Source organism: Lytechinus variegatus, chromosome 18, assembly GCF_018143015.1.
Source record: "Lytechinus variegatus isolate NC3 chromosome 18, Lvar_3.0, whole genome shotgun sequence".
Taxonomy (NCBI): Eukaryota; Metazoa; Echinodermata; class Echinoidea; order Temnopleuroida; family Toxopneustidae; genus Lytechinus; species Lytechinus variegatus.
In genome coordinates, this window is record NC_054757.1 from 22,971,225 (window position 1) to 23,115,403 (window position 144,179).

The following is a 144,179-nucleotide window of genomic DNA, read 5'->3' on the forward strand; positions in this document are numbered from 1 at the left end:
TAAGATGGAGCCCAGAAGGTCATTAGTCGAGACAATCCAAACAAAATCACCAAAATGATAAGAGCACGAATGTAGTCAAATTGCACATTTATTTCCATGTATATTCAATAAATGGCTCCTAACTACTCAATCAGAGATCAATGGGTGCTTACTATACCTTGCTGCTGTACTCAGAAAACAAAGAAAGGAAATCAATTCGTACATCGATAAGAATAAAAACACAAAGTAGACTTGTGAGAAGTCTCCAACAGTAGTGAGTTTATTCATTCACCTTGAGACCGAGCATTCTACTTCATGACAGCTTTTAAATCTAATTTTTCATCCCTGCTTGTATTCTTTCAATATTTCTGACATTTTATCCTTTTCATTCTCACCGAGTTTCAAAATCAATATAATATGCCCCTTCATTCTAATGCTATGAATACATGGTCTGTACAATTGCTACTTTTAGTTTTAATGAGTCAATATTAATAAACTAATTTCATGTCATTTGTTCTAGTTTTTCTCTTTAATTTGTATTTACTCACTCTCCAGCAGCATATTGTTTTCATGAAATATTTCCAAAAATGAATGAAAAATGTTTTTTTTAATGGAATTCTTCTGGTTTTTAAATGTTCAAAATAATATCCGTAAACTTAAAAAGGGTTGAATATATTTCAGTTGTGCTCTTATACACGTCTCTTAGACACACAGCAAGTAAAAATAGTATATATGTATCACTTCTAGATTTAGTATAATACTCCGCCATCTATTACCATTAAATGGAACATGAGAATTACCCAACTATAGAGGGCGCTTTAACTCCAGAATGTCTGAATTTTGATATAAGGGCATCTTCCTTATTTGGTATTTCTGAAACCGAGGCTCTTAGATCTGCCATGGGCCTTTATCTGGGCTTTATCAATTTGGGGATTAGCATCAATTACACAACTGACGGTGATCATATATTTTCATTAAATTGGCAACAGTCACACATTTTCTCTAGTGCCAGTTCATGAAATAGTATGTGTCATCGTTTAAAATAAATTCAAAATGATAGGAATGAAATCAAAAGATTTCGGGGGGGGGGAGTGCAAAATTGACTATTAGAAAATTGCCAATTTATAATTATCACAGCTCATTTCCCTTTCATAAAGTCTTAATATTGAATGCAATAGGGTTTAAAAAGGACACAAAACCTGCAGATTACTTTGCTCTTTCTATTTTAAAAGTAAAAATCTAGAACAAAATACTCATGCCCGTATTCTGAGGTCAGGTTTAACTTAGACCACGGTCTAACTGTGCTAAAATTATGGGGAGCTAAATATTCGAAAAATTCTGTTAATATAGTATTTTAAAAATCCTGTTAATATAGTATTTAAAAAAATGTTTACTGTTTTGTTTCCGTTTGATTTCATGAGGAAAAAATACTTCAAAACATTTCAGTTATCATTCCTAGACAATTATGAACAATTTGAGTGTCAAATGAGTGTATAAATTGGATGTGTTTTGTTAGGGATTTGTGCCCCTACTGGCTCAAACCACAATTTTAAACCAGGGTTTACTTTAAACCCGAGTTCAGAATACAAGCTTATGGGTCTGAATGTATTTTCCCAACTAAATACAACACATGATTTTCATTGCTTGAGGATTCTTACAGCATTTCAAAACAAAAAAAGGGTTTATAGTCAAGAAAATCATGTTTGTAATGACTTTGAGTCTGATATTGATAAAAAGAAGTTCACCCCATCAAAAATTTGACTTGTATTGTATATAGAGAGATTTTTTAATAATTCAATCCTATTTTTCCTAATTCTGCAAGGAAAAATATCAGGGAAATGACCGTAGGAAAGGACAGAATTCTTCTGAGCCTCGGAGACTAATCCAGGGATTATTTGGTTCCAAAGGGATTAAATGAGATTATCCAAATATGATTTTAGCAAGTCATGAATTACTAGTAGAAAGGAAGATGCCCCGTAACAGCTACCCCAGCAGACGATATGGCTGATCTGACCTTTTGCACCCGACAATACTACTACATATAACCATATTATCTCTACTACATAAGTGAGAACCTCACCTCAGGTAAGTCTTTCTTGCACTCAAAAACATCTACATTTATGTGCAATTTGAAAAATATGTACATTCCCGAAGAGAAGAAAAACAGAAAGAAGTTTACATTGCAATGAGTAATATATAGATTGTACAAGTCTTTCGTTTCGTTGTAATGCATCAACCTGTTTATAGTGTGTATTTTGAAACACTTGATTCTTTAACCCTCATACTGCTACCTCTACCACCAGTGCAGAGTTTATATAGAGGTTGCTATGGGTACAAGAGTCAACATGTTAAGGTGCACAAATAAAGAGGTAATCTCATCAATGGATTCCGCTCCTGCAGATCCGTTCATTTCAATATTTTTTTTGTTTGCTCCTTTTTTTTTACTTTTTGCAGCAATCTTTAATAAAAGTGACTTGAAAAAATGGAACAAGAAATATTCACTCTCCGGTGAATATGAAAAATACACTACTTCTACAAATAACATGATTTGCTAGATATACTCATTAGAAAAATCAATATTAACACTAGTTACATTGCTTTTCAACAAAAAAGAAGAGAGATTTTATATATTCCATGACAAATATGCACATATATTTAGGAGCTAGCAATATATATTAAACATTGGTACACCAAACAATAATAATGATAATATCAATAATATAAATTTATCTAATTGCAAAGAAAAAGTTCATCTGAAAAAAGAAGGAAAAAGACATCTATAAATCATACATTTTTCATGAATAGAAAAGAAAATGCATTGCCTGAAAGGGGAATCAATATCAAACATAATAACCATATCATCAGTTCATGCTTAGGATAGATACATTATATATATCATAATACTAATCTACTTATCAGTGATTAAAATTGCTTATAACCAGTTATTAGTGCAGCCAAGGTACACCTTGAATTACCTAAGATATATCACAAAATCTTGAATAAATATGTATATTCACCTTTTTTGTTGCTTATTTTGCAGTTTTACATGTATGTCTGGCGACGATCAATTTTGTTTGACATGATTGAATTCCTACGAGATCTGTTGAAGAGATCACTCCTTGAGCAATCGGTCTCATCCCGCTTCCCTCTCGCTTATCAACTTTCAATAGAATCTTTACAGTGTTAACATATATTTACTCATATACATATACCATACATCAACATGAATAAAAATGAAGGAAAAAAAATCTTCGTTCCCTTATAGACACCATCGTCAGATAGACGGAGAGGACGTATAAATGTCCCGTTTTACATTGCATATTTAAGATCTACCTTTACTTCAAATCTTTCCCGCCATGCGATCCTATGACCAACTATGTGTACAGACAGTAATACAACTACTAAAATCTATTAAAGTCCTGTTTTATTTCAAACTTTCCGACATGTTTAAAAAAAGGCACAAATCCAGCTTAGAAAAAGCTGTAATTGTTGACAAAAGTATTGTTTCTTTTCTTTTACAAGAGAAATAGCTTGGGATTTGGGTGGACAATCACAGAGAAATGAGTCCATGGTGAGTTTCGATAAAAGAACAGTATCTCAGGAGGATTTCAACTCATCCTAAAAGGGGATACAAGTGGTTGGGAACAGATAACAAAAAAATCATATGTTCTTTTTCTTTCTCCGGTGGGTTGTATTTCTTCATCAAACTCCTAATTGCATCTTCTCATATAACAGTCTTTTTGCACAACAATCAACTTTGACAGCTATTGCACTTACACGTATGAATGAAAGAAATCAACAAGTGCTTTGTACGTCCTTTCTTTTGCTCTGCAAAGTGGCGTATTCATCATTCCAATTTACATGAGCTAAACTGATAGGGCAATTTGACAAAGAGGTTCATGTACAACAGAAAACAGTTTCACAAACATGACTGGGTATGATTTATTTGGTTTAATGGAAGGAAAGTAAAATCAGTTGGTTAGAATTTACATTATGTAGCCTTTTATCTCCAACAGTCAGGAATCAAAGGAATTCTACATCGATCTTTCAAATATCTGACAGATGATACAGGATTGACAACATGTCAACCAAGTTTGCAACAAAAGCAGTAATGGTAGTGAATCTTGACATGACTTGGAAAGAGTTGCTACTACCGCCAGGGGGGGGGGATTTGACCACAACAGGGGTTTCAAAAGTCAAATACTCTTAAAGTCTTTGGCAACATGTAGGCATGTCTTTCATGCATATGAGAGTACTTAGATAGTCCTCATTCGGTGACTGAATACAGCAAGAGTATGATTTTGAGAATTCAGAATTGAAAATACTTTTTGAGAACAACAAGATTCAAGTACAACAGGCAGGTGATTTAGCTCCAAAAAATTCCCAAACTATGCATCTTAAATTCCAGCATACTAATGGCAGATTTTAAATGGACTGATTAGATCAGTGTGGCAAGGACGAAAGGATATTGACATTACATTTTTTCAACAAACACAATGGATGAAGGATATGGTGATTTTGATGATAACATCAAAAAGGCAATTCATGTTTCACAATTAATATTTGAGGTTTCAAATGAGGGTTTGGTATCTCAAAGAAGATGATCTCACGTAAGGATTTTGATATAGAATACACAAACTGACCTGCATATGCCTGAGAGTTGGCTTGTCAATGAGTATGATGAAAATCTATCTCGGGGATAACCAAATCTAACAGTGAATATAGAATAAAGATAAAAGGATTCATCTCACTGTCAGCATTCCATGGCACGTTGAAATGTCGACAAGATAATATGTCCAATACTGTTTTCTGCTAGATTGCTATAAAGGACATATTATTTCATATTCTTTGGGATCATGAAACTCAATACCGTAACAAACCTTCATTTTACTGTTACAAGTCAGATTGTCCAAAATATCATTACAAATTTTATATTAGACATGAAGAAACAAAAACTTCCAATCAAATTTCCTTCCTTTTCAAACCAGATCTGTAATTCAATTCAATTTCATTTGATTCAACCAACCGTTCTTCAACATCAAAATTGTCAAGAATACCCTTTATACACATCATTTACTTCTTCACTGAATTGCAACCGTTAAGAAAATGTGAAATCTATATGGAGTGAGATAGAAAGAAAGTGAGGTTTCAAACACTGAATCACACACTGGAAATACATCTCAAAAGCTTAGGGTTCTTGGGATACAAAAAAAGGGCGTCTCCCATCTACAAATCTTCTCAATCACAAAGATGCATCTTGAAACCACAAAGAGTTTCTTGCAAATGTAGCAGAGATTGGTCGTTAACCGGAGATTTTTCAACGGAGGATGGAAAATGAGGTGCCACAATAATAACAAAACCAATCTGGAACGAAACAATCTAGGACACCATTACCAACGTAATAGGGATATCCAGAAGATATTACCAGAATTCTTCTGAATAAGTCGCATACATAAATTCTTGAAAAGGTAACCTAGAATAAACAGATTATACGGTATATCGTCTTCATCTACACACAGAGTACACATTTAATTCAATGTGGATATCTAAAAGCGATTTCCAACAAATGTTTTTTGTTCATGTTACTGACCACGAGATGGTAGGAGAAAAGAGTTGCAATTTTCATGCCTTAAGAGGTCATTAAAATAAAAACAAAATTCTGGAGGTTTGCCCCTTTACAAGAGGACTACACTCATGAATATACCCTTTACATACATGTAATAGACAGGAATTATAACTAATACTATACAGAAAAAAAGCATCAATATTATTCACAAACATACACACATCTCTTTTGACAAACACATGGATACTAAATTCAACCAAATAACACCTTTTTCCCCAGAATATATTCAATTTTTCCCTCGCGAGCCTTCCATTAGGTAATAAACCATGTCAATCGTATTATTACCCATAATTCCACAGTGGGTCGATTATTCATCAAAATCATGTCATCAAAACAAACAGCTCTTACTACAAACCTGAGATTTGGTTCTTGTTTTTCTTTCTCAGCATCAAAACACATGGTGGAATATCATCAACCTTTAAACCAATCAAAATTCCACCAAGTAACCATACTACACCATCTATTTAGACAGGCATCAACCTTCTATATTTTAGCAAATATCTCTCTCCACCGACCACTGTGGTAAATAAATCAAAAGTTAGGAGGCATTTTGGAATCCCGTCCAACAAACATGGTCCTATGTCAACTGCCAGACTAAAAAGCACATGCTGAAAGTCTGCATCAATGTTAAGGTGTATCTTTAACACCATGTTTTCTTCAAACACCAGTTGACACTTTTTAGTGCATTAACAATGCCATGGTGTTTATTCTGAACAATGGCTCATTGATAACACTAAGCCTTGGTGTAATAATCAACACCTCATCTCATCATCAATCAGCTCTTTGCATCATTCAAGGCAAATCACTTTAAATCTTAAAAACTCAAACTGAGGATTAACTGTTTCTTTCTCTTTCTGTCAAAATTCATTCAAGCAATTAAGAGCATTATGCTCGGATCCCCTAAAATCATTTCTCATCAGATGAAAGTTCAGCTACCCTCTAGCTTGTTCAAGTTAAATGAATGATGCTGGCTCTTCAAATCAAACCATCAATACCTTGCTGGATCCCTATCACCCCGCTCTCCAATAGAGGGCGCCCTACCAGACACACACATAGAAGGAAAGAGAGAAGTATATTACCACATTCTATCAGATCTCAACAAAATAAAGCTTTGCTTCTATGCACTCTCTCAAAGAGGCGGATTTCAATCCTTGTTATTTTTTTTCTCAAAAATTATTTGTTTTATTTGGTAAGTCATGAGACAACAGTCCTCCGCCTCCATTTCTCTAGCCAGTCTTAAGAGGGTCCTAGGTTGCCTTTCAGGGGTTACTTGCTACCCATGCTCATGCTAGGTTGGCCTGTCCTGTGAAAGTGAATTACGACCCACTTGCCGTCACGGCGGTGCCATAATCGTGTCTCTTCTGATTGATGAGTCACTGGATTTCCGGCCCTGTGGGTGGGATGGGAAGAAATACAATAGTGAGACGATGGCGACGAAGATAAAGATTATGATAAAGCTGCTTCAGAGTGGATATTTCTTTATAACCCGACCAAAATTTGATCAGAGCATGGCCAAAATAAGACAGAGATCCATAAAATGGCAAATATCATTTTTTTAAATATTGCCATAAACTGATAACATCAACTATCGTCCTGCATTTGTGTGACTTTGGATTCCCCAAAGCGATCACGTATGAAGCATGTATGGGACTCCATACAATTCTATCCTAGCCATTCTAGTATGACCATTCTATCCTAGTATAACCCTTCCCAAAGACCTATTTATCATATTCTTTCTTAATAATATGAAAAGAAATTGAAGAAAAAAACCCACAAAACAAAGATCCATCTTACTTGTCAATAAACTGTGTAAGCCTGACGTAAGCAATTGCTGCTGAATCATCACCTAAGAGATGAACTCTAGGATGTAAGATGGTCACATTCCGGTTTCGACTGTTCTTATTCCACACTGTCAAACATAAAAGAATGATAAAGAGAAAACATGATCAGGGAATGTTTCACAAAGGGTTAAGTGATACCTAGACAAATGTTTAAACACCAACGCGCAGTTGTAATTCAACGCGTAATCGGATTTATAGATACGAGGAAGTGTGCGCCCAGTGAGCATGATCCAAACAATGCAGTGAGATATATATATATATATATATATATATACCACATACAGAGGAAACTTAAGTGCAACTCCTACTCACACTTAAATCAATGTGAAACACCCCATAGGATGATGTAAACATCATTTGGAATGATAATGTATTCATGTGGCATCCATTTGGAATCCTTACAGACAATATGATACAAAGGCCCTGTTGTACAAAGAGTTACGATTGATCGGATCAATCGTAACTCTATGGAAATCCATTACTGTCATAATTTTTCTACAAAAAATTTGCACAATGTCCTTTTTATGCAAAGAGAAGCGCAGTGAATTTTCAAGAAAACAATGAAAGCATGAATATACATCACAGCTAGAAAATATTTTGAACAAACATCCATAATAGATGTTGACGTTGCTGGCCGTCCATAGCTGCGATTGATCGGATCAATCGTAAATCTTTGTACAACAAGGCCAAGATGTATCTCTCCACAGCCTGTCTCACATTGTCAGGGCTTCCAAGCTTGTGCAACAAAAAGGGAATGGGTCACCAAGAATCTCAATCCAAAGCTACCAACCACTAGGAATGAGAAACTATATTCCATGATCCCCAATATTATATCTTTCACCAAAAGTTTTATTTTCAAAGACTGACCCCTAATGAGCTTTGGCCTTGGCCTATTTTTCCATAGGGAATCATAATTAATGCAGGAAAGGTTAAAACTATTAATTGAATGAAAAAACAATAACATTCATGGCAAAAATGTAATGGTTTACAGCTCAACAAAGTACATTGAAAAGGAACATTAAGAACAATAATACCTTCCTTCTCTGAAAGATAAAGAAACAGAAAAACAGAGAAAGAGAGAGAATGAGAAGAGGACTTTTCTAGATCTAAGGCTCTGAAAATGTGGGTGCGACTGATTTATAAGACCCCCCATCCCCCCCTCCCCGATAAAATTAAGAAATAGCCGGGGTTATAAAGGGTTAGCAGATAACCGTCTTAAACTTACATGTGTCAAAATAAAACTTGTGGAAATCAGTTCCTTCTATGAGAAATCCATTGGCCTCTGGTTCAAAACAAGTCATATGTGGATCACATAGTTTGCTGAAAGAATAAAAGAATGATGAAACATCGCAATCAATAGCTCATGGATTATGGTATCAATAAAATGCTACAACATGATAAGTGGAGGTGCATCATCAGTCTAAAAAGAAAACACAATAGGAATTCATGGGATCAGTGCACACCTACCAGCATTGAGAATTGTAAGCAACCATTCTTAGGGTAAAAATCACAGTTTAGGATATCTAAAGACTTCTAACAATGACTTCATATTGGCAAATTATTTGAATTTCTCTTACCACACTTGTTCAAAATGAGAAGGATGCTTTAGGGATTACATATAAAAAGTCTCTTATCCTTTTTTCCCTTCATCATCATCTGCTATAATCTTTAAAGGGCTATGCAGCCTATCTTGAATTTCTAAAAAAACAATTATTTTTTTTTACCAAACATGCCATGAGATATTATGTCTGCATCAAAAACTAATTAATCTGACTAAACAATTACCTGCACTGTATACTTGCAAACGAGAAAACCCAATGTGTGTCAAGATTTATTTAAATCTGTCTCATGGACTACTTAAATCTGTCTTAAGGACTACTTAATTCTGCCTAAGGACTACTTACATCTGTCTCAAGGACTACTTACATCATCCTCAAGGACTACTTAGATCTGCCAAAGGACTACTTACATCTTCCTCAAGGACTACTTACATCTTCCTCAAGGACTACTTACATCTGTCTCAAGGATTACTTAAATCTGTCTCAAGGACTACTTAAATCTGTCTCAAGGAATACTTAAATCTGTCTCAAGGACTACTTATGTCTGTCTCAAGGACTACTTACATCTTCCTCAAGAACTACTTACATCTGTCTCAAGGATTACTTACATCTGTCTTAAGGACTACTTAAATCTGTCTCAAGGAATACCTAAATCTGTCTCAAGGACTATTTATATCTGTCTCAAGGACTACTTACATCTTCCTCAAGAACTACTTACATCTGTCTCAAGGATTCCTTACATCTTCCTCAAGGACTACTTACATCTGTCTCAAGGACTAGTTACATCTATATCAAGGACTTCTTTAATCTGTCTCAATGATTAATCTAATCTGCCTGATAGACTACTTACATTTGTCTAATTCTGCCTCAAGAATTATATATGCCTCAAGTAACATATCTGCCCAAAAGAATATTTATATTGGCTTAAAGCTGCTTACATCTGATCAACAAATACATGTATTTGTCTTAAAGACTAATTAAACCCACCTCTAGGATTACTTACATCGGCCTAAATGACTACTTTTAATTGCCTCAAGGATTTCTTATATTTGACCAAAGGAATACTATGTTTGTAGTTACATCTGCTTCAAGGATTACTTACATCAGCCTCAATGACCATCTACTTCACAAACTACTTTCATTTGCCCAGAAGACCACTTTCATCTGCCTCAATGGCTGGATACATCTGCCTAAAGAAAACTTACATCTGTCTCTTGGACTACTTTAACACACATTCTACCTTTGAGGTTTTGTACTCGTATCTTGATTTAAAGAATGTTAAATATATCTTAAATACTACTTACGTGTATGATTCAAAGTCGCCTACATTAATTGCCTCTAGAAGAGATTCTGTCATCTTGATGATATCTTGCTTCCGCACTGGATGAAAATAATCAGAAATAAATGAAATAAAGGAAGAGATGGAAATTGAAAGGTGGCTGAGAAAAAAGGTTAAGTGTGCTTACATAATTCTTCACATTTGTATTTTTATCAGGAAAATTATGGCATATCATCACCTGATCATACCTAAAAATGCTCAAACATCAACTTAAGAAAATATTATTCCTAGTATTGTAACAATAAACCTCACAAACATTGAGAACTAATGACACTTGTTTTAGTTGTTTTAATGCTTTGAATTCAAAAATCTGTTCTATGGTGTCTTCAAATTATTTTTTTTTCAAAATTACCCTACTATGTAAAGTTTCAATGATACTAAAGTCAATTTAAAATTAAGAATAGTATCTGTAGAGTAGCACTTTTAACCCGCTCATGTCAGATGTTTTCGCTCAAAGCAAGTGATTAGTCCAAACGAGAAAGTATGTTTTTTAAGGGCATTTTCCAATTTGCTAGTTGAAATGAATGAGAAATTTGCCTTGGATGGAAATAGGTTCATTTGTGAACATAGCATAAGTTTAGCAGGTGAGTGTGCCATCTTGGCCAGTGCACAATGTTGCACAAGACTGCATAAAGTTGTGAAATACAGCGAGCGTGCATAAAACAAGTCTCACAAATACAACATTGCAATGTGAACAACTTTAGTGCATTTTTTCTTCTTCAAAATAATCCAAAATGTGATTGTTATTTGTGAATACAATGCATGCCTCGCATGGTATAATGAAGAGCAAATGTTCCAAGTCTCAATGAATCAGAAAATGTAATGTATTCTTTTCATTTCAAACAATTTACAGATCATTCATAATTTTTACAGATTTCTCCATGTCTCTATTGGTCTTCAAAGATCTTCTGTTAATGTCAACTACACAATCACATATTACCAAAAGTAATATATCCTACGCCCTGTAAGAAGACCAGTCACCAATAGTGGCCACACCCACTTTTAGATATAAATCATATCAATCAAAATCTGGATTCTAGCTATTTTTCTTTTTACCAATTTTAGGGTTCTGATATATTTGGATCCTTACAGCTCCTTGCTTACCAGCCAATCCCCATCTTGCATTCTAACCATGAAATGAGATAACTAATCCTAACCACGCCCATTTTATGGCCCGAGTTTACTAATCCTAACCACGCCCATTTTATGGCCCGAGTTTACTAATCCTAACCACGCCCATTTTATGGCCCAAGTTTACTAATCCTAACCACGCCCATTTTATGGCCCAAGTTTACTAATCCTAACCACGCCCATTTTATGGCCCAAGATTACTAATCCTAACCACACTCACTTCATGGCCCAAGATTACTAATCCTAACCACGCCCAATTTATGGCTCAAGATTACTAATCCTAACCACACCCATTTTATGGCCTTAGATTACTAATCCTGACCACACCCATTTTATGGCCTTAGATTACTAATCCTACCACACCTATTTTATGGCCTTAGATTACTAATCTTGACCACACCCATTTCATGGCCCTAGATTACTAATCCTAACCACACCCATTCTATGGCCCAAGATTACTAATCCTAACCACGCCCATTTTATGGCCCAAGATTACTAATCCTAACCACACCCATTTTATGGCCTTAGATTACTAATCCTGACCACACCCATTTTATGGCCTTAGATTACTAATCCTACCACACCCATTTTATGGCCTTAGATTACTAATCTTGACCACACCCATTTTATGGCCCTAGATTACTAATCTTGACCACACCCATTTTATGGCCTTAGATTACTAATCCTACCACACCCATTTTATGGCCTTAGATTACTAATCTTGACCACACCCATTTCATGGCCCTAGATTACTAATCCTAACAACACCCATTCTATGGCCCAAGATTACTAATCCTAACCAAACCCATTTTACGGCACAAGATTACTAATCCTTACCACACCTATTTTATGGCCTTAGATAACTAATCCTAACCACACCCATTTTATGGCCTTAGATTACTAATCCTAACCACACCCATTTTATGGCCCTAGATTACTAATCCTAAACACACCCATTCAGGGATACCATGCCCCCTTCTGTCTTGTATCCTAACCATGTCTACTTTGATGAACTAAGTTTATTTATCCTAGCCAAAACCACTTTACAGACTGAGATATCTAATTCTAACCAAGCCAGTTTATCTGGTCTGAGATTACTAATCCTAACCATGACCACTTCTAAAAGTAAACTGATAATGCTAATCCTAACCACACCCATTTTTATGGACTGAGAACACTAATCATAACCATGCCCATTTTTTTATAAACTGACACTTCTACTCTTAACCTTGCCCATTTTATAAACTACGATTACTAATCCTAACCACACCCAATTTGGGGTATACCAACCTCTAAGATCATCCTCATCCATTGTGCTGCCCTCTGGAGACTCCTTGATGCCATTATCTTTCTTCTGCAGTTGTAGAGTCCGGGTGGCTGTTCCAATAAAGAGAAGTCTTCATCAAAAACCAGTTCCAAAGAAAATAAAATTGTTTTTCTACAACTATAAAAATAAAATTGTTTTGAATTCTTTTTTTTTTTGCTGACTTCTTCCACTTCATACGCATGGATAGCAATTAATGGACTTTAACAACTGAAAGTGCATTCATGATTACTATTATAGATGATATATAAAAAAAATAATGCATTCTGGGATAGGTATGAATACACTCTATGCTTTGATAACATATTTTGGCAATATAATTTTTTCTACGAGTCATTAATCTATTCATGCCATCTTTGGGATAATCCGATGTTACCGTTTTGGGAAGGTAAGTAACAAATGTCAAATGAGGCATTGGATGGGTGATAGAATAACTATTTAAAATAGATATAAGCGAAATATTTTATAACAATTCGATATGAAACATTCCATTGTATGTTGCAAATTCATGATAAAATTCATGTTAGTCATGTATTCTGTGTGGTTTGAAAGAACTTCCCTTGTGCATGTTATCTTTAATTATTCAACAATTAATCACAAAAATACCATTAATTAAATGACAACAATTAAGATACGAAATAACTTAATTCTTTTTTAGAAATATATTACAATTTATGTATTTCACAGAGGTACAAGTTAGAAAGGCGATGTAATTTCATATAAAGCTGAAACTTTTTGTTTTCTGTAACCAATTGTCCAAAGGTTGTAGAATATAGTTCTGAAATTGTCTAAAATGGTTAACATTTTGAACTCCTTTCATTATCAATATGACTCTTCTTGGCTGTTTGGGATAACTCCTATTTTTTTCTTTGAAAAGTTCATTTTTGGGTCAAGAAGATTGATTGAAAGTGCACTTAAACATGCAAGCTGTTTGTGAAATCTTCAGCAGCCATGCATGGATATTCCAAGATTTATATGACATATATAAATCACTTATTCGGGTATGATCAAATAAGGTAGATTGCTGTCCATAAAATCTTTAAGTGGAATAAAAATGAAATTTTAATAGCGCACTTTATCAGAGAATTTATTCAATATGAGACACATAAATATTAAAAGTGATAGGAAAAGATTTAACTATAACGACAGAATAATATAGTGATGGATTGCAGAGAATTAATGATCAAATTGAATTTCACACATCCTAAACTAAAACAGATAAAAATATGCATTAGACATTGTTTCAAACAGTAAGCAAAATGAATTCTTTAGATAAGAAATGAAATCAATTCATTACAGAAGATGTAAAATATTGCAAGATGGAGGTTAATGATCAGTTAAAGAAACTTAAAAGTGGTTTGTCAGAGAATACAGAATGTCAAAAATATCTTAAGCATGTTTTGGCAATGAAATTCTAAAGAAATTATTATCAAATGGAACATTGAGAGCTTTATTAAGAGGATAAAGAGTGCAATGTTAAATTTGTTTCATACTGATTTCATAATCTGTCTACTGGTATACAATTAATCAATAGAGTTTTTTAAGTCTCATTATCTTTTCTTTATCACTTCCCTGAGTTATATTATTATGAAATTATTTTGAGTACTAATTTTCAACATTACCCCTTAAGAATAAGAGCCAACCCAGCATTAAAATAAAATAGAATAAAATTGATAATCAAACTTAAAAGAAGGTCCAATAAGATATAAATTGACATAAATCAAAATGAGCATTAAATTTGAAGTAAAAAAAAGAAAGAAGCATATGAATGTAATCATTTGCATGCATATGACCACTTCATGCAATCAATATTAGAATGAATGAACATTATAAACATGAGTGATTATATGATTCATGCACAATCCTCCAAGGAACCTGTTAAATGTCCTCACATGCAACAATCTGAAAATGAATATTGAATTAATGACAGATCTTTCAAAAATACCTTAACCATAAATCAGCATGCTTAAACTAATGATTTTTATTTTAAAAATGAATTCATGCACTCGGTATGAAACGAATTCCTACATGTTTCATACAGTATTGCAGTGATGTGTCACACTTGTATTTCCTTTCTCATTTTACCACTTCTTGTGGGTTTTATAATAATTAATATTATGAGAGGGTATTCATTTTGTTTTGATAATCTATGAATGCTACAAATATATTCATCATTAAATAAACATCATAATTTAAAATTTCTTTCATCAAAGTCCTTTTCTTTTGATCTCACAATAAGTGCACGTAATACTGAGGTATTTTTCTAATGGTGTAAAACAACATTTCGGGCAACTTTTTTCTTTATGTTCTTTATGTAATTCATTTCAGCGCAGCTATAGCGGGATGTCTAGTAGCATTTCTATTTCTTTTTTCATTAGAATAAAAACTGTCTTAACTGCACTTTGAAGTAAAGAAGCAATATTGTATGTAAAAAAGCAACAACTATATTATGAAAGTGATGACAAAACACATAACAAATATATAGAGTAATTCGTGACATTCGATTTTCTGACCTTGTAAAAAAAACAGTGGAAAGTACTACTTAAATAGGCTCTCCATAATTGTATTAGTCATATAATCATAACATATAACTATACAGGAACATGTAAATGTTAAGCAAGATAAATATACAAGAATGCCATTATTTGTGTTAGTCAATCATAAGTGAATAATCATCATTATTAATCAAAATATCACTCAATGCATAAAAAATCATATACATTTCCTTGTGAGTAGAATACAAGTGACATTGATAATACAAACTTGTATATTCCTGATTAAATGTCTATTAAAATACTTCCTTTTGAATTGGATGTATATGAATCGAGATATGAACCAAAGTGGGGCTGATCAACCATAAACATAGTACTATGAAATAACATTATTCATTATCCCTCAAAGATCTTACTAGATATCCCAAAACCTTACGAGTATAAGAAAAGGGAAAATATCTTTAGAATGTGGCAATTTGTACTCAAGTGTTTTCTATTTAAATATACAAGTATATAAGTATACATTACTATTTTGTCTCAAAAGATAACATTCAAGTACATTTGTATGATGTGTTAGTTTGCTTAGTAACCAAAAGTATACTGGTAACTGGTGTATATTACAATTAAATCCCCAAACCAGGATAGAGTGAATATATCAAATAACCTTTGAAAAAGACCTATATTTCCAAATGAATCTAAAAAAATGATCAAATGGCACGGCATTGCTCTAGTCTTAACTGCACTATGGGGAAAAAAGTACATGGATATACATGAAGATGCTTTGCTGCTTTCAAAGCAAACACGTCTTCTTAAATTAACAAATGCCTATCGGCGTAACATATGAATGGAATGATAAGCACTGATACATAATGAGATTATAAGTGTAGCCTAAAATTCATTTCCCCCTTTTTTATATTTTCCCTCATAACACCATCATCTTATTTTAGTTCTCACATGTCAGTTATTGCAGGTTTTTACCATGTTCCCTATGAAAAAATCCCACATATATCATTTACAGACCATAAGATTTTAAGCATACCAAACTATAACGACCTAATGTACAAAAACAAAAAAATAATGAAAAATTATCATTTTCACAAACCAGACACTGTCTTTCTCTTTAGTTATTATTTTCCATAGCCATATCCAACTTCCTGTTCTTCAATATCAATGCAAAACCTCAATATTCTTTAAATCGATAATTTGAATAACCATTGTCAAAATCGATGTCCAAAAAATGTAAAAAGATTAGAAACAGATACGCTGTTTACAATCAAATAAACCATATAACTTTTATCTGATGAATAAAATAAAAAGTGATGATTGATTAAGAAATTAAATATTACAATCAGGTAAGAAATTATAGTAAATGGCTAATCTAGTACAAGACTGGATAAATCCCACACATGCAAAGATGAGACTGTCAGAAATTAATTAAATGTTATAATAACGACTTGTACAAATTCAGTTTTGAAATGTATTATATTAAAAAAAACAGATACACATGCAGTTGGATTTGAACTTATCCACAGAATCTATATCATGCAATTCTGATTTGATAACACACTCTTTAAATCTACTAGAATGAGTATAACTGACACGTTAAAGCAAGGGTTCTCAATTAGCAACACATGTCACTTGTAATGCATCGGGGCTCGCAAAGTCAATATGAAAAATAAAAAATAGATAAATATATTTCCATTTTCTTTAAATTGAATCGATTAATAATGTAAATTAGATTATCAATAGCAGTTTGGGAGGATTAGAGTCCCCATGTTTTGGCTTCAGGGAGACGGGCTCTGACCACTCTCTGACCCACCGCTATGGCAGGCAAAGCAGGCCCCTAGACCCCATGCTATGAAAATTTGTTCATTATGCATGTTGTACAGAGGCGCAGTACATATTTCCAAAACAATAAAAAAATAATAATTGAGAACCCTGTGTTCATGTATTCATAATGTTCAAAGTCAGTAAAAATTGTCATGCATTTTCATCAACGTTTATGCTCGTAAGAAATTGGAATCAATTTTGTTAAACAGACTTGTTCAAATATAACAAGGATCCAAGATGCAGTCACGAGATTTCTAATAAGCATTCAAGATTCTGCAATACTAGTAATCCAATCACAGCGCAAGAAAGCCATTAATGCACAATGAAGAGAAAGATTCAAGCACAAGCCAACCGGAGTTATACCATTCTGCCGCTAACAAAAACATGCTGTACTTCTCTGTCGGAAGCAATCTTGATTATCAAAGATGATATTAGTTTGAGGATTAAATGAAATGGAAAATATGGACACAAGTACTCGAAAATGGACACTAAGGATGAGTTATCGCAATGAGATATAGACAGAGCAACGTGCATTTATGAGATGTTTGAAATGACTCTGAAGAATACTAAAAGTTACAAAACTCCACTTAGAAAATAGCCAGATGTAGAGAAAATTGTTTTGATAAAGGGAAAAGATAAACGTAGATGATTTGAACAAACGGACAGTCGATCTTACCCTTTTCTTGACTGCCCCCTATTGTAAACACGCAGGCAAATTGGATACAAATAAAAGAATAAAATAACAGAATGGAACAAACTAATGTTGATGTGTCATTAGAAATAACATGCTCAATAAAACAAATGTCTTGCTACAAATGAATGAGTTTTACTTCGAACAAACTTGTTGAAAGGATGTTCCAACGGCCAACAGGTCACTGTTCACATGACGTGTAAAGACCCTTTGATGGCTAGCATACGGTATATCATCGCACATGCTGATTATCAAAGGGTAGTACACCAAATGGAAGAGAACCATGTTGTACACAAATCATGGCAATGGAAACATACCTATGATCTAATCATTCAATGTATGCATTAAAGTTGGGATGAATTAAACTCTTAAATGTTACATTGACACATTTTTCTACTTACATCCTTATTCTTACCATAATGCATGTACATGCAATTTGATGGGTTAGAGGTCATTATTAAGGTATACTGTCCGCTGGTTTAGCAGTGGTATAATCAATGGCCAGCATGATGATGAATTTGTCGAACAAAAGTATCCAAGCAATGATAAAAACTTATTTTTCGTAAATAAAAAAAACATTGGAAATCTTACAAAATACATGTCATGTGTCTGTGTTCTTGGTACCCCTGTTACCTGTATGATTGACAACTCAAGGTAGCAAATAAGGGGGTCGTTGCCACAAAGCTCTTTATAACTTATGCAAGACTCTATGCGCAACTTCAGGCATTCAACCCCTTCCTGCGCTAAATAGGATATGCCAATGTTGCTGACCTAGCACATAAGAACACATTCCAGTCATGCATTAAGTAAGTTATGTGTAAGTTAAAAACAGCATTATGTATTAATTAATACAAAATGTCGGGTCTAAATCCCATAAGTGTTTCATGAAATATAACCATCATATCATGAAGTATAAGTCCAAAGAGATAAATGTTTACAATCTAAGTTAATCACGCTCATTGATTCAATTAGGTTTGCGAAAATAAATTCAATAAGTTGAATAAAGATAGTTTTACTCATAACATTAGCTTTGAAAGAGGCTGAGGACCTGTGTTAAAGAAGATGGAATCAAATTCTTTTACTATCAGAATTAGTTTTTATACTTGTACGGATTCTTCATACAGTTTATTAACTCTCAGGTTTGAATTCAGGGTTTACCAAAAACACAAGAACACACTGACATGATATTGTCATTATTCATTGCTGTTGCTACCTTACTTTCATCCAATAAACCATTTTCTTTTTTCTAAAAAGCACTTTAACTTGAAGAAGCTCATTCCAGTCCTTAAATGTGTACCAGCAAACCAATTCCATAAGATGAATTAAGAAATTACCAAGATAAAACCCAAAACAGACTGATAGAAAGAGAGTTAGAAACAAGAATGAAATAAAGGGACAGTAGAAAAGAGTGAAAAGAGGGTATGTATAATAAGGAAAATATGAAGTAGAATGGAAGTACATAAAGAGAGAAGGGCAAAGAATGAAACAGACTAAATTGAGTGGGTTATTTGTGTTGGTAGATGTCTACACACTACAATCCTTACATGTCATAAGCATATCAAGGTCTGTTCCTACTGTTAAAATATATAGAGTATATCATTGAGATGAGGCAACATGTGTGCAGCCACAATTTCTACATTATTGCCTCGTATGCAAAAGAGGAACACTAAGGTTTTTACAGTAGGAACAGGCCCTGAGCCGAGATCACCACTATTGTTTATACATGCACATGGTATCATGTCTGAATGCCACAAAAAAACTGTCTGACCACCAGTCTGCCATTCCCTAACCCTCTCCTGACATAAAACAAGATAGAACTTGGTTTTGAGGCTGAGACTTGCTTACATTTTAATGTGACTCACGCTCAAAAATATATATATTGGTAGATAACATTCAATGTGAATAATAATTTGGATGAGCAGAATTCGGGCATTGCAATGTCTTATTAACATTAAGAATGCATAAACAAATCAAGAAATATGGTTACATTTGTACAGAAGTTGATTTTAAAAAAATGAACAAACATAGCTTCAGGTGTAGGAGTCTGGTGCACAATTTTGTGTACAATAATTTGATATGATTTTGTTCTTGATACGTTGTGCAAATATCACCATGATGCAAATGGATCTTTCTTAAAGTCCATGTCAGGGTAGGGATAGTATCGGCAAATTTGAACTTAACAGAATGGCAGACATTAATGGGAGGAAGGGAGGGGTGGGGCAAGCAGAAAGCCAAGAAAGGGGAGCTAGAGGGTAAATAAATTAGAATGAGAGGGTAGGGGGTCAAACTTCAATAATACATGGTCAGATCGATGATTCACTAACAAACATCAGAACACTCAATGATTTCATGGAGACAAGGGAAAAAAGAACACTCCATAACTTGAGACAATAATGCAATATGACAATAAATTGATGATCATGTTTGGTTATACAGGAAAGCATGCATGATGATTGGATGATACCCCAAAACAACCTTGTAGATAGATACACATTAACAAACATGACAACAAAACAACTCCACTCTACCAACAGACTTCTTAACTAAGAGAGGGTCTTAAGAGAAGACCAAAAGATTATCTGTAGCACTTGTTACATGGTGTTAGAAACAATCATAAAAGTCAATATCTGCAAGGATTCAAAAGGAGGACATTGAAGAGATAACTGAGAGATTGTCTTGAACCTCATGCCAAGGTTAAAACTACAGAACTCAGCACAGTATCAGAAACTATCAATATGACAGGCAGAGAATGACAATAAGCAAAGTACACACAGCTAGGTTCCGATATGAAAAGACTTCAGAAAAATACTAAGGAAGGGTTGGTGTATTCTTGAGAGAGTGAAACCCATTATCATATCAGTATGGTGTCTGTGACAATCGCATATCTAAGAAGCCATTATGTGGCATTTGAACTTATGAAGTGTACAGAACATCCAACATCAGTCTTCATTAGCTCATACTATCCCTATCCATCATATGTATGAGCCCCAACCTTAACAAACGCTTGCTCTCAACTTATCGTTGCCCCTTACTCCTCCAAATCATTTTGCTCTGTGGCCATCCACACATAAATTCTCTATATCCCACAACCACTCCTACAGCACATCGAATTGCTCAACCCCACACAGAGGCTTTTCCCTACACCATTCTTCCTACAAATGACCCTATCACACTTTCATTTGCTTGAACTACACCAATCCCTATAACATATCTTTATTGTTTAACCCACACATCCATTTGCCCCATCTAACCCCATTCATTCACTCTACCCCACACCAACCCTACTACACATACAATTTTCCCCACCCACACCCACCCATATCACACATTAATTCACTCTAACCCCACATCCCTACTACACACATATTTTCCCCATTCCCACAACCGCCCATACCACCCATTCATTCACTCTACCCCAAGCTGTCCCTACTACCCGTTTTCTCCACCCCACACCCACCGTTACCACAAATTCATTCACTCTACCCCAAACCCACCTAGTGTACACCCTTTTCACACCCCCCACACACCATACCAAACATTCATTCACTCTACCCACATCCATTCCTACTACACATTCACTTTACCCACCCCACACCCACCCATTCATTCACTCTACCCCACACCCGCCCTATTACACACAAGTTTTCCCCACCCCACACTCACCCATACCACACATTCATTCATTCTACCCCAGACCTAACCTTCTACACACCAATTTTTCCCACCCTACACCAACCAACACCACACATCCATTCACTCTACCCCACACCCACCCTACTACATATCTGCTTTCCCCACCCCACCCCACACACACCCATACCACACATTCACTCTACCCCACACCCACCATTATCACACATCCAATTACTCTACCCCACATCCACCTTACTACATACCTGCTTTCCCCACCCCACACACACCCATACCCCACATTTATTCACTCTACCCCACACCCACTCTATTACACATCCATTTTCCCCACCCCACACCCACACATTCATTTGCTCTAACCTACACCATTTCCAAACCATTCAATCAATTCACCCCATCAGATATCCATTCTCCATACCACACATCCATCCATATCACATATTCATTCCATTCTTCTAAACATCAATTCTAATCACACATTAATCTGCCCCATCCCACATCAATTTGCCCCATCCCACAGCCACACCCTCACCATATGTTGATTCTCTTTCCCCAATACCCAACCTTACCAAACATCCCTTTGCTATACCTATACTAAACCCCACATCAATAAACCCTCTCCAGCACTGACTTCCACACATTGCATTTTTTTCCCACTCCCTTTTATCATCATCTCAGTTTACTTTAATACCCTTTTAAAAAGTTTTTATTACTTCAATACTCTTATGTTTTGATGTAATAGACATATTTGTATGTTGCAGGGCATTCCACCTCTTACCTTTTTCCACTACCACTTGAATTATGATATCACAAATATCTATCAATTCCTTTCGAAGTGATATAAAGTACCTCCACACCAATGACATCAATACAAATGAAATAAAACAACTATCATGGAAGCTTAAGCAATAATACCAAAGTAAAGCATAAAGACGATGAGATGAGATGAGTATGAAATAGCTGATAACAAAAAATTGTCAGAATTATTTATCCACCCTAAGAAGATTTAACAAACCAACAACGGAAGGAGGACTAGGTGGGGATATATGGCTAAAAATATGAATATAACGGGTCTATTTAAATTATCTTGATTTTGGCTTTGGCAGACCTTGTTATCCCTTCCAATCATGGAGTAAAAAAATAAAATAACTATTCAAAATAATACATGACAAATCCTATGAAAGCATTGAACTTTTATATTGACAATGGCACAATTACAGCTCCCTTGATGAAATAAAGGGAACCCAATGATGTCCAGCAAAACAATGTAACATTATGAGATGCCTAATTTCACTGAAGAATGAACACAAAGAAGTTAGAAAATAAAAGATCAAATCCAAAATTGGACAAGATGCATTTTTCAGCACAATACAAACTGAGAAATAACACACATTTGCCGCCGTCCTATGTTACATGATATGGAAGCAAGCATGAAACAGGTGTTTAATTTAAAATAATGATGTAATGATGCAATATAGAATATATCAATTCCTGATGAGAACATGTTTTTGCAACAGAATTTCTACCTTCTTGTACAAAAAAAAACTATTATTGCTACTTTCATATTGTATGCAATGCTCAACCACGGCAGCAGGCATGAGAGACGTTCACATCAATATGATGAAGATGATAATGATTATGATAATAATGGCAATGATGATGATAATAATTATGATTATTATAATGATGATGATTATGATAATGATTATGATTACAATGATGATTATGATAATGATGGTGATTACAATTACAATGATGATTATGATAATAATGATGATGATTATAATTATGAGGATAATGATGATGCTGATTATGATCATGAGGATGACGATTATCATCATGATGACGATGAAGATGATAATTATGATTACGATGATTATGATAATGATGGTGGTTGTGATTATGATTATGATAATAATAATGATTATAATTATGAGGATGATGGTGATGATGATAACAATGATAATAATGATGATGATGATTATAATCATGAGGATGTTGGTGTTGATGATGATGATGATGATAATGATGATGACGGTAAGACAACGAAAGAAATATTTATGACCTCTGATAAAACACATGCAAACAGATGATGGCAGGAACAGCTCATCACGAGCAGACATATCAGTCAAATTTCATTGCCAGTTTAAAGAAAACAAGAGAAAATCTGAACTTGTACCTAAAATATAACACTTTTCAAAACTAATCTCCATAAATCCTGTCTCAAATTTGTTCAAGTAAATAATGATTTAAATTCAAGAAATCAAACCTTGAGAGCACATGCATTTCTGACTGAAAAACCCCACAAACACATTCTTGCCAAAAAAGGGAAAATTTTCTGTTCAGCATCTTTATAAAAGGACAAGTCCACCCAACAAAAACTTGATTTGAATAAAGAGAAAAATTCAACAAGCATAACACTGAAAATTTCATCAAAATCGGATGTAAAATAAGGAAGTTATGACATTTTTAAAGTTCCGCTTCATTTCACAAAACAGTTATATGAACGAGCCAGTTACATCCAAATGAGAGAGTTGATGATGTCATTCACTCACTATTTCTTTTGTTTTTTATTGTTGAAATATGAAATATTTTGATTTTCTTGTCATTGTCATGTGAAATGAAGTTTCATTCCTCCTGAACACGTGGAATTCCATTATTTTAACATTTTGTGCTTCAGGCAAGGAGGTCCTAATCATCAAATTCATAAAAATTGAAATATTGCATAATTCGAACAATAAAAACAAAAGAAATAGTTATGCAATATTTCAATTTTTATGAATTTGATGATTTCACATGACAATGACAAGAAAATCAAAATATTTCATATTTCAAACAATAAAAAACAAAAGAAATAGTGAGTGAGTGACATCATCGACTCTCTCATTTGGATGTAACTGGCTCGTTCATACAACTATTTTCTTAAAAATAAGCAAAACTTTTAAATGTTATAACTTTCTTATTTTACATCCGATTTTGATGAAATCTTCAGCATTGTGCTTGTCTGATTTTTCTTTATTGATTCAAATCAACATTTTTCTTAGGTGGACTAGACCTTTAAGAATTTCCACTCTTATGATAAATATATTCATCTACATGTATATTTACTAAAATAATCTGAATTCTGTGGTATTATAGATCTTTTTAATAAATTTAAGCATCTGCAATTCAAGTGCCACCAGAACTTCAGTAAAAATTTAACTTTTTGCTTACAAATCATTTGGACTTAAACTGAGGGCAAAAATAGTAGGCCTAAAATAGATAAATCATTACTTTAGATTTAATACATTACTTACATATGACAAAATTCTAAATCAAATTCATTCAATATTGAGGAATTAAGGCACTGGTAATAAAAGTAAAGGAAGTTCAGATTTTCTCCTCTTTTTTGACAAATGTATGGCAAGCCAACCACCAGAATCTAACCTGATTTATTTTGTGCTGAGCCTGTGGGGTGGGGAAGGATAGAGGGTGGGGGTAAAGGGTCAAAGGTCAAATATTGAGGGATCATAGGACAGGTATCCATAGGTTAACGCGAAGGAAGGTCAGGAGAAAAGAACAAAACACAAAGAAGATTAGTTCAGTACAAGAAAAAGTCACTTGAAACACTTTCAATTTACAAGGGTTTAAACGATTGTGAAATGTGGGGGGGGACAGGTGAGAAAGTTGTAGGAGGAGAGGCCTAGATTATTTAAGAGAGATACAAGTAAATGAAATAGATATACACCATAGAGGCAATGGAATCTTTGAAGATTTCTAAAGAATAAAAAGAAGGCTGAAAAGAGAGGCATTATCTTGTGTGCAAAGACGTTATGAAATGAATGGAAAGTAAACTGTAGTGTCAAGTGGATATCAGCAATATACCCAAGGGATTAACAATACTTCATCATGACAAGTGAATTATTTAAGACCTCTCATTCCTCAATCATATGCACCAATAAATCCTCAATTTAAGGAGGTAATGAAAGACAAACAAAAAAGGAAAGTCATGAATTTCAAGGTAGTGCCATAATTTTAAAGGATCAATGATTATTATCTGAAATGGTTTTTTGTCCATGAATGCAGGGACTTCAGCATCTAATATCATAGAGCATGCTGTTGTTTGTTTCTTCTTTGGGGATTGCGTACCAAGTAAGTTCAAAATACTTTACCCAAAGAAAACACAGATTTTAAAGAAAACACAGATTTTAAAAATGTATCTGAATTTATCAACATTATTTCACACAAAACAAGATTATCATCAATCTTGCATTTAAGTGGATCTCTTGTATTTCAAAATACTGCCTCTGATTAAAAACATATGTTATTTGAAAATCCAGGTGTCAGTCATTGTATTAGTCCTATCAGATTCGTCTAAAGAACATTCTAGCGATTTTCTTATGATAGAAATATAAACATGAATCACAACACAAATCAAATGTAAACTTAGAACATGATCACTGCAAGATAGCAACCAAGGATTTTTGTTAATTTTTTTTACATCAAACTGAAGACAGGCCAGTTTAATGATTCATGTTCATAGAATCATTATTGAGACTTTTGTTGCATTGAAGTAACTTTTAGAACTGTAATTCTGCAGAATCACTTTCAAAACTTTCCTCTTTAAGCATCTAATGTTTGCATTTTTAAAGATGTTCATTTTACAACTAACCTAAAATCACTTGAATTCGCACCGGTGGTAAGTTGCGCATGGTATTTACAAACCCATATTTTTATACTGACAAAACTTGGAAAAGGTTGACAACTTAATAAAGTTTCATTGAGATCAAATATACACAACACAAGTCATTTCCATAGAATATAATAAGACACATATCACTTGTATTAAAGTTAGAGGTAAACATTTCTGTTTTTAGAGTCAACATTTTAGATTCTACAAAAAAGGCAAAATTCATGTTAGTCTTCGTGCATGAAAGAATGTTTATTCATGCAACATTAAAAATCAACAAATATTCTGTTAATTTTATCTTATTTTACTTCACTTCAATACAAACTATCAAATGAGTTAGAACCACTCCAGTTAACTTCTTGAGGCATATACATATACTTACAGATTACAAAGATAAAGATATATTATTTATCTTAACACAGTAAGAAATACATAAGTAACTATGAGTGGGAAATAATATGAAATAACATCCATTACATAGATCATTCACTGGTTGGATTCATATAAAATTAACATCTTTAAAGGTTTCCCTCTGACATGCTCTCTCTCTCTATCGCTCTCCTGCATATCTCTATTATCGATGGATTTATTTTTCCATTCTTCTTTCATTTTTGTCCCTTGCAATGTTGTACCTAAATTTTAACTTTCAATGAATGTAAGGTATTGCCAAACCCTAGATACAAATTCAAGAAATCCAATATGTAGTGTCATATTTTTTGTCTTCAAAATTTACTCTCATAAATGTATAACAAGCTATCAAGTTCATGAAGAGCCCCCATCCAAAGTATCCCATGCACTCTTCATATTTGGGGAGCATTCAATGAAAGGACTAACCAGATGATATGTCAAACCAGGTGGGGGTGTTTCATAAAGTTGTTCATAAAGTTACACACAAGTTTACGAACGACTTGAACATGTTCTTAGGTGGTTGAGTCAATTACATATCAATGTATTGCTTAGCACAAGAAAGGGTGACCAGGGGGTGTTTCAAAAAGACTTAAGTATGACTTATAGTCGCACTTAAATACCGAGTTGTGTACGGTATGAAAGGCTTGACAGAATTGGCCAGATTATATCATGGGGCTGTGCACCACTGCATATCTATAAATAAGATCGCATGTTGCATATCAAGCACATGTCTGCATTTAAGTGTGACTCACGTCATACTTAAATCTTTGTGAAACATCCCCCAGTTGTGTGTAAACTCGTTGGTAACTTACAAACAGCTTTATGAAACACACACCAAGTCTGCTCTATCTGACAGGTACAATAGTACCAGTGTTTCTAAAAGCTTGAAAGTTTTTGGCAGATCTGACAAGTTGTCAAACAGCAAACGTTGATGAACTGCAAAAACCAGCTATCTTTCAAGCCTGATGGATTTGAAATCGTATACAGGAATCCTACACATTTTGCACTTCATATTTTATTGCTGGTCATGTCACATCAAAAAAGATATTTGGCATGTCCCATGGTCCAGTAAACAGTGACCAACCCCAAAATTTGTAAAGCTTGGGTAAACTATCAATAATGAAAAATTATATTGAACTATTATTATGTCAATATCCATCTTACAAATGTGAAGTGAATGTTTTAACACTTTTCCCTGATAATCCTTTATGAAAATTATACATTTTTTAGTTTATCCTGTTGGCATGCTCTCTTGATATTTATATTTTTCTAACTAGAGACCCATCAAACAAACTTGTATATTTCATGTCAAAAATGTATATCCAAAGATTGTATCATGAAATTATCCACCAATCCCATGATTAAAAATACCCCTAAAAGACATTTTGTTTTATTGTTGTTAGAGACCCAACTTTCATTTTCATTTTAGAAATTGTAATTGTGAATTTTAGCCATGAATATCATATCACAGTTTAGAAATGAGTTTTATTATATACTCATTTTTTTATTTGAAAATCACATTTAAAGGGTTTCATCAGGCTTTGAAAATGAATGAAAACAAAGCCCGAGTTTAAAGAAACTCTTCTTTAACTTCCATAAAATTTTTGACAAGGTTTGTTAAGAATTCATAATATAGTCATTTTTTCGTGTATCAATATGAAATTAATGAAGATATTTATGATCCATGCTGCATTATGGTATGAAAGTATGAAAAATAAATCATTGGCATCAAGACAAACCTTAAATCAAGTCTATCTATCAATCCTTTTTATAATTTCCAAGCACATTCTGCATGCCATACGAATCAATCCTTTAAAATAATATGCAGTTAGTCAAAACAAAATGGAACTAAACAAAAACAAAACAATTTTTAAAAACGTAATATGGTGGGAGCTTTTACCACTAAAATAAAAATATGTTTTAATTATATACTATTACTATAGATAAAAATTTAGTTAGGTAGTTTGGGTTGCAAAAAAAATACTGACATAAAGAAATAAAAAAACATATCATCATATGAATTTTCATTGGTTATAAAAACCACAGTTCACCATTCATTATACATTATAACCAATCTTAATTATATCAGCCATTTGTTATGCAAATGGATACAAAATATATTATTCTTTTTAAAAAATATTTTTGATGTTTTTAATCCATGAGAACACAATTTTCCATTCTTTAAAAAGATTTTTGGGGTAAGGGATCTTGGGGTAATGGACTTAATAACTTGGCTGAAAATGAAGGATTGAGTTAGAAAAAAAATCAACTTTCAAAGGGAAAACCAGAGCTATACTTCATACAGGGATGATGTTAGAATAACAGAAAGAACTGAAGAAAAATCAAGTCAATGTTATTAGAAAAGTGGACAACACCATATCACCATGGTAACAAAACAGTTGAAGGTCACAGTTCAGAAAGTGGATTTTTTTTTTAATTCAACAGGTTTAAAGAATATTGTTGTCAAGTTTGTGTAAATATTCATGATAGCCAATTACGAAAGAGACAGATAATGCAACTAGATTTATGACTAAATGACTTTTTGAGAGACTGGTAACTGCCCTCACATCGTCTTTGAAATATTTTGACAACTTTGTCAATAAACCTGTCCATGACTTTGCCTGTGACTTTGGTGCTTTGTTACCATGGTAATATGTGAATAAATCTAGCAGAGCTCCAACCTGAACTGGCCTGCTGTGCCTGCTGAGAAGCCGCTGATATTCCTAGGGAAGGCGAAGAAAAGCAGAGGCAACATTGAGAAGCAACTTTGTGGTGTCAACATTAGGCTGCAACATCATGGTGCAACAATTTATGCTGAAACATGGTGTGGTGCAACATTACACGCTGCAACATTTTGTGGTGTGACAAGGTTCGGAAACAAACGAGTGGAAAGAAAGACTTTCGGTGCACCAGAAAGCAGGTGGTGTGGCTGTGCAAGATGGTTTGCTGGAAAACTGGAAGCAACTTCATCCATCACATTATTAGGAAACTTTATGTTTTTGACTAAATTCATACAAGTATTATCTAAACCGCGGTTTATGATATCATATGTCAATGATGTTTAATTAACACTACCAAAAGGTCCTAAAAGGAATTTAGCTATTGCAAATGGAAACTGAATACATGTGTGTTGCACATTGTGATCATTGTAGCAATATGGGCAGACAGTTTTTAATAAACAAGTCCATTGTTGTTGTTTTTTGGCAATAGATATCAATAAACAAATTTAAGTCAGTATTGGTATATTTCTCTACGTTAGCACCAAAGCATGAGTAGTGAATGAAATATGTATAAAGCATATTTTTTTTTCAAAACCACCACTGAATTTGAGGCTTGTTTACATTTTGAACTGGAATAGCAATCGAAGGAGAATGGCACCATATTGTGAGACTTCGCCACTGATAAATACGTGTGCACGCTACAATCACTGCCTCATTTCATGTTTGATGTTAAAGTGTTGAACAAGTATATGACTGGGAAAGAAAATGTGAGTTTGTGTTATTATAAGGGAGCTGCTGGTCATTGCTTTCATATTAGTGGGGAAGAAGAATGTCAAATTTCATGATGTAAGAATATGATGGGATGGACAGACCCACACTCGTAGATTTGTTACTGGAAAAAGTATTGAAAAAAAGTTGGTAAGAGTTTATACAAAAAATACAACAGAAAAACCCTAAAAATCATGAAGTGAATCCATAAATGTCCACTTTCCATTTTCACTTGACCCAAACCCATATGTGAAAAGTCTGACTGAAATCCTATTCAAATGAATACCTCTTAGACATTTGGGGGTTTTCTAAGAAATAACAGATCTTAATAAAATGATGAGTTCATATCTCTCTACGACACATAAATGAAAACACTTATGATTTGTTAATCAACCATTTGATTAAGATGGAACTGAAATGCATGAATTACCACCAATAAAATTTGTTATCTTATCATGAGAAAAAACATGTTGTTCTTGTACTTTTAAATGCAAATTCAATTGAACAAATGTAAACATCAATGTACTAGTGACATGAACAAAGATAAGCCATAATATCCAAAGTTCCGTTTCTTCTGGATGTTGTTTTATGGAGGGTTCTTTAAAATACAATGAAATGAATTTATCCCATATCTACACCTCTCTCTCCAACCAGTACCCATTGTACAGAATGATTTCTGTTATGAAGCAACACAGCAAGATATTAGATAGGGGCTGTTTGCACTGCCACTCAGTGAGGTTGTACACCACAAGACTCATGTCACACTGTGCATTAAATTACAAAGATAACTGTACATTACTTGACTCAATATGATTAGGATGCAAATTAAAAGCCATAAAAAGAGCCCTTTAAGGTATTGTTTTTCAGATGCACTACGTAGAAAAGGTTTGAATTAGGTGAAAATCCCTCTTAGAAACATGACTTGTCTCCCTCGAAAATAGCTCAGGTTACACATTTATATGCCTATTATAATCAACGCTCAAATCATACCCATCAATACATGGCAAGCTTTGGAAGTAGCACCTTTAACATTGCCAATCTACATGTAGCTCTAGTGCATACAGGCCTAACTTGTGCCATTCGTAGAAAACTAATGTTGCGCAGGCTAGACTCCAACAACAGCGAGCAAAAATTGCATTAGTTTTTAGCAGTTGCGAGCAGCGATCAGGCAACAGTATGATTCCAGCTACCCTGTGACTGAAATAACTGTAAAATCAGAAAAAGTTAATCTTCCACAAAATGCAAAGATGTGAGCTTTAGATTGAAGTGATCTCATCTTGCACTTTTTTTTTCTAATTCAGAAATATTTAAACTTGCAGGACTACGAGATACATTGGTTACGCCTGGCAACAAATGCATTTCAACAATTTGCAGCAATATGCAAGTAGAGTATGCCATTATATGACTGTAGCATCACTCAGAGTCAATTTTAGGATGACTCATGTGTATCCCCCCCTCCCACCCCCACCAAACATCAATATGAACAGAAAAAAACACCGTAGTGTTCTAGTAGGATCCATGGTAGTACTAAGGGTGCGTTTATGCTTCCATTGCGAGGACAGAATCAGCGACTTCAAACGTTGATTCAAAACGCCGATCGTAACATGGTTCTGGGAGTGCTGTTTATGCTTAACTTTTCAGAGCAAATCATGATCTCCAGCTGGCTTCGCATCGTAAAGCGAGGTCGAATTGGGCGTGCCTTTTTTTTCGATTGTTATTACGTGGAGATTACATGGAGCAATACGACTGTATTTGCCCGCGGATTTTCATCTCACCGGAAGCATGTACCAAATGACGTCATTTAAACACGTTTACGATCGTAGTTCTGTTTACACTTCCCCAGAAAGCCTGATTTTGGTCAAACGACGTTTAGAAACGCACCTTTTTGTGAGTTTACGATCGGCGTTTTGAAACAGCGTTTAAATGAAAGTAAGCATGGACGCAACCGTGTTTTGGACTAATCACGTTTGGAAACGCTGATTCTGGCCTGAAAAGTGGAAGCATAAACAGGGCCTTAGAGGTACACGGTGAAGCACTTGACTGGAATATAGGTGTAGGATTACCCCCCTTGGAAGCAGCTGGTAGCAGTTTAGATCCCACATTATTCTGTCATAGCTTTGTTCCGGAGTGCACTCACATAGGGACCCCCCAGCTGATCCTATATTTATCGGATAATGTCTACTGGGAGTAGTTCTATGGATGGTATGCTAACGATCATCATAATTCTAGACTGGGAGTTCACGTCATTCTGATCATATGGCTTGACAGAACTCTAGTGTACTGTCAAGAACAGTATGCTAGAAACTCGGTATAAATATGTATATCGGATACAAAAAAAACCCTGATACAATAAGATTCTTTTCTAATCCCAGTCTTCCACCATTCATACAGGTACAAATAGAACTGATATTTTGAGGCATTTGTTGCAAACTTTGGACAAATTATCTTATCTCCTGTAGCAGCCCTTAACATGAACTTAAAAATGAGTTGACTATTTGAAAAAAGGGGGCAAACCTGATACATAAAAAAACTCTAATTTCAGTCCAAAATAACGACAGACACTCTCATTATATATGAAGCGATACAAGGGTACAGGAATGAACATCCCCTTTAAGTTTGCTGACTGAAACATGTTGGCCTAAGAACAATGTATCTTCTCTTCCAACAGACGTAAGATCATTCCAAAGTCATGTGCTTGAATAGCAACCCTCTATGCAGCCTGATTACCGGTAGAGCTTACACCCCTATGGAGCATACATTAGGGTTCATCTTAAACCTGTCATTCTCAATCGAAATAACCCCAAGAATAAACCCTGATGGCTTTGCTCTTCTTAGGGTGAGTTCAAACAATTTTATCCATTTGGAATGACAAACATGAATCTCAAAAACACAGAAGGGTTACTGCAGGAGATCCCCCCCCCCCCCCGCCCTAAAAAGCTGATTCTGCCCCGATCCCTGTACACCAGTTTGACCCAGGAATGGGTCAGCTTGGAGTTTATGGAATCCATACATCCCCACCGGAAAAAGAAGCAGCATCATTAAGGAGATCTCCATTTTGGTCCGTCATAGATCTTCAGAAATGTCTTTAAAATACGTCTATTAAGAAATCCCTGCTTGCTTTTCGAATACAAACTACATTTAAAAATGACAAAACACACGGTTCAGACAAAATGTCTTCTGGAAAATTGTTTCAAGGATAGGTCAATTGAACAAGGCCTTAATCTTGAAGGTATGTGATAGTTTTGTTCAAAGCACTTGGAGAATGACATTTGATATTGAATCTTGTTAGTTGGGGATCACTTCTCAAGTAAACAGTCACAAACAATTCGCTCTGACTGATGATACTGTATCAAGAGTATCCCCATGGTATTAGCTCTGCAATAGAGAAACTAAATGGAAGTATTTGATGCAAATGGGTTGAAAAGAATTGTAACCATTTGGGGTAATTTATTGAACTCTCAAATACAGCATAATCACTAACATCTTCATTTCTAGAGCTATGATTTTGTTTGAGTTTTCTTTCATGTTACATACTGAAAACCCCCATAAATTTAAAAATATTTTGATAGTGCTAAAGCTATAAAAGAAACTGCATAATATTATGTAAATGAGATGAGTAGTGTATGAAGTCAGGGCACCTTGCTGTACTGCTATCCAATCACTTATGTAAAACCATTTTTTATTCAATTTTTTGTTAACTCGTCACCAATTATCATTATTCCATTGAGCAAACAGTAAATGTCTAATTTAAAATGACCAACAGAATGGACCTTAAGGTTCAAACACAAGTTTTGCAAGGTGATTTTAAACAAGTACTATATAATGTTTCAGTAACTTCAATGGAATATGTATGAACACATCCATTAGGTTTCCACTAGAAAAAAAATACCAATACTGTATTGTACTGCATTGGATGGTACTGGATTATCTTCAGAAGATGTGAACATGGCTGATTCATTTATTTTCAAATCACCAAATGCCACAGACTGAACAAAGCCAAGGAAAGAATATTCACAGGTTATATTTAAAAGGAAACATAAAAGAACAAGAAATATATTAAAATATTTTTTAAAATCTATCAATATTCCTCATTTTTTTTAGAATAGGGGCAAAAGGAATGTAAACGAGTGTATCAATTATCATCAAATTTGTAAATAAGGCGACATTGCAATCATTCTGTATGCCATTTATATTTCACTTGAAAAGTAGGGGTACATTTCAACACAATGGACAGAGCTCAGCTTTCATATCTCAGCTATCATAATACCTTTTACACTTTGAATGTGAATGACTTGATATGTTATCTTGATCTGATGTGGAAATAGTATGATTGCTTTATCCTAATCCAAACATTCCTTCTGATCTCACATACTTAGGAGGACATATACATCTCTGCTCTTCCACTTAACAGCTATAAGATAACTTTTTAAACTGTTAGCTGCATGTCCATACATGTGCTTTGAAAATATGTGACATGGTTTACGAACCATGAGGCCATGAAAAATCTACTTTGCAACCATGTTATGAGATCATGCTTTGAAGAGCAATCATTGCAGAGCATTCATATTTTGGGTAATTGACACTTCACTACTATCAAAAAGAAATAGATGGGTATGTTTTGCAATTCATGATCTATTAATCATCGTTTTTCAAGCTATTATATCTTGTGCAGAAAATGTGAAGTGGTAATTGATTTTGAGAGAAAGACATAAATACATATCAATTTACCATATGTTTAAAATGTTCAATCATTTTTTCAATACTAAGTGTAAGTTGTAGTTTTCGTGACAGTATAAAGCCACAGATCATTAGTGGTTTATTAATGAAAATCTTCAATGGCTATTTGTACAAGACAGTCATGAAATACAATGATTACTTTAATAATTAATTAATCAAGTTTATTATTAAAGCAATAAAAGAAATAAATATTCTTATTTGAATAATGTAAAATGTTATAGTCTCAAAATTACGGTAAAAACTCTACAATCAAACTCATTACTAACATCTAGAATTGGCAACCTAAGTTTCTGTGTCAAAATCTCTCATACTCACACCATAATATTTTTCAATGGAACTCATGCAAGCTCAGATTTTAATTGGATTTTGCCAGAAGGGGAAAAAACACAAACCATTCAAAGTAGACCCTCATTAGAAATAATTTCTCTGCAAGCTAGAAAACTGTATCATCACGCCATATTTGGCATTGCTCAAGGTCACTTTCACAGGGGAAATGAAATATGTGTTATCACACACACGTTCAATTCAACAATTGATTTTTTCATCGTGAAGAGAATTATTTATATCACAAGGAATATGTATGTGTTATTGTGGTCTTATGCTGAAGAATATATTGTCCTCACCAAAAGAATTGCCATAATGGCAAGCAATTGAGGAATGATTCCCACATGATACATTCTGAAAACATCAGAGCATTTCAGAATATTGATATTTTTTGTGTATAAATTTATTTACCTTTTCTTTTTCCATATTTCTTGGGGAAGGAAAAATAGTAGGCAACAATTCTCATGACAATTTTGTTATTCATCTTTTCATCACAATCTGTCTTATCAAATCTAAAGAACAAATGCCAATAAATGTTTTAAATAAACTCCTTCTGTGATTACAGACAAAATGAATAGGGTAAATAAATTACCTGAACTATTCAATTCAGTCAAGAGAATTAGGAACATTTTATAATGGTAAAATATGGAATTCTGTTCGCCATCATGATTTCAGTTTTAATTATTGCATTTTATTTGACACAGTCAATATGCATGTATTGCATGTTGGTGAGGATTCAGTTAAATCATTAATTTGTGGTTAGCGAATAAACATAAACACAGGAATATGAAAAAATATATATGCATATCAGTACTTTCAAGTTTTGTTATTGTGTTTGTGTGATTTCATATGCATGAGACGAAAATTATACTGCTTTATCATTATAGACAGATAATATTAGTATAAAAATGTAAATTCTCTGTCAAAGTAAATATATCAAAATAATGTTTGAATGTGTTATCCTCATGTTACCTCAGATTCAAAGAAACAAAAACAGATTGTCTTAAACTATAATTATGGGGGTATAAAAGTTCATGGAGAAGTATTAATATAGGATAAGAATCCAGTGTTGTAATATTAGTTTGAAAGCCAAAAAAGGACAATCGCCAACAATTATAAGAAAGGAATGACTATTAAATACATTTCTAAACCATGATAGCTAAATATCCCTTTCTCTCAACCATACTTTGTTCTATTTATCAAAGAATATACTGAATGTAAATGCAAGTTATTTCCTTGTTTCACCAAACTAAAAGCAAGAAACGAAATCGATTATACCAGCACATTAATGTCATTTTCCAGAAATGGTGAATTGATATCTCCTTTCTACCAGTAAATGTGTTTTGGGGTTATTTTGATCAAGTGTTCTTCACACTGGTGTAGTTGTGTGGTGTCACCTATGAAAAACACACACTTTTTTGCTTTTCACGGGAATGTGAACAGGAAACATTAAAAAATTACTAGAATTATATCATTCCCCTTAAAATGCCACCACCCAAGTCAGTATTCTAACATATTGAAATTAATAGAAATCATATTTTCTATCAAATTGGCAACCCAAATACCAAACAAAGTCAGCAGATGAAAGAAGACAATATTGTTACTTCATAAACCCAAAGATGTATGGAAAACTATCATAAAAGGAGGAAAGTTAACTGACATAAAAAAGACTCAGAATTCAGGTGAAGCATAAAAGAAATAAGTATCATGAAGAAAGACAGCATAGAATCGGGAATCATCTCATGTCATTTGGAATGTAATTAGGAAAAAAACAGACAGAAAAATGAAAGTTTGGGGAAAGGCAGAGAATATAACCCAAATCATGATTAGCACTGATGACAATTCAACCCATTTGACAAATCTATCACCCCAAGAAATATACAGAGATCTACACATCCACCTTGTACGGAATGAAAGTTATACAGCAAATCTTCATGACGATACTAATTAATGGAAGCTAGAAGGAAAAATTACATGAACAAAAAACTCAGACATCTACAAAACAAGCACGTTAAAAAGCAGCATCCTTGGCCTCGCTTCCAGGCACCAGGGAGTATATATTTTGAACAAATAAATTTGATAGAACCAAATTATACTGGTTTTATCATATCATAACCATTCAGTCTTTGAGGTCTATTTGTTCTATTTTTGAAATATTTCAATATTCAAATGCATAAATATAAACAAAATAAAAGTCTACAAAAATCCATTTTAGAAAATGCTCATTTGTGGTGAAATTCTGCATTTGCATAAGAATTATATCCCCAGTGCCTGGAAGAGAAGCTACAGCATCCTAGGATTTTTGGTTATAGTTGTCGATCATGCAGGAACTCTCGAAAAACCAGAAAAAAATATATAAATAGTGAGTATGAGGAATTGGAAAAACAAGCAGCGATGCATGGGTGAGATAGAGAGTTTATTATGGTTTCTTCTCATAAAAATTTGGTAGTATTTGAAAAAAATAAATATATATAAATATAGTAAGGAGTTGTGTAAAAAAAACAATATACCTTGGGCCATGGAAAGGCAGATAGTTTTATTTTCCCGCTCCGTACTGCTTTTTGAGAAACGTTCTGCAGGGTGTATGACGGAGTGTGGGATTATTAAGATGTATATATATATATATATGAATATCAAATATAATAATATTTCATAACCGTGTGTTGGAAGAGCATGTAGATAGAAGAGAGAGATGATAAATGAATTCATAAGAAATCAGGGCATTTGTATTGCATTGAATTCCAATCTTTTTGTGTTGAATTACCATTTGAATTTAAGCAACCATGGTCTAGTGGTTCTGACTCTTGCGTTACAATCACAATGTCTTGGGTTCGGATCACAACCATGGCAAATATAAGCTGGTATCGGCAGGTAGAATTCCTCAAAATAAGCTGTGAACATCAAAATTGCACCTTTAGCTTTGCCAGGGTAGTAAGGAAGTTCCTTGAGTACCTACACTGTAAAAACTGTGGTGTTAAAACTGACACCAGTTGGTGTTAATAGAGGACCACACCCTGAGGTGTTAAAATTACACCCTAGAGATTGAACATAACACCAAAGGGTGTAAATATAACAAGCAAAGGTGTTGTAATAACACCTATAGGTGTAAAACTAACACTGTCAATTTAACACCGGAGTAAAATGACTGGTGTGGTCCTCTATGTACACCGGTTAACACCACAGTTTTTGCTGTTTAACAAAGTGGATATGTGAGCAGTATCCCATATATCATTACTATCGTTTATAAAATAATAAGTTGGAATTCAATGCAGCTATAATGGGTGATTTCAAGCACGGTGTTGACCTTTTGGTGTTGGTGTTAGGTCAATTTTTGCACGATTATAACGCCAAACATAAAATGAAGATGGTCCTGAAAAGTAACTCACTAGTTGTTGAGATGTCAATGATGTGATCTGGGGGTTGTTTCACAAAGATTTAAGTATGACTTAGAGTCGCACTTAAATGCCTAGTTGCGCGCAGTATAAAAGGCATGACAGCATTGGTCAGATCATGCCAAGAGGACGCGCACTACTGCGTATTGATCAATAAGATTGCGCGTTGCATATCATGTACGCGTCGACATTTAAGTGCGACCTAAGTCATACTTAAATCTTTGTGAAACACCCCCCTGGATCATTTTTTCAAACTCTGAATAAGTTTTGGAGCTAGGGAAACAATCAAAATTTCAACACCAACACCAAGGCCAACACCGGACTTGAAATCACCCATTGTCTCTGATTCTTTGGAATCCATTTAATGTGTCTCGCATCTGTCTTAAGATACATATAGATGCAGATGATTAAAGATGATAAGAACAAAAGGACACACTGGACTTATTGTACCCCGGGTCTTCTAAATTGCTCTCTCATAACAAAACATTTTAATGTTTCTTTTTTTTAATTAAAAAATCTTTTTACATTTTAAAACACTCCATTATGAATATATAGAAAAACAAATATTACAATTGAAATGCTATATCTCATTTAAATAGCATAAATTATAATGGGACTTGTTAAAAATCTTTACAACTTATATACAGGATCTCTTACTTTTTACCGAAACATACCTCAAAACCTTCCTAATTTTTTGCTTGATGAATGTAATACAGACGATACTTATTACTATTTTTCAAAATCACATCAAGAATACAACATTTCAGAAATTCAATATACAAGTAGAGAATTTCAACACATCTTTTACAATCTCCAATGATGAAAGTGGAAAATAATACTAAGTTTAACTTGCAAATAAAACATATTAAATTACAATTTCAATGTTGGACCCCATGACACCCATAATGATACCTCCTTGTAGGATATGATCAATACCACAAAATTATAAAGGCTAATTAAATCATTACCACAATGAATATAAAAGCTTAAGGGTAACTGTATGAATGCAATAAGATAAAGATAAAAAATATATGATTGAGCTCTGAAGAAGATATGATTTTGATCTAAACTAACCAATCAAAACATGATTGTTCATGATACCCCTGACCATCTTCACATGATAATAAAAAGTCATCACGTTCTCTCTAATGACAGTGAATTCCTTGCAAATTGACAGACTAAACCTGAACTATCGCACCTGCTCCTGCGTATCAGAAGCTGCGCTTTAACCCTTTGGGCGCCAATATATTTTGACAAGTGTGGATCAATGTTATTGTATAGAGGATAAGGGATTATGATAGGATGTTTTTCATACCTTCAGCTATCCGCGATCCAACCAATGTGGTGCCCAAATTCATAACCAATTCAATAAAAAAGCAAATTGGTGTTGCTCGTTCTTAGGAGATGATACCCTCATAGCATAGTATATCATGAAACATGGTTCGGCCCAGTATAATGTAATTTGCAGGAATTAAATTGTATCAATTTCCTAGGTTACTGTGTCACATGACATGAAGAAAAAGAGAAATGTAGGCGGAATTTCACGGTGGATCGATAAAGAATGAATACCCCTTCCTAAGCATTAAAGAAATAATTTTTCTTTTAAAGTAGATTTTTTTTAAATTTTCTTTGTCAAAGATAATTTGATGCCAAAGTAGTTCACTGAGTGGACAGATTACTTTCTCTATCAAAAAAATATTTTATAGTTCACTTGTAACCTTTTGTTCTTCTGCAATGTCATGAAGCAAACACTTTTTGAAGAAATGAAGTGATGAAATTAAAAAAGAAAATAAGAAACACTATTTCTTTTTTTCCAGTAGAATATGTTGCTACTAGACACCCATGCCTCCACTGAAATTCTGTTCTTTACTTAGCTGATAAGTACTAGGATGTAAACATTATGAAATGGACAATAAAATTTGATGAATACGATAATAGTACTGGTCCATGATATGATAGAGGGGGTAGTAGAGTTGATATACATGTGTAGGAGATATAGAAATTTTGGTGGGGAGATTCTGTAACTGCCCTAGATGAAACATCACATTAGACAGTTTATAATCAATGGAAATATCAAATAACCATGGCAACAGAGGCAGGTGATGTCAAATGAAAAAAAAGGCTGTAAGCCAAGACTAACAATAAATCCATTTACAAAATCATATGATGAAAATAATTTTTCAAGTTAAAAAAAAATTACATTGAAATATAGAGATAAATATGTGTAACAAAGAGTGTATCAGCCACAGAGAGACACAGAGTCTTCATGCAGTATGAAGAGAGAAGAGAGAGATAGATAGAACAATGTGATGGATAGATAGAGAATGAAGGAATACTCACTGGAAAAGTTCCTAGTAGCCAGCATCGTGGTGAGGATGGCACCCTGTGTGACGAAAAAAACAAAATGATATAATAAAACAAAATCAACAACAACCTGTCTATACAGTGCGTATCAAAAAAAAGTTTACACTTTGAAAAAGCCCTGGGAATTAAAAAATATACAACATGTGGGTAATTTTTTCACATATAATCTTGGGTTTGGGTCTCATCTATCCAATGAAAGTAAAAGTAAGTGGTGCTCACTCAAGCGGAAATATTTTTCGACAGTTATATCGTCATTTGCTTTAATGGACCTGTACCAATGTTAAAATGTGGAACAATCTTCAGGATATTACAAATGTATAATTTTACAGGATATTTTCAAAGTGTAAACTTTTTTTTGATACGCACTGTAGAGGAAAATTTCTTTATGTTGGAATACAGCTTCACATCAGAGCAGATAAAAAGACAAAAGGTAAAAATATATTAAAATTGTTTTGGCATAAATCTGTATTTGATGACCATTTTTTCTGTTTTCTCCATTTAATTTTAGGAGATGTACTAGGATACATTACGAGAGGGTGAAAAAAATAGGCCTACCGAGGTTTTTTACCCGACTGCTAAGAAAGCATGAATGCCTGTGAGCAAGCAACCAGGGGACCAATGGCTTAAGGTCCTTTCCGAGGGACCTGGTAATGAGGATAAATGCCTTACCAAAGGGCACTAGCGCACCACTTGGGAATTGAACCTGGGTCACCGGAATCTGAAATCCCCACTCTATCGACTGAGCTATCGCGCTTCCCTTTGTATTAACAAATTTTATTTTGTGTAAATTAGCAAGAAATGTGATGGATCTGAGTGCCATACTACTTCTTTTCACATTTTATCTTCTGTCCAGTAAATCTAGGCCCCTGCTACAATGACTTTAACATACATGGGGGGGGGGGTGGCAGATAATAGAAGCAATGTATATTCATGGCCCGAGTATAAAGTACTATGCACACACGGAGATGTCAGATGGCTTGCAGCGTTTAGTACATTGCACACAATGAACGATGTTTGATTCTCCATACATCTCTTTTTTGAGTCTATATGTCTCATCTGTAACCATGTCAAAACCAACAGAAGCAGTCATTGTCGTTCACTTCCAGCGGCGAGTCCAGGCAGGGGAGCCAGGGACACATTCCCCTTCTATAGCTTCAGAAAGACCCATTGAACAGTTATTTAAATGAAAAATGAAATCCATATTTTATTGTTCGAAATACAAATCTGAAACAAAAGTACTCCGAAAATTAATTCTGCCCAATTGATCGTAGGCCCTGCAGCCACTGTGCAGGGCCAGGTCAATGTGGAACACCAAACAGGGTAGCAGCAACTCCCATCTTTTGACGTCTTTTGATCTGACGCGGCCGGGGTTCGAACTCCCGATCTCCCGGTTGTGAGACGGATGTTCTACCAACTGACCTACCACACCAGTACAAATAAATATTCTAAATTGAAGAAAATTGTCACCTGCCCCATATTTTCAAATATGCTCATTGCACTCCTTCTATTTCAGCCTCTGTGGCAGAAGAACTCTCTCTTTGAAAGAGAGATCACGACAAAACACAAAATCACTGTCTCAAGGCATATCTCAAGAAATGCGACCATGCTGATGATAAACACCAAGGGGTTGTTACAAGAAAACGTTTGCAATCAATTCACACTACATGTTGTAAGGAGCAGGGCCCCATCTTACAAAGAGTTGCGACTGATCCAATCCAACTATGGAAAGCCAACAAAGTCAACATATAGAATGCATGTTCATTTTTCAAAAATTCTAGATATGAATGTATATCCATACATTCATTGATTTCTTGACAATTTGGTGTGATCTCCTTGGTTTACAAGGTACGTTTTGCAAATTTCCTTTAGAAAAAATTATAGAGCTATGACTGATTGGATCAATCATAGCACTTTGTGAGACAGGGCCCAGATTAGCAATCAAATGCAAGTTTGCAATTAATTGCCAGATATGTGATTGATTTGGGGACCCCAGCTAGACTTTCAATTGATCCTCAGTTTCTTCTTATGCTGCATGGAATACATTTAGGTGATACATACAGTAACACGATTACTCCGAACCATCTAAATTCTGCTTCTTAATCTTTCATGGATGGATTGTAAAATTCATTTAGATTTAATCATTCCAAGTTCAGACAAATTGAACATCTGAGACATGTCTAAACAAACAGGTGTGGTCAAACCTCAAGTAGTATATAAAAAGAAATTAGCACCTGTTCAGCAGACAATTATTGATTTTTAAATGTAGTATAGGCTGGATGCAAGCCAAAACCAGGGATATGCAACAACCAACCTCCTGTTCGAGATGAAACCCATATGACTATCTTCACATTATGAATTCCTTTTTTTGATGAAACCACATGATATATATTAAATGCATGCAATAAAAGGATTTAAATTCATAAATTTTAGGACAAAGCCATAATTTCTTTATCAATGGCACAAATATACAAAAATTTATCTTGGGTCTGTGAGAAGGGCATTGAAAGGCAATCAATAGGGCATCCACAGCCACGGACTGTGACAGCCTTGGATTGATTAAAGCCCCTGTAATCATTAAAATGCTAAGTCATGCTTTGGTCACACCTCTCTGTATTTTGCTGCCTACCATTGCGCTTTTGAAACGCAACAGTATCTAGCAGTACATGGTCTTTTTTAATAAAGCAGTCATACTAAGTATATCTAGCTTGTAAAGTATCTCGGATATGTCACTCATAGAAAATGATCAAGACCTATTAGTTGGAGTTGCTTAAATGCAATCGGCAAATGAAAGTTTTTGCGACTGGGAGTGGTGTACCTGATAAAGTGATTTATAACCAAGTCATGGAAAAGAGAATTCTCTAAAATGAGTGTCCTGAACATCGCGACAGGGTGCTGCACTTTGTAGCTACAGTTTGAACAGAAGTCAGATTAGTGACTGTCAAGTGTTCTAGTTAGCACATATTGGTCAGCTTTTATGGGTATTGGTTCATGTCTGTGTTTAAAGGACAAGTCCACTCCAACAAAAAGTTGATTTGAATAAAAAGAGAAAAATCCAACAAACATAGCACCGAAAATTTCATCAAAATCAGATGTAAAATAAGAGAGTTATGACATTTTATAGTTTCACTTAATTTCACTTAACAGAACATTCTGGTCTGTATGCAAATGAGGAGACTGATGACATCATCCACTCACTTTTTTTTCTTTTGTTATATGAAATATTTTAATTCTCTCTTCATTGCAAAGTGAAACAACGATTAATTCCTCCCTGAACATGTGGAATTAGCATTGTTTAATACTATGCGGTTTAGTCAAGTTGATCCTTATTGTTAAATTTGTAAAAAAATGAAATATTGTATAATTCAAACAATAAAAAACAAAAGAAATAGTGAGTGAGGGACATCATCGACTATCTCATTTGCATGTCACTCAGTTGTGCATATCACTGTTTTGTGAAAAATAATCGAAACTTTAAAATGTCATGAGTTTCTTATTTTACATCCGATTTTGATGAAATTTTCAGGGAATGCTAGTTTGATTTTTCTCTATTTATTCAAATCAACATTTTTCTGGTGTGGACTTGACCTTTAAACAATAGGCATCAGTAAGAAACTCAAATATGCATGAATGTTCCGCCAGTAGCATTAGTATGAATCATGCAGACAGAAGAGTGGAAATTGATTAAATGTCAGACAAGAAAAAAGTTACAAGGCAAGAATTATATTCACTCCAGTGAAAATTTGAAGCAGCTTGTTAAATGAAATAAATCAAGTGAATAACAAAGATATCTAGACAGACTAACGGGCAGACAGACAGACAGATGGTTTATTGTGATTTCTGTTCTCACATGCTTTTTAAAAAATTAGTTAAAGGAAGTTCACCCTGACAAAAAGTTTACTGTAAAACAAGCAGAAAAAAAATAATAAAAGATATTGTCCGAAGGTTTTATTGGCAAAGGTTTAAATAAAATCCATCAAAGAATAAAAAAAAGTTATTAGAATTTAAATTATTTCATTTGTGACATGTGCAAGCTTTCTTACATATTGTATGGTAAAAAATCAATGAAATCTCATTTTCTCAAAAAATTGAAAATGGTTGTTATTGTACCTTCAGTTTATCAACACACAAATCATTTCGCACGCACTCCTAAAAAGAAAATAAAAACCAAGCCATCATTAAAATTGAAATTAATGCATTTTATATTACATAACATATGAGCCAAATGCTCATTTATGAAGTCACAATTCCAAAATTTAAAACTCTGATAACTTTCTTAATCTATAAAGAATTGTCCTCAAACCTTCATCAACATTTTTATTATGATTTTGCTATGTTTACAGCAAACTTTCGTCAGGGTGAACTTCCGATTAACCCCATCAACTAATCTGAGGTGGTGTAAATGGGTGCCCAGAGAGAATTTATTCCTTGTATTAGTTTTTTTTAAAATGCTTCATTAGCATGTTTGTTAAAGTTAAGGTAGTAACGTGCAGCACTTAAAAACATTTGTATGATGTAGCTGTATATTATATTTGTTGGATTTATGGCCATTCAAAAAGGGCAGGCTACCCTGACCCCTGGGGCCAGAAAGGTTATGGTGATTCTATTTGTACATTTCACCTCCTCAGTGCAAGTGATGCCAAATACTTAACAATAATTAATGATAATGATAGTAGGCAGTAATGTCACTTGTTGAGTGCCAGAAAGGCGTTAATGCATCGTTGATACAGGGTGAATGTCTTTATGACACTCTTGGATATATGCCTCATCAGGGAAAAGGTTATATACCACAGCATGTCAACACTCATGTAGGTGGAGGGATCGTATCATCTCTTGTGGAATAGAACAACATTAAAGGCAGCATGGGCATACTTGAGGGCTATGGAAGATTTGCCCTCATCACAGCCAAAATAGCCCCCAAAATTCCAAACTTTGAAGTGACCACCTCTTCTATAGCTACATCTACCACAAGAAATATATTTTGGAATATTTAGAAACTCAATTTTCCACATAAAACAGAATAATTGCATTTACCCCATAATTTCTTCTTGCATTAAAAAAGTGAAAGAAATACACCCAAAATTAAAACAATCGCCCAAATGTGAAGGAAATAAAGACCGTAAAAAGAAAATCATTTCCCATCCTGCTAAAAGGTGTACTCCAGGTTGAAAATATCATGATTTGAATAAAGTAGAACAACAAAAAGCTGTGCACTGAAAATTTCATCATAGCTCAAAAAAAAAACATCTTGTTTATTCTAAAGCTTTGAATTATTTTAATGAAACAGTATTCTATACATAATAGACAATCATCTGCAATGGTCAAGTTGATGATGCCACCTTCCCACTTTTTCTTTTGCATTTTATTGTATGAATTCCTTATCCTGAAATTCTGCTCCATGGAAATGAAAATAGGACTGACTACTGACTAAATTTTTGTATATAGTGAAGGCCACTATTCAGTTGTAGTAAATTTAATTAGCTCTTTAATTAATTAAGAACCACAGTCAAAGGAATATTACGTTAATACACTGTAGACAGTGTATCCATCACTACTAGATGAAAATTATATTTTCCTACTTTGGTCAAATACTTCATTATTGACCATAAGCAATGGCTTTAACGAATCCAATCCTATCCCATTTAGGTTAGATGTTAATTAATCAAACAGTTAACTCACATTACATGCTTCAGCGCTCACATTCTAAACACGTTCACACTGCCGTGTTAATCAACCATGCCAGGCAACGTTCAGATTTTCGAAAAAGAACGCAACTTACGGCGACCACCAGTGCCCTGAGAACATACCATACTGCAGCACTCACCACATCTTTGAAAAAATCCATCTTTTTTTTTCGGATTCGCCGCCGAAAAAAAAACAGGAGGGGGAAAAAAGTCCTCTAATCCAAATCTAAGCTACATTGTCTATAAGGCTACCGCATCGTGATTATTCCTCATTATAATCCAAGTGGCGTAGCTCGGTGGCGATTTCTCTTCTCATTAATGATCTCCACATGATGCGTTTCCTCAGAGTATTCTAGTGGGTCATCGCTGACATGATGCGATGGTACTGGTGATCATGACACCATACGCTTAGAAGAGGCACAGATTGGGAATGAATTTGGACAGCCCGTGTGTGAAGAGCAGACGACGACGGTGGACTGCTCCACAGACGATGCAGGCAGAGGCACGCTGTAGTACATATTACCACTGGACACATACCAAAACAAATACAGCTCTGCTGGTATGCTTGATAGTCTTAATCCAAGACTTAGTTAATAAACATCCAAAATAATAATTTGATTTTGATTTGATTTGATTTATTGTTTTCTTCTGCATCCATAACATTTGTATAATACATTTTTCATAACATAATAAACATAATATGTTAGAATTTTTGGCATAAATGGTAAATAAAGATTACTAAAAAGATAATTCCAGACAAAAATGATTAACTATATGATGTTCACAATTTGCAGGATTGTCATCATAAGCAGATTGCTTGAAAAAAATGACAATAATGTGACCTATAATGCATGAATTCCAGTTTTTCAAGAATCAATAATACAATGATTCAAACATTTCAATGCAATTCATTAATTGTTAATTTTGCTAGAAAATGCACTTTTTTTCATTTGTTCCTTACATTCATAATTCAAACTCCATATTAGATTTCTTGGCTAATAAGTTTATCAAGTCATATTTAAATATACAATATAAAATTGTAAGTAAAAAAAATATACATTCACTTTTGAGAAAAAACCCTAGGAGAAATGCTTTAGTATCATTTAAATAAAACAAAACAAAATACAATTTCTAAAAAGTACTTTCTACATATTCTAAAGAATCACCAGCAAACTAAAAATTAGAAATACGAAATCAATACATTTTCATGCACTAATGAGTAATTTTATAAAACCAAAAGGAGGCATCCAGCCAAATATAAACTGTTCCCGCCATCTATTGTGATTCACAAAGGAAACACTCTTATCATAATACTGCATTTGCCTGTGATCACATGGACGAATCTGGCATATATATTGATTTATTTTCCTTTCTCAATTTTTCTTTCTTAATTAAACAATTCTACCTCTTCCTTGTCCCCCCTCCTCCTTCTCTCCCCCCCCCCCTTTCCTTCTTCCCCTCTCCTCCCCCTCCTCCTTCCCACCTCACTCTCCCCCTCTCCTCATCCCTCTCCCTCCTCTTTCATATTCTATTATGTACATGTACATACCGGTACCTACATGCAGTAGTGTTAAAAAATAAAAATGCAGGTATTACAACAAAGTATATCACCAGAGGCTTCTATGGGCTGTCAAATAGGAATAATTAACTATCTCACATGTTTTGTATCTTGATACTGGGTGCCAGGAACCATAAGTAAAAAAAAAAATGATCACCTTTAGAAGGTTATAATGCCGTTCTATATCTTCTGACACTTGCTACCATGATTATTATTTCATAACGAATTCTGTAACATGAACAAATTCACATCAACTATGAATAATGACAGAGTCAAACTCAAGATAAAGACTAGATTTTAACTTTTGTTAGATTGAAAATTCATCAATTAGATTTACATCTAAATATCCTGTATCTTGCTTCATAGAAACGTATGATTGATAAGAAGAAATGTGTTGGTAACCATATTCCCACAAATGAATTTGAACATCTCCAAGAATGGAAGTGAGATTGAAGTATATTATGTACACAGCCTCAGCTAAACCAACAGACAACTAATGACATGTGAGTCAAACAGTGAAGCCATTTATCATCTTAAGCTCTATTCCCTTACACCATTATCCATTCTACCATTCAATTGAACAGATAGGATGTTAGAGCTTCTGACGAAGATATCGAACTCCTATACTTCATATTTTCATGTTGATATTTTTAGGGACAAATCAATCATATTGTCGCACTACAAGATATGTATTAAGTTAATAATTTTCCTTTCCTGACCCTCCTTACCATTACTTGTTGTAATCTTTATTTGTTTGTTGATTATGCCCCATAAAAATGATATCATGTTAAGTGAGAAATAAATATGGTTGATTTCATCACCATCATCATTATCGTGATTGCTCATTTCATGATAATCATTATTGGTTTTAATATATGGTTATTATCATCAATATTACTTTTATTAAAATTTGCAGTATGATCGTAATGATTAGCATTATTATCTATATCATCAACGGGAGCGTTGTGGCCCAGTGGATAAGTCTTCTGACTTTGAAACAGAGGGTTGTGGGTTCGAATCCCAGCCATGGCGTAATTTCCTTCAGCAAGAAATTTATCCATACTGTGTTTCACTCGACCCAGGTGAGGTGAATGGGTACCCGGCAGGATTAATTCCTTGAATGCATGAGCGCTGAGAGGCAGTTCAAGCTAAAGCCGGGGTAATAATAACAACAACACGCCTCGGAATAGAATATTTCTAATAGATGGCGCTATATAAATGTCTATTATTATTATATCATCATTACTTGTACTATTATTATTGTAAACTATTTTTATTTGTTGGTGTTGCATATCTTGATGGTTGAATGAATTTTCAAAAAACAAAATTATAACAAGTATTTATAGAACATCATTTACATAATGAAATCAATAACCATTTCATGAAGATAAATGATTCTCTAAATCAACCCTAAGATCGTTGAAATAGCGAATAATTTGCTTGAAAAGAATATACACATGTAAACAGATTTACATGTGTGTTACTCCAGCTAACAGATGTGCAGTTTGGCTAGCCAGTGCACACAATACATTCGTCATCTCAACAGCGGAAATAACACCTTTTTTTGGCCGAATGCTCGAGATGCTATACAGCAAGGACCTTGAACTAGAAATATATATATATAGCATTGCCGAGGAATGGCAGGTGTGTCGTTATGGGATGGCTAAAGTCGTTATTTAATCAATCAAATTAAAGGGCATTGTTATAGGCATTTGAAACGTTTTGGTCATCAAAGTCAGGATGCAAATTTGGTCGGGCTAAAACCAGTCCCGTGACTACCGTCATTGCATTATTGCATTAGGATAGTTTACTGCAAATTTCTTTCTGAAATGAATGACCACAGGTAGATTTCAGAAAGCTAGGATCTAGTTTTATGGATGAATGGGAAATTATTCTACAGAAGAAATTTATAATCCTTTGGAAAGGTATGGCATAATAACAGATCCTGATAATAATTTGGAAATGGTAAATTCTTGACCCTCCCCCTCCTCTTATTCTCCACCTCTTTTTATACCTTACTTGAAAAAGTTCTCCTTAATCATTCTAACTAGCAATCACAAATAATATACTGAATCTTAGAAAATCATTTTTTTAAATAATTGATTCGTATCTTAAAGAATAATCATCTTACTTTACCAGGAAGAAATTTAAACATGGTAATCTTTCATCTTTACATTCCTGTGAGAATATAATTTTTCATCATGAAAATGTTATCCATTCAAAATATTAAATGAAATATGCAATGATATTTGTACCTAGATCTGTTTATTTGCCATCTATTAATGATCTTCTTGAAGTATTTTCAAGTCTTATGGCTTAGAACTTGTGCCTGGTAACAGAATATAATCTGTTCGCTTTAACCATACTACCTATGATAAACCATGATTCATACTTTCCTTCACTAAACAGAAGATATAAAAATTGCAAACCACAGCCAATTTTCTAAACCACAATTCTGATCTCAGTGTTCCCTCAAAAGTTCAATGATAGCTCTTCCCAAGCTTTAAAATAACACAGAATATAAATTACAAACCAACTTTATTTTTTCATGGAACACACCTCTCCACCGTATACCTCCTCACAAATGTAACTAGATTGGGGCATTTGACAGTTCAACTCTCAAGTTTGAGCAAACATGAATTCAAATGTATCTAGCAGAGCCACAAGTATGTACATCAATATGATGTAAGATGTACGTCCCTATCATACATGTATGTGATGTAAATGCCAGCTAGTCTGGGCTTAAAGGCTCATATTTATTAAATGTTCACTTTTAAAAGAGAGAGGGAGTTTGCTCACTGAAACTGTGATATCAACTGTATGGTATGCCACAAACAATGCAGAGTAAACCAAGCTCTGCAAAATTTACAAACTTTCAGTTTTGTAGCCGTTTCATATAGGCCTATTAATCCCAATGAATAAAACTTGCATTCAAATATCACGCTGATTCATATAAGGGCCTCAATGTGGTTATGAACACTCTCCAGCGTAACATTGGATTCTTTTTTAATACCAGGGATTACCTTTTTAATCTAAAAATATTTCAATTCAAATCTTTCAGCTTTGAATTAAAATCCACAAGGGTTGAATTCAAATCTATAAGGTTTAAAAATAAATCCACTATTCACAGCAGGTCTAGGTCCAGTATTAGTAAACACAAAGGTCAGCAATTAATTTTATGCTTGATTTTCACGATTGATTGTACATTGTAGCCAATGGAATCAATCGTAGCAAAATGTTCTAAGATCATTGCTAAGCTTTGTCTTACAGGCCCCTAGATTTAATTCAAATCCTTTAGAATTAGTGTGAAACAGCTATAAATAGATAGAAAAACAATAGCTACAAAAAAGCAAATTGCTCACTGTCATAAACTGAGCAACAGCTTCAACTGTAATTGGAGAGACAACAGGTTTATGCTTCATTCTAGAATCTCTGAGTTGATCAGAGTCTGAACCCATAGACTAGCTCACTGTCACATCAGATACCAGACAAGTAGCAGGTTTCTTCTGTTGATATGTAGGTATAAGTGAGGTCGATATGAAAGTTCATTGTCAGGAGATGTCATACCGATGGAGACTGACAGAGGGTGAGTATATACACAGCTGAGGCACTGTTATCAAGGATAGGCCGACCTTAAAGCCTGTCTCTAGCTTTGGTACCCCCCCCTCCATGTCTATCAATCTATCAACGTTCAAATTCATTTCTAGTTTATATTCATGAGAAGTGTATGCTCTAAACATTTCAGATGTTGAGTTGAGAGAGAGTGAAAATACGCTCATTTATTTTTTTTCAATGATATGTATACATGTAAAATCTGTTTGAACATAAATATACAAATATAATCATGAAAAATTAAGATGAGATTAAAAAAATTATGAAAGAAAAAGGTGTCCCAAAAAGCCTCAAAGGCTTGAAAAAGGAGAAACCAAGAATAAAACATAAGAATGTTTAAAAAAAAAATGATTCACAAAGAGAACAGCGTACTGAAATGCGTTGCCACAACAGTAACATTAACCAAATTTATGGATATATATATATATATATAATAATAATAATAATTGGCATTTATATAGCGCTTTAATCAATATACGACCGTTCAAAGCGCTTCACAATTATTATTACCCGGTCACTGGATTCATAGCATTTCAAGCAGCCTGTTAGGCGCACACTTGCTAAACCAACCACAATGACAGTTGTTTCCTACCGGTACCCGATTAGCACCGGGGTGAGAGTGGCAAAGTGTGGATTAACGCCTTGCCAAAGGGCGCTAGGCCATGGTGGGGTTCGAACACACGACCCTCTGATTACAAGGCGAGAGTCAGAACCGCTACACCACGGCGTGGAAGTGCCGTGGTGTAGCGGAGGATATAATATGGAGGATATATAAAGTGTGTTTTAAAGAATAATTTTTGTGATTTTGCATGAAAATTTATCAGGTGCGTGATTAATTTTTTTTCCTTTTCTTTTTGGTAATGAAATGGGAATGGAGTTTGATTGCATCCCTTCCAAAAAGCCCATGATAGGATGTCATAAACCTAACCCAATACTTCCTCAAAAGGGTACCTCTAATCTGAAACAAGCATATGCATACGGTTGATTGTCTGAAGGGGGGGGGGCTACATACTTACATGTATCTCTCACTATACATGTAAGATCTCTCACTCTCTACCTCTACAATATTAAAGTTAAAGTTCTGCTAAAAACTCATCTTTTTAAATCTTAAATTGATCATATCATATGCTTATTGGCCAATTTGATGGTATTTCTCTATTTATGATCCGGTGAGAACTAGTTGGAAATTGTAATATTAGTTTTTATACTTTTTGTTGTGCAAAGTATTTATATTTCCTTTATTCTTCATATTTCATTCCTCTAAACCCTTTAGAGGCAATATGAGAATTTGCGGTATATAGAATTATTATTATTAGTAATATTAATAATATATTTCTTCAGGCACACATCCCATTCACCAAATTCCATGTCTGAATTATTTTCGCTTCAAACTAATCCCTACTCGGGCCAGATGCAAAGAGAGGTAACTCATCCCTATGAACATTAAGAACATAAGCCATAAATAATTTAGAGGATTCACTGAGGTAATTCATCATGTAAATGGGTCATACACCCAAACAAACCCAGTTCAATATTCAGATTCTACTACGTATTTGGGATATATTCTACACAAGAATGATGTCATGCGTGGGTGGCGAGAGGTACTTCTGATAATAAAAGGGAATGCAATCTCAATGACCAGCATGGTCATTAGTAATCCCCTACCTTACTTTTCTCTCAACCATAAATGCCGATGCTTACAAAGTCAGTTGAAATGTGGCCAGTTCTAGCATAATTTCATGAAATTTTGAATTACTGCACATGTGTCTAACATGATTTGGGGACTTGAAAAGCTTAGAAAGCGTAATTTTATTAAGGATATATACAGATTTAGCATAACTCAAAATTAGTACTGGGGATCAAAATGGTGAAGAATTTTCACTTCTTTTTAAGAGAAATTTAAAAAATTTATCATAGAATTCTGGCATCTATTATTGGCAACAACCCATTCTGATCGCTAAACAGGACAAAACCACCAAGACCCATTCTAACAAAGAGGTGTGATTGATCTGATCATCCTAACTATGAAAAGCCATTAATGTCATAATTATTCATATGGGATATCAACATAATTTCCTTCTGGGTGCAAAGAGGGGCAAATTGAATTTTCATAAATATTTTGAACGGAGATATACACATAAATAAGAAGGGATCCAAACTTTTTTGCACCACAGTTTAATGTTTCGTGATGCACTTGTGAAGCTTGCAATAATTAATAAAAACACATAGTCAATGCTTGGAGAATGCATTAAAACAAGTCTGTCAAAAGAGACCATCTGCCTCAAATAATTTTCCTAATTCCTACTAAGTTAATTTTTAACACAGGTTCACGACATTGAACATTTACAAGGTACCACAAAACCCACAAAAAGTAGCCTGGAATTAATCATTAGATAGAAATTCCATCTGACAGAAGGACTTTTCAGCTTTTAAATGATGTGCTATATGCTTTATCCCATTGGATTATCCTAAACCACTTCACAAAGAGAATGTTACTTGATGTCCTCCAACTGAAAATCACAGTGTGATTTTATGTAAGTTTGTTGCACCTGATCAAATATAAAGGTGTGGTATACAGTGGTGCTCAAACAGTTAGTGAACTCCACCAGTAAATTAACAAACATGTATTTAAAGGCCCATATTCTGAAGTCAGGTTTAACTTAGACTCAGGTTTAAAGTTGTGGTTTAAGTATGGGAAGCCATAAGTATCATTTTTTTTTATTAAGTTGTACGTTTCTTATGTTTACTGTGCCCTTTTCTGATTCATCGATGTTGAAGACTATAATCTACTTCCTTGACAATTATGAATGATTTGAGAGCAAAATTAGCTGAAATATGATATCTCTGTTAGTGATTTATGTAACGATTGGCTGTCCATACTTAAACCACAACTTTAAACCTGAGTTTAAGTTAAACCCGACTTCAGAATACAGGCCAAAGAGTTCAAGTTCTGCCATGTTCATAAATATTTAATTTTGAAGTCAGGTCATGAAATATTACATTCAATAAAGTTTGTTACTCTGGGCTTGCCAGACATTGTAGTGTTGTTGTCTACATTCAACACTCAGCATGAAGGAATGCATTTTGTGATGGGTTTCACTAACTTTTGAGCACAACTGTATGTTTGACTTAAAGTGAAGCCAGTGGCCCATATTCTGAAGTCGGGTTAACTTAAACTTAGGTTTAAAGTTGTGGTTTAAGTATGGATAGCCAATTGGAGCTGTTCGAACTTGACATGGTCGGCTGATCAATCTCGTTTGGGGTGTTAGAACCTATTCTACTATGCCGTCGCGAACGGGTTAATAAAGTTTGTTACTCTGGGCTTGCTTAACATTGTAGTGTTGTTGTCTTCATTCAACACTCGGCATGAAGGAGTGTATTTTGTGGTGGGGTTAAGTAACTCTTCAGTACAACTGTACGAGCTTTGTTATAAACACTTACCTTAAGTTTGCGTCTAGCGTTGAATTTCTTCAGGCATTCGACAGTTTCTTGTCTGTGCACAGTTGAAGCGTAGCCATCTCGGTTCTGGGTGGGAACAAGAAAAAAAATGTTACAATAATAATAATACAGTTTTTGTATAGCGCATATCACATTATGATTATAATATCTCTATGCGCTTCCAATCGACTTAGATATCATTATCCTGGTTTTAACTTTTCTTATTTAGCACAAGCATTGCAAGGAATTAATTCCTGCCAGGTAACTCACCTGGATAGAGTGCAGCAGAATGTGGATCATTTTCTTGCTGAAGGAAACCACACTGACTGGGATACAACAACTATTTCATATTTCATATGGATGACAATTTCCTAAGTATACATTTTGAAGTTATACTCAAGTTGCTGAGTGTATTATAAGTACTACTGTGAATAAGATCAAATATGACTTGCAAAATTAAGTAAAGAATAAATGTAACTATGGAGGAGATTGTTTTGTCAATGAACCTCAATATAATCCATTCAGCAAACAAAATTAAACCTAAATGAATTGGGATGATCAAGAAGAATTAAATCATTAATGAATCTAAACTTCCATTGAGTCTATAAGAAGATCGTAAAAAGGGTTATTTAAAAATAGTTGTATTTTCAAAAGCCTCTTTGTGCCTTGACGTCGTCACAAATTTGATCGTGGAAGCATTCTATCTAAGTAGTTTCATCCTATTTTTCTTAATAAAGGACAATTTTTTTTTAATTTTGACATTATAATTGCATTGCAAAAGTTTACCCATGAATATTAGACTGCATCCTTCACACACCATGTGTTGCATGATAATTATACTCTGGTATTTTAGACACGAGTCACAGATTTTATCAGACACCAGAAACTATAACTATATTTTCTGGTGTCAAAACTAATTGATGTCTGATTTCTAACTATATCTTATAGTTAGACAAACCTTTATAACTGATTGCCATTTTTTAATTTTTTTTTCTTTTTCACTCGATTTTCTATTGTGCCAGAATTATTTCATTGTTTATTGTTTTTATCAGCGAATAAATTATACAATTAGTAGTATTAAAATTAGTTACTGTTCCTTTTTGATAATTTAAAATATTCTAGTTTGATTAATAATACCATTTAAGTAACAATATTTGTTTATTTATGTTACTAAATATTGTTATCTTTGATTTAGATTTTTGACTATATTTTCATGATGTGATGATTTATGTTATTCTTTATGTTTTCATCAGGTCATTGATGAAAAACAGTTTTATACTGATCTTTTGGACCTGATTAAATATGTTCTAATAAATAAATAAATAACTAAAGATATATTTACATGTATCCATGGATGCTTGAGAGCCTGGCATGCTGAGATACGCTTTGTTGGATTGACAGTCAACATCATATCTATCAGGTTCTTTGCCTCCGGGGTCACGGTATCCCATTCTGGTGAGGGGTACTGAAAAATAAAAATAAAAATAATTTAAAGATTATTCATATCAATTTATATACATATTATCTTAATATTATAAAGACTACTAGATTTACAAAGAGCTTCATTTCATCAGGTCAACATCTTCAGTTCATAATCGATTATCACTCTAATAAAGGCTAAACAAGCATATGCAATGGTATTTCCTAAACCTTTTTTGTTGCTATAGCAGGCAACGATACACAAACCTTCCATTGACTGGCCACCTACTATGAACAGGAAACCAAACATGATCATTATTGTACTGATATCACAATGCTGCAGCTATTTCTGTGTAGCTCCCTCTCTTGACAAAAACATTACATTGTGTTCATAATGATAATGATGTGTTTCAATCAAGAGACTGATTTTTTTTCTTCTCTCTAATGACTAATATACTGACTAAATGGCTGACTGAAAACTGGCTAGCTCAATGACTGACTGACTAATTAATTCTTTGCTATGACTAATTTCTTAGATAAGAATTGTGTGAGCTGGTACACAATTCTGCTGATACTAGATCTAGAAATCGTCCATGCATCAAGAAAAAGAGCATCATTTTCTTATACATTTTCATCTGTTTAATATTGTTCTTTGAATACATAATAGACCTTTTTTGAATGAATTCTTTGTTCTATTTCTCATTTTCCATCTAGATATTTCCATATCGGTGTTTGATTATCGATTCTCTGTCTATTTCACAATATTAATACCAATGGCTAGTATTCAAATAATTAAACCAAGGTTTAAATCCAGTCTAATCAAGGTGTTTACTCCACACTTTCATGGAATGCTATGTTTCATTTTCCTCTGCATTCATGGCAAAAAAAAAACAATTTGATGAACTTAATTGTACACTTGTGTTCTTTTATTTCAATTTCATAAACACAAATATTTTTGGACAATTTTTCACTGTAAGATTAACATATTTTTTTTTACTTGGTAAATGAGAAGGCAACTGGCAGCCCATGAAAAGTGTGGTGTTAATCTAGGGTTAATGAGACCGATGCTGTATGAGAGAATATCACCAATATATTCACTTCCTCTTTCTCTTCTATTATGTATTCATTATTAGTATTAGTTATCCTTTTGTTTGCATTGCACCATTTGGTCACACATCGTAAATTATCTAAAATTTTAGTAACATTCATATGAAATGAGAAGAATATAATATAAGTCCGCAATAAATTTTCTTCTTTTTCTTCTATTTTGTCTTTCATCATAACAGGGGGAGAGGGAGGGTGGATAATACCAAGTCCTTACATCATATGCTCCAGTTTTGATCTGTGAGTAGAGTCTATGTTGATCCTCATCCCAGAAAGGTGGATAGCCAACCAGAAGAATATATAATATAACACCTGCAGAAAATTACATCAAACAAATAATTGAATTAGAATGGTGAGTACCAAACCAGAATAATATAACAACTGTAGGAAAATACACCAAATAAAAAGTAAATTTAAGACTGGTGGGAAGCCACCAGGAGAATATATATATAACCTGCAGAAAATACATTAAATAAATAATGTTAAGGTAAATCCCCACTGATGACGTTAACATAAAAGAATGGTCGATAGCAAACCATAGGAATATATAACATCTGTAGAAAAATACATCAAACATACTAAAAAAAATTAAGAATGGTATGAGCCAACCAGTAGAATATATAATATAACACCTGTACAAAAGTACATTAAATAAATAATGTTAAGGTAAATTCCCTGTTGATGTCAAAATTAAGAATGGTTAGTAGGGAAACTGTAAGAATACACATTACACTTGCTGATGAATACATCAATCAAAAAATAAATTTAAAACTGTGAGTAGCAAACCATAACACCTGCAAAACATACATTAAAAAATGTTGAGGTAAATTCCCTATTGGTGATGTTAACATATAATATAACATATGTAAAAACATTCATCAATATAAAGAAGATATCCCTCAATGCTAATATTTAGATAGACAATGGTGGATAGCTGACCGATATGTAATACAACACCTATACAAAAATATATTGAACAAAAAGGAATATTCGAGGAAATTCCCCATTGCTGATGTTTACACAGATTACACATGCAATTTCATGTATTCTCAGTTTCAATGATTAGGAGCAGATGGGCAAAATCCACTTAATAATTGGATTTTCAATGTTCCTTTGAACATCATAAGTCGCAATACTTCTCATGAACTTATCTTCACCAAAAGTGCACATAGATGTATACCAATCTTCTTTGATTTTCTTCATCTGCAACTTTCAAGCTCATTCTCCTCAACAATTAATGCTCTGTTGGTGCAAATTAAGATTAATTTGGTTGATTTTTCATAGCGGCTTTGTATTTTCCATTTGTGCCTATACTTACTGCACAACTCACTACGCACTTTGAGTAGGCCTAGTCTAGGACGTCACATTCTTCTTATCATCAATATCATATGCCCGAGTTTGAACTGATGTTCCACACTTACTGTTTATCTAGACTGATATATGCACTGAATTCTAATGTATGCAAATGAACCTAGCACTTACCACAGGCGCATATGTCAACTGGTTTTCAAAAATGGTCTTTAACGCCCAACGCTGGTTTACACTGATATTAGCACATAAAGTTAATGCACATTTTATGCTGATACTAGTAAATATCACAAACCCATATGTCAATTGGTTTTCCATAAGGGTCTTCCTTAACACTACTAAATGACACTGATATTAACACCTGATACCAATGTAAACTGATACTAGCACTTACCACAGACCCATATGTCAACTGGTTTCCCATAAGGGTCTTCCTTAATACTACTAAATGACACCGATGATAACACCTGATACTAATGTAAACTTGTACTAGAACTTAACACAGGCCCATACATCAACTGGTTTTCGATAAGGGTCTTTCTTAACACCACTACATGACACTAAGGATATTAACACCTATCAGATACTAATGTAAACTTATACTAGCACTTACCACAGGCCCATATGTCAACTGGTTTTCCATAAGGATCTTTCCTGAGCACCTCTGGGGATAGGTAACCTGGTGTCCCTGCAAAGCCTGTAAGAAAAAAAATCAAATACAGGTTTAATCGACATTTCAAGGATCTAAAAGAGAATCATTGGTCAGAAATAGATGGAAATATGGATGATTCGTTATCAATTCACCCACATTTCCTGTATTTAGATTAGAAATTGTGAATTGTAGTTTGAATTATGATCAAACCATTCAAAGACTGTGGGTTAATTAAGCGAGCTGGTTCTCATAAAGTAAAGCCATATCAAGTCCTACATTTGAAAGCCTCCACGATCACGTTTCTATTCATTGGGGGTATCTTCCATACTTATATGCAATAATTCAACAACAACCTCCCTTTAATCAATCTTCATTATTTCTTACTGAAAAATTAGCAGCAGACTATGTTTTTACGCCCACGAAAGAATACATGGTGCACCTTGCGACCCACGACAATCTCCATCTTCTTCACCATGGAAACGTTCAACCTTCAGGGCTCACTATGGTATGTCTGATGGTGTCTATTTCAGTGATGTCATTTTCAGAAATGTGGAGAACAAACAACAAAAATTATGATAACTATTGTAAGCCATATACTATATATTGTAAAAGCGACAAATGACTTACCATACCACTGCTCTCCGTTATCAAGTTCTATGGCTAAACCAAAGTCAGCAAGCTTTACTGCAGCACCCTTTAACTTGCTTGCTAGCAACAAGTTTTCAGGCTGGAAGAAAGAAAAAGATATAAAACCAAAAGATTACATTAGACTTGTTTGTTATCAGTTATATGATGATGACTAAAGTAACTAGAATTAATTTGGCTGGTGTTTACCAGTAACACAATCAACTGATACACCAGTCATTTTACAAGAACTTGATCTGGTGAGCGTTTCATGAAAGGACTTGTTGGACGATTTATCAGACAAGTCCTGGGGGGCGTTTCATCAATTATTTCGTCCGACAAGTTGTCAGATCTGACAACTTTCCTGGATTCTGATTAGTTGGGAAGCACTGTTACTATAGTAACTGTCGGATAAAACAGGACTTGTCGGATAAAACATCCGACAAGTCCTTTCATGAAATGCTCCCGTTTTATCCGACAGTTACTATAGTAACAGTGCTTCTCAACCAATCAGAATCCAGGAAAGTTGTCAGACGAAAATATTGATGAAACGCCCCCCAGGTCTTAAAATATCCAATAATTATTTTCCAAATTTACACCGACCCAAAGCAGACCCTTTTGGGGCAAGTTCTTAAAGTTAAAAGCATGTGCAGCGTGGTCTGACTAGCAGGCAAGGCCACAGGGTCCATATGCCCAACAACCCGCTAGGTTGAGAAAGTTCCCATAACTAGCTTTCACACTGCAAGAATACCTAAGACTGTGGAAAGGTGTTAATTTTTAAAACATGCAAATAGAGTCATCTTTTGTAAGGCTATGTAAAGTGATTTAATCTTGATTTATGCTATTAATGATATGTTTTATGTTAAAATTAAATTTGATTAATTAAAAAATTTAATTCAATAGAGCCAAATGTATTTGGCAGCATTTGAGAAAATGCAAAAGTGTCAACATCCCTTTTGAAGGTACATGAAGAACAAGGGACGAGTATTACAAAAATGAAAATGTCACCAAGAAATGGAGATTAACAAGAAAGGACAGATGGATTTTCTTTGAGGGAGCTAACCAACTGTGAGAAATTGCAAAGTAACAATCATCACTTTCACACATTGTCTGTGCAGACTTGCCAACACCTGAGCAAAACATAATTGCTCTCTGAACATTCTGATTGACATTTCCAATGTCTGTAAATTTCCTTGAGGTTTTGATTGGAAGATGGTCAGGTTTCACAGAAGACATTTCAGAATGTAACTCATTGAAGAGAGTAATAATGATGACACGCAGCAAACATGGACTCAATGTGATGACAATGAGATTTACACTGATCTTAATTTATAACACTGATGAAAGTATTGACAACGTTACTGTTGGTGATGATAATAATGAGTGATGACGATGTTTATGGTGATATAATAATGATGATGGTGGTGGTGGTGGTGGTGATGGTGGTGATGATGATGATGATAACAATGAGTGATGATGGTGTGATATAGTGATGATGATGATGATGACGATGATGGTAATGATTATGATGATGATGATGATGACGGTTATGATGATGTTCAAGGAAGATGATGAAGGTGATGATGGTAATGATGAGGTTCATGTTGATGATTTTGATTATAATGATTTTATTCTAGATATTGGATGACTTAGGGTTGTTTAGCAAGAAATACCACTTCATTTTAAATGTTTCCATTTCATTTATAGAATTTTTTGTTTAAATACATTTTTTACATTTTACTTTTTTCTTTGAAGATCACCCCAAACGTCGATTCAAGGGCAGGCCGCTAGGACACTCTAAATGCAGATGTTGTGTAGATCTCCCCTAAGGTGTCCCAGATTCACAAATTGCATATACTCTATTCGCATTTTAGGCTATTATGATTTAGAGGTCTTTGTTCTTTTTTTTGTGCAATTGACACCCTCTTCATGTTCCACGCCTTCCCGCAGAAAACCCCTTTTCCACATTCTGTTCTTCTTGTGGATCCTGACCGCTCTCCAAAGACAGTGACCCCTGGGCTAAATCTCCACAGATGTAAACTTTTGATGATGTTAGTAATGATATTCATAACATACACCTAACATCAGATTCAAATGGCTAACCTTATATATATTGTACACTCAACATGAGGTTATTACAAAATTTAAAAAAAATCATGAAATACTACTAAAAATTGAGGTCATTATGCATCTTCACTAACTGTACCTCAACTGGGTCATTTCCATGAGATCATCAGTTGAAAAGAGAAGCAACTTCTTAATATAATTTTATTTCATTTATTCATCACTTCTGCCTCAGAATTATATATACAATCTAACCAATCCATCAATTATATAAAAAAATGTCTTCATAATGTCTAACATTAGAATTGTAAATGAAACTAATGAGGCAGCACTGAATACTCTTTCGATATTCCAATTCCTGTGTAATTGATTTTAATGTTCTTCCAGCTCACTAAACGTGATGTTACACCCACTCCTGATAAAGGTTGATGGGCTCTCATAGATTATTAAAGGACAAGTTCACCCAAACAAAAAGTTGATATTTCTAAAAAGAGGAAAATACAAGTATATCACACTGAAATTTCATTAAAATCGGATGTAAAATAAGAAAGTCAGGACATTTTAAAGTTTTGCTCAATTTCACAAAACAGTTATATGCACATCCTGGTTGGTATGCAAATGAGGAGACTGATGACGTCATCTACTTACCATTTCTTTTGTATTTTATAGTGTGAAATATAAAATATTCTAATTATTTCCTCTGAACATGAGGAATTAGCATTGTTAATACTATATGGTTCAGTCAATACTACTAGTTCATACTAGATGGTTCAGTCAAGTTGGTCCTTATTGTCAAATATGTAAAAATTGAATTGTGCTTATCACTGTTTTGCGAAAAATAAGTGAAACTTTAAATGTCTTAACTCTCTGATTTTACATCCAATTTTGATTAAATTTTCAGCATTATGATAGTTTGATTTTTCTCTATTTATTCAAATCAACAGTTTTCTGGGGTCGACTTGACCTTTAAGAATGCAAAATAAGACTTCATTCTTTAGTGAAGAATAAATGAGGCAGCTTCGGCTTGAATTACCTCATAAAACACAAACATGACACACAAGTCAGTTTTTAAATGATACACAGTATAGACAGTGAAATGATAAATAAAATTCCATGTTAACCTAAAAAGGCCCTAGTTTTGATTTAAACAAATTCGTAAATGGAGAATTTTTCAATATCTACCAAAATCTCTGTATTCGATGAGAAAATCTACCCAAAAATGTAGAAAAATTATAATACCCAGCAATTAAATCATTTTCAGGGATGGGTTGATAATACTTAATAACTGAATAAGTATACATGTAAACTATTAGTAATAGTAAATTAAGAGGCTTTTATAGGAGGAGATTATAATTTGTTTAACAAATGATTTATGATTTTTATACAGATCGAGCATACTGATCTTATGATTTTCATTACAGATCGAGCATACTGATCTTAAACAAATAGGAGTAATGCCGAAAATTTGTTAAACAAAATTATGTAAACTATTGTAAGACTGTAATATGATAATTTACAAACTATTTCTTGTACAACCTTTCAAAAGTTTTTTATGTGTACGTCTTACAATTTGAACTGTAATAGTAATAAGTATTTCTAATGCACAAGTTCTGATCATAATTACCACTGAGACAGTATATAAAAACAAGGGACATAATCATAGTTATAGACATATCATAAATAAAAAAAATTGACTTCTTTTTTAAGCATCGCTTCTCCGGGGTCTCCGAACCATCTATTTGTTTGTTTGTTTTTTCTGATACTTTGTTAATACTGTATATTGTACTGTTTTTATCCTTTTGATGGTTAAATAAATAAATTAATTGAATTGAATCAACTGTGCTTTTATAACAAAAAAATATATTTTGAAAATATAGCAAGAAATATTTTCTTTTAAATAATACTGCAAATCCATTCCATATTTTCACTTTTATGAATATTGTCTGGCTACTCATTTTTCATTCCGAACATGGATGATACATACTGGGGGCCTCAATAGGAGATAGATTTTATTTCCTCTTTCCTCTCATCCTGGAATAACAGAGGAAGAATATTCCACTGGGGCCTGAGGTTACACCGGGAGGAAGCATTTTGCATTCAATAATCCTTTTGGCACAAGCTGGTGTGTGGATGTGGACAAAATACTACTCTACATTTAAAGGTGAAAGAAACAAAGTGCAGTATGCAATTATTCTATGAGAAAGTCTTTGAAATCGAAGTTGAATGCCACATTATCATAGATCTAGTTCTCGTACATTGAAATAGCCTATCTTTGTGAATTCATGAAATCTTAGCTGAACACCAATAATTCTGATGATCACTAACACAAAAAAGCATACGTAGGACAGTGTATTACAATTGTTAGAAAAATATCCAAAATTTTATGGAATTCCATGCTTATTTATCTCATTTTCTCAGCAATTACACATGTTTTTTAAGCCAATAGGCATACATTTTTTTATCTATACATACAAACACTCGGGTGATCAGTTTATTGGCTTCTCTTTTCAGGTCTTTACAAAGACATAGGAAGAAATCCTTTGCTTCCCCACCCCATTCACTTCCCCAGAGCCACATTATCAATCAACAAAATCAGAGGAAATAAGGGAAAAAACATTAAGAGGATCCAAACATATTTGTTGGATATTACAAAACAAGTCACCTGTGAAATAGCATTATTTGTTGTTATAAGCTCTGATTCATGAGGTATGATACTGACACCGCCCACCCCTCCCTCACTGGACCAGCATAACACTAGTATGAGTTAGATGGCATGGCTTCATTATACATCTTGCATTAATTTTCCTTGCTTTCTGGCTTCTTCAAAGAGCGCACCAGGGCAGATTTGGCAGTGATATGCACTATAAAGCCTGTCGGCATTATTGTAGTTATCATATTATTATTATTAATAACTTACACATCAGGCATAAAAATCCTGTATTTGCAGCAATCACTTATCCTTCGATATTTGTCTCACACCCATACATGTAAGGGTGCGTTTATTCGACACTTTTTTACCCTAGAATCATGATTCAAATCACGATTCTGCAGAATCACGATTGCGTTTAGTCGAAAGTGGAAATAAACGTCTTTCAAATCACAAACATGAAACACGGAAAAAGGGGCGTTTGGAAAGACGTTTCTGTAGAATCACGAACGAAAAAGGTCGTATAAACGATATCGTGATTTGAATCATGATTCTATGACGTCATTGTGTCGTGCTTCTTCCGGGTTCGACTCAAAGGCGCGCGCTGTGTTTCGTGCAGGTTAATTTTCGTGTAGCAGTATTGCCAGTGTACTAGTACCGGTATATGCCAATTGTCACGTGCATTTAGGAATTATCATTCTGTGTATTGTACCCCCGGGGTTGTACTGTAGCGTCATTTGTATATTTCATTGTTTTCATCAATCATATCTTCAAGTTCCAAAGGCACAAATTGGACTGACGACGAACTCAGGGCTCTGCTTGTGCTTTGGCAGCAAAAGCATCCCTTACCGGGATTCACAGACTGATAAGACGATACGAATCCCTTTCAGCGGCGCTTGCGAGGGAGGGATTTCTACGGAGATGTGGCACCGCCTGTCGAGACAAAATTAACAGAATTCGTGCCCAGTACTACGGCTACCGAACACCATTTTCGATGAACCGACAAGATTTAATACAAGTAAACAAAAACAATACGAGGTACAATACACGGAATTCTGGAAGTAAAAGATTTATTTTTCGGAAGCCGAGTAAACGTTGAACAAACGATCGCGCGTTAGCTCGGGCGGCAGCAAATATCTAGCAGCCGACTTGAAGTTAGAAACACGCGCGAAAATGTTGACCTATACTTCCTGGGTCAAACTGCGCACTGTGATGCGCACTGGATCGGCCCGAATTCAGGGAGAAACAGCGTTAGAAAGATGGTCGTATAAACGCTGATTCTGTCAGATCGTGATTCATGTTGCTGTTTTGAATCATGATTCAAATCGTTATTCAAATCATGATTCTGGGTTGAGGTCGCATAAATGCAGCCCAAATGTACACCAAACCATAAGTCACTTTCTAACTCTTAAATTACAATTTATATTTCATATGTATTTTCGAACACTTACTAGAGATTCATTATAATTTTTTGTCATTAGGGGAAGGATGTTGGTTGAATTCTCCCCCCCAAAAAAAAACACATATTCTCTGCTTCCTTCAGGTGTATACATGTAGAACAAATCCATAAATGAAGCCTTTCCTAAGTCTTATTTTCTATTTTCCCCATCAAACCCACACACAGTTAAAACAAGCAGAGAAGATTTATTGGTTTTCTGTCTGTCATCCTCATTTTCTCCTGTCATATCCCATCAATACATCGATGTTCCTCTAACCCATCCCTCTTCGTCTTCTTCATCATCTTCTTCATTTATTGGTGATGTGTTCATGGCTCCACCCACCTGTTACACACTTGTGCCAATATTCAGGGGCGGATCCAGCATTTTCCAAAGGGGGGGCAAATTTTTTGGAGGAAAATTTTGACGAGAAAAAAAAAAGTATTTTTTGCTTTAAAAACTGTAATTTTGCTTCTCGAAGGGGGGGGGGCACGTGCCCCCTGCCCCCCGCCCCCTGGATCCGTACCTGCCGATATTATAAACCCTTGATTTAAGTTAACCCATTGCAAAAAGCTGGTTATGCTTTAACGTAGACTCCAGACCACATAATATGCAGGCCAAGTCTCCAAAGGGTTAAGCAATGGTCTATGTCTGTTCTTAAATTATTGAAAGCCAAAACTAAGCAACTTTCTTTACACGGTATATATCTCATATCTTGACTAGTGTACTCTCATTTTTCTCATGCTGAAAAAATGTTAAGAAAACTGCTGTTTCGTCATAGGACGGCCGATTATTAATGTCAGTTTGAATATCAAAGTTGAATTCCTCCAGACTCAAACTAAATCAAACCACATTGCACACTTAACATCTTGATGAAAATAGATTCAAATGCTCATTAAAATGGCCATTAATCATTCACAAGTGGAGTATATAAAATAAAGGAGTTAAATGTAATCTTAACATGGTGAAAACATACCTCATCATATGCACAGAGGTATTAGAAGCATCATTATTGCATCATATAGTACACATGCCTAATTGGGTAATTGTGATCAAGACTCTTCAGTTAAAGCAATTAAAACTTCTACTTTTCACTCAAATGTAGCTAGACTAGCAACAATCACACCTGCCTAGCTGTGGAAATGATACGTTCATTTTTCGAACCTGCATAATTGAGAAATAATTAACCGTCCTTTGTTGATGCAGTGAGTGACGTTCGTTGCAACAATGACGGGATATTTCATAACCGCAATGAGGATTGAAATTATACACTCTATACTGTCACCAGGAGATGGTGATGATGATCATGGCTGCCATATTGTGACTACAATGTTCTATGATGGGTTTCATTCTACATAGATTTAAAAAATAAAAATTGAACCACAAATATGAATCATAGCTCTACTTTTTCATGACTTTTATGTCAATTACCCTATAGCAGTGCTTGCCATCATCTTCGATGCCTGCTCTCGAAACATATTTTTCACAAATACGAAATTTCCTGGAAGCACCTAGATAGTTTGTTTGAACTAAACGTGCTTGAAACCCTGTTTCTTGGTTTACTGACTGAATACAACCCTAAACTAGCATTGGGTTGTGAATAAACGAGATATCTCCCTTTGAGCGATGGTATTAACTGTCAATATTAATAGGATTCCATATCTCTTGTTCTAGACATGCAGTGCGGGATATTGCTTTTTGCCCTTTTTCTCTTTCCTCCTCTCCTAAAAACCGGGTCTTTTGCGTGGATTCCCACTGACCAATCAAGCCTCACCGCGTTAATATGCATCGGTTGGACCGGTATAATTGGCATGCGTAGAGAAAAGAGGGGCATCATTATTCTCATTACGGTGCTCTCAACGTTATGAAGATGCAATCATAGACATGCCATTGGACATTGGATTGTGACTTTTTCATCCCCCTCTTACTCTCTCTCCATAAACCTTCTCTCTACTCTCTTCTCTCTTTTCCCCCTCTCTCCATCTCTTCCATTCTCTCTCTCTCTCGTCCCATATCTTTCTCCTCCTTCCTCTGCCCCCCCCTCTCTCTCTCTCTCACTACACTTACACACACAGACCACTTGTTCCATATGCCCTACTTTCCAATCTAATCTAGATCACAGTATCACAAGATCTCATTTTCTAAAGATCAACAAGCACTTGTATTTCTTTTTTCTTTGGGTAGATTAACTCTTCAGACATGTCATTATCATTAATGATGATCACAATTTTTCATTAGATTCTCAGCTCAATATATTGTCTAAAATCAGAAAAACCCTCACCCACTCACTCACTATCCTAATTCCTAGAGCATACAGTGTGTATGATGGTGGTCCCCAAGTCTGAGTTAAGATTTAACATAAATTTGTTTTAATTTCACAAAATCTTTCACATACAAATTTTCCTTATATTATAAGTGTAACAAATATCTCATACAAATTTGAAAGACAAAGGATTTTCTTGGAAAAAAACCTCAGGCAGTCAATTTCAGATTGAAAAAAAATGGTACCCCATGTCTGCGCACCCATTCACTTTGCACACGATTCAGGGATTTTGATGAAAAAGGCAGCATTTCGAGGCCGTCACATGAAATGCCAATAATTCATTATTTTTCCACCATTTTGAGTCAGATTTTAAAAATGAATATCTGTCTAAGTATTGCATGTGTAAGTTCTGTGTTCGTTGCGTTTTCTCTTTTACTAGAATCGCGCAGACAATGGGTTTTGTGCAGACTTGGGCAAACTTGCCATACATTTTATTAATATTACCCACATCCATATGACTACAAGCCTTCACAATCCAATGTAGTTTGTAGCCTGTTATCTGCAAACATTCAAGTTCACTACTCTATGTCGACAGTATTGCTTGATGGGGCTCATAGATATTTTGCTCATTTTTTGTGTTGTTCCCTTGTCGTAGGGTGTGTCCTCCACATCCTTTGTTTTGAGATCATGTGATCAATTACGCACCAGCTAAAGGTAGGTGTATGTTTCATAAAGCTGTTCGTAAGTTACAGCGACTATACAAACGTAGAGTGATCCCTTCTTAGGAACTAAATCAACATCAATGAAAATCTGGTGGGTGTTTCATAGAGGTGTTCTGAAGATACAAATGACTTTGCACGACTGGTGACCCCTTCTTGTGCTAGATGGTACATCCCTATGTCATTCATTTAGGACATAAGAATATGTTCCAGATGTTTGTAAAGTTGTGCGTAACTTTACGAAAAGCTTTATGATTTACCACAGGAAGGATGACCAGGGGCCCGTAACACAAAGCTTAGCAATGATCGTAGAACATTTTTCTACAATTGATTCCATTGACTACAATGTACAATCAATCGTAAAAATCAAGAGTATGATTAATCGTTAACCTTTGTGTTTACGGGACCCAGGTGGTTCTTAAAGATGCTCGTAACTTCAAGGATGCGGAAGTCTTTGTAGTAAGCAATTGAGTTTGAGAATGCTCCCCAGTGAGTGGAGAGTGTGTATATATTGCATGGGGGCAAGCCACAATTTGATAACTAGTGTAGCATCATATCTGTTTGAATGCTTCCCAGGGAGTGGAGAGAATGGGTACATTGCGTGTTTAATTTATTGTGGTAAGCACTATCTAAAAGAGCGGAATATTATTATCATAACCAGCTACAAATTCTGGTTGGTCTGTCGTGGTATTGATGTATTCATCCATGGACCCACTACATGTAGTGGTATCATTTTAATCTTTAAAACCCAGTCTGGGCACAATGAAAATAAAAATTAAAAAAAACCTATGCAGCTAAGTGATGTTTTTCTATCCAGTAAGGATATTCATTTTACCAGTCCATTAACCAATGAAACCTTTTTCATGTTTTGGTACGTTACGAGTCAGACCAAGCTAAAGCTTTCCCATTCTTTCAATTTCCCTCAAATCTCACTTAAAGATAAATTCCAGTTTTGGTAACGATCTCAAAATAACTTTTTACAGATTCTAATATAATGACCACCCAAGTGTCTGTTTGTATGAATAAAAAATAAGTGCCAAAGGATTTTGCGAGAAATTGTGTAATTGCTGAGAAATAAGCCAAATAAGCACGGATTCGGTGACTTCCGTCGGGTCTTTATTCAAGCAATAATAATACACTGTCCCATGTGTGCCTATCTGTGTTGGGGATCTTCAGTGTGAACGTTTTTCAGCATAGATTTCAAGATTTCACAAAGTTCAGTTTATGTAACTGTACCAGATCTAGATCCTCGATGATATTCTGACAATTAAGCATGGTTTTACAGTAGTGCTGCAAGTCAGGCGGCATGTTCGGGTTCGGTTCGGTTCGGCAGGGTTCGGCAGTTTTTTTCCGAACTTTGGTTCGGTTCGGGGTTCGGCAATAAATGCCAAATTAAATTTAACACATAAAAAATAAAGATCGCCGACCTACAACCATGCAATCTCGTGCATTATCCGTCAAGTATTAATAATAAATTTTGTTTCTAAAAAGAATAGTTAAGATAATTGTGAACTTTCTTTTGTTTTAATTAACAAAAAATAAGTCATTTCTACTTTCATTTTTAAAATGAAAATAAAAAAAATCAAAAGAAAAAAATATTGATAACGAGAGAATCAGGACAGGAACAGAATTACAAAGATCAGAATATTTTTTTCACGATTATTTCATGTAGCTGTGATCATGATCGATTACGATGTCATTGCCAACGCAGCTTCTCAAATTGGAAAGTGTTGATCGGGAATGTCGAAATAGTAGACAAACAACCTCCACTCAACTGTTATTATACCGGTAAAATTCACATTCCAAAGAATATGAGTGTTTTAGAAAGTCCCTATTTTCTGAAAAGTGGTAAAATTTGGTCAATGAATTACTTTAAAAAGATAAAATATCAGTCCATTCTTGGTCCAGAAAGATCGACGCTACGTGACTTCAAACATATTTCCAACACGAAAATGAGTACATGGGACTGTACACTGTATTTTAGTGTTGTGAAATCACCCGGCGTTGATCGTTAGAACTAAGACGGAACTGATAATTTATCATTTCATTCTCAGTAATTGGCCAGATTAAACCACTTTTAAGAAAATATTGACAATGGAAAAACGTTTCAAGTTTGGAATACGAATTTTACCTGTATAATAGCGACCGAGAGCAGGTTGTTTGGACTTCCTGTTTCAACTTTCCTTACCAACAATTTCCGGAACATCGATCAGGGAACATGCGTTGATTTGGTTTGAATTTTTATCTTTTTTGTTTTTTTTCACCCTCATTCCTTCATCTCTTATTTATTTATCTTTTATATTAATATGGAAATTTCAGAAGGTGGAATATACTTTACCATTACTTTGTCAGTCACAAGGAATTAATTTATGTCTTTTCAATTAAATGTACATCCGATTACAGCAATGCGTAATTCAACTACACTTTTTAACTGAGTTAAGCTTAAAATGTCCCCACATTTTATAAGGAAAAAATATATTCATGTTTAGGCCTGGGACGATTGTCATTATTACTGTCACTGCAGCAGTGTGCAGTGAGTTCTATGCAATTTTAATGCTGTAAATATTTTTGATATATATGTTTAAATTCATATTCCACTAGATTTCTCATTTTGCACTCTAGCATTTTCTTAATCTCTTTCTACATGAAATCCCATAGGGCAGGTTATGTGTTAAAGTATAGGTACAGAAAGCTAATTCTATAGAGCAAACCTTAGGTACACCCTTTATTGTTATAATTTGTATAGGAATGGTCAAGTTCATTGTTTTGTTCTGTGTAGAGCGCTGGGCAGTACCAGCTTCCTTGTAACTTTAATTAGACTGTCTAATGAGCAGTCTGGCTTGGCCATAAGTTCAGAACCTTTAAATAGAGATGCAAAAAGCCAAGAAACTTCAGTTCATAGTAAAGACACAGAAGAGAGAACTCCAGTTAACGTCAAGATATTTCTCGTATTGATTGCAACCAAGTGTACTTGTCTTATAGCCTCCAATTGGTAAGATTGCTTATATGTTTTACTCTATATCTTTCTGTTGATAGTTGTGGCCAAGATATAAGAATATATAGATTTATAATATGATTATACCTTCAATAGTTTCTTTCTTGAATCATAAACTTACTTGTGGTATACTTATCTTTCTATGTTATGGTATATATTCGGATAGATTTGGATTTCATGATATTTACCTTTTAAGACCTCATTGGTGTAATATTTACTGATAGTTATGTGTGCCATGTTTATTCAGATATACAATTAGTAGAATGAGTTATTGAATATTTATGTTCCTTGTTAGTATAGTGGAGATATATGTTTCTTGGTAGTATAGTGGATATATAATCATGTTCCTTGGTAGTATAGTGTACTTTGGTTTTATAGCTAGGAGTAATATAATATCCTAATACATGTGAAGTATTTCTGAGTTCTGATAGTATAGTACAAGTATTTCCTCTATATTTCTAGTCATGGTTTACATATATAGTTTTCTTATGAAGATTGTTTTACTAGCAGATTATAACCATTTGTGGGTTGTCTGAATATGTAAGTCAAAATGTATATTTGTATCTGTTTTGTTTTCAGTATTTTATCTCGGATTTTGGACCGTGGGATGACGGAATAAAGTTCCACATAAGCCACACTAAAGTCTGTGAATACATTTCTTTTGGAGTGAGAGTATTTGTTAGCCGAAACTCCGTCCGTTTATCGAGGATAAAGGGCGGCAGCCACAATAAAATACAACTGCTGTAGACATTTACGCTTCGTAAGGCATGAGTAAGCGAGAAACATCGGTGAGGATGACGTCACTGAAAGGAGCAACCAGGGATGAGGACCTGCATAGCCAAGTAAGTGGTAGCAGTAGCAGGAGGAGCAGACTGAGCAGGAGATCGAGTAGATCATCAAAAAGTGAACTTTCTGCCCGTAAAGCCTCACTGGAAGCGAAAAAGGAAAATGAAAGTAAAATGCTAATGTTGCTAAAAGAGGACAAAGAAGCTAAACAAGCCTTTCATCAAAATAGGAAGGCTGTTCTTGAACAAAAAATGAAGACTCTTGAGCTTGAACAGGAAGACATGGAAAATGCCTATCTTAGTGAGCAGAAAGCGATTGCTGCTCAAAAGTCTATAGTAGCTGCAGACATAGAAATCTCAGAACTGGCTATATTGGAAGAATGCTGCGAAGATGATAGTGAAACTGATGATGAGGTTTCTATTAAAGGACTGACACGGGAGAAAAGGAGCGAAAGGATGGAGAGATTCTTTGGCTCACAAGAGGAAGTCACAGTGAAAAATATCAAACCTGAGTCTCCCGTGGTCAATACTCCACCAGTTAGTAGCCCAGCAGTGCAAGCCAGACAGGATACAGCTGCATCATCTCTAGAAGATTGCCTGCAACAGCTGGCTCGTTTTGTAGCAGGACAAAACGCAGCTAGTAACCAACTAGCCGTATTCAGCCAACTCCCTAAGATCGACGTACCAATCTTCTCTGGTGATCCTCTGCAGTACACGCTATGGAAAAATGCCTTTGACTGTACAGTGGATTCAAAGCCAATTGGCGAGCAGTACAAATTGAATTACTTGAATGCATATGTCAGTGGCAAGGCTAAGGAGATAGTAGAGCATCATCTTTTGATAGGAGGGAGTAATGCATACCAAGAGGCTTTGAAGCAGCTAGAAGACAGATTTGGTGACCCCAATACGATAAGCGTCTCGTACACCAAGAAACTGACTTCTTGGCCGAAGATATCAAGCCACGATGCCAGTGGACTGAGGGACTTCGCAGATTTTCTTCAGAAAGTTGTGGCAGCCAAGAGGAGAGTCCGCAACTTGGGAATTCTGGATTACCCTCAAGAAAATGTAAAGCTTGTGGAGAAGTTACCAGGCTATTTGGAAGGAAAGTGGCGTGATGAAATCGACAGATGGCGTTCTCATAAAGGCCCACAAAGCTTCCCTTCTTTCACAGAATTTGCCGAGTTTGTTATGAGAGCTGCAAGCAAGGCAAACATCCCTGAGATGGAGCCATTGTCTAAGGAACCAAAGCGGAGTTTCCAAACAAATCAAAGGAGTATGAAAGCAAGGACCTTTGTAACAAACGGACAAGATAATGAACCAAGCAAGCTGTCCAAGGTATCGCATAGGCATGGCCTTTTCTCAATGTGCCCCTTTTGCGAGAGAGATCATCACATTGAAGATTGTGATGATTTCGCACAAAACTCTATACATGTGAAAAAGGCTTTCTTCAGGAAGAAAATGATATGTCTTGGGTGTGGAGGAACAGACGATCACTTTGTCAGAAATTGTCAGGAGAGAAAGTCATGCAAATTATGTGGGAAAATGCATCTCACCTGCCTCCACTACGACCAAAACAAACCAGACACAGCTGAACTGCAGGAAGGAACATCGCATTGCACATCTGTATGTCTGACACCTGACCAGGATGGGAGGGATCACAGTATGATCGTTCCTGTTTGGGTAAGGCATGTGGATCGACCATCAGAGGAGACACTAGAATATGCCATTCTTGATGACCAGTCAAACGTGAGTTTTGTCTCCAAACGCCTCTGCAAGAAGCTAGATGTTAAAGGAGAGAAAACGAATCTTCTCCTTACAACAATGCATCAGACAGGGAAGATAGAAAGTGAGAGGATTAAAGGTCTTGAGGTACTGGACTTCAACAAGGAGAATGTAATCCAGCTTCCAACCACTTTGTCAAGGGATTCGTTACCTGCATCCCGCTCCCAGATCCCTAAGCCAGAGGTAGTCAAGCAGTGGGACCATCTAAACAGCGTAGCAAGTAAAATGATGCCATACAGGAAAGATGTAGAAGTATCGTTACTTATCGGTAATGATTGTACAAGAGCAGTTAGACCACGTGAAATCATAAGTGGAAATGAAGATGACCCATATGCCCAGAGATCATTGCTTGGATGGGGAGTAGTTGGGAGAGTGCGTAAAACTCCTGGAGAACTCAAGTCTGCAACTTGTAACAAAATCTCAGTCAACTCATGCCCCAACTCTAGTTTCCAGACCAAGGTTAAGACAAATATCGGCCCTGAAAAGATCATTCAAGCATTGGAAGCCGACTTCAAAGAGGAGAAGGAAGGTCGTCCATCACTATCGGTACACGATGTGAGGTCTCCTGATATCTTGGAGGAGGGAATAACAAGGAGTCAAGATGGGAATTACGAAATGCCTGCACCCTTCAAGTCAGATCAAGTCCAAGTGCCTGATAATCGTCCTCTTGCTGTTAAGAGATGGAATCAACTGAATATTCCCCATCTTTCTCACATAGGGGGAGTATGGGAAAGACAAATTGCTACTTTTCGTCGTACTCTAGAGCCCCTTCTCATCAGCTCAGGAAACCAGCTCGACGACGAGTCTTTCAGAACATTCTTAAAAGAGGTTGAATTAGTAGTCAACTCTAGACCTCTTTCGACGACACACCTTTGTTCTCCAGATGCTCCTGAGCCTCTAACACCAAATCATCTGTTGACTATGAAACCTAAAATCGTGCTACCACCTCCTGGAAAGTTCCAAACGGCAGATTCCTATTGTCGCAAATGGTGGAGACGAGTTCAGCATCTCTCCAATGAATTCTGGCTGAGATGGAGAAAAGAGTTCTTGGCTGAACTCCAAACCAGACAGAAGTGGGTTACACCAAAGCGAAGCGTCAGGGCAGGAGATGTGGTCATCGTCAAAGAAGAAGGAGAATTTCGAGGTAATTGGCCCCTTGGTCGAGTAGAGAAAGTCCTTCCTAGCAAAGATGGTCACGTACGCAAAGTCCAACTGATGATGGCAAACAAGTGTTTAGACGAAGATGGACGAAGGAAAGGTCAGCCAACTATCCTTGACAGACCGATACATAAGCTGGTGGTGCTAATTCCTATTGAAGAAACATCACAAGGAAGGATGCAATCGGAAGACCAGAGGATTCCCGATCAAGGAGCCAGCCAAGAAGAAAATAAGAAGTGATGTCTTATTGTAAATGTTTAATTTCTCTTTCTCTGAATCTGTCAAACTCTTTCCCTAGTATCCTTATTCTCTCTTCTTCTTCTCCCTCAGCCTTTTCACTCTCTCTCTCTCTCTCTCTTTCTCTCTATCAGCATTCTCTTTCCTATATTTTTCTTGCAATCATTATGTATAGAGTGATTTTTGGAATGTTTAAATTACTTCAGGTGTAATTTGTAACAGTAAGATCACTGAGTAATATTGATTTAGATTGAAATCCATTTCATTACATTGGTATCATTAACATATTTTTCTATGGTCAATGTATTTGATGTGCTTGACATAATATATATGTACTAAGTAGTACATTTTGACACTTGAATCTAGTATTGTTATGCTAAGATGATCCCATAATCAGGTGATTGAGCTATTTACATTTGTTTTAGTTTTACAGATAAATTACACAATGGGATCGGAATATCATGATTCCTATTTTGGTTTGTTGTTCTTACATTACTGTTTATACTGTAGCGAGTATTTAAATATTTGAGTCTATAATAATTTGAAGTATTAGTATTCTGAATCAATTCCTTTTGTACTATTTGGGTAACTGATAGCAGGATCAGTTAAAGGAGCCATGTCACTGCAGCAGTGTGCAGTGAGTTCTATGCAATTTTAATGCTGTAAATATTTTTGATATATATGTTTAAATTCATATTCCACTAGATTTCTCATTTTGCACTCTAGCATTTTCTTAATCTCTTTCTACATGAAATCCCATAGGGCAGGTTATGTGCTAAAGTATAGGTACAGAAAGCTAATTCTATAGAGCAAACCTTAGGTACACCCTTTATTGTTATAATTTGTATAGGAATGGTCAAGTTCATTGTTTTGTTCTGTGTAGAGCGCTGGGCAGTACCAGCTTCCTTGTAACTTTAATTAGACTGTCTAATGAGCAGTCTGGCTTGGCCATAAGTTCAGAACCTTTAAATAGAGATGCAAAAAGCCAAGAAACTTCAGTTCATAGTAAAGACACAGAAGAGAGAACTCCAGTTAACGTCAAGATATTTCTCGTATTGATTGCAACCAAGTGTACTTGTCTTATAGCCTCCAATTGGTAAGATTGCTTATATGTTTTACTCTATATCTTTCTGTTGATAGTTGTGGCCAAGATATAAGAATATATAGATTTATAATATGATTATACCTTCAATAGTTTCTTTCTTGAATCATAAACTTACTTGTGGTATACTTATCTTTCTATGTTATGGTATATATTCGGATAGATTTGGATTTCATGATATTTACCTTTTAAGACCTCATTGGTGTAATATTTACTGATAGTTATGTGTGCCATGTTTATTCAGATATACAATTAGTAGAATGAGTTATTGAATATTTATGTTCCTTGTTAGTATAGTGGAGATATATGTTTCTTGGTAGTATAGTGGATATATAATCATGTTCCTTGGTAGTATAGTGTACTTTGGTTTTATAGCTAGGAGTAATATAATATCCTAATACATGTGAAGTATTTCTGAGTTCTGATAGTATAGTACAAGTATTTCCTCTATATTTCTAGTCATGGTTTACATATATAGTTTTCTTATGAAGATTGTTTTACTAGTAGATTATAACCATTTGTGGGTTGTCTGAATATGTAAGTCAAAATGTATATTTGTATCTGTTTTGTTTTCAGTATTTTATCTCGGATTTTGGACCGTGGGATGACGGAATAAAGTTCCACATAAGCCACACTAAAGTCTGTGAATACATTTCTTTTGGAGTGAGAGTATTTGTTAGCCGAAACTCCGTCCGTTTATCGAGGATAAAGGGCGGCAGCCACAATTACCATTCGATTATTTCCTGGAAAAATAATTGAATGATTCGATTGTTCGTCGGGAATCACGTCTTTTAAGTCACAATAGTTGTCCTACTTTATGGTGACCCCCCCCCCATGAAGAAATCTCCATCAAAGTCACATGTTTAGCATAAATGAGGCCCTTTTCCTCCTTCTCCATGATATTTTTATATCAAAAGAAACTTCATGAAATGAGATTAAATCTTTCAGTTTATTGTCCCAATGAAAATCTTTCCTAAATTAATACTGGTACCCTGGTATTATGCATTCATCCCTCCAAGTGCCACACCCCTGCATATAAATGAATCAGCCCCACCGAGTCCAAAGACGTAAACAACTCATTCATGAAGTATATTCTTTGAGACTGAGCCCAGGTGGAGCATTTCACTTGAAAATTTTCATCCCTTGCCCACACCATGTCCCCGCCTCCACTTGTGGCACTGCCCACGATGCTACACATGTATTAAAAAAAAATATTTCATGTGAAATACCTTTCAAAATAACGATTTTTTTATCATTTGAACCTACATGTATAACTGGGTCTATTTTTGGAGACTAGTCGAGAAAGTACTGGTGAAGGCGGGCGCGTGTTGGAATGTAGTTTTCATTGGTTGAGGGGGATATAAAAAAGGTTGCATTGTTCTGAAACATGAAAGAAATTCTCCGGCTCCCACCCCCTATCCTTCCCTCTCTCTTTCCCTCACATGCACACACACACACACACAGATGGGGGAGGGGTCAATTTATTTCTGAAGTCATGACCTTTCCTGATAAGGGAACCACATGCCTTCTGCTTCTTTGTTTCCCAAAGTTTCATTGGCTATCCGAAGGTCCAATCAGCTCAAGTGAGCTGGTTATGTGTTTACGTATTATTGTGCACGCACACAATGACTTATTTTGTGTATGAGGGCAAGGTCGGGTGGGATTAACATTTTCGGAGCGCTATCATGTTGGTATGTAACTGTGAATGTGATACAATCATTGATAATTTTTGAAACATTACCTCGGTAACATAATTTTTAAACCTGTAAAAAACAGCTGTCATCATTGTTTTCTTGTCATTTTATTTTTATTACTTGGGTATTAGAGGTATCCCAACGTCATAATCGGGATCTGCCGAACATTCGATCAGTGTAAATTTTGCTAATCGATTGGTGATTGGCGGCATGCCAATCGAACCATTCGATCAATCAATGTTTACTCCCAGGCCTATTCATGTTTATAAAAAAATTGAAAATGATAAAAATTTAATCAAACACGAGACCGAAACTGTCATACTTTGTCATTTACGAGGAATAAATTTATGTCTGGTTCTTTTTCTTTATTAAGTACAAAATGATTAGGTCCGATTACGATCACGATCGATTATGGCAATACTAATTACACCACACTTTTATACCGAGTTTAGCTTCAAAATGCCCCCTCATTTTATCAAGAAAAAATATATTTATGTTAATAAAATATTCTTAAGTTGATAACAGTTCAATCAAAGACAAGATGGGAGCTATCATATTGGATTTTAAAAATATATTGAGTGGAATTCTCTTTGTGCACAATCACTAACCAATATATATTTTATTGATTTTATACTTAAATCTATGTAGTCATCGCATTCACGCATTGCATACAAACATACTTTTTTTTTTACCGAACTTCCGAACCAGGCCTTTGAGTTCGGTTCGGTTCGGTCCGGTTCGGAAGTGCCAAGTTCGGCGAACTTCCGTTCGGTTCGGCGGTTCGGTTGCAGCACTATTTTACAGACTTTCTCATGAAATCAGTGTTTCCTGCAACTACTGGCATTTCTCTTTAAACTCTTGTGGCAAACTTCATCCAATAACTTCATCCCATAATCCTTGTCACAAACAAAATCAATTCATATTTCTCATACTCATCCACTTAACCTCAACGAAAATGAAAGCATCATAATCACATCCATCCTCTTTGTGAAAATGAAACAAAAAAGAAGTAATTTTACTGATAACTCTGACCTTTCCAAAATTATCATCAATATCCAATTTGCCCTAAAAGCCCCTCATTCAAACTCTATATATCCAACTTCCAATTATTAGACAATATTAAATGCACATGATTTCCCCCGCATAATGCAGAAATGTAATGCATTAGGAAATCCAGCTGCAAGGATCAGACTTGATAAATCACTTTCATTTCTCATGTCAGTGCAGTTATTGATATTAAAATCCATTATTTCCCAACAACTTTCATGTCAACCTTTGCCTAATCGAATAGTGTGGGGTGGGTGTGGTTTGGTGTGCAAAGCCTATTGGAATGACAGACTTCAGTAATCAAAAGGATAACCCATTATTCACTCCATCAATCGTAATTATTTGAACCCTTATTGGGACTTGTGGAGCGTGTCCTGCCCCCAAGTTTATTTAAAAAAAATTGACAGTAAACTATATGAGATGAATGTCTCCTCATCCCACCCCCTACAGCCAGCATTGTTATTTTGGATACTAGGAACTAGTCAATCCTTTATAATAGCAATTATCAAGACCTCATCAATCTTTAGTGACTAGATTATCTTTAAAGTGCAGCAAACACTTAACATCCAAATCTACATACAATAACAGTGACTTAATTGCTGGTAGGATATTTCACCCATTAGGCAGAAGATATCAAAAATTTATTGCAGACTTCATCTTCGACGGACCGTTGTTGGACAGCAGGAGCTGAGCCATTACCTAACCTTTCTCGATCCATTAATCAAACACTGTTAAACGACTGCTCGGCCATTTTAGAAGGAAAGTGACTATTAAGTCCTCTTTACATAATCAATAATACGAGCTAGTTGTCTCTTCACCCGAGAGAGCTCTTAATGACCGTCTCCCCGGTCTTTTAAGAGCTATTTTCTTCTCACCACACCACCCAAACGAATGTAGGCTATCCCTTACCAACACTACCAACTCATTTGCAATTGCAGGTCTTTCATTTTAAAAGAAAATACTTTTTTAAAGGAAATCACCAGTCTTTGAAAAAATGCTGTCAATTATAGGTGTCCAATATCAAATACAATGAATTATTCCATCAAGTTCGTTTCACAATCTTCTCATGATGCAATTGATTTTTTTTACAAGCCCTGTAAGAAGCTTCATCAAGCTTTTTGTAAAGTCACGCATGATTGACTTGAAAGTGTTCAGATGACATGTCAGATTTTGGAAACCAAGTGTTAACAAAATATAAGTGCATTATCAATTCTAATAATCTCATATTTATAACTTTGGCTGAAAATTTGAAGAAAAATATGCTTTAATTTATCACTGATAAACAAAATTTGCTCATTTAAGAAGTTCATAAAATGAGAATGAGATGAAATGAGAGAGCAACCCTTACGGTTTGCCATATTTTGTCAAATTAAAATTGTTTGATAGACCAAGCGTGATTTACAAAGGGCTTCAAGAACAACTGTCAAATGCTCAAATTTCATGTATTTTAAAGGTCAAGTCCACCTCAGAAAAATGTTGATTTGAATCAATACAGAAAAATCAGACAAGCACAATGATGAAAATTTCATAAAAATCGGATGTAAAATAAGAAAGTTATGACATTTCAAAGTTTCGCTTATTTTTTACAAAATAGTTATACATGTATGAACGAGCCAGTTACATCCAAATGATAGAGTCGATGATGTCACGCACTCACTGTTTCTTTTGTTTTATTGTTTGAATTATATAATATTTCAATTTTTACGAATTTGATGATTAGGACCATCTTGCCCGAAGCACAAAATGTTAAAATAATGGAATTCCACATGTTCAGGGAGGAATGAAACTTCATTTCATATGACAATGACGAGAAAATAAAAATATTTCATATAACAAAATACAAAAGAAAGTGAGTGAGTGATGTCATCAGTTCCTCATTTGCATAGTAACGGAGATGTGCATACAAGTGTTTTGTGAAATAAAGCGAAACTTTAAAATGCCATAACTTTCTCATTTTACATCCGATTTTGATGAAATTTTCAGTGTTATGCTTGTTGAATTTTTCTCTTTTCATTCAAATCAAGTTTTTGTTGGGGTGGACTTGTCCTTTAAGTCATCATTCGACAACCTACCTTCAAATCCCTGTGAACTATAAGATTTTTATGACAATGTTCTACGCTCTCCAAGATCTGTTGTATGCAGTGGCTTGCGTCGGCCTCACTGTAATATTCCCTGGCTACAATGTCTTCAAACAACTCTCCTCCTGTAACTCTGAAAATATTAAGAAAAAAAAAATTGCTCATTTTCTAGTCATGGATTCATCATGGTTTAGCAGTTCAGGCTCTCATCTTGTGTCCTTTGGCAAGGCGTCAGTCGGTCCACACTTTGCCACTCTTCACCCAGGTGTTAAATGGGTAACCGGTAGGATGCGAAAGCCTATGTAGTATGCAAGCAATCAAGTCATGGAACTCTTGTTTGAATGCTACCCAGTAAGTAGAGAATCTGCATACACCATGTGCGGGTGTGCTAAGATCCGATTATCTGGCTAATCCTTATTAAGCCCTATATAAATGTTACTATTCTTATTCATTATTATTCCTTTCCTATTATGATCATAAGAGTAATCATAATATAATTTGTATACAATCAGTTGGTCCGTTGTTAGTTTTACTGATTTGTCTGTGGCATGAACTCAAATAAATAATAATTATAATAATAATAGCCAGTTCTTGTATACTGCATAACACATTATGAATAACGTCTCAATACGCTTCCAAAGGACTTGGCTGTAGCTCAAGCAGCCTTTCCAGAGCTCGGCATTTCAAGGAATAATCTCCTGCCAGGTACCCATTTACCTCACCTGGGTTGAGTGCAGCACAATGTGGATTCATTTCTCACTGAAGGAAACTACGCCATGGCTGGGATTTGAACCCATGGCCCTCTGTTTCAAAGTCCAGAGACTAATCCACTGGGCCGCAAAGCTCCACATGCAGTCAACTCTAGCCCTGCCTGATCAATTTCATTGTCTGTGGACCCATAACACAAAGGTTAGCAATTGATCGTACGCCTGGTTTTCGCCGAAAAATGTTTCTACGATCATTGCTAAGCTTTGTGTTACGGGCCCCAGGGCTCTCTATGTGTTTGTACGTCAGAATTTTTGTTTTGTATTTAATGTGTTTGTTTGTATGTGTGATGTCTATGCAATTCTTTTGAAAAAATACTATTTCACGTCGGGGGGGGAGGTAAATGTAACCTTGATTAACCACCTTGACTTTTCAACTTCGTGATTCAACGTGGAGCGTTATGGTCAAGTGGATTAGTCTTCTGGCTTTGAAACAGAGGGTCGTGGGTTCGAATCCTAGCCATGGCGTAATTTCCCCGAGCAAGAAATTCATCCACATTGTGCTGCACTCAACCCAGGTGAGGTGAATGGGTACCCGGTGGGATTAATTCCCTGAATGCATGAACGCTGAAAGGCAGCCCAAGCTAAAGCCGGGGTAATAATATCGCGCCTCGTAATAGAACACTTCTAGATAGATGGCGCTATATAAATTATAAATGCCTATTATTATCATTATTTACAAGGTGACCTTGATATTGCCACCTCTGCTCATATTTTATTGGTTTTCTGCTCTTCTCAAATGAATGAATTCATGTTATTAGTGAGTGAGAAAGGACAAATTAGGCATGATGAAATCAACAAAATACACAAGAAAACTAATTTCCTCACGAGCCAATCAGAGTGTCAATATCACTCCTTAGGCAAACAACTTAGTTCTAAATCAATATATCATGAGTCAATAAAAAGCCACTAAATAAATGATTTTATGAATGATTAAGGGGTGTCATATTAAGACACTTAATCGGCTCCCTACTTGAGTGTTGTTTCTGTTGCTAACAGTATACATTTTGGCTGGATATGTTTTGGGGGCCAGGCATGCAAACTGAAAAGTGACCATTCCCGCCTTTGGCTGTCCCCCATTCTACAACAGCTTCCATCGGTATATAAAAAGGGTATTGGGTTATCATAGATCAATTCGATAGTCAATAGATTGCCTAATGACAGCCAGTGGCATTAAAGGGAATTTGTATAATGGTTCCAATCTGTGAGCGGTAAATTGCCAACTTGTCCACTCATCACAAGGTCTAACTACATTTAGTCTAATGCCATTCCGTCCATCAACATTGCGTCTAACAACCATTTGGTCCAATCATCACTTTGTCTAATCACCAGTTCCTCTATGACCATTATGTCTCATAACAATTTGGTCTAATATCCATTTTATTTTCATTCATTTTGCCAGATTAACACTTAGTCCAATTAGACCAAACAGTATATGGACCAAATGGCTATTGGACCAATTTGTTATTAGACAAAATGGTGAGTGGACAAAATGGCAAATAGATATATAGTTAACAAATTGATGGTAGACCAAATAATACTAGACAAGTTGGCAATTGGAAGAATTGGAATTAGACCAATTAGACCAAAATAAACCTCTGTGAACAACCATGGATAAGAAGCCATTTTCATTTTCCCCACTTTGGTATTACCATGGAAACCTTGATTTCGATTGGCTGAGGCCTGTTCCCTTGCTATAATACAAGATAAAAACAAATTCTCAAAGAAATTGTTTTAAAAACAATAAGGTAAATACTAAATTCCCCTAAAATGCTAAAGAGAGATTTCTACAAAATTAGGAACAGATGGTTATATTTTGTAGGGTTGTTTTCTTCTCCCCAAATTAGGAATATTATAAAACATCAAAAGAGAACATTTGACATGAACATATAATCTGCTGCTCTTTACTCCCCCTATGCAAAAAACACTATGTGCTTTCAACTCCATGAAACCAAACATTGCAGAATCTCTTTCTTCAAAGTCAAACAATTTCCATCGTTTCCAAGGTTACCAACAAGGCAAATTTGTAGATTATGACTCAAATCACAACCACGAGGAAGAAGCAAAGACGGTCTCGATCACGATCAGATCTCAATCACGACCAAACCAAACTACGCGGACATGTATATCCTGTATGGACATAGCTGTTAGCTTTAAACGGTTACCATGGCAAACAAACCGTTGCCGTGGATATCGGGGTACACATGTATGTCATGCATATACAGAGGTCGATTAACTAGAAACCAATACTTTCAAGGGCTGCCGTGGTGTTGATGGAAAGATGTTCTGAGAGCTCAAATAATGAGAGATACCAGAGGAATAATGGTTTGCAGAAAAAAATCAATGTTTTGTCTTCACAGCTAAATGAAGTGGCTTTTAAGTCTATCGACCTAGACATAATAAGCAGGAAGAAGAATCATTATTCTGAATTCAAATTTTGAGGTAATTTCAATGACTGGGCTTTTCTTTCGAGTGTTAGAATATCACAAAAAGATATTGCATAGAGTGGTTACATCTAATTACCTCAAACTGTAGGTGATATATTTAGGTATTGAAATTACCTTAAAAATAGTTTTTTATTATTCTTTATGATTGTAAATAAGTGTTGGAAATGAAGAACAAATCCAAAGGGATGTTTGTTTTTTTTCGAAGAATAGAGAATATTTCTAAAAATAACAGTGAATGTAAAAACAGATGCAAAAATCCAGAGTTTGTGTGAGGTGAATCTTACCACCCTTGTTTGACAGAGACAAAACCCGATTTTAAACTCTTAAAACTACAGACTGACTGACTGACATCTACAAATTTCATTAAACTGAATATAGGACAGGTGATAAAATAATATCCATTAGGTGGTTTCCGACCGCCTTGAAGTTCGTCAGTTCCAGGTATTCTCTGATCGGGAAATTTACCCAATCAGAAAATACCCGCTAAATAGTAGGTACTTGGCGAAATTACGAGAACTTTCGCTGGGATTTTTCCAAGGTAGCAGGTATTTTGGCAATGTGAAAGCAATTTACGGGAACATTTAGCCCAGCGTGTCGTTGGGCTCGGGCGCCCTAGGTGGCTGCTGGGCTAGTATTTTTGAATCTCGCGCCTTGCCTGCTTATCAGACCATACTGCGCATGCTCGTAACTTCAGGAACTTATCCCGAAGGGTATGTTTCGGGGCGGTGTGAATGCAGGAATAATGGGTATTTTTTAGCCTAAAAAAGTTCTCGTAATTTAACAGGGATTGTTGTGCTCCAGGCGGTTTGAAAACACCTATTGTGAAAATGACTGCATATTCTATGCCACAGCCCCCCCCCCCTTAATGCGTGGTCAGTGTCAGGTTCTTCAAGGTCAAAGAACCAGTGGTCAGTGGTGAATGGTCAATATGAGCTTACTTACAGGTCAAAAACCAAGTAGTGGAAGCCTTCCTCTGCAATACTATCATGAAGTCGAACTGTAATGTTGAAAAGAGAGAGAGAGAGAATTAATTAAGATAATAATATACTTATTTGAAAGACAATGAAATAGAAATATCACACAAAATTAGTAATCTAATATATGTGAATGATATAGAAGTCAGCATCTCATAAAATGAAATGGCAAACCTAGAAATGTCGCAACTCACTTTAAGACATTAATTCATGCTTAAATAATTTAAAGAATAATACAATTGAAAAATAATAGAATGATATAAACAAAATTATTGGATCTTCTTAAAGACTCATACCTAATGACCGAAAAAAAATATCAATTTAGATTATAATGGAACAGCAATTGATTAAAAGACTTTAATTCCAACTACAAACATGCAGTTTTGTAGCTAAAATTAAACTTTTTATCAACAAAAATGGCTTTCATTCATTGCACATTAAATATCGTAAAACATCTGGGAAGAACTCTTCGCTTGAAATATAGCTGGTTTCTTCATAGGCCTATATGTATTGAAGAGCACTTCAAGAGATAGCCTTAGTTCTGACAATGATTGAATGGAAATATCAAAACCAATGATGGGCATGATGATGTGACTTATCACAAATTAGGCCTATTTGCGATCGATTGCAAATATTCTGTTGCAATTTTACAACTGATAGATCAACGTTAGCTGGAGCAAATCAGATTAAACTTCTTGTTTCAAGGAGCAAATTAGCAATCAATCACTAATTTGCAATGAACTGCAAGACATATGATTGATTTAGGGATCAAAAATAGACTTGCAATTGATTGCAAGTTTCTTGCAACACCCCAATAGAATTTGCTTGATTCAAAAGTTTTCCTTCAGATTCTAATAGGAAACTTGTGTTTAATTACGACCATCTGCTCTTGAATGCAAATGACTTGTTAGTGCAAATAGGTCCATGGTTAGTGAAAAGATGTTATTCCCAATTTCAATATCGACCTCTTCACACATTTAATGATGAAATATCTACATTTAGTATAATGAATAGACTGCTAATATTCAATTATAATCATCGCTTTATCAAACGATTCTATCTATTCCAAAAGTGAAGGTCATCTTCACAATCAAATAAACCACTCATAGTATCAAGGTTGATGCATTTTTTAAATTCTTTCTAGCCAGGGATCGTAAACAGCAGGCGCTGTACACGCACAGCAGATCAAATCCCGATACTATCAACGATTCATCTTCCCATCGATGTGCATATTACCTGATTTTCTTCTTCAGGCAACAACACAGTCACAAAATACCCTTCTCCTCCTCATCTTTTCTTCTTTTTTTAAGGATTTTTTCTTTTTCAGTGAGGCATCAGCGAAAATGCTACTTGTATCATCGGGTCATAATGGATATGTGTATACATGGAGGGCAGACCGTTTCTGTGTGTGTGTGTGTTTGTTGGTCTTGCATGACCTACGAACACTCGCACTCGTGTCGCTTGTGTATTTATATGTGTGTATATGCCTGCCTATAAGTGATGCTGATCTGTAAATTTTCAACATCCATCCTTCATTCACAACTCTCTCTCTCTAACTCTTCCTTTCTTTTGTTCTCTGTCACTTCACTCTGTCTCTCTCTCCTCTCTTCCACCTTCTTTGCTTCTCTGCATGTCTCCTTTTCCCTCCGTCTTTCCATCATCACAGATTAACAAAGTAAAAAGGAATAGCAGAAGATAAGAAATCGATTGGCCATTATCCAGCGAAAACAAAAAGTGATCCACATTTCATTCACGTCATTCTCTAAAACATCCATATCATTATCACTTCTAGAGGCAAGACAAATGGGTAAGTGTTCCCATGGTAACAAATTATATTGTAACTAATTTGGGATGCAATGGGTTTACAGCTTCCATGGCTAATTGCTTTATTTTGTATTCCAAACTTGCTGTAAGTAACATGTTTCTTCTGTCCTCATCATAACACGTACATAATTCCTTTCGAGCATGCATCTCAGTGTTACATGTATTAACTTTTTTTTTGAGGAATTACAAAGCATTAATGTTATTCCCATCATTTTAAAGATGCTATTAGATTGTGTTCAGACAAGTAACTTTCACCCTAGAATCTTGACTTAAAGGGGAAGTTCACCCTGAAGAAAACTTTGTTGTAAAAATAGCAGAAAAAATTGTAAGTAATATTGGTGAAGGTTTGAGGAAAATCCGTTAAAGAGTACGAAAGTTATTAGAGTTCAAAGTTTTGGATTTGTGACGTCATAAACGACCAGCTGCCCCATGTGATATGTAATATAAAATGCTTGAAATTCAATTTTTTTATGGTTCCTGATGCCTTAATTTTGTTTTCTATTCATGATCTGGTGTGAAATGATTTGCCTATTGATATACAAAAAGTAGAGTGAAAACCATTTTCAATTTTCTGGGAAAAAAACATTTCATTAATTTTTTACCATTCGCTATGTAGGAATGCTGCTCGCATATGACGTCACAAATCAAATTATTGAAATTCTAATAACTTTTTAATCACTTGATGAATTTTTCTCAAACCTTCGGCAATATTTTTTATTATTTTTCCTGCTATTTTTACAATAAACTTTTTGTCAGGGTGAACTTCCCCTTTAAAGAGACGTTTAGCTGAACACACAGTTGTGTTCAAGTGATTTCTGTCAGTCAAAAATATAAATATTTATCAATACACGAACACAAAAGAAAGAAAATATTGGTGCTAAATATATTTTGTTCATGTTTTACTGATGATGATGATGAAATAAACTGTATTTTTGACAGAATTGGTGATACTGAAACTAAGCATAACCATAGTTTGGTAAATCCCCCAAAATGCCATTTGGTTCCAATTCATTATATTAGTAAGTAGTGTATAACCTATAACTGTTAGATGTTGAGCATATGGAATAAAAAGGGGTTTACAAATTACAGGTTGAATTTTTGTGATTTTACATGAAATTGTATTTTGACCAAACTTGTGCTTTCTCAGAGTAAAAAAAAATAATTGCATACCCTTTTTTTTCTTTTTGATATAAAAAACTATAAAAAAGCATGGAATGGGCTGAAATTTCAGAATAAACATATATCTTAGCAATTCCTGATATCCTAAATTTGATATACACGTACCCAAAGAGCCCTTTCTAAAGAAAAATAACAACATTACCATGAGAGGGGTGCTACATAAACAACATAACAATGCCTGATTTGAACATTGTCGACAAAAGGTGCAATGGCCACTACGCTAATGTATGACTGGAATGTAATGATATGGTATTCCAGTATTTTAACCCTTTACAGCTTTAGCTGGGCATTGAGAATGTATCCCAATTAATGATATAAAGTGATACATAACTGTACAAATTTTAATCTCTGAATACTCATTTTTCCCTCAACCCCCAAATATAGCTGTTTGTAAAGAAAAATGCCTCGTACATGAACACTATACCCCTCCACCAATGTTTTTCAGATATTTTATTTCTTTAGCATATGCTCTCATGAGCCGCAACAACATCAAACCCACTCATGCACTCTTCACCTTAACTCATGAATGGTGCGCACCATGGGCGCCCTAGCTGTATGCAAGTCAGCGGAGGAAGACAACAGAGAAAATATGCAGCGATTTTTGAAGGGAACAAAACAAGAGATCTATAAATGGCTCGGATGGCTGCAAGGTATATTCTGTCTGCTACTTCTGTTGCTCTCTCTTTCTTTCGGTGTCTCACCGTCTCCGAGTCTCTTTATTTTTTTCTTCTCTTTTTGGTTTTCTTTTTCCTCCCCTACTCCAATTCTCCCTCTCCCTTTATTAACGTCTTCACCTTCATCTCTGCATTCCTTACTTCTCTGCCTTTTTGTTTTCACCCCACCTTCTTCTCTCTCTCTTTCTCTCACTCTTTCTCTATCCCTATCTGTTTCCCAATATATACTTCTATACCTATCTACCTCTCATCCGAGCACCTCTGCACCTCTTTCATCAACTACTTATTTTCAACTTTTCTCCCCTCTATTAGATACAAACTGTCTAAACAATAAATGAGCAGTTTATGCATCAAAATACCTTCTCATTAACCCATTACGCACTAGGTCTAAGAGAACTTCACCTGGGTTCAAAGGAAACTGTGTAGAATACTGAAATTGAATCTCGTTCAAGGGGTTAGCTTAAACGGTGATCAAGGGGCCTTGTCATGTCAGCACCCATTTATGATAACCCGGCATCACAAAAGAATTGCTAACTTCAATATAATTCACCTTTCACGGTGATGAGGCTTAGTTACACATTAGCGATATTCAATAAGAGCAGAGTAGAGAGGGACAGAGTACATTGTCAGCATGTGCTTTAAACCCAGAGATTTTTCCAGATGTTCATTTATGACTACCATAGCTTGTTTATTGATCAGTCGGCTAGGTTCACTCACCTACCGATAGGGTCAGAAGGGAAGTGAACAGACAGTGTGGGGTTTATGGCTGAATTTACAATCAATATTGTAAAACCTGGGCTTCGTAATACTTCATTAATTACTATTCAAGACCTGGAAGATTTCACAATGGAGTAACGAAGCAAATTATAAACTACAAGCAAATTTTGTCCTCAATGTATCAGAGCACAGAGATCAATGTAATGAGACAATATAATGTAATTGTGAGAGGTACAGACGAAAAAGGGACACCAAAGCATGAAGAACTTTTATCTCCATTTTAAAGGACAAGTCCACCCCAACAAAAACTTGATTTGAATAAAAAGAGAAAAATTCAACAAGCATAACACTGAAAATTTCATCAAAATCGGATGTAAAATAAGAAAGTTATGGCATTTTAAAGTTTCGCTTATTTTCAACAAAATAGTTATATGAACGAGCCAGTTACATCCAAATGAGAGAGTTGATGACATCACTCACTCACTATTTCTTTTGTATTTTATTATATGAAATATGAAATATTTTTATTTTCTCGTCATTGTCATTGAAATAAAGTTTCATTCCTCCCTGAACACGTGGAATTCCATTGTTTTACCATTTTGTGCTTCAGGCAAGGAGGTCCTAATTGTCAAATTTGTAAAAATTGAAATATTGTATAATTCAAACAATAAAAAACAAAAGAAATAGTGAGTGAGTGACGTCATCGACTCTCTCATTTGGATGTAACTGGCTCGTTCATATAACTATTTTGTTGAAATGTCATAACTTTCTTATTTTACATCCGTTTTTAATGAAATTTTCAGCATTGTGCTTGTCTGATTTTTCTCTATTGATTCAAATCAACATTTTTGCAGAGGTGGACTTGGCCTTTAACATCAAAACAACAATACATCAAAACCCATGGAATTGTGAATACAAAATTACAATAATAATAATAGGCATTTCTATTGCTCGAAATATTCTATTCCGAGGCACGCTGTTATTAATATTATTACCCCGGCTTTAGCTCGAGCTGCCTTTCAGCGCTCATGCATTCAAGGATTTCATCCTGCCGGTATCCCTTTCTCCTCACCTGGGTTGAGTGCAGCAAAATGTGGATAAATTTCTTGCTGAAGGAAATTATGCCATGGCTGGGATTCAAACCCACGACCCTCTGTTTCAAAGTCAGAATCCACTGGGCCACGACGCTCTTATCTTAAACAATCAACTCTCAAAATGAGAGGGACAACTTTCATTAGAATACAGGTTAAAAATAAAAAGTATTTACAGCATTATCGACCATACTTCTATTCAGTGTTGATTATTCAATCAAAACTCAGAAGACACATTCACTAAAATTGAAGATTCAGGTTTGTTATCTAACTTATATAAACCTGTATTTCTACCTTGTTGAATTAGTTTTGAGTACCTCATGAAAAAAAAAGATTCAAGAACCTGTCTGGATAATACACTCTTCCATAGGTCTAACCCACTCACAAGGAATACTTAAAAGATAAGATCAGAAGAGTTGCTCCATTTTTAGAGTGTAGGGCAAAAGGGAAGTGGGTAATTTCTCACTTGAAATGTAGAAACAAAACAAAAACAAAAAATGATCGGATTTATAGGCAGGAAAGTTGTCCTAGATTTAGGAAAGGGACCTTGTGTGCTTTATTGCCTGAGGCTATGTTCAACACTTCTCAGGAAAAAAATACAAGGGCCCCGTCTTACAAAGAGTTACGATTGACCCAATCAATCGTAACTCTATGGAAATCCATCAGTGTCATATTTTTTTCAACAGGGAATTCGCACAATCTCCTTAAAACAAAGAGAATCACACTGAATCTTCAAGAGAATGATAAATGTATAAATGTACATTGTATCCATTGGCGGCGGAAGCCAACAAAATTAGGAGGGGTCCACCAAAAATGTTGTGATGGACACTGGTAAAAAATTTGACAAGCAAAAAAAAAAAAGAAAAGGTTATCAACTATAAATCTTTAAGAGAATGATAAATGTATGAATGTACATCATGTCTAGAAAATATTTTGAACATTTTAGCATTTTTAGATGTCGACGTTGCTGGTTGTGATTGATCGGATCGTCGTAACTCTTTGTAAGACCGGGTCCTGGACTTGACTCAAAGCTAGAAGATATTTCACACCTGCACAACCAGGAAAAATACCTGGTAATTTCTGTTTGGGAATTCTACCCCAGGGCTGCCAACCTGAACAAGAACGTTTCAGTATTTTCAAGGCTGAAAATCAGTATTTTGGTGAGGAAATTAGTATTTTCACAGGAATACCATAGGACAACACATAAACTGAAACTTTAGAAAGCAGTATTTTGCATGAAACCATCAGTATTCTTCTCTATTTTCAGTAATAAATACTGAAAATCAGTACTACTTGGCAGCTCTGCTACCCCACTCATAAATTTTGTCAGTGTGGAAGCACATGGGTCATGTGGTCCAGTGGTTAGAGCATAGGACTCATAATCGTAAGGTTGTGAGTTCGAATCCCAACTCTGCCATTGTCTCCACCTTGATAAAAAGGCCCGAGAGTGATATCTGTCGTCTATAACGTCAGCCACTATGACTGATTAACCTAGACGTAAAATGTTTCATAGGTAATTGGTTTTCTACCAGCTTGGCGTTTACCAGCAAAATGCTGTCCTGCCGAGTTCCTACGGGAGTTACCACAAACAGAAGGTACTTGTGATATCCTCAAAGGAAAAAAATCTGCAAATTAGTGTGCACTTTTCAAAATCTTATATATTTTGCATGAATTTCTAAAAAGGAACAGAGATAAATAAATGGCTTCACTAGATTGAAAAGATAAACCTTAACTAGCCTCATAAGGTCAGACTTTATTTATCTATCTAATAGGGTGTGGCTTCATCAGCCCAATAAAGTATTTACAAATTAGAGCTAAGTAGGGTGTGGCTTCACTAGCTTATACCTTTTTACACACGCTAAAATTTCCTTAACCCCGTACTATAGGTGGGGCTAAATTGCCATTTAGCGATTTTAGCCCCACCTATAGTACGGGGTTAAGCTTAGCCCACTTTCTTTTTACACAGCATTTTTGCAAAGTGGGCTAACCCCACCTTTAGTACGGGATTATTTGGCCCTGCAAAAAAGCAAGGTTATCCCAGCAATTGCGGTGCTAAGAACGATATTACGGGGTTAAGATCGCTAGTGTAAAACGAAAGTGGGCAAACCTTAACCCCGTACTGTAGGTGGGGCTAAATGGCAATTTAGCCCCACCTATAGTACGGGGTTAAGGAAATTTTAGCGTGTGTAAAAAGTGTACGAGTGAAGTACTTGTACTACGAAGGATCGACAAATGTATTTAAAGCATGAGCTACCACTAGTCCGGGGTTAGCGAGTTTCGTGTGTGAAAAGCAAGCATTCCTTATCCAGGGTTAGCAGTAACAACTTGGCATGTGTGAAAAGGAAAAAAATAGTACAGGGTTAGGGATAGTACAGGGTTAGCGATAGTCTGTGGCTAAGAAAATCCTGTGTAAAAAGGGTATTAGTAGGGTGTGGCTTCTCTAGCTTATTGTGGCTTCACTTGTCTAATTGGGAATGTCATCACTAGTATAATAATGGGTGTGGATTGACTGGTTTATTTGGGTGTGGCTTCACTAGTATAATCGGGTGTGGATTGACTGGTTTATTTGGGTGTGGCTTCACTAATCTTATTGGTCCAGCATCACTTGTATATTTAGCCTCACTTAGCCTCTGGGGGAGTGTATTTAAATAGCCTATTCATCCAATTATAGAAAATACAGTAAATTTGATAATATTGACTTTAATTTTAAAATAGTTCATTAGACTTTACCCGAATGATAAATAAACAAGCAGTAGCCAGCTTCTTATTTAAAAGGAATAGAAGCCCGATTCTATCTATGCCATATAGAATGAGTCTCACTTTCAGCTTAACAAAAATTCTTCTTTAAAGAACAAGTCCATCCCAACAAAAAGTTGGTTTGAATAAAAAGAGAAAAATCCAACAAGAATAACAAAATCGGATGTAAATTAAGAAAGTTATGACATTTTAAAGTTTCGCTTAATTAAAAAAAAAGTTATATGCACATCCTGGCTGGTATGCAAATGAGGAGACAATGATGTCATCCACTCACTATTTCTTTTGTATTAAATATGAAATACAAAATATTCTAAATTTCTCCCCATTGTCAAGTGATACAACGATTAATTCCTGTAATTAGTACTGTTTAATACTAAATGGTTCAGTCAAGTTGGTCCTTATTGTCAAATCTATGAAAAATGAAATATTGTATAATTCAAACAATACAAGACAAAAGAAATAGTGAGTGATTGACATCATCTATACTGACTCACCTAGTTGTGCATATCACTGTTTTGTGAAAATAAGCAAAACTTGAAAATGTCATAACTTTCTTATTTTACATCCGATTTTGATGAAATTTTCAGCACAATGCTAGTTTGATTTTTCTCTATTTATTCAAGTCATCATTTTCCTGGGGTGGACTTGACCTTTAATATTTCTTCCTCAAATATTTCTTTTTTATCACAAAACTCATCTTGCAAAATTGGGAGACAGAAACCCTCAAATATGTCTTTGACAACATCTTGCTAATCAGTCTCATAGCTTAAGCTTGACTTGGCACGAGCTAATGAGAAAACACCTTTGGGGAAAAAAACAATTTTCTAAGTGCATTGACTTGGCAATCAGTTGATTAAAAATCTTGCTGAGGTCTCCCTTTTGAACATGATGCATAAATAATACAAAAGAAATTATGACTCATGACGGCAGACAAGGGAGAATATGTGCTTTAATCAAAATTGAGTATTGCATGAAAGACGAATGATTTGATGGATTGAAAGCATGGGCATTGAATAACGAGAGTCAGAATACAACTTGATTGCTTTGGTATGTGTATCATCACCATCATGATTATTTTCATCAGTAGTCACTTCTGAGTAAGGGGAGTGTCATGTTGGCTACTTTTTATCATAATTTTCAAGAATAGTTATCTCATGATGAAATAAATATAAAATTAGAACTTGTTAACTCAGAAAATCTGAAAACTGAAACAACAAATTGCACGATCCAAACATCCTAGACCAATCTCTTATTTGGGGGATTTATAGAATAACATGACACTCTTACCATTAAAGCCACACCCACCCATCCCCCCAGTGATGATGAATTATCAAAATCGCCACTGTATATGCACAGTGCAAGGATAACCAAAAAACCGGCATTGTTGTTTCAAAATCGCAAATAAAATGAAGTCCCACATCATTATTGCAAGGAAAACTATCAACAAAAACAGCACTGATGTTTACAAATTGCAAAGAAAATTAAATCCTGCATTGCTCTTTCTCTTTCTCCGCTGCTATAGAGTCCAACAAAGGATATATAAAGTAGTTTTGACTTTCAAGAAGTAGGACAGCATACAATATTAAGAGGGCCAAGCATTGTCCAGTCAAATACACTTTTGAGACAGCGGAGATGTGAATCCATACGTTGCCAATTTGAGGACCGCATCGGAAAATGTGCATTATTGATGAAGGTTCGGTATGGGATAGGGAATGCTTTACATCTTAATGTCATCTAGTCTACAAAGAAGTCACATTGCAAATATTTTTAGTCCCAAAATACCATTGTGATCATCTTTCAGTTTGAATGAATTTCTAGGGGGTTTTTCTGTTTGATGTGTGACAATGGACATTTCCCAATAAATATTGAAAAGAGATCAAAGATTTAAATTCACCAACACACTTAAGTCACCATGTAACATATTCCACATTCATGGTTAAATATGATACATTCCATTGTTATCTCCATTGTTTGGTTTTTGCAAATTTGAGTTTCAACTAACTTATTTGATTCATTTACATTTCACTCTCAACCGAAATACAATCAAATAAAAGAAGGAATATTTTAAAACAAAGGCTGCAACTCAATTAAATTATTTCCTCCCAATAATAAGATAAAATTCTCATCTTGAAAAGGAACAAATCATAAGACAATCGGCAACAATAATTATGCATATAAATGCAATTACAAATAAAAAATTGATTCTATAGATATTCTAATAATTAATTAATAGGATGAGGGAGTTTAAATTGATGACAAAATAGAAAATGTCAAAGCAATAAAATGTCAAGAATAATGGAATGAGTGAATACAAGAATAGACTAATCAACTCCGTAGTGAAATATAGAGAATATTGACAAATGATAATTAGAAAATCCCAGGCCAAATCGGAGGTATGGGAATTGGAAAAGGAGGTCACTTAAATGCAGTTCAATCTGAGGGAAAATAAAACTCCTACAAGCAACAGAGAAAATGATAAAATGAACAAATCAGACAGAGAAAACGGAGTTGAAAATGACAAAGATGACAATTTTGAGAAATGAGAAAAGATAAATGATAAATAAAGAGAATAGGAAACAGGACACAAGGAGAGACCAAGGAATAAGAAAAATACGGAAAGACAAAGAGAGAAAGACAAGGGGACTCATACAGAAAAAAAGATAAAGACAGATGGCAAATATTCAATAGCTTAAATTTAGATTGAGGGAAAAAATATAAAGTTCTGGTGTAAGAAGGCAAAGGTATAGGGAAGGGAAAAGCATAATGGAAACACATGAAAACATAATTAGAGAGAGAGAGATAAAAAGAGAAATGGATGAAGAGGGAGATAACAGAGGGCAAAGAGAAAATGAATGAATTTGTCTAATCATGTATAATTAGAATTTCTATATTAATATCTGAAGAAAGGGAAGATCAAACACAAAGAAAAAGGCAAAATTATGAGACTGTAGAGAAGAGGAGACAGACGGAGAGATAGAGGTGGTAAAAAAGAGGGGGGAAAAGCCTTTGAGGATAAGTATTCCTGTAAGGGCAACGCAAGGTGGAATAGGGGTACATGAAGATGCTCTCTACCGGTGGACGACACAATTGGTATTCCATTCCGCACCAAGCTATGTATCGGGGATTATTGCCACCGTGCATAATTTATACCACGCTGCGTGTCATAAAAAATGCATATACATTTGCCATGTGCAGTTCCCCCATTAGCCCATTACTTGGCTATCTGCACACATTGATGCCTGGGTGCTGATTATGATATTAATATCAAGGAACAGGGATAAATTCATAATTGCTCGATTTTAAGGCATCTTGATTAAGCATTGTTATCTATCATTAAATCATTTGCAAGACTCTTTGAATATCTTTATCCATTCTTTTGAAGAAGTTTAAATAAGGCCAAACAACTAAATGGTATGATAATATATATACAGGCCTATTGTTTCAACGATTTCATCTTCAATCCTTCATCCATTCATTACCATAAATACATATTTTGATATTTCATTTATTTTCATCTGATCAATACCTACATATGCTACAAAGTATTGAATTACATGGATAGAATACATTCCTTATGCTTAAAAAGATAATCAACTTTTCAATTGACATATACTATGATATTAAAGCATGTTAATTCCATGGGGAAAATAAGCATAGATTTTTTTAAAAGGTCTTCACAACCTTTGAAATGATAATGCTATACTTGCACACCCCCATCAGATAACAAGTGGCTTCAGGTTAAAAACCTTTCTTCTCTTTGAATTGAATTGAATTAATGTGGCTTGTCATCGCACAATCTAAATTCTTAACCCAAAGAAGATTGAATAATTATGCCATAACACAAATTTTCTCTAGACCCCACCCTCCATTTTCAAATGAGTTGTCTTAAAAAAATAACAATACAAGCTGCTGTTTTGAGAAGCACTCGCTATCTAATTGTTTCCCAGCTGAAATGAGCTAACTTTTATAAATCATTGGCTGTTTGGAAGCAAACTATGAAGGTTGTAAAATGGCTAACACACTCATTTACCAACAACTATTCACCTGGCCCGATCAAACACAAATGCACTGATATGCGGCTGTCTAGAATTATTCAATTTTCATGCCCACAATCACTACAACCCCAAATTCAGCTTGAATTACCATTTCCAGCACGCTGTGCATCCAGGAAAAAATCCTACCAAATTCCCACTGCTGTTCATGAACCTCTCCTTGATTGAGTGCACCAAAATGTGTGTGAACTTCTTGCTGAAGAATATAGGGATTTGAACCCATAACCTTTTGTTAGAAAGGAAAGATTCATAGCCAACAGACCACAATTCCCTATGTATACAAAGTGGAGTACATTGTCATTTATTTTCCATCTTTTGTGCAAGATGTTGTTGTCAATTAGGAACCACAATGCCCCCCTCCCCATGTACACAAAGTTGAGCACATTGTCATTTATTAGATGTTGCAGTCACCTACAGCAATCAATATATCATAGCAGGTGGAACATGACATCTACTTCGGCCAACACCTCGATGGGGCTACAATTAACATGCTTTCTCCCAGTCTCCCCCTTCCAATATGGTAGGACAAGACGACAGCTACTTCAGCTAACACTCCCATGGAGCTATAACACTAACGCCAAAGTGCTTTGTAGGAAAGAATAATTATCATCAAGGCACAATTGTGTTTTTTTATCACTTATACTAGCAAGCATGTTTCTTCACTTTATATAATCACAAAGTGACATTTAAATCCAAATTAACAGCCGACACTCAAAATACAGCATAATCGTATCCCTTGAAATGTCAATATCTGGTGTTTTCTCATATTCTCCATAATTCACAACCCGGCTCTGTGTCTCACCAGATTATTTTCTCAAATCATAAATGAGCAACACAATCTGACAGTTTTCCAATAAACCCTGTTGGTTGTCTTATGCAGCCAGCCAACCAAATAACCTTTTTCAGCTGGGCAATGAATTAGTAATAAAATGTATGTTACAATACAAAGCTAGGGTGTGGCATTCAGCCGATTGCAAACCTAACAAACTTTAATAACAACCGACGGGAATATAAAACTCAAAATGGGCCTTTTTAAATAAAACCCAGTCACATTACATGAGGATGGAGTAGAAATACTTCAGTTCCTCTCCCACCTTCTACACCTCATCATTTTACCAGTCTGCCCCTTTCTCTAACTGCCCCTTCCCCCTTCTGGCTTGCTTCCCTTCCCCTTCCACGACCCTCCATTATTCCCCTTCCCTATTTCTGCACCTGACTCTCTTACCCCTTCTGTTCCTACCTCTTATGCCACTTCCACCTTCCGTCCCCCTTATGGCTTACTTCCCTCCCCTTCCACCCCTGATCTCTCCCCTACCTGGATGGGAACAATAACGCTGATTGGCCTATTCCGTGTTGAAGCACCGGAAGTTGGTACCTCCGCACGCCGAGTTCCCCCAAAAAGCCAAAATCGGAGTAGAGTCTGGTACACGGCAATAGTGTCTATTCTTAATTATACTTACCAAATCAACTCTTATAACAGCACTTTTCAATGTGAATTTATACCTGATACAAAGTTTAAGATGTCGTCCTGTGCCACGTATAATTGCACTTATTGTGACGACCGTGGAAACAGAGAAAATGGGATTACTTTTCACAGATAAGACAAGTTGGTGAACTGCATAGTTGTAGACTTTATGTAGTCCCATGTGCTCAAATACATGTGTGGTAATTCTAAATTACCAGAGCAAGTTTCCAAAACTTTAAAACTCCGGGGGGGGGTTACCCGGGGGGGCCACTTACATTGACGAGTGGATACCATGCGCGACCAAAAAAACACGTAAAAAGGATGTCTTTTTCACGATAGGGCACGTTACGTACGTAACGTGATAAGGGTGTCAAAAACGCAAAAATAATGAAAAAAGGGTATCTATTTCACTAGGAAAATTACGTGTTTAGGGTCGAATTTGCGGGGATGATGAGACAAAATTAAAATGTCTTATAAAGGATGTCCTTTTTGCCCCAACACTACGTGTTTAGAGTCCGATTTGCGCGGGTGTAGAAGGTGGGGTCGTACTAAATCAAATAAGGTAAAGCCGACGACCGAAGGACCCGTAACAATAAAACATTCCTGTACTTGTTTAGGGGTTCATTTCAGGGAATATTTGCCAAGAATATCGTTTTGTTTCGAATACTTGTTAAGGGTAGGGTTTCACACGCCAATACTTGTTAAGGGGTGCATTTTCAGAATATGGAAATTACGTGTTTAGGGTGCTTTTCGAGACCCCATGGTCGCGCATGGTATCCACTCGTGAATGGAAGTGGCCCCCCCGGGGGGGTTATCGATTGTTGTGATTTCTCTGGAAGCGTGATGAATTCAAACCATGATTCAAATGAATATTCAGTTTATTAATATTCACAAATGTCACCAAGTTTTATGAGTTTATCAATCATGTTTGGACAGAAGAATATCACGACTGAGACACGAAAATACTGACCGTGTATAGCATGTATTGTGAAAATCTGCCGTTTCGGAGGAGTTAAAAAAAATATTTTTTGCAAGCATAGATCCTGACCGAAATAGACTGATTTTTGGGACAAGGACTGGATCTACAAGGTATTCTGAAAATTATTTATCTTTTATTTGTGAAAATTACAAGCTATAGGTACATGTACGGTATATGACTAGGACTTTAGGGGGCTTTCGTAACTTGTGGCGTGTGAATTTGTGATATTTCTCTGTCAACAATAGATAGAATTATTTTTTCCAAGAACTCTTTTTTTTAAGTACGTAAAAAAGACATTAAGCTACAGAGACGGATTAACAGACTTCAGAAATTTCACAGAACTTATTTTGAGATGCCGAATGTTCAATGTCTCGGTGGAGCAAAAAAAAAGGGGGGGGGGGTTATCAACCAGAAATTTAGGGGGTGACGCAATAAAAATAATCTGACAAGCAAAAAAAGGTTATCGACCTAAAATTTAGGAAGGGATGCAAAACAAAAGAAATAATCTGACAAGCATCAAAAAAGGGTTATCAACCAGAATTTCAGGGCGGACCACAACGATTTTAGGGGGGTCCACCTGAATTTAAAGGGGATGCAGGAAAAAAATTGACAAGCAAAAAGAACAAAAAAAAAGTTGTCAACATAAATTTTGGGGGGTCTGTCCCCCACCTAAAATTTATGGGTACAGGACCCCCCCCCCCCCCCCCCCCCGCTTCCGCTGCCTACAGTGTATATGAACAAACTGGGTAGAGGATAATTGAAGAGGGTCGATCGATGTGACAGAAGGAAAGAGAGAGAGAGAAGGTCAAGTCCACCTCAGAAAAATGTTGATTTGAATCAAAAGAGAAAAATCAGACAAGCACAATGCTGAAAATTTCATTAAAATCTGATGTAAAATAAAAAGTTATGACATTTCAAAGTTTCGCTTATTAAAAAAAAATAGTGATATGAACGAGCCAGTTACATCCAAATGAGAGAGTCGATGATTTTACTCACTATTTCTTTTGTGTTTCAGTTTGAATTATACAATATTTCAATTTTTACGAATTTGACGTTTAGGACCTCCTTGCCGTTATACCAACCGAGATGAGCATATAACTGTTTTGTGAAATGAAGCGAAACTTTAAACTGCCATAACTTTCATATTACATCCGATTTTGATGAAATTTTCAGGGTTATGCTTGTTGAATTTTTTTTCTTTTTATTCAAATCAAGTTTTTGTTGGATGTGGACTTGTTTTTAAAGGGCGAGTCCACCTCATGAAAATGATTATTTGAATAGAGAGAAAAACACACAATAATGCTCAAAATTTAATCAAAATCAGAAATAAAATATGAAAGTTACATTTTCAACGTTTGAAAACGATGAATTTTTCGGTGTTACACTTTTTTTTTTTGGGGGGGGGTGGGGTAGACTTAAATTAAAGGGGGGTTCAAGCCCAGTGTTATAAGCCTTCATAACCTAGAAAGTCCTCGCCATATCGATCCTAAGATGGTTATTTGGAAAACCTCCAAAATACCCCTATATACAAGTCAAGGATTTCATCCATTCTTCCGTAGGTGAGAAAAACACCAACCCCTTCAAAATTATGTTTCCGAATTGTATACTGGGAAAGTACCATGGTTTCAAGAAAATTGCGAATTCTGGCACCTTAAATATATGAAGTTTTGTATAAAAAGCAATGAGTGCTTCAGTGTGCAGACCGCTAGCGTATCGCTCACAATGCACATGCTAATGGAGCGATCGCGTTCCTTTTGGGGGAACTGGTATGGCGGACAATAGAACTCGCGGGCTTCAAACAAAGGACCCTCCCAGCATATCCAGTTAGGGGAGAGATCAGTGCCTTCCACCCCTCTCTTATCCCCTTCCCCTTCTACCCCTCCCCTGGTTGCTCCCTTCAAATCCCCGTCGTGATCATCAATCAACGTATATAAATGGTGAATACTCTCCATGTCTGATACCAAATGAGGCATCCTCCATGCTTCTTCAATGGCCCTCCTTCAATAATACATGCCGAGATAAGATTAACCTATTTGCATAATTGATGATCTTTTAGACTGTCCGATTGTCAAACCATTCGGTAATAGACCTGTTTCCTGGGTCCTCTATCCAATCAAGTGTGATATAGTCGCTATCGAGGACCACAAACATGATTAACAGTGACGTATAAACACTTTGAACACCCGACAGCTCTGCCGGTGTCATTTTAAATCATATTTTCATTTTTCAACAATTGATGTAACATGCATATAAAATACAGAAAATACTGTAGTCTTCTTTAATTCAGGAAACATTGTCAAAGTTAAATACTTGGTGAACCATTTGTAAATGTGGGTAACACATCTAATTTTCAGATATTATATTCACCATTTATTTTTTTCATGTTAATAATATCGTTTTCACTTCTTGCTCTAGTAAAGAAATTCAAGATTCTACTATCACAATTTTTCGCATTATCACCCCATATGAATATTTTTGCAGTTGCACTTTAATCATAATTACCCTCACTATAAACTGAAAATAAGAAATATATTGAAATTAACTTTATTATAGCTCAGCACTTGAGCTGGAATGCTCAACATCCTACTTGAACAATTCTTCACTGTGACTCACTTGGAGATCGAACATAAAACTTCCCGCTCGTGATACCGGTGCACCCGAGACACCATGTCTAATAACATCAACATCACTGAAGAATATTCCATGTTGTATACGGAAAGTGAATGACAACATCTTGTCTCCCTTTACAGGCTTGATTATTAACATACAATCATAACACATTAAGCCCAATGGAGAATCACTCCATCATATCATCATCATCATCCTACCATCTCCTCTCAATACCATTCACTTCCACAATGACAAAGGTGAGAAGAGTGGGAATTGGTAGCGGTGATTTTTTTTCTATTTGCTTTCGTTGTTCCCCTGAAAGGAAAATGGGAGTGAAACGTCCCTTCCATTAGATAATTGAAGCGATGATAATGATAACGCACACAGCTAGGCATCGCATCATCACCGCATGGATGAGGGAATGACGAAGGGAGAGTATCCCTGACGGTTAGGACACGGTGCAGACTTTGTCGGAGAGAAGGAACAAGGTCTTTCGGTAGTGCATGCAAGCAGAGAGACTTGAAAAGGATGTGACAAGTTGCATTCGAGCATCTTCCTGATACCATTGCAGGTTTAAAGACACCTGTTGGTCTACTGCCGCTGGTCTTTGGGTTGCTCTTGAACCAATCTTCTGGTAATTCCTGTGTAAATCCCAACAGGAATTACAGAATGCAGTAATGGGTGTGCAAACACGCTGACCCATTGCGTGCTGGACTAGAGTGGCTCCTGAACATGACTACCAGTAATTCCTGAACAAACTCAATTGATGGGAAGTCAGTAGTCAACAAGGGATTGCAGACACCAGTTGTCCCATAGAGTTGGGTTGGATGACTCCTGAACAAACCTACCAATAATTTCTAAATAGACCCAATAGGGAAATAAGAATTCATTAGTCACTGATTTTGCAGACAAGTTGATCCAGTGCCCACTTGACTAGGGTTGCTCCAGTACAAACCCACCAGCAATTCCTGTATAAACCCAATGGGAACTAAAGAAATCAGTAGCCAACAGGTTTGCAGAAAACTGCTGGACTTCGATGGCACCTATACAAACCTACTGGCAGTTCCTATATACACCCAATGAGAATTACAGAATTCATAAGCCAACAGGCTTTGCAGACAAGTTTGTCCATTGCCTACTGGACATGGATGGCTCCTGTACAAACCCACCAGCAATTCCTGTATAAACCCAATGGGAACTAAAGAATTCAGTAGTCAACAGTTTTGCAGAAGTTCAGTGGCACCGATACAAACCTACAGGATATTCCTATACACACCCAATGGGAATTACAGAATGCAATAGTCAAGGGGTATGCAGACACCTGTTGATCCAATGCCTATTGGTTCTGAACAACAGGTGTAGAATGCTTACATTGCAGTTTCGAATCTCGTGGGAAATGTGTCACCCCACTGAGAGCGTTTCCATAGCAACAAGACTGATTTACATGAAGTGATTTTGAAAACCACTTTCGTGTGATCAAGTGAGAACACTAGCAAAGCAATATTCCAAACTGGTTTCCTGAATCAGTTTCCAGTAAAATAGTTTTAGAAAGCGTAATGAGAACAGCCTCATACAGATAGAGTGAAATAAACAGAAACAGAAGAAGCAAAGCAACTTAGAGCAAAAGTTTCAGAATCAAAGTATGATGCATCATACACTTATGAAAAGCATAACATAGATTTTCATAGACTATTCTCCTACAATTAAAATGTATGACAGGCTGAGAGCTTCATCAAATGAGTAAAATCAATGGCCAGTGTGAGGTTTAAAGAGAAATTCCAGTAGTTGCAGTAAACACTGATTTCATGAGAAAGTCTGTAAAACAAGGCTTAATTGTCAGTATATCATCGAGGATCTAGATCTGGTACAGTTACATTAACTGAACTTTGTGAAATCTTGAAATCTACGCTGAAAAATGTTCACACCGAAGATCCCCAACACAGATAAGCGCACGTGGGACAATGTATAATTATTGCTTAGGGCGTCGGGCCCGACGCCCTACCCGATTCCTGTGCTTATTTGCTGATTTCTCAGCAATTACACAATTTCTTCCAGAATTCTTTGGCACATGCGTTTTATTTATACAAACAGACACTTTGGTGGTCATTTCATTGGATTCTGTACGAACTCATTTTGATATCGTTACCAAAACTAGCATTTACCTTTAAACTAAAAGAGAACAATGTTTGTAGCTTCACGTTTCGTTTTTTAAGCCCTCTATTTTCTAGGAACTATACGACACAGTTCCCAGTACAAACCTAAGAACTAGTTTACTGGAAACTGAGTTAGGAAACCAGTTTGGAAGATCACTTTGCTAGCGTTCCCATTTGATCACTTAAACATGGTTTAAAAAACTGCTTCACGGAAAGCAATCTGGTTGCTGTGGGTACGCTCTCAGTTCCGTGCGAAATTTGATATCGCAGCGTAGGCATTCTCCACACGCCGCATTGCGAAGATCGCTTCCTGAAGAACGGTTGTGTCCTCACTTACGCTAAAACCAGTTTAACGAGGCAAAGCGTGGGGTGGTTTTCTGAACCGGTTTGCAAGATCACTTCCAAGATCACTGCGACAGTTCTCATTACATGTTAAACTAGCTTCCAGTAAACTAGTTTTGGGACAATAGTGAGAACAGTGTCTATCCTCCCCCTTCTCTAACCAAACCACTCCGCACAAACCACACTATCATGTATAATTCATGGCCTAAACATGGCTTTGGGGTGGGCGTTGGATGTATAACTACTTCCCTTTATAAAACTATACATCTGTAGCATTGTGGGGCTTAGTGCATCTATTGATTCACTCTAATGCTATTGGGTGCCGTAAGTGGGCTTGCGACGCTATTTTTAAGAGACCCAGGCCCTGTCTTACAAAGAGTTACGATTGATCCAATCAATCAACTATATGGAAATCCATCCATACCATAATTCTTTCAACAGGAAATGTGCACAGTCTCTTCAGTAAACATAGTGAATCACACTGAATCTTCAAGAGAACAATGAATGTATGAATATAAATCATATCTAGAAAGTAATTTGAATAAACATGTATTTGAGATGTTGACATTGCTGGCGTTTTCCATAGTTGTGGTTGATCAGATCAAGTGCAACTCTTTGTAAGACGGGGCTCTGGCTTTTGGCAAAGCAACAATCTGTTCCCACTCAATATGCATGTAGCACAGCAATGAAGTCATCTCCGTTATGGTTATTCGCCCCGAGACAGCACTACACCAGTGGAGTAATTATGAATTGAAAACATACACGGCAGTGTCATAATGCAACAATATTGTTAGATCACAGGCAGATGAATCTTAGCACGAAAATTGAAAAATCCTGCAAGGTAATCTTATGTCCATAGTCCCACTTAGTGGATTTTAAGCTCAAAATTTTTAACCACAAGAAAACTATAGTCATAAAACTGACTATAGTCAGTTTCAAAGTCTTTGACACTGACTTTGGTGTGCATATCTTTATTGAGATGCTATAATCATATATAGGAAATATACAATGTAAACAAAGCTTGGGATCATTTGACAATCCATTATTTTAGCTTAGGGTGTATTCAATGTCGGTTTCCAATTTAAAATGGCAACATGGATCATGATTGAAAACGTGATTACTAAACGCAGATATAATGGAAACAAAGGGTGTGTTCAATGTCCTCCATTCCCAGTTGTAAACGTTAACGTCTTCAAATCACGATTCAGAGGAAAATTTGAACGTTGAAAAAGACGCGTTTGTACATGCGATCAGCTAAATGCGTTTTGAAACGTCTTTTTATTTGCTGTCGCAGTGGAAGCCTACACAAACAGGTGCCAGGACTGACCTTTGCGCTAACAAAAACAGGAAATTTTAAAACGATCAACATATAAACGGCTTTATATTTTCGACACTGAACGGTGCACCGCTAATCGTGTTTGCATTCAGTGTCTTGGAAATCAACATTGAACACACCCCAAGTTTTAAGACAAACTACCGATTTCAGAATTCAGACCATATCACTCAATGGGATTGTCAGCAATACTCAAAACTACCCAGATTACCATTCTGAATGTGTTCAGATCTACAGTAGATGATAGAAAGAAGGCCTACATTTGCTTAAATCGCAACAACAAATTATGATTTTGAAAAACAGCGCTTAACAATGCCCAGGAATATGCCCAAGACACCATTTCCTACTGATTTTCTTCTTTTCCTCCATCTCTTCCCCTCTTATCCTTCTCATCATGAGGCTTCCCCCCCCCCCTTCTTCTTGACTCAAGCTTTCTAGAGCTTTATTTTCATTTTGCTTCTCTCATTCTCTTGCTTTCGCTTTATCTCTGTCTCCATTTCTGTCTTTCTCTCTCTCTTTTCAGTCTATGTCTGTCTGACTGTCTCTATCTGTTTCTCTTCATTTTCTACTCTATAGCCTATCTTATACCCTCATCCCTCTTCACTTCTCTCTCTCTTTCTTTCTCCTTCCATCTCTTGCTCTCATCTCCCAATCCACCCGGACTGATGATGTCCTCTTCATGGAAGATCAATAGATTTCACCTCATCTTGGCTCCCAAAACTAGAGGTCACTCTCTAAAAGTCAAAAGTCTCCAATTTCTCCCTATTTTGGCTTGCCCGCTACAGTCTCGGGAAGCCGTCTGTTGATCCAAAATGCAAACACTGTCCTGGCAATGGAGTAGCTGACAACTTTATCATCTAATCTCTCTCTCTCTCTCACTCTGAAAATAAGAAGTACGGATAAAGAAGGAACGTATGTTTGTTGGGTTGGGTATGATAATACCCAAATGTCTAAATTTTATGTAGTTTGTGCATGATTATTTACCCATGAAAAACTTGCTGTTTAATGGATATTAATTTACACAATCAATTAAGCATGTAACCTTTTGACTAAATAATCACGAGTGTAAAATTTTTGTGTGTGTAATTGTAATAGTGACAATTGTATTGGGATACAACTATCTTTCGGTAGCTAAAAACTAGATTTATCTTATACTTAGAATAAGGTGAACATTATTCTGGCTTTTCCTAACAGTTTTGGAATCCCCATCATCAATTAGCGACAAAAAGATTCTTGACACCCCAAATCATAGAAGTGGGTAACACTTGCATTTGGTAGAGAAATAGACACTGTTCTCACTACCGTATTAGCTTGAGGACACAACTGTTCTTCGGGAATCAATCTTCGCACATTTCGAGCACACTGTTACACACACTGCATGTGGAATAACTACGCACCAGTTTCAAATTTTGTGCGAAACATGTCACCCCACCAAGAGTGTTCCCATTGCAACAAAACGGATTTATGTGAAGTGGTTTTGAAAACCACTTTCGGGTGATCAAATGGGAACGCTAGCAAAACGATCTTCTAAGCCAAACCGGTTTCAAGTAAACCAGTTTTAGAAAGTATAGTGGGAACGGTCTCACAGAGTCTGCCAAGGGCAGGACTACATCTTGATCTCGATAAAGAAAGGGGCAACTGTCAGCTTCCTCAAGAAGCAGACAAGACGCAGAGCGGACGGTAAACAACAAGAGATTGAAGATTGAGGAGGCTAGCTTTCCATTAAGACATCACCCTGTGCCAACAGGTAGAGGGAAAGGCTCATCTAGGAGGAATTTAGAGAGAAGATGAGCGGGCTAGAAGAGCACGATCCATGAAAATATAACTAAAATTGAGTCATCAGAGAGAATAAAGAGAACAAGAAGATGGAGGGAATTTAATGAAATTGGTCATTTGGTTACGGTGAAAAAGGAAAAAAAGACTTAAATAGTAGAAACAAAGAAAAGCCAACAACAGAAGATGGTGTAAATTGCCCCCCCCAAAAAAAAAAAAGATAATAAAATCAATAAATAATAATAAAATCACCACAGGTTTCAATCATAATTAAATTTGAAAATAATAAAGAATTTTTTAAGCACCCATAAACAAATACCAATTGCATTAGAAAAGAATGAGAGAATAATGACAAAGAAAATGGGGAAAAAAATAGGAAAGCATCAGTGTTTTTAATGGAGTAGAAATGGAGGGAAAACAAAAAACAACATGAAGATAAAATATTTGTCAGAAGAGACATGGACATAGATTTGCATGTGTTGTCATTAAACAATAAACGACAAGCAAAATGATAAAAACATCAAGGAGACAAAGAGAGAGAATTAATAAAGTATTTCATTAACAAATGTCACTAGAATCAGATATGGGAATAAAAGTCCAGCCAATTTATCAATGTTTTTTACTAAACTACTTAATAAAAAAATATCATCAAAATCAGATAAAAGAGTAAAAACCAAACACATTTATATCAGTAAATCTAATTTATTCTACTTTCCATAAACGTAGTGCCATAACAAAAGGAAATATAAATTTTCTACTGCAAAATAAGAACTGTCGGCTAGGACGCTGTCCAGGTCACATGATTCAATCAAGCACGATGAGACGACTCGATTTGTTCTCGCTCACTGTCAGTCTCGAGCCCAATCTAATATTGCAGTCACAGTGTTAACCATGCATGCACAATACAGGTTCATTAAGTCCCACACATAGAATATGGTGTGATCACCCAACACATGCCCAATCTAATAATTGCCACAGTATCCTGTGACTACCCACCACAACGGCGCGTGGAGGCGCATGTAACGTATCGCGTTGCCTCACACAATACAAGGTAGCTCTTCCCCGATGATAAGGGGGGGAGGAGGCGGCAATACAAATAATAGATGGCTCTTCATCAATGCTATAGCTGCTATCTTGCGTTTGTTTATTAGTTTTAGAATATATCCTTCCAACGATAAATGCCCAAGCCTCAATTTCGCTCCCAATGTCAATATCTGACTTACACCTTTCTGTTTACATGATCGGACTGTCCGCAAACGATGCTCGCCTCTTCATGGTCAAACTTGAATTGACGTACAATTTATAAGGCACTACAGGAGACATCATAAATTGGAGATGTCTGAATTCCAAGGATTATACATTTGCTAACGTCTTTTGATAAGAGTTGTCAAATAAGAGACTGACAAGAAGCTGCATGACAATCAATGTAATGATTTGACCCCCCCCCCTGACTCTCTCTCACTCTCTCTTGCTTATACCGAAGATTAAAAGTGATGATTAAATTCAGTTAAATTGAAGCTATCAAAAAATGCTTTTATCCTTAGCTCAAAAAGAAAATTGAGCAAATTCATATTTTCAACAAAAAAAGTCCCCCAATTCAAATTGATTTTTAAACTCATCTGATTTCTTAAAGGCACACGTTTCCATTTTATGACCATTTTTTTGACCAAGATAATTATATCTTCCATAAATACTGTACTATATACTTTGTATAAACGTTCACTTAATAAAAATTGTATTTTTTTTATTCATCAAAATCGGAAACAAGCAGTTACAAATTACATTTTTACAGAGATACAATATCACATCACATTATTACAATAGCAAATAATTCTGAATTGTGCAATGATATTTACACAATGTATGGCATATATACATGTACATTAGAAGCACATAAGAAATTCAAAACATGTTAACTAAAAATCAATAAATTGAGATGCGCATTGTATTCAAATAGTCATGCATTCAAATAATAACAGAAGAGTGGTAAAAAATAATCCAGAATGCCGTTTTTAACAACACTACACAAAGGAAAGAAAGGATTATATTTGAGCACTTCTTTCCAAGATACCCATATCCCTTTTAGAATAAACAGGTGCATGTATGCTACAGGGGTAAAAGAATCTTTCTTCTCACTGCATAGGTTTCTACACAGAACTAGCCATTCCTATATGCCCAAACCCATACGTTGAGCAAAACATGCATATTTCATGCATTCACGACATTTACGAATGAGCACACGCACACAAATTTCCCCCGGTCTGCCGAAAAAGTCAGTCGGACGATGATACCCCATTGGACTGGCAATGGGGGAAAAAAATCCATATATAGTGGTATTGATCTGAGCATGCAGAGGCAGAGAGAGAGGGAGAGAGGGGGAGATGGGGGGAGATGGGGGAGAGAGGGGGGTAGTCCTGATCGGAAGGGATAGAGGGGGGTGCATAGAGATATATAGATAGGAGAGAGGGGAAGGAAAAGGGAGAGAAAGGGAAATAGGGTTGGAGAGAGAATTTTTTTAAAAAGAGGAGAAGAGGGGTAAGGGGGGGTAGTGAAGAGAAATAGAGGAAAGAACAGAATGAGGGGAGGAAGGGAGAAAGGAGAAGAGCAAGAGAGAAAAGAGACAAGGGAAGGAAAAAGCAACATAGCGATGGAGAAAGGGAGGGAGAGAGAAACAGAAACAGAGAGAGGGGAGAAGAGCAAGAGAAAGAACGAGGGAGAAGATGAAAGAGTGGGAAATGGAGAGAAAGAGAGAGTGAGAAATAGAAACAGAGAGAGGGGAGAAATAAAGAATAAGGATGGGAGAGAGATCTGATTGAGTTGACTATTGATTCTCAACTAGACTCTCTAACTGGGTGCCAGATGTGAATTATTTAGCCCCCAAGGACCTGTTAAGAGTCCTGCATTACACTCCACTAATAAACAATACAAGTGCTTCAAATGTATACACCATGTAGTATCCATATCTCAACTTAACATATCCTTGACTATCGATGTATTGAGCTCGATCTTTCATCTTTAAAAAATTCAATCATCATCAAACTGCCACTGCCTGGTTGTTTGAATGATAATGATGCTGTCCAGGGATGGCATCTCAAAGCGCTTTGTATCAGGTGCTATAGAACTATTCAGTTTAGAATCAGAATATTTGTAAAACCAATTTTCAAAATGCTTGACTTTCCAAAGTACAGGCATGTCATAATATACACTAAAATATTTTTTCATGTTTCACACTTGTTGCGACTGTTATTTTTCTTGTTTTCTCTTATTTTTAGCATTCTTAATTGGATCGAAGAGTCTGGTGAAAGCTTTTCGGTAAAAAGGGAAACTCCAAAAAAAAAAGGAAAGAAATTAACTAATTTCACTCTTATGATTTGTCAGTATGACTTTAAAGCAAATTACTGAACCCCAAAAGAGGACCAACAAATTAACCCAGCATATATCACTCTTTTCATGTATACTCACTCCACATATACTACTTGGTAACAAGATAAGTTTGTTTAAGGGAGCATATTATCAAATTTCTTGGGTACAATAAAACAAATTCTTGCAATAACAAAACAAGCTTATTTTGGGAAAGCATTCCTACAAACACTTTTTCATTCTTTTTTTAGACCATGTATTACGTATACCAATCAGTTTGACCTCCTAAAAAAAGAAAATGGTTGTTGACTGTTTTTTCCCCTTTAACTACAGCAGTAGATATGAAATCACTGTAACAATGAATAAATATTTTACAATCTCTCTTGTTTACTCTCTTTCTCCAATCGCTTTCTTGCTCCCTCTCTCTCTTTTTCCAACTTCAGACACAAATAATTTTTATAAAAATGGTAAAACTATACCAAAACAGCATCTATTACTTCAAAATGGATCATCTTTGCTTGAATGCTTGTATGCATTGCAAACAGAGAACAGTTCCAGTATAACTGGGTGGGGTTAGCATGAGCTCTTGCACCAATATGGAAAGGGGGACAGAAGGGACCATGACAACCGTTTGATGGAAAACTATGTATTTGCATTCAGTGCTATACAACTCCCAATAATGTTCTCTAATCTGATTGGTCCAAATCGGATCACATGATATTCAGCGGATTGCACTATTGCATCCAAAATGCACTATCCTGCACTCTGACGTCAGAGTGCAGGATAGTGCAAGGTCTGGAATTATCTAGAATTTAGATAAAATATAGCATTGGGGGCAACTCAGTAAAATAGGGGGTTGTATAAAACAATGCACGCATTCTTGTGCATAGAGGACCTAAATAATGAACTCTATGCTCGATTCGCCAAATGGATATACCGCACTCGGTCCTGTGGACCTCGGTGCGGTATATCCATTGGCTCTTCTCGCACATCGTTCATTATATGGCCCTACATGCACGCGCTTACGTGCATTATTTGTATACTATTCCTCTTCAGTCCAGATATATCATTCAGTCATGTATGTATACATGTCTGAATTGTCAGTGAGCTAAACCTATGGTAGTGTTCCTGCATTTTAGTATAAAAATCTTTTTTGTGTATGAAAGCTCTTTATCTACCAGATGAAGGTGAAGGGGGAAATTATCCACTTGAAACAAAGAGCATGAGTGTTTCATAATCATTGTCAGAAAAAAAATGAAACGAACCTTCAATGGTGTGCATGTGGTTCAGTTTCAGTAATATTATATGGCTAAATATCATAATCCATATTTCTTTTTTCTTTTTTTTTGAAATAGATACCAGAAATGAAATACTCCGAAAATTTGTTTTGCCCAATTGATCGTGGGCCCGGCAGCTGCTGTGCAGCGCCAGATCGACGAGGCTCTATGCCTTTAATTGTTGAACGCCAAACAGGGTAGCAGCAACTCCCATCTTTTAACGTCTTTTGGTCTGATGCGGCCGGGTTTGAACCCCCGACCTCCCGGTTGTGAGACGGACGCTCTACCCACTGAGCCAACACACCGGTCAATCTCTACAATGCCTACTGGTTATTTCTAAGAAAATAGTATCTTTACTGAAAGTATTTCTACTGATGGTTTAACAGCATTTAAAGATACTTTGTATAATTTGACATAACCCACAATGACTTTTCTCTTTATTGCATAATCATTAACTACGGCCTTCCTCACAATCAAGATATTATTATAAACTTCACTGTAATCCATATTTGTTTGTAACCAAGCTAAATTTAACCATCCTGGAAAACTGGAGGATATCCTCTTTGGATTACTACGAGAGTTGGCGTGCGACAGAACTTGAATTATTTCTAGGACGCTTGGAGAAAAGTCAGCACGGTTGCTTCTCAGAAAGAGTGGGGAGTCAACGCAACGAACCCACTCAGTTTTAGTATTTGAATGTCATTTTTGGAATAAGTAATAAATGTTCCTAAGTCCAATCTTTCCGACTACACTGCAGAAGAGAAGGATGGACAGGTACTCTATTTCTGTTCAACCTTTAACGCTGCTTTATGTTTCCAAGAAATATATTAAATATTCATGAATAAAAAGAGCCTTTCCTCAAAATTTGTGTTTAATGTGTATTAAAGTACTCAAGATGGAAAAAATTGTGTAGAAAGTAATAAAGCATAGAAACAAATTTTGAAATGAATATGATTTAACATTACACAGAAGGCCTACACTATAAAAATCAACCTCTAGATTAAAGCCTGCACATTGTAAATGTCAGAGAAATTCTTTAAGTGATATTGTATAAAATCTGCCATATGTTTCTAAACCCAAGGAAATTCACACCGATTAAAAATGCGTAAAAGCACACAATATTTGAATTTTTTTACTTTGCAAAACAGGAGTTGAATATTGTGACCCTACTTATAGACTGAAACAAGGATGACAAGTAAAAACAAGTGGAATGCCTCTGGCCGTCTCACCTGCATCACGCGGTTCAATATAGCAGCAGTGCTGACTTTGAATACTACTCTAACTCGCACAAGATGTTCAGTGATACATGGTTACTCTTATGTCCACTTTTTATGAACGAGACCAATAAACTTAGAGAGATATGATGGTTATTCAACAAAAAACCCCAACATGGCCAAAGTTCATTGACCATACATGACCTTTGACCTTGATCATGTGACCTGAAACTCGCACAGGATGTTCAGTGATACTTGATTACTCTTATGTACAAGTTTCATGAATAAAATCCATTAACTTTCATAGTTTTGATGGTAATTCAACAGATAAACCCAATTCGGCCAAAGTTCATTGACCTTTGACCTTGGTCATGTGACCTGAAACGCGCACAGGATGTTCAGTGATATTTGATTACTCATATGTCCAAGTTTAATGAACTAGACTAATAAACTTTCAAAGTTATGATGGTAATTCAACAGATACCCCCGATTCGGCCAAAGTTCATTGACCCTAAATGACCTTTGACCTTAATCATGAGACCTGAAACTTGCACAAAATATTCAGTGATGCTTGATTACTATTATGTCCAAGTTTCATGAATCATATCCATAAACTTTCAAAGTTATGATGGGAATTCAACAGATATCCCCAATTCGGCCAAAGTTCATTGACCCTAAATGACCTTTGACCTTGGTCATGTGACGTGAAACTGATGCAGGATATTCAGTGATACTTGATTAACCTTATGTCCAAGTTTCATGAACTAGGTCCATATATTTTCCAAGTTATGATGACATTTCAAAAACTTAACCTCAGGTTAAGATTTCGATGTTGATTCCTCCAACATGGTCTAAGTTCATTGACCCTAAATGACCTTTGACCTTGGTCATGTGACATGAAACTTTAATAGGATGTTCAGTAATACTTGATTAACCTTATGGCCAAGTTTCATGAACTAGGTCCATATACTTTCTAAGTTATGATGTCATTTCAAAAACTTAACCTCAGGTTAAGATTTGATGTTGACGCCGCCGCCGCCGTCGCCGCCGCCGCCGTCGGAAAAGCGGCGCCTATAGTCTCACTCTGCTTCGCAGGTGAGACAAAAATGGATATAAAAACTTGATATGGCAAGAAGTCTTTTAGGCATTGCCAACTTTTATTACATGTTCCAGCATGTATTTATAATTTATTTCCTCTTCATTTAAATTTAAGCTTCTATGAAGTTTCTAGCATTTATACTTAAAATGACATCTTCTCTTTCATTCTTGAAATATGTAATTTTATAATACAAACAATTTATTTTTCCATGGAAATTACTACAATCTTACCCACAGTTCATTTGTTTTGTTGTGTTTAATGAATTTCCGAAAGAAGTTGTATCAATAATTCATTACTTTATTATGGAAGGTGTCTTTTTAAACATACAAAAGGCCGGAAAATGTATGCCAGAGCAGCCTTCAAGAATGTTTTTATTTAATCATTAAAGAGAGAAAAGTAAAATACAGATCCTCTTCCTCTCCTACATTTCCTATTACTTTCTTTCTTTTTCTTCTTTTTTCTTCTTACACAACATACATCTGAGTGAAACGATCTTGCTATATATGGTATTTTTTTCTTAAGCATTGATTCCAATTATAAATTCAAATTGTGTTTGTTTAAAAAATACACAAATAGTTTTTTTTAAATCAATTGCTTGAAAAAAAATTAAATTGACATGATCTTGGAAGGCCCTCATAGTGGAAAGATAATACTTGGGTTTGCAGTGTGACACTATGAAGTATTCCAGACCGAAATTTAAAATTTTCTCTAAAAAATCTTTTTTTAAGTTTCGACCAGTCGAACTGGACAGAACATTTTGAAATCACATGATGTAATAAAAAATCCTATGTTAGTACTTTCTGTTAAGCACGAACTTGGCTTCTTTTTCGAGTCTACTTTCTAAACAGTATAGAAAAAAGGCAGGGTGGGTCATCATTTATTCATATTATCTATTTAACATTCAAGGGTAAGAACCACTTGCACCATGAAAGACTAAAGATAATTTGCTGCGGAAATTTGGTCTTTAACGCTGCACTTGGCTCCGTTGACTTTGTAAATAAAAAAATCGGCTCCCCTAACCCCGTCCTTGAATATTAGCATGGATTTCATGTCCTTTTTTGTACGCCACTATGGTCTTATTCAATTTATGCCCATGATGGAAATTAGGATTGATTACTGGCCAAGCGGAGAGCTTTTCATGATCTAATCTTGCGATGATTTGAGACGGTACACGGGCGATGTAAGGGGATCACGGTAGTAGTGTAGTAGCTGGTTTGGCCTTGCCTTCCTCGCTTATGAATTGCTACCCGCACATACTGATTGAAGATGCGTGCACTGCATACGACTTCCCTGCATAAACCACCTATTAATGTTCTCCTCCTTCTCCTAAATCCCTCCTGTTCTTTTCCTCATTCCCCCTCCGCTCTCTTTCTCTGTTTTCTCCATTTATCTACCCCCCATCTCTATCTCCCTTTCCCCTCTTTCACTGATCCTCTATATCTATACCTCTATGAACATATCCAAATTAATCTAATTTTGTATCCGTTTTCCTCTCTCAATCGGTTCCTTCTTTTACATTATTTTCTACCTCTAAATTCTCCACAAACCTCTCTGTATTCTGTAAAATGTTAAGGCTGTATATATAAAAATAGATTTAAAATACCCTTATAAATATCATCCCCCCCCCTTATCTTTTAGTCCTTCCACCTTTCTCTGTCTCATTCTTTTACAAGTCTACCTTCTTCCTTTACCTATCCTTGTACTTGAATATGTCGTTCTCTCTTTCCTATTCATCTCATTTCATCTTCCATTTATTTCATTTTAATCTGAATCTTCTCCTCCCTCTCCCTTCTCTATAAAATCTCTCTCTTTCTCCCCTTCTCTCTCTCCATCTTCATCCCTCTCCCCTCTCCCGCTACACACATACACAAATCCCCGGTATTATCAGCAGTACTGAGGCATTCGATATCTGCGTAGCATATTTTGTTGAGTGCATGATGTGAATTTAACATGCTATGCAAGCAAAAGGGCAAAATGAATTTTCCCTGCTGTTTTCTCTCCCGCATTCACTGTATGTATTCAGCTATCGGCATTGGTTTCCATGCGGAGAATGAACGGCATGATATCAAATCAAGATGAATGTTCCTTGCTAATATTTACCTGAATCTGTGTGAAAATATATCAATATTTGGATGCTTTTTAATCTCATGTAATGATGGAGTTGCCAGTGGTTTTTACTTTGTCCTTTTTACATACATTAATCGATTGCCCTTTTCACTTTCAAGTTAATTAATCTGAGCATGAATTTCTATCATTTTTCTTCAAGACCTCAAGTTCAGTTTTTAACATATTAACATGTGAACAATAACAAAATAGGATATAATATTGTACTCTTTTAATTGTTTTACAAATTTTAAAGGAAAATTCAATTAAACCTTGAAAATATATTTTTAAAAGATAATGTTTAACTCAAATTGATGGTTTTCACATGAATTAAATAGTAAAATGATCAAATTCAAATTTTTAAAATAATTATTGAGCCAAACTTTAAAGTATCAAATTTAAATCCTGATCAAACTTAAAAGAAGTTAAAGGTTTCATGATCAAATTCACTGCCACTGGGCCAAATGCAGTCAGATAAACATGCCTTTTAGCCTAAACTACCCCCTTCATTTATCCCACTTTTATGCCCTTCTGGCACTGAACATGCAATCTAGGCCTACTGACCTGTAATACAATTCAAATACCTTTTTGTAAACTTGGGATCTTAATTATCCACCTTTCCATGGAGGTCAATAATACAATCTTCAGATTTGGTGTGTGTGTGAGTACATATAGCAACCTGTGGTTGTCTTGATAAGATATGGACTTACAGCTCAGGGACGGCTTTTCACAGAATTTCCATCAAAACAAACGCGAGGCAAGCACGTCTGATGTGATTATTCAATTTGCAACATTGACCAAGGTAAAAAGCTCCCTGGGAGTGTTTCACAAAGTATTCAGTCCGTGAGATTCACCGAGTGGTTTGCTCTGAGCCAATCAGAAGCATGGATTTCAGTAGCTTATAACAGTTTGTGTTTCATGAAATGCTCCCCTGATTTTGATCAGATGACAAACCAAGAAAGGCCATAAATGCACTTGACAATATACAGAATGCTTATAATGACCTTCTAGTAGGGAGATCAAAATCTAACCTTAGAAGGTTGTTACTACATGAAAGCATTATTCTAGATGTGTGTTAGTATCTGATGAAGGTATAGAAATAGCGATGTGGTTTTATGGGTATCAAGAATAATCCTCTCCTGTTCCTTCCTCCCTCTCTAAATCTGAATATATGTCTTTAACTGATATAGCACTAATGCCCTTGGACGAGGCAATAATCTGCATAGGACACTCTCAACCCATGTGAGGTAAATGGGAGCCTTGCATGAAATAATTCCTTGAAATGCCTTGTGTGCTCTAAAAGGTACATGTAGTTACAACTGGACATAAAGATGAACTGATTTCATACTGAACATGATAGAGCATCATCAACTGCAACCTAGAGTAACGTTATGATTGGTCACCTACGGGGGGGGGGAAGAACTGCCCCCCCCCCCCCTGAACCTACCCCAACCCTGGAGCACTGGACTACATTGTATGATTCGACATGACTAATATTAAATTTAATATTGAACATAATAGTGTGTCATTAACTGCAATCTATGATAAAAAGATGATTGGACAATAACGAGGGGGAGTAACGTTATGATTGGTCACCTACGGGGGGGGGGGAGAACTGCCCCCCCCTCAACTCACCCCAACCCTGGACCACATTGTATGAATCGACATGACGAAGATTAAATTTAATGTTGAACATAATAGTGTGTCATTAACTGCAATCTAAAAAAAAGATGATTGGACAATCGGGGGGGGGGGGGGGGGGGGGGACACTGCCACCCCACCCCATCCCCAGCCCATGATTGTCATACAACTGATGATTGAACATGAATAAGACTATATGATTTCATGTAGTAGATGATAGAGCGTCATTGACTGCAATCTAACATAACGTGATGATTGGACAATCGGGCGTCAACTTCAAGCCTTGGGAAGCCTCGCAGCTGCCTAACAACAAGACGGAAATTACTCCTGTGTCATGTGGCCGTGTAATCTTGACGCCTCTTGCGTTTTCTCGCAAGATTCAGGGATGGTTCCAACACGCTTTACTGTCCTCTACTCACAATAATGGCAATTACAACTAATTAAAATTTAAAGCTTTTTATAATTATTGCTGCATATATTGTTATATTCCATTTTCAAGCAAAATTATCATTTTTAGGTTTTAGAAAAAGAATTGTTACTCGGAAAGGCTGAGATAAGAAAAACTACAAACAAACAAGTGGATGCTTTAATATAAAGGTGTCATACTCACATCAATGGAAAGCATTTTAGACCATCATTTTGTTTCATGTTTTTTCTTTCAATGTTAGTCATTTTATTTTCCTTGTTAGATTGGTAATAAAAAATAAATTTTTCCTTTTCATTATGTTCTCACTCATTTGTGCTATATTGATGAACAGCTTTTCCTTTTACATATTGAAATATAAGGTTCTTTATTGTTCTTGGCAATGCCGTTTTACAATAGCCAACAAATTCTTTCAGTTTTTTTTCTAGATAGCAAGTCATCCATACACATTTAATTCAATTTTGACTTTGATTTATTAAATTACGTACATGTATATGATCACAATATTCATGACCATACATGTCTTTCAATCAATCTTTAAAAAAAAAATAACTTGCAATTGCTACCAGGCAGTATGAACTGAAACTATTTATTTGAAAAGCTACAATCCTTCCTCCCCCCACAAAATGACAGAGTTTAAGATTATGTTTGAAAATCAGCATTCTTTACCCTTCAAGATCAATACTGTTTATAACATAATTTTCATATTCCTGGCAGCTTTCACACCTTAATTCCTTTGAAAATTCAAGCAATTTGTTTCCCTTGTAAACATCTTCTAAATTTCTGAGTTTCAGAAAATTATTTCCAATTCTTACACCTTTCCACCCATCATTTTTTCCATGAAACTTCAATGTCCAAAAGATTGACTCAAACCTCTAAATCAAACCAGAAAGAAAATCAAACATCTCATCCAGATCGCTATGAGAAAAAAAAATCCTCGCCAATGTTCCATTTTGAAACATCCAACACTCGGGATACATTCTCTCTGCTTAACCATGTTCTACAACACACCCAATTTTCCCTGAAATGAATAAATTTGGCAATGAGTAGAGTGCCCAACGCAAATGAGTATAGAAGCATATTGTATGCATTACACACGCGGGGTATTGAATGCCAAGTTACGGCCATGCATGTATAACATGCACCGTTACCGACAAATAACCTTTCACGCTCTCCCCTTTCGGGATGAAACATTGGGGAACTCGATCCAGCCCGTTTGCTGATTTACAAGAATATCTGTGCACCCATTAAAGGGTAATATTGATTTGTCATCGTGCTTTTAGGCATCTGGCCATTGTTTTGTTTTGTTACATTTTGCGTACACAAACAAACCTAAGCTGATGTATCAATTTACCTCTGAAGATCGAGATATTGCCAATACACTAGTGGTAGAGATCTATGGCACATTTCACAAAACTACTGACTGTTGTTGTGAGCAACTGAAATCGGGATATCTGATAGGCTGTCAGCATACTTGTCAGTGACTTTTTGTTCCATGAAACTCTCACCCAGAAGATAGAGAAGGCCAAAACCATAATCAACAAAAACTACAAACACTGAGAAATGAAAGTATTGAGAAAATCATATCTGCATATGGTGGTTAAAACACATATTGTTCATTATAAGATACACGTAACGACCATAAAAGCAAAGTTATATTCTCCTTCTATATGACAATTCAGTTTGCCTTCATACACTTTTATCAAATTAAGATGTAGTTTTTTTTTTCAAATAAAAAATATATCCTGCATTATTTAATGAAGATATACAGTATATTTTCATTGATCATCATGTCCAGAAATATCTAATTACCTGATCTCGAGAAGTAGATAATTTTTTTACGTTTTCATTTTTTTTGTAAGAGAATTCTCCTTCGGCTCATATATTATTCGTAGGCAAGAGAAGGAAATATTTTGTAATTTACGGGAAAATCCCAAATTATCTTCCGGGAACAGAACACAAAGGGAGATGTTAGAAAGTGACAGCCTCATTATTTTAAGAAGAGAATCGATTCCTTCTCTCTCTCTCTTCTCCCTCTCACTCTCCCCCCTCCACCTGATCATTACCCCTCCTCTTCCCCCTTCCCCTCCTCATCGACCTCCTCCTCCCCCTTCCACCTCTTCCTTTGTCTCTCCTCTTTCTTATCCTGTCTACCATTTGCAATCATCTCATTCCAATATACCTCAGTCCTACAGAATCAATTGTAAGTCACATTTCTTGCAGAAATTCACCTGCCCAAACAAAATATTACCCTTTCACTTTTCAAGAGAAATATCGCTTCATCATTCGACATAATATGCCACTCTATAAAAAAAATATGCAAGTATGCAACATACAATTTTCCGATCAATATCCCCATTTTGCTACAATCAATAAATTCTTGCAAGGGTTCCAGACTGCATTTAAACATAGAGTGTTCCTTCTGCAGTGCCATCATATTCATCGAACTGGAAATTATGAATATGAATTCATTATCACTCTCACTCTCCATGAACTGATAAACTAATATTCCAGCTTTCCATATACTTCATTCAAATAAACAAATAATACACGTAACGACAAACAAACAAAAACATACAAACATAGATAATTATTTAAACCTTACCTATGTTAGGGTGTTGTAATTTGCGGCATATCCTGGCTTCTCTTTCCAACTTCTGAAAATCTACAAGTAAAGAAAAATAACACAATGTAATTTTAAAAAATCAATGACAGAACCAGACAGAACAAAGGTAGTGCAAAATGTTCTGCTCTTTTTAGTCCATTTGAATTATTAGCATTTGGCCAGTCTCATCAACTTAATCATCAATTTCTTCATTTTTACATTTTACCCTTTTACCAAGGAGTACATTAAATAGTCTGCAGGCACATATCACAGACCTTTGGTTTTCACAATTCGCATAGTGCAAAATACAGAGTCTGAAGTAGTGAGACTATATTCACTCTGTACTGTAGCTGGCTCTACTAACTTGATACAGACAGAGCCTTTGGCATCTAGTCTTCACTTTAGACCTGTTATTGATTAAAGTGTCAAATATGAGTCTGTGCATGCAGACTACACATTAACCTTGAACAATGATTTACCAAAAATATTGTTGATATTAATATTTGTGTATTAAAGTCATATAAATTTAGTTCTATTAGGAAATGTAAATATTTGCTAGGTAAAATAGGCAATTATCTCCATATATTTCAATTTTAAACTCTGATGACCTTGCAGGAAGTATGAAATAGTTATGTACATCTCATACCCCTTTCATAAACCCAATTATGCAGCTAATAGCAGCATAATTAGGTCGTAAAATTGGAGGACCAGAGTTATCCGCATTATTTTGATGCTGCTATTATCCGCATAATAGCAGCATCGGGACAAGATTTTGAGTTTATGAACGCATTTCCAAATAATGCGGATAATTGCAATGGTGTGGTCACAAGGTCACCCTTTTCCAACACAACCGCATCGGAGGGGGCGTGTCCAGTTGTCATGACGATTATCCGCCTTATTCAGGACGGGCGCTCGTAAAAATAATGCGGCTTATTTTCAGAGTTTGTGAACACAATTTTTGTTGAATTATCCGCATTACTCTTAGGCGGCTAATTGGAGGATAGGTTTATGAAAAGGGTATAAATTACATCCCACCGCTGCCACCAAATGTATGAACATTACTCAGATATTCCACTCCTGACCCGGGAGGGGGGGGAGCATTTCATGACAAGACCTGTCAGATGTTTTATTTGACAACTCCCATTTTATCTGACAGTTATCATTGTAACAATGCCTCTCGGTCAATCAAAGGAAAGTTGTTTCAAGCCACTGAAATCCTTGCATCTGATTGGCTCGGAGCAAATTGGTCAGTGAAAATATCTGACATAAGATGCTTCTTGAAACACTCCCTAGTTGAAGAAAACACTACTCAGTATTTCTCTTGATATTCATTTACATGTACCTCTCTATCACCTTCTTTTTATACACATTTCATTTTGAATTTAGCCAATCAGATGCAAAAATTTCAATAGCTTATAACAAATAGGAAGTAAAAAAATCACTGTTTTGTTTTGTGAAACGCTCCCCTGGTGTAAAGGCAACTTGTGGAATATAGACATTCAGGGCAAGTCTGAAACAGAGATGTCACCCCAATAGCGGGTTCAATTTCAAGATTCTTCTCCGCTGAATAGCCGACGCAGAAGAGAGCAGGCTAAATAATGGCAATTATATGCACATGACATTTACAGTTCGCCTTCTACGCTGGAGTCAAAAGAGCAGAGTATTTCCAGCCTCTGGCTAGCCGATCTATCTTCTGGTCGGAGTGAAATAAAAGAATATTTAATTGAGGGATACTTTTAAAGAGTGTCCAAACCTTGCACATGCCTACAATTTTATAAAATGCAAACTCAGCAATATATTGAAGAGTTTTATTAGTAATAACCTCCCACAAAGTGATAAAGTGAAGTACATGTATGAATATTCAATCTTGCATTTTTCAGAATTTGTATTTTTTCAAGCTCAAGAAAACAATGATTTCCAAGATGTCCCAAATAGATTTTAATATCTCTACACTTAATTTTCATATTGAAAGATTCCTCCATATAATCAAATGCCATGCATAAACTTTCAATGGCACATATACTTTTTAAATGAGCTCAGAAAAAGTAGGAAAATATAACATGGTCAACACAAATTCATTGGGGACGAAGAGGATGCAAGTGTAGGAAGTTTCACGGTACACCATGTATCTTTCTTGGGCAAGTGTTGGTCCTGAAAAGGACCACCCAAACTCGACAAGAACACACTTGTCGAAACGTTAAGAACAGTTGTGTCCTCACTTACGTTAAAACCAGTTTAACGAGGCAGAGCGATCTTCAAAAATACATCGCGAGGTGGTTTTCTAAACTGGTATGGAAGATTGCTTCCAAGACCGCATCGACCATTCTCAATACACATTAAACTAGTTTCCAGTAAACTAGTTTTAGGACGGTAGTAAGAATGGTGTTTACCACTCTAAAAGTGCCTACAACTATACTGTCAACTTGACCATGTGACAGAGCAGACACACCTGAAAACGTGAAATTCTGTGGATATGACAGACTTATTAAACTGTGACTCTAATCAGATATGACATGTAGTAGCTACACAGGATTCAATAGATGAATCACACTAATCCAAGACTGTACAGGTAGCAACCACCTAGACGATGAAATACATAAGAACTACTTATAGAATCAAAACACACACGTCATTTTATTAACCCATACACAATGGTGAGCCTGACCTTGTCCACTATATCACAATCCAAGGTTAACTTTAGTCAACACAAAACTGTTTTCGTAGATTTGAAGAGTTTTTATGATTTCATTGATCGATGCAATTATGAAACTGAAAGTAATAAAAACTTGAAAACTGTTTTCAATAGCTTTTATTAGTTTCCATACTAGAAGCTTGAACAAAATCATGAATTTCATTAAAATTGTTAAAGGCTACTAAAACAAGTCTCGAAGGAGTAAATCAAGGTGACATTGTGCAATGATCCTAAAGAATTTGTAAAGAAAGCCTTTACATGAAAAACAATTGAAATTTTGCATCAAATCTTCCCTAAAACCATATTTTAAAAAAATCAGAAAGTCTTTTCAGACCCCAAAATGATTGTACTGTATGAAAGCATCCGTTTTGCTCATGTGAACAGGGATAATATGATACCTGGCTAGATCTTCTGTGAATCATTTCCCTTTTCTGATACCAAAAGAGGATGAAAAGATTTAAATATGAGATAGTATCCTTAACTTGACAAGTACTCTTTTTAACCCTCTGAGTACTAGGTCTTGTAAACTCCATTGACTTATTGCACATCTACATGCCTACAGTCATGAGAGGGTTAAACAGACTAGAAAGGAGTCTTCAAATTACATGCATATATTCTTGGGGAAAAAATACATCGTTAAAGTTCATCAAACACATACATGACTATGTGCAAAAAATATATAATACCTTAAATTTTCTGTTTTTGAATGTTTATGTCTCATAATCCTTAATAGTCATTATTTTCTTTCCCATAAAAAAGAAAAGAAATTGACAAGGTATTTTCATAGGGGAGGAGGCATTTTTCTTTTCTTTTCTTTCTTTTTTTTGTTTCCCCTTGACCCTGATACATTATAAAGCTCAGAAATTGATCACACAATTTTGTGTTACTGATTGGACATACATGTAATAGTCATTCACACCAATAAACAGAAAAAATCAATGTCTAATGGGGCCCTATAGACACTTTACCTTTTTTCTACTTCCCACCCCCCTCCACCCTCCCCCCCCCCCAAAAAAAAAAAAAAAACTGTGGGCTCTGTATAAGTATTTAAGGGAAGTTCACCCTGATACGGTTTTATTAAAAGTAGAAAAATTAAAGATAAATATTGGTAAAGGTTTGTTAATCAAAGAATATGCAAGCTCAGAATTATTTAATATTTTTTATTTAAATTGTCACATGTGAGCAGCTACTCCATGTCACATGATACTAACTCCATATAACCAATTTAACATTTGGTGACTCATGACAGAACAGAAAATTCTTAGAGTCCAAGTGTTTGATGATACATGTATAAGTAAGCATGAGTAAAACTATTTTAACTTTCTGGGGGAAAATGCATTTTTAAGGATTCTATATCACATGACATGTGGGGAAGTTGCTCAAATGTGAAGTCACAAAAGTCTATAATCACACCGTTCTCACTACCTTTCTAAAACTAGTTTAGTGGAAACTAGTCTAACGTGTAATGAAAACGGTTGAAGCGATCTTGGAAGCGATCTTCCAAACCGGTTCATATAACCACCTCAAGATGTAGTTTTCAAGATCACTTTGCCTTGTAAACTGGTTTTAGCGTGAGAACACAACCGTTCTTCAGGAAGTGATCTTTGCACATTTTGAGCGCGCTACTCCACACACTGTGTGTAGAATGCCTACGTTGCAGTTTCAAATTTTGCGAGAAATGCGTCACTCTACTGATAGCGTTGCCATAGCAACAAGATCGCTTTACATGAAGTAATTTTGAAAACCACTTACGGGTGATCAAATGGGATTGCTAGCAAAGCGATCTTCCAAAATGGTTTCCTAAACCGGTTCCCAGTAAACTAGTTTTAGAAAGCATAATGAGAACGGGGTCTAACTTAATCTTTCTTTGACAGATTTTTGCCAAATATTCACTAACTAATATGTTTATTTAAATAATAGCTGCTTTTTATTAAAACTAACTTCAAGTCGGGATAAACTTCCCCTTTAAATTTAAAGATCTTTAGAACAAACATTGATTTTATAACCAAAACTAGATCACTGCCAATCATGTTTACAAATTCTCCATGTAGGCCTACATGAGGTTTCAGTATAGTAATTGTAAAAAACAATTATGAATTTACTTTTGCATAATTTGTATGCTAATAAAACCATAAAAATCACTTTCAATAGTTTGATTAGTTTCCAAAAGAAACATTCATAACCGATTTTAATTCTCTTATTTCCGTAAACTGAATAATTGAGGCAATATAGGGACTGAGTGAGTTAAAATTGATACTCCATTATGCTTTTCACAATGCATTTCCTTAATAAAGGGGAATGAAAACTTTGGAACAAGTAGGCTTGTGTCAAAACAGAAAAATCAAAGAATAAGAACAAAGAAAGTTTGAGAAAATTCAGACAAATAATGAGAAAGTTATGAGCATTTGAATATTGCAATCACTAATGCTATGGAGATCATCACATTGGCAATGAAACAAAGATGTGTGATGTCACTTGTGAACAGCTCTCCCCATTACATTAGTATATATTTCACTTAAATTGCCTCTTTTATCACATCTATCAGTAGATCATGTGTTCTTTCCACAGGAGAGCATGTAATACAGTTTTTTAAAAGAACACATCAGGGATAAAGAGTTTGTATCACCATAAGAAAAAAGCAAAAAGAGACATTTTGAGGGTATTTTATAGTCCTTAAAAGGGAAAGTTGTTCACATGTGACATCACATATCCTTGTCGCATTGCCAATGGGAGGATCTCCATGGCATTAATGATTGCAATATTCAAATGCTCATAACTTTCTCATTATTTGTCCGAATTTTGTTTCAAATCACAGTTTTGAAACATTCATGTATCTATTTGTAAGTTTACGATCGGCGTTCTGAAACATCCGTTTAAATGAAAGCATGGATGCAACCATGTTTGGACTAATCACGTATGAAAACGCTGATTCTGGCCTGAAAAGTGGAAGCATGAACACGCCCAAACTTTAGCTGGGACACATTTCACTAAGAGATTACCAGTGTTGAAATTACATTTTATTTTTAAAGAGCTATTTTGATAAAAAATTTGAGAGCCATTTTTATTTTACCACAGCCATTTTCTGTTTTTGAGAGCCATTCTTTTTTTCATGTTTCATGGCATGGTTTAGCATCAGTTTGTCTTTCTTGTTTACAAACTCATTTAATGTTTAACATTGTTTATTGAATTGACATTTATTTTTTCTTCATTGTTATTACTTGTTAAATGACTACATTTATCTAATTTATTGCTTTTCCTTTAATTAACAATTCATTGTTTGCATCCATCTTTTCCAATCAAATTGAATAGGATGAAGTTAATCAAATTTGAACACAATTGTACTGAGAGAAATCCTTTTGATTTTAAATTTCCTTTTTGACAAAAATTCTCTTGAAAATTATTTTATGAAATATTGAATGCTTCCAAGCTTGACAGTGACAGCTAACATCAACATGTCAACTTATTTAATAAGCTACACCTACCCCAGCGCAGCTACCAGCACCGCTCACAGTCAGTCATCACTGCAACACAGGCGGGTATGAAACTGCATTAGCGCCATTACATGTACAGGTATATATTCAGGCACTGACGGCCAAAATCAGGGCTGAAAATCCTAATTTCACCCTTCAAATTGCGGGATCCGCGCCATATTTCCTGAGCACCCAGTGCCTTCGTTCAGATTTAAGAAGTGGGGTCGCCCACAAATACGCTAAATTTTTAAAATCTGTGATTTTGTTCTGAGCTCATGAACTTTATTTTTTACCAAATTTAGGATGGTATCTACAAAAACAATATAAAAGCAAATTTTTCACTATCAAAGTTACGGCAAGACCTGTAGGTGCCACGGAGCATTTTGATAAATAGTACCCGGGGATATCGCAGTTTCAGTGAACTGGATATGCATTTTCTGAAGTGCCGCGCCCGTGATTCTTTAAAATCCACTCAGTTGCACGTCAGAAAGCAAAAATGCATGGAAGAAAAAATGCAGCTGCGCTGGCCTGGATGTCTGGCTACTATACAGGCGTGGATGGGAGCGGAGGAGAGCGATTTTCATGTTGGGAGTCGCATACTTCGGGCAGTTGCAGATTTAGGCAGTTACAAGAGCGATTCAAACGCACACAAGAGCGGAATCGCTCGTCGCTCCCGTCTATTTTCAAAGCTGGAGATTACAACTAAGGTAACTTTGCCAATGTTATAGTCACTATATACCACAGGGATCAGCAGTCATTCAAGGTTTACATGGTAGTTGCCATCATGGCACAAAGTCATCACAGTTGAACGTCTTCATAATTCGGGTCCCAGATTGGGCAGGAATAAATGGGCAGAATGGATTCATATACTTGAGCAATTTCTCATTAAGAAAAAAATTCTGGGTAATTTCTCCTGATCAGCTGGTGTGAATTCATCTTCCCATCAAAATCAAAACAATTATATGAATAGAATATCTGGTACCTCCATTAGCGATCTTCACATCCTGGTTAAATGTTCAGATATAACCACAGTAAATTCACGCTTCTTACTATAAAGGTTACTGCATTTTAGCAAATGACACAGCAATATTATTCAAAACTGCTACAGCACAAAGAAAACCATGCAGTAAATGATGTCATAAATATAGTAGAATATTATTATAATTTTCTTTTTACGGTCTGAAAGTCAAGCAATCTAAGCCTACCACTGCACATGATATAGTGTACACATACAAATTACATGTAATATCTTAATAAATCAAGCTTATTTTGCATGAATACATAGTACATGTATTGTACTCATTGTTGAAGTAATCGGTAATTGGCGTAATTTTCTAATTTGAAGAGAAATAAGTTTTGGTACATAAATATATAGTAAAATTTGTAACCTATAAGCATTTCATTCCTGTTGGTTTGGAGGTTTTCATTAATGAAAAAAATAAAGCTACAATTCCTCTTAACGTGGATTGCTTTCAATTACACACTCATGAAATAAATTCTAAGGCATGTCTTTGATTGATTTTATGTGATTTTACATAAATAATTTATTTCCTTTTCCATTCCACTTTGATTTCCTTCCTCCACTTCATATAATAATCTCTGCAATTCGTAGCATAGACACTATTATCGAAAACTGTCATAAAAAGCATTATCCTTAATTGATAACTATCATTATAACTATATATGTCTTTTGTGACAGTGAAAAAATTATTATCATTATTTCATATTATCAATGCATTAAACTATAAAATGTTTTATCGTAAAGTAAAACTGCATGTTAATCATTTCAATTTCTTCCATTATTCATGTTTGAATTATTTCTGTGCTAAGAATACATCAAAATCCTATTAATCATTAGTTTATAGATATATTTACGTGTACGATTTTAACAAATTCAATTAATCGAAATCAAATAAAACTTTTAGAAAAATATCATGCATAATATCAAACTTAAATCATATGGCAGACAATGCCTTTCTTAATTTTATATACATGTATATATTTGTTTAATATCCTACCTTTTTCCTGCTCTGTAATCCCAGAAAATGTTTTGAATTAAACAAAAAAGAAAAAGAGTGTCTTTGCATATAAGCTACATGCAAATTATCATACTTTCATTTCATAATCAAGTACTTAATATATTTTGATATAATTGACATGCAATTTTCTAATCTCAAGGAAATGTGACTATCATCATCCAGAAGATCTATCACCGTTGCACATGTTGACAAGCTAAACATTAATAGTCACATCAAAATTTTATTAGAACACACCAAACTTTTATTTTCTGAGTTATAGAATGGCAAAACAGTTCTATGCATGTCATCATTGTTAAACAGTGAGCTGATGATGCGACGGTCCATATTTATAAATCAATATCACTTTTTGGCTAAATATATTACAAAATCCCAAATTATCTCATTCAATTTTCTATACCTTTAAACAAATAAGTCACAGCAATATTTACTTGTACATCCACATTAAATGAGTTGATCCTATTTTTATATTCTTCAAGCGGAAATCGAGAATAATAATAACAAAGTGGGAAAATGACGGCAACCGTTCCATAATGCAACATTGTATAGCGTTAAATACAAATGCTTCTACCCGGGCTTTAGCATGGCTACCCTACATGTAATCAACGCGCGAGCATGCAAGGAATAATTTCATACTGGCCTGGGTACCCATTTATAACACCTGGGTGGAGAATGGCACATGACGATAAACGCCTTGCCAAAGGGCATGAGTGCTGTGGTGGGATTTGAACCCCAGACCTTGTGGTTAAAAAATTCAGAGACTTAACCATTGAGCCACAACATCTCTGCATGGAATGTTCAAGACCACATGCTAAGGAGTGCTTCACCAAAATAAATGTGAAACCTGGAAACACCGTTTAATAATTATAGCTTCCTGACTGACATCTGACTAAAAAAAAAACTTTGAAACTGTTTTCATTATACTTTTAAAACTAGCATATCTACTTTCAAACCTTTGTTACAGTATGTGTAAGATCAAAAGACAATCTACATGACTGTGTATAGAGTGTCAATTTTAATTCATTCAGTCCCTGGATTGCCTCAATTATTCACTTTACAGAAATAAGGGAATTAAAATCGGTTTTGATTGTTTCTTTGGGAAACTAATCAAACTATTGAAAGTGATTTTTATGGTTCTTATGAGTTAACATGCAATTATACAAAAGTAAATTCATAATTGTTTATTACAATTACTACTGAAACCTCACGTAGGCCTAAATGGAGAATTTTTAAACTGAATTGGCAATGATCAAGTTTTGTTTATAAAGTCAATGCTTTTTTGGAGATCCTTGCAAGTTAAAGGGGAAGTTTATCCTGACTTGAAGTTAATTTTATTAAAAGCAGCTATTATTTAAATAAACATATTAGTTAATATTTGGCAAAAATCTGTCAAAGAAGGATGAAGTTAGACCCCATTCTCATTACGCTTTTTAAAACTAGTTTACTGGAAACCGGTTCAGGAAAACAGTTTGGAAGAGCGCTTTGCTAGTGTTCCCATTTGATCGGCCGAAAGTGGTTTTCAATCGCACTGCATGTAAGGTGGTCTTGTTGCTATGAGAACACTCTCAGTGGGGGTGACATGTTCGCGTGAAATTTGAAATCGCAGTAAAGGCATTCTACACAAAGTGTGTGGAGTAGCATGCTCAAAATTTGTGTAGAAGGGTTGTGTCCTCACTTACGCTAAGAAAACTACATCGCAAGGTGGTTTATTCAACCAGTTTGGAAGATTGCTTTTAACACCGCTTCGACCGTTCTCATTACACGTTTAACTAGTTTCCACTAAACTAGTTTTAAGACAGTAGTGAGAACGGTGTCTTAAAGTGAATCACATATCATAGAGTCATGCACAGGCATGCAACATTAAAGAAAAGTAATGTTAAGATTGATTCAAAGCCTTTGCAATTTTCATATACATGTATTGAATATTCTCTTTGATTTTTTTGGGGGGTGGAGTAGTGATTGAAACAATGAGGAAAAAATAAAAATACTGAACACTTAAAGGGGAAGTTCAAGCTGACAAAAAGTTTATTGTAAAAAAATAGTGGGAAAAATAAAAAATATTGGCAAAGATTTGAGGAAAATCTATCAAATTAAAAATTGTAAGAATTTTAATTATTGATTATTTGTGACGTCATATGCGAGCCCCTTTCCTAAATATTGTATGGTAAAAAATCAATGAAATGACATTTGCTCAGAAAATTGAAAATGGTTTTTATTGTACCTTCAGTACATGTATATCAATACACAAATGAGTTCACATCTGATCCTAAAAAATGAATAAAAAATGAGTCATCACGAACCATTAAAAATTGAATATTTTTTTATTACATAACATACGAGGTAGCTGCTCCTTTATGACGTCACAAATCAAAAACCTGAAATTCTAATAACCTTCCTACATGTAATCTTCAATGGATTTGCCTCAAAACTTCACCATTATTCATTACTATTTTTTGTACGATTTTTAAACATACTTTTCATCAGGGTGAACTCCCCTTTAATATTTGTACAATATGTGCATTATACACCTTGTATGTGAGTTAATGAGTTAAAACACCTGATCACAGGTATGTACAGGCTGTAAAAAAAAAGAAAATTACCGAACCACATGTTCATTTTGTGCGAACTGTAATTATTATGAGATTTTAATGGCATATTTTGGAAGGACACCCAATTAACAGGTTCAATAATTAACCTCTTGGGCTGCCGAGGCTGTGGGTATTATCATTGCTTTGTGACGCGTACAGTGGTAGATGCCACAAAGCACACAGTCTAATATCACCTGATCAATATACATAATTTGCAATCACTACACAAATTCAATAGGGAGGCAAGCCTACATGTATTCATAACATGTAGTCTCTACATCTTTCTCTCTCTCTCTCTTTCTATCGTTATTCCTCATCTTGCAAAGATTCTATGATAAGATAAGTACATGTAGGTCTTATCTATCAACAGGTTGACCCAATCCCCCCCCCCCCCAACAAAAAAAAAAGCATTCTCAATTCTAAACATATATTTTTTCCAGCAAAGTTTAGCCTCACCACTCTGTTTAATGCAAGTCATATCTAAAAATAGGAAATGGTATGAATGAAAAGTACACATGTCCATGAACATTACTTAAAATCAATATTTGAAGTGGCATATTAGTATAATGCATTTAAATGGCAGAAATTAGATTTCGAAAGAGGCATGCAGAATCATATATGAGCAGGTTTGTATAAGTACTCTTTCTCTATCCCATTCTCTCTCTCTCTCTCATTTGTCTCTTTCTTTATCTTATCTATCTTTCTCTTTCTCTTTCTCTCTCTTCTACATATATGTATTACTTATTAACATTCCCTATCTTTCTTTTTCTCTCTCTCTTTCTCTTTCTCTTTCTTTTGGGGCATTGCAAGAAACTTGCCATTAATTGCAAGTCAATTTTCGTTCCAGAAATCAAGCATATATATATATATATATATATATCTATATGCAAATTTGTGATTGATAGCTAATCTGCTCCATGAAACAAGGAGTGTAATCTGATTTGCTATAGTTAAAAGTGATCAATCAATTGTAAAATTGCAACATAATATTTGCTATTGATTGCAAATATTTTCTTGCAACACCCCCTTTGTCTTATACTCTCTCTCTTTCTATCTCCTCACCCCATTTCTCCACTTCTTTTTCTCTATCTCCATTTCATCCTCTCTCTCTTTCTCCCCCGCCATGTATCCTCCAATTCAGCAACATAAATTCCGTGGCAATGGACTGGGAGTCTGCACTCCATACATGTATAACTCACAGCACTGATGAATAAATGATATGGTTATGATGCATGACTAGTCGACCGTGCAAATTAGAAATAGGCAAACAGGACTTTACTCACACGTTTACATGGTACAGTATTCACTTTCTACATGGTACACCAATTTCAGCCATGTTTTTTTCTTTTCTTCAGTGTTTATCTTATTCACATGCTTTATACATTGTTTTTCAGGATGGGATATGATAATTTGAGCCTATTACACTAAAGGTGTGTTCAATGTCAATTGTAAAATTTAACAGCAATATGAATCATGATTGAAAACTCAAAATACAAAACACAGAACACAAACACAATCAGCGGTGCACTGTTCAGTGTCAAGAATAGAAAGCTGTTTATATGGTGATCGTCTTTAAATGTCCCGCATTTGTTAGCGCAGCTTTAGTGCTCAGTTTAAGCCATCACAAAAAAGGTCAGTTTTGGCTCCTGTTTAGTTTCTACTGCGGGAGCAAATTCAAAGACATTTCAAAACTCAATTGTGCTCAAGGTCGTAAAATTTGAGCTGATCACGTTAACGCATTTTTTTTAAGTTAAATTTTATCATAATCATGATTTTAAAGACGTTTACTTTTACAACAGGGAATGGAGGACATTGAACATACCCTAAATGATTAATGTATTATGTAGACTGATGATGAAACAAGGATAATACTACTACTACTACTACTAATAATAATAATGATAATGAGTGTGTACAGAACAACACTGTGAATCAAGAAATTTTCAAGCTTGCCTGACATGGTAGCAATGTGTGGTATCAAACACAACTCTTGCTTCTTGATTAATATGAAATGTATAAACAAAGCAAAATCAAATCCCTGTTCAGAATTTTTTTTCAGCAATTTCCAATCAATTTTGCACTTTACAAACACCATTGCTTGAGACTTATGCAACCTTTATATTAGTAATCCACAATCAAATCAAATACTGAATGGTGAGTGATGGTTTTTTACCTGACGGCTAAGAATGAATGCTTGTAAGCTAGCAACCAGAGGACCAACGACTTAGTCCTCTTCGAGGGACTTTGTAATGAGGATTAATGGCTTACCAAAGGGCACTAGCACACCGAGTGGGAATCAAACCTGGGTCACCGGAATCTAAAACCCCCGCTCTACCAACTGAGCTATCGCACCTCCACAACTAACAAAAAATTGTAGTCTTTGTACTCTTTACAGCATCATTACCTTCATGTATAACCACGAAAGCCACAAAAATGTAACCCCAATATAAAAAAAAATAAAATATGATAAGCAATTCTATTAGATTTTCACTAATTTCCTAAGTCCAAAATCACTCAAAATTTCTGTTAACTTCTATACACTGCAATAGCAATACAGATGCAAACACAAAAAATGTTAAAACATTTGAGAACACACTGAAAGACAGCAAATATGATATCTATAATCTATTCATTTTCACAGTACTGTAAATATGATCCAGTAAGTAAATACCCGGTAGATGAAAAACTTGTGATATTTGTTTGAGTAAAGCTTTTTCAACTTCTGTTTGCTTTATGACATCATATATAAAAATGGGAAGTCCCATCTTGGGGCCCAGCAACACACCAAGGGATAGACCAGAAAGTTTGGTTTTAAGTTGGTTGCATATGACTACATGTTTTCCTAGGGGGGGGGCGGACACAGACAAATTTTTGAAGAAACTCGGATGCAAGGGAGCAAAGCAACCAAACTTGTCAATTGGAGCACTTCTGCATTTTTTCAAATTAAATTGAAGGATTTTGTGGAAATTTTTGGTAAATTTTGTGAAAATTTTCAGACAAAAATCAAATGTACATGTCACGTTTCAAAATTTTCTGGAAGGCAACTTGCACCCCCCCTTCTGTATAGCCAAGGATGCCCAATATAATCAAGTATAAAAATCAGCCCTACAAATAAATGCTACTTAAGGTTCATGTTATGGGCCCTGACCTGTTCTCTACAGGAACAGGGTTATTGTACAAAGCCTACAGAATTAGAAAATTCTACAGTCAACATGTCATTATTATTTTCCTGTCCTGATAGAATAGATGGACATCAGGACAAGATAATTAAATTTTCTTCTTTTTTTAGGGCTATTTCTTTTGACATTGGGGCGATTGCGGAATTTGGGGGTTATCAATTTCATTTCAAGGGCTATTTTTTTTTGGGGGGGAGAACAAGCAGTTAAGCTGTAAAAACATTCCTCATTATTGTGCTCTATGTAGAAATTCATTTCATAACTTCCTTTCTATTGTTTTCAATTAAATTTTTGGAAATTTAGGGGTGACTTGGACTGAGTGCGAAATTGCCGAACACCCTCATGTATTTTTTACTCTGCACTAATCAATAGGGTTTATTTCTTCCTTATTTTGAAGGCAAATTGGTACAAAACGGAGGCTACCAAGTAAAGGAACATGATACCTTGTTTTTACCCTGACATACTTCAAAATTATCTTTGTATGTTTGTGCACTTACATGTATTGTTGTCTATTTTCGTGTACTTGTATATTTGCACTATATCCTACATGTAACCATGCTTCAAACATCACGATTCAAAATGCTTATATCATAAAGTTTGATTTAAATGAAAAGTCCACCCCAACAAAAACTTGATTTAAATAAAAGAGAAAAATTCAACAAGTATAACACTGAAAATTTCATCAAAATCGGATGTAAAATAAGAAAGTTATGACATTTTAAATTTTCGCTTCATTTCACAAAATAGTTATATGCACATCTCGGTCGGTATGCAAATAAAGGAACTGATGACTTCACTCACTCACTATTTCTTTCGTATTTTAGAAATATTTTGATTTTCTCGTCAATGTCATGTGAAATGAAGTTTCATTCCTCCCTGAACTCATGAATTCCATTATTTTAATATTTTGTGCTTCAGGCAAGGAGGTCCTTATCAAATTCGTTAAAATTGAAATATTTTATAATTCAAACAATAAAAAACAAAAGAAATGGTGAGTGACATCATCGACTCTCTCATTTGGATGTAACTGGCTCGTTCATGTAACTATTTTGTTAAAAATAAGCGAAACTTTGAAATGTCATAACTTTCTTATTTACATCCGATTTTGATGAAATTTTCAGCATTGTGCTTGTCTGATTTTTGTCTATTGATTCAAATCAACATTTTTCTGAGGTGGACTTGACCTTTAAATGCACTCATGGATGCAGGAAAATCATAACAATATGGGTCTGGTCAGTGAAACTGTGAAAGACCAACAAAATCCTATTTAGATTGCAAATAATTTATTAATAGTTGACCTGGTGATCAATCAATTTACGAGCTGCTAACCAAACAACAATAGACAAATTTCACAATGAATTACCAATTAATGCATAAGGCTATTTGAGGTGCAAGAATATGAATGACCTCATTCACCTGTTATACATGTCAAAGGATAAATGGCTGATAGCTTGTGCTCTCATCAATTTAAATTCAGATACTTGTACATGTAGATAACAATAAATTTCACAAGGTGACATTTGCATCCCTGTACAGTGTACACTACCCAAATTGACTTGTTAATAATGGGTGTTACATGTATTTATAATCATTTAGATCTGGCTACTACAAAAAGATAGCCTATTATAGATAGGGTTCACTAGATTGCCAAACATTAGTACACTGTCTTAAAAAAAGAGTTGCAATAGATTCTATTCAAACTCATATTGATATTAATCTTAATTCCCATCCCTTAGAAATAAACACAAGTTGAGATCAATCTTAATTTGGGTTCTGATAGTGGTGTTAATCACAATGATGCCCCAAATAGTAAAACTGATGGTGGTGGTGGTGATGATGGTGATGATGATGGTGGTGGTGATGATGATGATGATGATGATAATTATGATGATGATGGTGGTGGTGATGGTGGTGGTGTTGATGGTGATGATGATGACAATGGTGGTGGTGATAAGATTATTAGAGGAGGATGAGGATGGTGAGATGATGATGAAGAAGATGATGACAATGATGATGAAGGTGGTGGTGGTGATGGTGGTGATGCTGATGGTGATGAAAATGGTGATGATGGTAGAGATAAGATTATTAGAGGAGGAGGATGGTGAGATGATGATGAAGAAGATGATGACAACGATAATGATGATGAAGGTGGTGGTGGTAATAGTGATGATGTTGATGGTGTTAATGGTGGTGGTGATGATGACAATGGTGATGGTGGTGATGTTGATGACGATGGTGGTGGTTGGTGTAGTGGTGGTGTTGATGATGATTATGCTGATGATAAAGATAATGATTTTGGTGATGGTGGTGGAAGTACAAAGCACTTCACCATGGCATACTGTAACAGTGGCAACCGAATCCCAGTAACTAATCAACCCAAAATATATTTGAGCAGTTTGATCGTAATTACATACTGTACACAGTACACCAAGGGTAAAACAAAATTATACCATGAACCCCCACTATCATGATCATGTCCCCCCCCCCCCCTTTTTTGTTTTGTTTGTAAAGTTACAATGTATGATGTGAACATGCATGACCAAGATCAATCTAGGATAAACATTTAATTCTTCTTCCATTGCATACAATCCTCTTTACAGAGTACAGTCGTACTCAGTTACACCAGGTTATATTTATATCTCAGAAAAAATGTGTATATGTTTTCCGAGTTTTCTTGCCTTACATGTACTGTGCATTATTTGTGGCAATGAATGTGTCCGGACATGTTAAGCCTAGTTAGGGCTTGATATCGACATGTGATGTGTGCACTAATAGATTCCATTCAACTTTCATTACTTTAAATGCTACAACATTATATTATTAATTTCTCATCTCACTGTCCCATAGACATAGTCAAGTGGAGGAAATGGATAATGCATGCATCTCCACTTTGATCTTTCATATTCATAATTCAAATATCCAATTCCTCAGAATTAAACTATACACTTTGGATTTTAATGGGATATTTCATATCAAGAATAGAAACATGGAAGGGATAAATATTTACCTCTCGTGGATAGCTTTTTTGTGTTGATGATTTTTGCAGCGTATTCCAAGTAATCGCTATTTTTCTTCACACACCTTCGTACAACGCTGAAAGCTCCCCTGTAAATAATACACACACACAAAAATAAGAGACATGAAACATATGAATGGTGCAGGGCAAACACATCAAAAATAATCTCGTCGTTTGACGACAAACGGCTGGAATTATCCACCGAAATTACTCCACTGGTAAGATGAGAATATATAGAATGGTATTTCCGACCAAATACTCACTTTCCAAGTTCATCTTTCAATTCATATTCGTCACTAAACCGCGTTGAAGAGCATCCCCGAGCCGCCATGTTGATACGAGTTCAACGCAAAGCAAATGATTGACGTATACAAGCGACCCGGGTAGGCGGGGCTGATTGTGTGTATACATGCATGTCACAGTGAACAGTTTCGTACCGGAGATTCGGTAAGGCGGTAGGACAGGGGATATACCTATTTTTTTGGTTTCCTGTCAGTATTTTTTTTCTCATTTTTTTTTTCATTCAAATTTATGCAACAATTGAATGGGAGATCTAGATCCCTTGTAATTTGACCCAGGTCAATTTTAGCTACGCTCTTTGATCTTGTATAATGGAGGAACATTGGCTTTGCGTTGAAAACGATGATGGGATTCCCATTACAGGTTGCAGGTCCCTTACAGGTACCTGCAATTGTGTGGAAGGTAGAATAGTATGATTATAAACCGTGTAAGAGGGATATATTACTACTATTACATCTTACTATATCATTATAAGCCAAGTATAAGATGCCTAATATGTTGTTAGTATATTACCTAACGTATGAATGGTAGTTAGGCCCAAAGTATTCCAATTATTAATCCGTTTCTTTATAACAGAGAGGGGGATATGGCCCCGGATATGGAGGCAGTCATACTTAAAAACAAACTGATCGCCCGGTTGGTTTATAGCTGTTACTTCAATCATACTTTAATATTTTGGTGCAGTATTACAAGGACACATAATTTCTGACTAGAAAATTAGTTCTTACTTTTTTTATGTAGGCCTACGTAATCAGGGGCCGTGTTCAAAAACGTAAAATCCCCCCAAAAAATAAAAATAAAAATCCATGATTTATTGTTCGAAATAGACATGAAATGAAATACTCGGAAAATTTGCTTTGCCGAATTGATCGTGGGCCCGGCTGCCGCTGTGCAGCGCCAGATCGACGAGGGTCTATCCCTTTAAACGTTGAACGTCAAACAGGGTAGCAGCAACTCCTATCTTTTAACTTCTTTTGGTCTGACGCAGCCGGGGTTTGAACCCCCGACCTCCCGGTTGTGAGACGGACGCTCTACCAACTGAGCCAACACGCCGTTAATGACCATATGATTGTGATTCTTAGCATGGTCAGCCCCCCCCCACTTTAAAAACCGTTCCGCGGCCCCTTATAATTACGACAGGACACGATCCATTTAACTTAACATTTGACTTAACCATAAACAGTTAAAATAATGGTAATTCTAATAATTCTACATGTTCAGAGAGCAATAAAATTTGTTTCACATGAGAATGAGGAGAAAATTAGAATTTTTCATGTTTCTTATGATAAAATAAAAAAGAAATAGTGAGTGGATGACGTCATCAGTCTGCCAATTTGTATATCGACCAGGATGTGTATCTAACTTTCATTTTCATTTTTTTAAAACTGTTTGTGAAATTAAGCGAAATTTTAAAAAGTCATAACGTTCTTATTTTACATCCGATTTGGATGAAATCTTCATTGTTATGCTTGTTGGATTTTTCTCCTTTTATTCGAATCAATTTTTTGGTGGGATGGACTTGTCCTCTAAGAGCAACTTTAATAACGACTGGTGATCCTTTCTTGTGGTAAATGATATTCACCATTAAATGTTCACTGGTGAATAGTTTTGCGCGTATAAGAAAGGTTCACCAGTCGTTCTTAAAGTCGCTCTTAACTTACGAACAGCTTTATGAAACACTCACCTGCATGGTGATTAGAAGATATGAACATTCAACACCCAGAAGCGGCGCAAAGATTGTGTTGACAGGGGGTAAGGGAGCAATCTAAAGGTGACATTACTTGTCTAATTATTAGTTACATACGTCTGTATTAACGATACTATTATTTTTTCTTTCCGACGTTCGTTTTCCTCTATGACTTCCTAAAATACTAATGAGGAGGAGGAGGAGAACGTCGTAACAAGGGTAGCCACTTCACTTATGATTTTTTTTCTCCCAACGGTCCATGCTAATAATAATGTTATTTCTACTACTTTTTTCCTTCTAGATGGTAGCCCCCTTGACCCCCCCCCCCCCCCTAATCCAGTCTCTGACGGAATGACGTGTAATCTTGATCTTCACATCATTGAATATATTCAAAACTATCGTCGGTATGTTGTAATAACCTTTTTTTCAATCGAAACTTACTCCGGAACTTACTCTATAGATTAATTGATTGTAACATCGTCTTTGATCAGATATGCCCTTTTAACAAATTGAAACATTTCAACATCAAAAATATACTTACGGGGATATTCATTGCCATTTTCCAAAATACTGATTTGGAGCACACTGCCTCCATTTGTTGAAGTAATTTTTCGAACTCATTTTTTTTTAAAGACATCTGCCCCTCATTAAAGAAAGTAATTTGAGTCATTAGCGCCATGGACTTCCCTATTGATATCTATATTTTGTATAAGGGTATTTGATTTCAGATAATAAGCTTGAGCGATCATCCTGATGCAATCCCCACGCCACGCAGTCAACCTCAGCTTATAGTGGCAGTCAAGCTCAGCTTATAGTGGCAACCCCTGCAACCTTCTAATAATCGATGTTTTAATAGAAAATGCATTATTTTTTATTTTTTTGTATGTTTTGCTTGTCAGTTATATGTATATTATTATTGTATTTTCTTTGTTAATATGTTCATGAAAAAGTGTTGCAGAAACCAATAAATGAAAAAAAAAAATATATTCAGTCAGAAATTTCACAGAATTTTGTTTCATCAATACAACTTTCTGATTTTTTACCTGTCTCCTTTAACAATTTCTCGGACATTTTTTTTCTCCTCCCCATCCATGCCTTCTCATTGCCCTCTCTAAATAAAGAAAAATGCATTTTGGATCTTTTATTGTCATTGACCTTCCTGGCCTGCATCTGAATATTATAAGATACGTTGTAGTCATAGAAAGCACTTTTTATTGAGCATAAGTTTTTTTTAATGTAATATTCACAATCTTAAAAAATATACAGTTGGCCTTGACAAGTTTCTAGTTACGGAGTTAATAAAATAATGACCCGCTAAACAAAACTACACGGAAATTTTTACAATAAGCCAAACATTTAGAGGGCCAATTTTTTTCTTCTAAATTATATTTTTGGCCTTAACTTAAGAATCACATTTCCATCTGTTTGGTGCGCAATGTTAAATCTTTGTTCATACGAAGATAACAAAGGACAAGGAGTAGAATGACTGGAAAAACAAGATCAGATCAAAAAGATAATCTATATGCAAGCTAAAATTCATTGGATGATGTGATTAACATCCTTTACTTTGATATTTTTTGGGGTCACCCCCCCCCCAATAAAAACCCTGATCAATACACTTGTAACGCAAATATTGTTAAAGGGGAATCCAACCCAAATAAAAACTTGTTTTTATAAGGAAAAGAAAAATCAGACAAGTTGATAGGTGAAAGTTTGAACAATATTGGACAAACAAAAAGAAAGATATGAATTTTTAAAAGTTGTAAATATTGGTAATCGCTATACCCATGGAGATTTCAAATTGGCCGCATATGGGATTTCATAGTGATGTAAGGCAAGGACTACTCTTCCATGTACTCCAATACATATTATGGCTAAAATGTCATTTTTCCCAAAAGTTTTATTTCAAATTATATTTTTCTTTCATGAGGACATAAAACAATATACTACATGGGTTATATTTAGATTACTGCCCCAGGGGAATGGGTACTTAGGAGAAAACCACAAATCCCTGATAATAAAGTACATGGCCTATGGGAAAGTTGTCCTTGCCCCTTGTCATAATTTACTTACCCAGTTGCCAATTTGAAATCTACATAGTATTAGTGA

General features: G+C 35.4%; 3 protein-coding genes across 4 annotated transcripts; 1 reads left to right on the plus strand and 2 right to left on the minus strand.

Moving 5' to 3' along the window:
• Positions 1 to 1,797: 1,797 nt before the first annotated feature.
• On the minus strand, positions 1,798 to 86,469 carry LOC121432238 (calcium/calmodulin-dependent protein kinase type II subunit alpha-like; the record flags this gene model as incomplete). The annotated part of the gene is made up of 17 exons (XM_041630091.1): positions 1,798 to 6,995; positions 7,400 to 7,514; positions 8,672 to 8,766; positions 10,310 to 10,385; positions 12,766 to 12,852; positions 17,798 to 17,815; positions 24,890 to 24,910; positions 29,222 to 29,263; positions 37,600 to 37,662; positions 40,822 to 40,864; positions 55,138 to 55,221; positions 56,477 to 56,599; positions 57,875 to 57,969; positions 59,579 to 59,662; positions 60,245 to 60,344; positions 82,243 to 82,381; positions 86,402 to 86,469. Coding segments are annotated over 17 exons (1,377 nt in total), but the record flags the coding sequence as incomplete, so codon positions are not given.
• Positions 71,879 to 78,155, plus strand: LOC121431909. Of its 2 annotated transcripts, XR_005972168.1 has the most exons (3): positions 71,879 to 72,362; positions 72,945 to 77,423; positions 78,006 to 78,155. XR_005972168.1 is itself a non-coding variant. In XM_041629688.1 (2 exons), exon 2 carries the CDS (start codon positions 73,133 to 73,135, stop codon positions 76,328 to 76,330), a length of 3,198 nt encoding a protein of 1,065 aa, XP_041485622.1. In that variant the 5' UTR covers positions 71,879 to 72,362; positions 72,945 to 73,132; the 3' UTR covers positions 76,331 to 78,155. The 2 variants fall into 2 exon arrangements, 1 of the variants encoding a protein (XP_041485622.1); XM_041629688.1 differs by having other exon boundaries at positions 72,945 to 78,155.
• A 33,727-nt stretch (positions 86,470 to 120,196) lies between the features above and the next one.
• LOC121431970 (calcium/calmodulin-dependent protein kinase type II-like) lies at positions 120,197 to 140,560 on the minus strand. The gene is made up of 3 exons (XM_041629767.1): positions 140,347 to 140,560; positions 140,075 to 140,172; positions 120,197 to 123,165 (listed from the first exon to the last, which is right to left on the minus strand). Exons 1-3 carry the CDS (start codon positions 140,412 to 140,414, stop codon positions 123,095 to 123,097), a joined length of 237 nt encoding a protein of 78 aa, XP_041485701.1. The 5' UTR covers positions 140,415 to 140,560; the 3' UTR covers positions 120,197 to 123,094.
• Positions 140,561 to 144,179: the final 3,619 nt, after the last annotated feature.

Bases quoted from the DNA above. Each gene is read 5' to 3' on its own strand.
- LOC121431970 (XM_041629767.1), bottom strand. From the start codon at position 140,414: ATGGCGGCTCGGGGATGCTCTTCAACGCGGTTTAGTGACGAATATGAA. The intron at 140,173-140,346 runs GTGAGTATTTGG...TATTATTTACAG, and splicing joins TTGAAAGATGAACTTGGAAA to GGGAGCTTTCAGCGTTGTAC. The intron at 123,166-140,074 runs GTAAATATTTAT...CTTTACTTGTAG, and splicing joins AAAAAAGCTATCCACGAGAG to ATTTTCAGAAGTTGGAAAGA.
- LOC121431909 (XM_041629688.1), top strand. From the start codon at position 73,133: ATGAGTAAGCGAGAAACATCGGTGAGGATGACGTCACTGAAAGGAGCA.